This window comes from Ostrinia furnacalis, unplaced genomic scaffold, assembly GCF_004193835.3.
Source record: "Ostrinia furnacalis isolate ACB-3 unplaced genomic scaffold, ASM419383v2 OfSCF1928, whole genome shotgun sequence".
In the NCBI taxonomy this organism is placed as follows: Eukaryota; Metazoa; Arthropoda; class Insecta; order Lepidoptera; family Crambidae; genus Ostrinia; species Ostrinia furnacalis.
In genome coordinates this window covers 1-116,737 of record NW_021132167.1, presented here as the reverse complement: position 1 = coordinate 116,737, position 116,737 = coordinate 1, and the positions used below count along the sequence as shown (strand labels likewise).

The window sequence follows — 116,737 nt, the reverse complement described above, 5'->3', positions numbered from 1 at the left end:
TATTTGAAAGTTTGCCTGATGTTTTTATTGTGCATTAACTCACTTTTACCTCCGTAATGGTTTTGGTTTCATGAAACTTGATATACTATTAATTAATCGATGTTCAGACGACAGCGCATCAAGCTAAGTAGTGGCTTACCTATGTGGTTGTTACATATTTTATGGTGTTATTCGGCTTATTTTCAATTTTCCGCTTACATCGAAGTAGATATAATAGTGAAATATTGTACTTAGCTATTTTTTACCTTATTATAATTTCAAGCTGTATAAATTGGCCCCAATTTCAAGAATTTCAAATGCAAAGATAGGTAATTGGTTTCCCTGCCTAATGCTTTTAGGGTACTTGCACAAAGTATTAACAAACCGCATGCACTTGTATTTTAGTTTAATAATAAATTAGACAGTAGTTTCTGTAAGTTTATATTTCCATAGCACTAGTATCATCTCGGCCGGGATGCCAAATGAAGCTATCGCGTGATCGCGCACCATTGCTCAACGTCTGCGGGCGCCCTTACCGGTATACAGGGTGTGTTAATATTTTTCTAGGGGAAATGCGGGAAAAAAACGTTGAGTTTTTTTTTTTTTGTTGATGTAGAATATGATCCACAATTAGACAGATCAAAGTTAGAAGTATCATAAAATTATCACTTCACGGGATTTATTGCAACAATATCTATTTTAACGGTAAATAAAATATTTACCCTCCCGACGTTTCGGCTCGGTTGCACGAGTGTGGTCGCGTCACGAATGGTCGCGGGCAGACTGAATATTTTATTTACCGTTAAAATAGATATTGTTGCAATAAATCCCGTGAAGTGATAATTTTATAGTAAAAATGCAACATAATAGTTTAAAATATTTGAAGTATCATGCCGCATACAGAACAGCATGTTGACTGTAACTGTTACTATGACATCTTTTTAAATTAATAATTAACTTTTTGTAGCCAATGAAAAATTTCGAAATGCGTGAGCCTAGTTTTCCAAAACTCAAATAGATCGTCGTCTAAGATACCTACGTACAAAACTTGATAGTTGCTGTCCTATCTGACTTAACTATGTTTATTAAAGCCAACTTGCACTAAAGTAAAGCTAACCGGAAATCCGATCCGAATCACAAGCTTTTCCGATCAACATTCTTACTAATTATAATTTGGAAAAAATAACCTCCTGTATAAAGCTATATATAGTCATAGAGCTGCGGTAGAGCCGCTGACGTGCGGCGGTTAAAAACGAATTATATCGGATCACCCTGTAGCGCGCCATTTGTCATACCTGCGCTCGCCGGCCACACCCCCTGTATAGGCACGGGGACTGTACCAGTACTTTACGTACTACGTTAGTACACAGCTGGACAAAGACAAAAAATGCGAAAAAAAAACTAGGTAGGATATTACTCTCAACCTGTAAATTACGGAGGGCAAATACCCCCTACAAATCAAAATAATAGGACACGCACTCTTTCATATTTTTCGTGCGTACTGTTTATTTTAGTTGGATTTTCAGAATAGATCATAACAGAACAAAACGAACGGGAACGGAGTCGCAGCCCCAAGGGTTATACTATGTGTTCATCCGTAGTCTTTCTACATTACGTACATACCCATCCTGAAAGTAACAAAAATTAACTAAAAATATAATTAGGCTGTAAAATTATGCACTCTATCCCCAGGTCTAATATTTAATCCCGACATGAGCCTGCGTATAGTTTTATTTAGTTGCCGTTGATTTAAACAAACAAAGAGCTATCGCTAAGTCGCTTTTAATTACAGTGACTTGCTGAGTTGTTATTAAATGTCTGGTATCTGACCTAATTGTGGCAAGATAAGATTGAAGATTAGGCTATTTTATTTGTTGTAAAAGAAAAGTTATTTGTATGCTTTATATTTATACCATTAAGCACCCCGTATTATTTTTGCTCTCTGCGCACCTATTTTATTCATCATCATTAGATAAATACTGAATACCATTTTACAGAAAAAGTATAGAGCTTACAAACGTGTATTAAATAAGAAAGATAAGAAAAACTTTATTTGACACAAAAAAGGAAAAAAATAAAAAACAGAACAAAGGGACTTAAAACTATACACGCATATTTTTGTGCCAAAAAGGTGCCCGCTCAGCATTAATCGAGCCACGCGTGCATGCACGCGTGCCCCGACGCTGGTTTTCAGCGGGCGCCTCTCCAACCAACATTATAAATAAAAAAATAAGAAGTTAAAGACTAACATCAAAATTATCATTCATTAAGTCTGAGTTGCACTACCTAACTTCAACAGTAACTATTACGTTAACCGGTGCTTTTTGTAAGGACTTTGACAGATTTTATGAGTAGGGTTTAATTTTAACCAGTACAATTCTACATTAAAATTTAGTATGGAACTGTAATTTTTAGATCAGTATTCATCCCGGGCTTAACTGTTTTGTTTTTGCCCTTAAACTTTCAAAACTATATGAATAGCGGTCAGCAGATATCAGTAGCTGATGTGAATCGATTTTTTTACAAAAACGCGCCAACAATCGGCAAATAAAGTTGAATACTGCACCCAACAAACGCAGCAAAATGTCTCGCAGCAACGTTAGCTAACGAACAGAATCCAATCAAGCTCTTAATAAGTAAAAAACGAGCCACTTCCCAAGCCAATGCAACCAATTCAGATCGGGAACCGGTAGAAACCGGTGGAGACCGGAATCCGGTAAATCTCAATTCGGGCAAACGCGTTTAGACTTTTGGCCGCACTCCAGAATGGCAACACAATGGAGGTGGACACAAAAATCGCTCTCTATTCATGCAAAAACAGAATTGAATAACATCTACCGATACCAGAGGTCTTCGTCCCACATTCAGCATTCAGTACGTCATTCTATAAAAAGATAGGCAACGCTTTGTGAACTCTTTCTGCTGTTGCAAATGTCAATGGACTCTAGGGATACGAGGAGTTTGCCATCAGGTGATCCTCATTTTTACCTCCTCAAAAACAAAGACTCAAGGACCAAGCTACTTAAAGTGCTTTTCAAACCCACCTCTTTAGGTCGTTCGTTTTAGCCAAATGACGTCCACTGCTGGACAAAGGCCTCCCCCAAGGAATTACACAACCACCGTTCCGGTTTAATTACTCAGTCCTACTTAATTTTCTTACAGTGTGTACACACGTTGAAATCCTTACAACTTCGCAAACGGCCAATACGAACACTTTGCACCTATTCTGTAAGCAAACGCCAACGTTTATGCCAAAACAATAGAATACAATTCGGTTCAAGGGCTAACTGAGTGCGGATAATAGTGTAAATCGATTTGGAATCGATTATTGTTTCCGTTTTTTTTTTAAGATTTTTATAACAGCGATGAGTTTTCGGATGGCACTGGCCATTTTTGGTTCAGTGTGGAAAGAGTTAACTAACTCCGTTCTTTTTTATAAATTGTACAATTAGTGATATTACAGTAGGTACTATTAATATATCACGTAGCTACATAGCTACTTTGATTTTTATTAAATCTTAAATACACCACAGACGCTAACATTGTACGCCATACGTGAACCATATTCCCATTATCCATTTCATTCAACCCCCGAAATTAGATCAAGAGATCGTCGCGTCGCCGTAACTTTATTTCCCTATCTTCAGAATTTAATATAATCTGAGTGACAAGGGTGGGGGTCGACCGAGGTAACCTCGCGCGCCACGCGTCGTGACACACGTCAGTTATCATTCGTCACGCGTTCCGCGCGGACGTCAAAGATATTGCTACGGGCTCAGATTGCGTTTAATTTTAACGGGGAGTTTTAAATTATACAGATGGCATGCTGATAAAATTGAAATATTTATTTTTTCAATGATAATATCAACAAGAGTCAAATAGATCTGAAATTATGTTGAATTCCTTTCATTTGCATCTTAAATCTTTACATTTGGATAAAAACTTAAAACTTTATTTTTTACATCTATATTTTATTATTACACTGTCTATAATCTACTAGAAGAAAACATTCACCAAAATGCACTTTGAGGATTCTACGCTGTATCAATTTATCCAGTATTCGCAGTCTTTGTAAATTAAACTTTAAATCAACTGTACTGTCTAAGCCAAACTCCTTTAATTTCATCAAGAAATATTATTTATAGCACCAAACGACCTTTCCAGCTTAACATCATCAGTCTTGCCGCAATACAGATGCAGGGTAGAAAATCAATTTGAAACAAATCAAAGCAAACAAACCGGGTTTCATTAAGTAGACTTTCCCGGCCCATTTGCTAATTGAAGTCGGGGATTACCCCAAAAAACTTGTTCCTATCAATTATTTTTTGTGGTAATTAATAACGGACTCGGCGAATCAGATATTTAATCAACTCTATTTATAGTATCTCTTTTGCGTGGCCTAAGTTTAAGGGTAATCTTTCATTTAAACATGATTGAAAAATATTTCTTCACTAACGTTTGAGGTTCATAGGGGTTTATTCTCGACTTATGTATTGCATGAAAACAAAATGATGACGTACTATAACACAAACAACGTTCAAATTAAAACTTTAAACAATTTTTACGCAGATTCTTTGGTGAGGAATCCCTTTATACAGCAGTGGATGTCATTTGGCTGAAACGAACTATGAACAAAATAGGTCGGAAGTTACCTTTACATGGCCAATGGTCGAGTCTGAAGTTCATCAATAACTTCTGAAAACTCGCATGAAACCCATCGATGCGTGTGATGGTGTCCCCATCGATTCCGTTATTTATAAATCGGATCGCACGATTCTAATCGCGTTTCTCCATATGATCACTTCGGTGGCGTGAAACATAATGCAAAACATTTTTCTTCCCCCACCACTGATCACTAGCATTCGTGATACGTAGGGCGACCATTATTTTACATGATGCTGGACAAACTGGACAAGGTAATACAAGTAAAAGATGCAAAGAGCCTTCAAATACACGCCGATTTGTGGTCAGACTGGACAATTCTAAATTCTAAGTAATGTTCACCTATTACAGGGTCGGAAAATGCTCCATAGGAAACAAACAAATACGCTAATCATTACCAATATTAAATATTCAATTAGGTGTTTATTTATGCAACTTGCTCCCAATTTAGTAACCAATAAACGCAATTTTCCTTTTATTAGTTACACCATTCATCTCTCATTTCCTAAGCTAAATGATTAACTAAAAAGCTTTTTAAATTATTATTTAAACTAATCGACCGCGACGAAGGTTACTCATTTTTGAACTTCGACAAATTCAAATTGTATTTTAGCATCATCAATAAATCCCAATGCATCGTCACTCGTGGCCACCCCACCGATGCCCCACTTTCACCATTCAATCCACCATTTTTACGTTAAAAGCTGAAAGCCCGTGACACGGCCCGGGGCGAGGCGTCAATGATAAATTACGACAATCTTTCAGCTGTCATGGTGCATCCTATCTGTGTCTGCACACAGCCTACAAAACCACCCACTAAAATATCCCTCAATTCCCAGTACACAACAATTTTAAAGGTTACATCTCTAGCATGTGGCATCCGTGAAAATCCTGCATTACTACATTACAACGCAATCTCTACCTTATTTATAAGGAAGTAAGAGTTATAAAATGGTGAATTAGAGGTTTCATAACACTAGCACGTAAAATTGTTTACACATAGCAGTACTTTAGATAACGTACATACATCAAATAAATAATATAGTGATATAAATGGTCACGCGTCGGACGTGTAATAACTTAAGATTACAGCTTTTCGGGTGTTAACTGTTTATTTATGAATAAACTATTTCCTTTCCTTTAACTTTTCATGCTTTGTTTGCCCAGATTCAAAACAAAGGGTATTTGTGTTATAAAAATGACTAGGTATATTTGATAAAGAAGACCGAAAACACGGCAATATGAAGTTAAAGTGTTTAATTAAGTAAATAAACTCTTAACCACCTTACGGCTCCAAAAATCCAACAACAAGTTTTATTTAGAACTTTTTAAAATCTACCAGGCACAAAAACGTCCATATCTCATCACACTTTACTTGTCCCTCCTGGGATTTGAACTTGCTACCATAGCCAGAATGTACTTGCGTGAATCATTAAGCGTTGAAATGAAAACGAGACGGTAACATCCACTTTACACGTCTAATCTATGGCAACTGAAAGGAAGTTCCGCACGATAAGTGTAAACAAAACAAATTAAGGAATGCTTATAAACATTAACTGTTTGTGATTGCATTATCCAATCTCTTTAAAAGCTGAATAGCTTTATAACCTACCAAAAGTGTACCTCATTGTAACTCGTTGGAATCAATAGTTGCATTTAGTCCGGTCGCAATCAGCCCGCCCACGTCCAGTCGCACCACGGTTTATAATTAAACCACTTATTGTACCATTCGATCCAATCCCGGGCCCAATTGAAAATGTTAATGTACACTCTAAATTATTTGCTGACAATTTACAGACTAAATTTTTAACAGTGAATTAAATCACAAGGCTAAACCTTGGCTCTTTAGCCAGGAAAAGTAATATGACTTCTAATTTATCCCTCAACTAAGTCAACGTAGTCTTAGATGTCTTTGCTTTTATTTTAGGACGTGCATGTGGCGGGAACCCGCGCAAGGGGCCTGATAGCGGCGGCCAATGCCCGTTTTCGATAATTTTTAACTCTTATGAAAATAAAATTCATATTATGTGTTATCATAGGGGTCACTTAAAAATTAGGGATTGGTGGCAAAAACGGGTATAAGGAGACTTACTATCACCTACGACTCATACGTAAATAATAATTAGTCATCATCATCATTTTAGCCACAGGATCCACAGTTGAGCAAAAGCCTCTCCCACTGATTTCTAGATCGACCTGCTTTCAGCGCCTTTCTGCTACCTTTATGAGGTCGTCTGTCCACCTAGTGGACGTCACACGCTGTGTTTTCCTCTAGTTCTGCGTACTCTGTCTATTTTGTGCTCTGCCTATTGCCACTTCAGTTTCCTAATCCGTAATAATGATTAGTGCCTTAATGTAATTTCTTAAATGCAAATAACTCTCCATGTTTTGAAATACTTTATGCTAACGTATTGACATCGACACATCGTGAACGAGACGGGACGCGGCTGACTCGCTGTCGGTGAATCCCGTCCGGGTATATCCGATTTTTTCGGATTTTAAAATAAAACGGGTTAGCTCCAGTAATGGAATGTTTGCCCATGAGCAAGACAATCCCTCCGTCGGCGGATACACAGTTGGCAGTTTTGTCCGATCCAATAAATAATCGTCAGAACACCGGTTGACGTGCACGGGATAGACTACAGCGATTTTTGTACTTGGGCCTTGCACCGATTGTAATTCACTAAGTAAAAAAAGCATTTCCTCAATAACAGCCTATCTAGTCCACTAAATATAGGTCTTGCCAAAAGCACGCTCGGAACCTTATGTAACTACACTTAGTGAGCAAATAAATTAATATGAATATGAATATGAACCTTTACCATCTGCTTTTCTTTAACAAAGTAGATACCAATAAAGATTGGCCCGAATCATGGCATGTAATGTGACGGTAAGCATAGAAGAGGATCTATCAGACCTATCATAAACCTAATAAATCATAATCATGTATTGGCTCAGACCTCAGATCATAGAAAGAGAATAGATATGAAGTCGCGCGTAACTACAACGAGAACCAGTGTCCCCACATTTCCCCCACCACAGCTCCCACACACACATTCAACTGTGTAAAAACAAAGCGACTGAGAGTCTACGACAACATGTGCAACCGGCTTAAAAGTGCTGTGATGGGCCAGAAGGTATGCTAGTGAGAGAACAAAGATAAAATGGAGTCGACAAGATATCGATACTTTAAATCGCTTAGGGGCAAGGCTCGAAAGTAATTTTACAAAATGCTTATGTATGAAAACCTTTTTATTATTATACGTTATTATTAACTGCTATCACGCATTTACTTTTTAATTATGGCGATCTGCGTACCGCATATGTTTATCAAAAATAATAAAGTAAAGTAGTATTAGGCTTTCAACTAGCTCTTATAGTAATTACATAGTTGACAGTTACTAATTACTTCTACTGTTATTTTTTTTTGTAAAATCTTATAATCGCAAGTAACACATCATTTTTTTATTTAAAATTACAAAATAGAAAATTATAATTTACTTCTATTTATCGATAATAGGAAACCGCATTAGAACACGAGCACGGCACTATGTTACGACCGGCAGATGCGGCCGTACTGTGTATTTTCACACGACAGTGGATATCGGAAGAAATTAAATACATTGTCCAGTAGTTGAGCATAAAGTGGTTGCTAACTAAATCGTCAATGTACAAGTGTGTTAGAATTTTTAACACCACTGATTTCGATATCGCAGTAATTTGTTCGTAAAAATGTTTAGTTTTTTTCATTTATAAGCAAAATACCAATGATTCGATCACGCAGGGAAACTCCGAGCACTCTTTTACCTACATAAATAAATTACAATCATGTCTAGCTCTCCAATTTATGGGTGACAATGTCATAACGATATGAAATATGGCAGCTTGAACTTATTGCCTACGAATGCGTCACAAACTTGCAAGACTGTTCTAAGCAGCGCCCGCTCACTGCACCGTAACTAGCACCTTGCCCCAAACATTTCTATATGAAAATCCGAGCGTGTCTGTCGGTCCCGCATCCAATATCCGTCTGTCGATCGCCGCGAGTGCAGCTGACGTATGCGATTATTTTTGCGCGACTCCGGCCTTTAGCGCCCGAGCGTGTCCCATAATTGCGTTACTAGCCCGTTGAGCCCCTCCATCCAGGTTTTTCATGGGAAATTTCTTTGGACAGACACCGGATTATCCCAGGAACGACGGCAAATCACAAAGCGTGAAAAAGGCTGAAATTGAGAATTGCGCTAAAAACAGGTGCTACACGTAATTTTTATTGGGGATTTCTCTAGGATGTAGGTACTTTTTTCGTGTCATAGTCAAATCCTTTGTGCTTAGTAGAATCGTTTGCTATTCGAGTCTTCAATAAAAAAACGTTTAGTCATTCTCTAAGTGCATTACACGCGGTAAAGATTTACTAGGACTGTATATCTACTTGGCAGTATTTGACGAACAACAAGAGACCACAACATGTGTAACAGAATATAAATATTAAGCAATTTACGTCCACTTGAAGACAACGTCCAGTCAAAAATTCAAATGACACAACCGCTAAGCCGCAAATTCTTAACGCTTTTCACATAATTTAATTTAACCAAGGAACATGCCAAAGAATCTCTTTTGAACCTAAAACAAATTGATAAAGTGAGAATTCCTGAAAGTTTCAGTATCAGAATAGTTATTTGGCGCTGTAATCAGGCTGCCGTTTGATCTCGCCGGCCGCGGCGCCTTCAAAAGACTTCAAAAAAGACACGCACACGACGATAGTGCAACCAAAATATCGATAGATTGAATTCGATAAATGTTAAATTCGGTGAATTTGTTGTAAACTTATTGGAGTTAATAAATACCTACACGAACGAAAGGACTGCTTTTTCATAAAAAAAACAGAACCTATTATTTTTTATATTATGTCTCGCTATCCCTATTAGTTTTTAATTTACCCGTGTGCTTTTTTGATAAATTACGTAAAAAATATACTTTCTCATGAATATTCTTAATAGGTGTAGTTAAAGAAAAAAAAACCAACCATGAACAAAAAAATTCATCCAGGTCTAAATGTTATGATAATAATTTATCCTTCATAACAATTTATGATGTATTTTTAATGTTGTGTTCATATCGATACCGTACCTAGAACAACACTCATCAATCAGCGATCGGCGGCGCTCTCATTAGACGGCTAAAGCGCTGCTAATTTTAAACTATCTTCTGTCAGGCACTAGTATGTAGTAAAACTTAATTCTTCATGTAGTACTTAGACTTACCTACCTACTGTTTTCAACCGACTTCAAAAAAGGAGGAGGTTCTCAATTCGACCCGTATGTTTCTTTTTTTTTTCTATGTTTGTTACGCGATAACTCCGCCAATTATGAACCGATTTGAACAAATCTTTTTTCGGCGTATAGGTAATACCTCAAGGGTGGTCCCATTTAAATTTAATATTAAAAAAAACAACCCCCAAGGGTGGAAAATTGGGGATGAACTTTTTTATACGCAATATCTCCGCCGATTATAAACCAATTTGAACGATTATTTTTTTGTTGCATAGGTATTATCAAAAGGGTGGTTTCATGCGAATTTGAAGAAAATATTTCACCCCCAAGGGTGGAAAATTGGAGATGAACTTTTTTATACGCAATATCTCCGCCGATTATGAACCAATTTGAACGATTATTTTTTTGTTGAATAGGTATTATCAAGAGGGTGGTTTCATGCGAATTTGAAGAAAAACTGGTCATGGTAGATACAACTCCTTAATGCTTAGGAGTTGTAGGATAATTCTTTAATATTAAAAGTTCAAATAGACCAACAGTTGTATTCTTTCATGTTTTTAAGGTGGGCTGACGGTTTAAGGTCTTTTTAGGTTTCCTATATGGTAACCTGTATTTTGTAGGGAATATTATTTTACACTAGACATTAAGAATATGGTCTCAATATACTGCCTACCTTCAGTGGTAACATCAAGGTAATAATTAGTTAACTAAAAAGCAAGAAATAAGTTAAATTTTATAAAAAAAAAAACCGACTCCAAAAAACCTACTCTAAAAAGTAGATAAATAATTACTAATTACCTACTTATTTATTAGGATGAATTATTAATATTTATGTAGGTATACCATGATTGATACTTTTGGAGTCGGTGCAGGCAAACTTTACATGTTTCATAATCTTGGCACCGACTCCAGAAGTATCAATCATGGTATACCTACATAAATATTAATAATTCGTCCTTATAAATAAGTAGGTAATTAGTAATTATTTTTCTACTTTTTAGTGTAGGTTTTTTGGAGTCGGTTTTTAGTTATTGAAAACTGAACCATATGGTGTGTAACGTTCACAGTAAAAGCAAAAATTTACATACACACAGTAGATGATACAGTCTGAATAAAAACCCTTGTAGCGCAAAAGACAAGTACTGCCTTCCCTTTTGATTTTCCACCCCACAAGGTGCGATGCCTCTGTCAATATGTTTACCCCATACAATTTCCATATCATTTTTGTAGGGCCATAGTTTTGCGGTGCATACAAACCGCGGGCGATCAAAGTGAACACAGAATGTAGTACCTGCATAGAGTACAGTAGGCTTTCTCTTTACACTGAAGCAAGTTCGTTCGTTCATTCGTTTCAGCCGAAAGACGTCCACTCCTGGACAAAGGCCTCCCCCAAGGATTTCCACAAAGACCGGTCCTGCGCCGCTCACATCCCGGCACCTCCCGCAACCTTCACCAGATCGTCGGTCCACCTAGTGGGAGGCCTGCCCACGCTACGTCTTCCGTAGGAGCAAAGTGACTGACATAGCCCGCAGAATCGCTAAAATCAAGTAGCAGTGGGCGGGGCATATAGCTCGTAGAGCTGATGGCCGCTGGGGCAGAAAAGTTCTCGAGTGGCGAAGCAAGTTAAGTTCAGTATTATTAGTATTATGTATCTCCACTTTGGAATTCTTCTTACTTAGGTGTAGCGATGAATCAACTGAAAAAGTTTAGGTTTCTTAATAAGTGTTTGTCCAGCTCCAGCCACTGTTCTCGCGTTATTCATATCAGGTGCTAAATATAAGTATTTTTCACCTAGAATCAAATCAGTAAAGTGTGTCTAAAACACTAACGCGATTACTAATTTTCTCTGGTCTATTTGTCGTCATTGTTCTTGTAAATATCTCGCTTAGAAAGGAAAAGATATAATGAAGCTTGGAACCTAGTTTAAATATTTACTGCTAAATTCTTCAAAACTCAGTCTTTCTGTCATAGTTGAGTTTCTGCCTGTAACTTACGTTGTGGTCACCCAGGCCTCGGGCGATCAAAGTGGACTCGCTTACTTGCAGCATGCAGCGGGGTGCATAATTACGTACTACCCGCTGTCAATAAGGGAGGCGTCTTGGCGATTACGGAACTACACGACATTTATCGACCATTGTGGATCGACAACTGTAACATTATGGATGCAATAAATAATTGAGTATTGAGTACCGTCGAATATTCGTTTGTGGCTATTTCCAGCACGATACCCCATTCTGAAATGCTTTAGGACTATCTTTAGACAATGATTATTGTAATCAAAGAAGTATATTTTTTTCATGGAAGAGAACTGTGACTGTAAAAGAAAATCTCATTGATCAGTTGGTTATTCGTCTCCTTGACTTCCAGAAAAGCATTGAGTTGCGAATGACTTCAAAAAAGTAATAAGTTCGTGATCCGTAATTTTTTATTTGTAATGTAAGGCTACATCAAAATAGCACTAATTGCAACTCTATGAAATACTACAGTGTTTGATGAAGGTACTGTCGACTGTACCGCTGTACCTACAAGGATTTTACTTAGCAGCTTTACTAATACGAGTAGTAATAGCTACTCGTACTAGCTTGAGTTCCACTAAAATCGCGTCCAAATAGTTTACTAGCATTTTTTACTCAATAATGTTTACTAGAGCCAAAATTCGCGCAATCCAAACATTTCATCGTTATTTGTTTAACCGTCCAACTCCCGACAGGCTTCGGCCGCTTAATCTTTATTTGTGAACAGTTTCAGACAGTTTGCACGCCGAGGCGGTGTTCTGACAACAGAAAGACTATTTTACTGAAAAATACACGTACTCGTACATTAATTTATTACGTTTTAAATCTATAGTTGGACATATGAAAAGTAACCACATACCTACTGTAAAGTAACCACCCACCATTTTAGTTGCGAACCATGTTTTAAATTACGAATGCTATTAATTTATTACGCAAATATTTTGCAACTGTCCACATTTCATGCCGCGGCAGCCTTTAATAAAGAGAACACTTAGTTCTAAGCACTTTTAGTTATAGTAATTCCATGTATGCGTGTTTGTCTTGTTGGTTGCCCTAATAAATAAAATAAAAGGCTATTTCTCATCGCCACGGTTCTCATCGTCACCTTCGTGGCGAATTTTATTTCTAACTTATTTCAACTTTTTGTAAACAAAAATTGTAGCGCTTGATGTGAAGATTGTATTCTCAGTAAATCAGGCAAATAGTGAGTCTCGTTTGGAAGCTTTAACGTTTTGAATTTTTTGATGCCACGAAAGTGATTCTGTACTTCACAGCAATAATTTTTTCAAACTTTACTACTGTAAATGACTCTTAAGTGTTTATAAAACATATATTTTGTCTTATTTAAATAGATAAATAGTAATAACATAATATAAATAGGTACCTACTTAAATACAAGATAAAATTTTACCGATTACGCCACCTACTAAGTTACAAGATTCTACGCAATTGGTTTTAAGGGTGACACTGGTGGCATTCTGAAATGCTAAAGAAGCAAAAAACGGATTATCAGTACCTCAATAAAAAAGAACTCTAACTGATTATCAGTCCCTCGACAAAAAAATATTTTTTATTTAGGCCAGAGGGCCTCGTATTTTTGTTATACAACTTTTAAGTCAAACTTCATGTGATTGGTTGCTGGTGTTCGGTTTAACGGCAATCTTGTATTATAACTCAAAATTTTAGGTACCTAAAATCGTGTGACCAACGTATTTCGCTTTCCCAATTCAAAATAATTATAAGAAGATATTTTTTTGACTATTGTGTGGAAAGCATATTTAATTACGATGATTTTAGTATATGCTGCACACAAATTGAATGAAAATTGTGAATGCAGTAACCAAATGTTTCATTGCAACCGAAGGTGTGACACGATGAGAACGCGAAAAATGACCCCGTTTTTTATCGTTTCATGTGATTTTTTCGTATTATTTTTGCTTCTATTACGATAAAATTTATTTTGTATGTAGCTAAATAGATATTTTATCATATGATTTCAAAGTTATTGTTCTAACTTATACCGTTTATGAACTATTATTGTGTGACCATCAAATTTGAGTGTAAATGAGAAGTACCCAAAAAATAAACTAACGATTTTTTCAGAAAAGTTTTTTAATACAATTCATGTGTCAAATCATGAAAATCTCAGAAGATAATTCTTTATGAAATTATCTTTGAAGTTATTCGTTCGTTCGTTCGTTCGTTTCAGCCAAAAAATGACGTCCACTGCTGGACAAAGGCCTCCTCCAAGGATTTCCACAATGCACGGTCCTGCGCTGCCCGCATCCAGGCTCTTTCCGCGACCTTCACGAGATCGTCGGTCCGAAGTTATTCATAATCGTCAAACTCAAAGTTATAAACTCAGACAGTTGTTGCTTACTACTTATTTACCAGTAAATAATCCGTTCGAAGTGAAAGCGCTCGCCATTTACATAAGTGGTAGATAGAAACAAAATGGCCGCTGCAGCCAATTTGGATATTAAAGGAAACACCAGCTTTCAGCTCGCTGAATGCGTCTGGTTTCCTAAATCTACACACAAAAATCGTAAGGGTGCGTTCTCAAACACAGCGAGAAGCGTGAAAACTATATTTAATGACTTTCCATTCAGAAAAAAGTCCATTCTGAAATCAACCTAATTCTCCTTCAAAGTAAGTTTTTTCTTAACTTGTGGAACCCTAAAGCTTCAGCCAAACCAACGCGTTCAGATCGCGTCGGCGATGGCGATCACTGCGCGTGCACAGGCCAATGACAGGACACGCGTCCTGTCATTGGTTTGGCTGAAGCTTAAGTGGTCGCATGAGACCGCGGTAACAATTGATTTCTATTGTGTCTCGTTCCACTGGTACATGAAGGACTCAGTTTCATGCGCCAGTTTCAACTATGCAACAAAATTTCTAAATCCAAATCCTCACTCACACACACACACGTCCGTCACAGTAATTTTATCCTATGATTCTTAGCTCCTGAAGATTCTGAAGGCACTGGTACAGCGCCTTTTACGTTGCTCTACTTACTCTAATCACAAATTAACAAACTTACGTTAAAAAATCTCCCAAGATTCATGTCATGAATTAAATAAACCTTTTTCTTTTTGAGCGGATTAAAAATAAATAAAAAATAAAAAGGCAATATTTAATCATCGTAAAACCGCGCAGAGTCACAGAAGGGAAGCTCTACGCAGTACTAATGAAAACTAATGGACTCACTGCGGACTCAAAGGTTATTTTAAATATTGAACGAATGACTCAATCGAGGTTTCGGTTACATTGATTACTGAATAAGAGTTAATAATAAGCAAGAAACTATCATTACAAAACTGTGGTCCGCAATTAAAACACGTAAATTACGATTTATAGTAGAATCTTTTAGACGGATAAAGTATTAGGTATGTTTATAGTTTTAAGTAATAATTTTCTAACCCTCATGGTTACTTTATAAATATTATCAAAAGGGGGTGGGGGGTATAATAGCTTAAATAGATTTGCTCACAATCCTCGTAATAAAATTCACTGATTTTGCGTTTATGGACAGATCTGTATTTGGGTCTTGTGCATTTTAGGTGTTTGTAATCTAAGCCTATTAATTAGAAAGATAAAATCCAAGTACAGTCGTTACAAGTAGTAATCCAAATACGAGTATTTTATGGGGGTAGTTAACGAGGTCGTGCGAACAAACCACGGGTCTTTAATTCAGTAGTTTTGTAGAATAAATAAATTGTTCGGGGCCCCGTCGCGCGTCACTCACACGCGCCCATAAATATGTTCCTCTGGCCCATAAATCCGGAATATTATGTTCCGCGCCTGTTCCATCCACGGCGCATCTGCATGGAGGCTTATTACCGCCTATCATCCTGTTTAATGCGGAACAAATATATAAATAATGCCCGCTCGTATATAAATACAGTAATTATTTATTTATTTCGCAATTAACAACGGAACTTTACTGCACAATAAAGCACGAAAATTGGTTACTGCCGTGTGCCATTATCTACATCTCAAAGACATTTGGTTTCAGTTATTTTGCGAAAATCAGGCACATTTATTTAATTCTGTTAATAGTCTCTTATGTCTTATCATATTACTCGTATCATATGATTTAAAAGAAGAGTGCTTTGTCACGTCCTATTATAGCTTAACTTGTACCACTGCGATCAACTTCGTAGTTGCCCATCACTAGTCAGTCTAATAGAGCTATTTTGAATGCCTGAGGTGGCTCATGAAGTCTTATACCAGTGTTATTAACCTCACATGTTATTACGCATCACCAAGGGATTAACGGATACATAAACTTTGCCACCATAAGTATTATACTATGTAATGTAAATTGCTTCTTAATTTAGACTAAACAATCCACTCCCTTCGCTCGCTATGACGAATTGACACTGAACTGACAGCTTAGCGCGTTGGCTCCCTCGGCGACTCTCATATTCATGAACTCGATGGGGCCATGGAACCAGAGGGAAATTAGGGGAAACCCTAAAAAGTGAGTGCTATTAAACTGGAACATTAAAGCCATGATATTATATTTAAGTTGAATGCAACTTATGATGGATTAGATTCTATACTTTAATGACCAATACCAGATGTTGATTTCTCCCTGCTGTTACCAGTAGTACCACAGAATAATAATAAGTACTACTGCGCGTGATATTTAGAGCCCAATGAAATACTGCATTTTATTATTTATTTATTTTAATACACAGCATAATTTTATATTTTGAATATATTCACAACTAGCGGCCGCCCGAGACTTTGTACGCGTGGATCCCGTTTTACCCGCTTAGGGGTGGAGTTTCTTAAAATCCTTTCTTAGCGAATGCCTACGTCATAACGTCCAGGGGTTTGGGTTGTGCGTTGATAGATGACTATGTCAGTTAGTCACGTTTAAGTTATTTTCAATAAATATTATAAGGTGAATGCATATTATGGCATTTAGCTTCAGTTTTAGTAAAATAATAATTTATTTTAAATCTCTCCCAATACCTCTGTCTTCCTGGCCACACACGCCCGCATACCTCCCCGACATTAGTCCAAGAGAAATAGACACAAAACGCTAAAACGCTTGAGAGCCGAATAATCGCTGAATTTAACATGCCGCGTCTCAGAGTGCGAGTTACGACGAAGCATTTTTTTATTATGCCTTTTTTCTATTTTCTTAAGCTGCAACACCAAGGAAAACGCTCTTTTGATACGTAACCTTTTAGACAGGGACTATTTTGCATGTAAAATGGCATCTTGGAATGTAAAACGACTCTTTATATTTTATCTCGGTCTATGACGACCGCATTGCTACTTAGTGGCTTTTGTTCGGTTGGGAATGTAGCACAAGACGTTGATGTTATGTTGTATTGTATTATTATTGTAAAGTTTTCTTCCTTTTGAGCCTTTTTTAAATACCCCTTTATAACCTCTAGCGTCAAGTTTGTGTTACGATTACGTTCGTCAAATCATGAGTTGGCTAGTCCAACCTATTGTCGCTTATTGTACCTACCTATAAAATGGTTTAATTATCTTATTATGTACTAGGATAGCACCTAACATGGGTTGAATAAAACAGATTTATGTATTCTTTGCAGCACAAATTGTTGTTAAGGTTGCTGAAAGCTCAATCCATTTCCGTAGATTTCACTGTCACAGTATCTTTTTAACAACACATCGTATAGCCGCAATTTAACCATGTTATAAGAGTAGTTGTTGCAATTCACGAAGGCGAGTGAGCTTTACATGTGTGGTAGCTCGCTACTGTTCGTTTTCCAAAAGTTATAGACATTACACTATCATTAAGTGCATGTACACGTACACACACAAGTAAAGCTCACTTGACTTCCTGAGTTGCAAGAACTTTACAATGTAGTGTATTATAACTTCAATGTGGCCCACATTTAGTATCACAAGGGCTTATTATTACCGTATACTACATCGCGAGCGCCCTCGACGTGATTCTGCGACACTCGGAAGCGATTGCCTGCATCGCCGCGGAGTCGCTAACCTGATATCATTGGATGAGGCAAATATTAACTAATAAGATGTTTTGCTTTGAAAATAAGACCTGATTGTTGAGTCTAAGAATTTCATATTAAAATCAAACAATTACCTAATACAAATGAAGACAAATTCTTCAAATGTTCAAATGTCGATCGGGCCTGCTGAATAAAACAATGACTACGTCGCGTCGTAGTAGCACTTGTAGAGTCAACTTTTTTTTAAAGATAAGGATTAGAGTTTTACAAGCAACAATTTACTTTTGTCAAATATTCGTACTTTTACTGCTAGATGAGCTGCTATAACTTTGATACTGCGAGATGAAAATTCTATGGAATATGGATATTGAAGTCCAAAAGTCCTACATTTTTATGTTATCTATGCGTAGTCTACAGAACAGACTATTGGTTTCAGGATCACATGCATCCTCGACCATCTTTCTTTACTTAACTTAAACTGATTGCTGGAACATTTTTAGTAGATTCAATATAAATGCCAGATCCTTCTCATCATACATCGGCCGCGGTGCAACAATGCGGCGTGGCTTATAATCGAGGCGCGTGCACCTGACGCACGCTTGACACCTCCGATGAGGTTACAAACTGCGAGTAAGCCAATAGACACTCGCGAACTTGGCCATTGAAGCTGGGGACAAACTTAGAACATTCTGAATTCAAGAATTAACAGTGTTCTTTTAAGAACGTAAAAGCTACATGACATCCAATAAATACCAGATCATTCGCATCATGCATCGGACGCGATGCAACAATGCGGCGTGGCTATAATCGAGGCGCATGCACCTGACGCACGCTTGACACCTCCGATGAGGTTACAAGCTGCGAGTAAGCCAACAGGCACTCGCGAACTTGGCCATTGAAGCTGGGGACAAACAGAACACACAAAAGTCAAACGATCACGTTGGTCTTTTGCGTTCTTAGTTTTTTGCTTCGGCCATTTCAATACAGATTTAAATTTATTGTTTTATTGATATTTAATAGAGCATGAAGACCTACTTCTTCTCCTTTGGTTATTAGCGATGAATTAGTGTTTACTGGTTACGTGGGTCCATCCATAGAACACAAACGGTTAAAAAAGTAAAATAAATCTAAACGCCAGAAGTTTTGCAACCTGTAAACATTTTATTTCGTTCGTTTCGGCCAAAAGACGTCCACTGCTGGACAAAGGCCTCCCCCAGGGTTTTTCACAAAGACCGGTCCTGCGCCGCCGCATCCAGGCACCAGTCGCCATCGAAAACATAAACATTGGATTTGCCTCCAAATTAATATTAAATCTTTAACCACAACAGCAATATGCCGCTAACAGCCGTCACCTGCCACCCTGGAGCTTGTTGTCGCTACTCGTTCGCGACCCATCCGTGTGCATCATCAGACCGGTTACACCTTTTGCGATGTCTGCGCCTCAAAAACCTGTCACCAGAATGATGCCAGTGTCGCTACAAATTCCATTTAAACTTTGATAGGTTTGAAATAAAACCTGCCATGTAGCATGCCATGCATCACCGCGGCAATATGCCGCTAACGGCCGCCATCCGTCACGCTGACGCTTTTTGTCCCCACTCGGCCGCGATCGCGATCCGATGTTTTTACGATCGCGCGCCGCTAGTTGAACGCTCCGTTTCGTTTTTGAAAAATGAAACAGTTTCATGAGCAGAATAAACAAGGTGAGGGTTTTTGTTCGGAAAACTACGGAGCAGCGCTTGTTAGATTGTTTTATTTGATTAGTTGGAGAATATTTGTTGCTTTGCAATTTATTAAGGCTGATTACATTTTATTTTTACACTAGCTGGCCCGGCGAACTTCGTACCGTCTATGTTCATCAGAAATAATGTAGGATTCTAATGCAAAGAATTTTACCAGACGCAGCGTGGGACGTCCACCCGCAAAGCGGACCGACGACCTCGTGAAGGTAGTGAGAAAGCGCTGGATGCAGGCCGCTACCAACCGCGCGATGTGGAAATAATTGGGGGAGCCCTATGTTCAGCAGTGGACGTCGATCCTGTGACTGAAATGATGACGAAGTTTTATCAAAATAACTAAAAATAGTAAAGATTAAATTATAACCCTCGACCTCCTACATTATGTTAATCGTGAAAGCTCAGCAAATAGTCGATTCCTGAATAAAATTGTATAAGACCAGTTTGGAATTACTTTGTCAAACTGGGGAGTAACATTGTGGAGTATTTGCAGTGCTCAACCCCGCAAACGATCTCGCTACGTTTTTTGAATTTAAATAAGGTTTTAAACTTTTCCGGCAATATGACTTTTTAAAACTTCAAGGTCATTTTAAGGGGATAGAAAGTTTAGATTTTTATGCCTCAAGGCTCTGTTCTTTGCCTCAAAGGACATAACCAGCTTTGTTTAATGGTTCAGGGATTGCGTAAGAGTACATTAAATAGGTATTTTAATGTCCTGGCTGGTTTAAATGTACCTGCTTTTAACGTCGATTTAAGTTCGTAAAAACGTAGGTATCTACTTTTGTGTTATCTTCATTCGGTTTGATAAAATTTTGCTCCAACGCTGGCATTTGGATAGTAATAGCTAGTGAAATAATGCTACGCAATGCATGTTATGACTCTCGGTAATTTCATACCTGGACAATTTATTATACCTGGATGCGGGTGGCGCAGGACCGCTCTTTGTGGAAATCCTTGGGGGAGGCCTTTGTCCAGCAGTGGACATCATTCGACTGAAACGAACAATTATACATAACGTTCACGGTACCGTTACCTCTCATAAAGAAAAAGAACGATTGGGGTCAAGCCTTTTAATTTGGGTGAATAATGGGGAGATCATAAGCGAGAGATTTGCGACGGTTACCGTAATATCGTAATAAATATCCGGAGGTGCTCCAGGTAGCCCCTAGAGGTTGCCAACAACCGGGCCGGGTCCAAGCGAAGAGACACTGGCAACACTTAAAGTTGAAATATTTGGAGGAAAAGTGTCAAATATGTTCAACCGGTTGAAAAATAAGTTTACATCATGCCTGTATGTTTTTTAGATGTTTGTGCAAGCCTGCACAGATGACTTTCACGCGATAAATACGAAAGAGAGCTGCTTCTTAGCTAAGAAGAAGAAGTAGCGGAAAGGTACAACTCTCCGATATTATTGGCTGAAATGATGATGATGGTAGTGGAATAAACGACACAATATTAACTTCGAACCTGTAATTTTGTCTGGTCATTTCTATTATCGACGATTCTAACACTGACTGGCATAATTTTGGGAAAGAAAGTGTAGTTTTACTGTTATTTGTGTTACTATGTACCAAAATACGTTATAAGTATTAATATTTGTTTACGCACATTGTACAATTTGTACAATGATAGCGCGTATCAGATTTATTTTTATCGTAATATTAAATAATTATACCATCCTACGTTTTCTTTACTAATTTTCGCCTTTTCTATTTCTTCCTTACTCTTTCCCTTGCTGAAATATTCCCTGTCAATCATTCCTGTAAGATTTCTTCTTTTCTTCTTTTAACGATCTCCCGCTGCTGTTTTTTTTTTTGTCGCGGAGGAAATGCTTTGCGCACCGTCACCACTGCCGGGGGACAGGGTGGTGTGTGGGACTCCCGGCGCCCTGAAAAGGGCGCTGCTCCGTCCTGAAAAGAACGGGGTATACCCAGTGCCGTATTATCCATAAGGCACTTTAGGCCAGTGCCTAGGGGCCCACTATGACCAGGGGCCCAGCACTCCCGATAAAAAAAAAATGTTAAAGATTATTTTTATGCAACAAAACTCAAACCACCTCAAAACTTCGCCTTATTTTGATTTACACATTCAATCGTCAAATTTCGATATTGTGGATGGAAACTAATTCATTTTCGTAACGTTGACATTACTGCTTTGGTTTACATGACAGGTCGACCGTCGACGCCCTTCAGAGGCTTAAAAGCCTCACTGCAGAGGCTAGGGAGAGGGGTGAGGGTGTGTTGACTGTATAGTTCGATATAGCCTTTGGATATTGGTATTGAAAGAATACCATTCCTCATTCCACCATACTCTAGGCACTTGAACATCACAGAGTGCCTCAGTACCTTCGAGCGCTGCTGGCCGATTACTTACGGGCCCGCGAAGTCCTGTATGTTAACAGAGACGGCCAGCTCAAACGGCGCGGCGTAGCCAGCGGGGTTTCGCAGGGTTCGGTGCTCGGTCCACTCTTGTGGAACATAGGCTTCAACTGGCTCCTCCGGGGCGTCCTTCTCGCGGGCATGAGTGTCATATGCTATGCGGATGACACTCTGGTCACTGCCCGGGAGAAGACATTTGGGACCGCGGCGCGGCTCGCGTCGGCGGGCGGCACATTAGTCGGTCGCAGAATACGATGCCTCTGCCTGAAAGTCGCGCTGGAGAAGACTGAGGCTCTCTTCTTACCGGGGCCTCGCCAGCGCACCCCTCCCGACGCCCACATTGTGGTTAAGGATGTTAGGATTGACGTCAAAGGCCAGATGAAATATCTGGGCCTCACGCTTGACGGGAGGTGGCATTTTAGCCCAAACTTCAACGGTCTAGCGTCACGCCTCCTCAAGGCAGCTGGCGCACTGAGTTGGCCCCTCCCGAATTTGGAAGGGCCACAAACGAGGTATCGTCGACTTTATGCAGGCGTTCTGAGAAGCATGGTGCTGTATGGCGCCCCAATCTGGACGGACGCACTCAACAAGAGGGAGAATGCTGCCCTTATGCGCAGGCCCCAGCGGGCCATAGCGCAGAAAGTCGCAAGTATCTACCGTACGGTAGGGCACGCTGTGGCGTGCGTCCTCGCTGGTACTCCTCCTTTGGGAGCTAGAAGCTGGGGTCTTGTCTGTCATCTGTCATCTATCAATGGATGGCAGACCAGAAGGCGCGTGGAAAACGCCCGGCCCCGGAGCGGCGCGGCGCCGTCAGGCAGGAAGAGCGCGAGATCATGATCGCCCGCAGGAAGGAAGACATGACTTGCGCGCAGTTTGGCTGCCGCACTCTGGACGCCATTGGTCCTGTTCTGGACCAATGGTTGGAACGACCGCACGGGTTCCTCACGTTCCGTCTGGCGCAAGTGCTGACCGATGGCTGCTTCTGCTGCGGCCAGCAGGCCGGGGGTGCGGGGGCACCCTTGTCACCTCCGTCTGACGGGAACGGCTTGGCGTTTCGCGCCATTCCCGTGGGACCCCCACAAGGGGGGCGTCTAGGGTCCACCGTGTAGGCGAGATGTCGCCGGTGGTGTCGCGGAAGTCTAAGGTTACGGCCCGATACTATAAAATAAAGCATTTCCTCCGCGACAAAAAAGGGGGGCCCGGAACGAGCTGTGCCTAGGGGCCCCGAGATGGTTAATCCGGCCCTGGGTATACCCACTAAAACCTCCGCGTCGTTCCGTCATCGCCCGAGTGGGGGTGTCGCGAGTATCCGGCCGTAGCCTTAGACTTCCGCGACACGTCTCCCGCTGCCGTTCCCAACTCAGGCCAACCCGCTGGTCCCGGCTCAGGATAATTTGCCCCATAATTAGCACTCGTCGCGTTCAACAAAACGTCTCGTTCCCGTTTGTACCCACTTTTATTTATAACCGCGCTTATCTCAACAGCCTTCTTGACCTCTTTGTTATGGAGGATAGAATTAACCGTAGTAATTTAATTGCGTTACAGTTTCAAAGACATTTTATTTTGTGATGAGAAAATCCTGTTTCAGGGTTTTTTCGGAAACATTTCCTCACAATCTGAAACAGATAATAAACTTAAAAATACAAATAGCAATTGACGTTTGACCTCATTACAATGGAACTCTACCAACACTACCAGACATTAAAATCTTGGCTGATCTCTTTTAAATCATTTGACATGTCATTTTTGGTATGTCAGTGTAAAGAAACGGTAGACAGAAAATTTAACAGTGAACTTAGATTGATCACTACTCTAAAAGTAATCAAGTACTTAATTAAGTTTCGTTTGTTTTCCTCTTTAGTAATACATTTTCGCATTACAGTGTTTTTATGTGAATGTGAAAATGATTTAAAAAATACGTTATCTAAAAATGTTTGCAACAACAATATTTTTTTCCAGAAACATTGTTTATCTTTGATAAGATTCTTATATTCAATCAAAATATCAATACTACAACTAATCATCGTTTTAATTAGAAAATTATTGTAGCTATGATTATTATTATCTCTTTGGTAAAGGTAAATAAGAATAATAAATAGCTATATTATGATGTAAAAAGTTTTAATAGATTCTGAACAGATAAAAAGAATTAAAATAACGTACATTATAATAGGTTAATAATATCCTAAATAATGTAATAATAATAACATGACGTAGTCAGAGACTAGATCCAGCATGTGCACCACTTTCACTTTTGTCGATTATTTTGCGCTTAAAACGGCCTTTACGTGTTGGATCTGTATCCCTACGCAAGCCTTATAAAGGACCGGGCCACTTTTGACCCGTGAGCTCCAAAGCGTACAAACATAATAGATAATAATAATACCAACGTAGAACATGCCGAATAGTTCGTCGTTTCCTTCAGGATGAGCCTGCCACTTCTGCTGGCCCATCGTAATAAAAACACTTACTTATTATAGATCAGGTACTTGGCAATGCCCGTAGCTGATCTTTAATTTTCCAGCTTTTATGCTGAGGTGGAAAAAGCACAAAATAAAATAGATTGCTGTTATAAATGAGTTTCCTGCCCTGTAACCCTGCTAGGTATAAATAATGCCCTCCCTTATTACCTGTAGTTGAAAAAGTTCAACCTGGCCATCGTTCAACGGTTAAAAATACAGAAAGCTTATTTTATTGCCTGCCGGTAGCCGAGGTAGGGATGAGACAAACATCGATATTCGACCGTGGTAACGGAAAGACAATTATATCGATATTATGTCATTAATTTATCTTTTGATACACCTATCTTATTAACATTGATACCTAATTACATTATCGTAGATTCAACTCTCAATTTCTGATTTTCAAGGTAAGCAATAGAATATGAAATTAAACACTATTAGTACCTACTCTAGAGGTAGATAATTAATTATACAACTTAATAAAATAGTTTTATTAGTAACTAGCTGTGCCTGTGCATCAATCATCGTGGAAAATCACATCGTAATTTTTCTTATGTTTCCTCACCGTTTAAACCTTCCCTGGACTACAACCATTATTTAAAAACCAAAATCAGCCAAATCGGTCCAGCCATTCTCGAGTTTTAGTGAGACTAACGAACACCAATTCATTTTTATGATATTGTAGATTAAATAAAATATACCTATAAATCAAAAACTTATATTGAACATAAATATTATAACAGTGTTAACTAAATTCACTAATCGATTCTCAAATCTATAATTTCGTAACTTACCTATCGATCATGAAACTTCCAGCATCCCTACCGTATCTCAAGTTTGCTTGCGTAGTATAAATTACAATAATTAACAGAGCTCAGCAACGAAGATGTTTAGAGTATGTAAATAAAACGGGGCTTTGAATAACATTTGTGTGCATTGGATAGATCGATTATGTTGGAAAATGATGAGGAAATACCTTTGAATAGGAAAGAAATTATTTAACCCGACCGACGCCGCTCTTTCAAATAGTTGCTTATCAAATAGAAATACGGGTATTTTATTAAATTTTTGTTTGTTTTATAAGGGAGGTAAACCTTCCTTGGATATTACAGATGTAGAAAGAAATATTCAGCCAGTTAGGTGCAAGTTTCAGCTTCGCCTAATTATTTAGCGATTCGTGAAAATGTAGAGTCATAGAAATTGGACGTGTAGTGATAATTAGACTTGAAACTAAACTACTAGTCAACTAAGATAAAGCCTTAACACTAGAAAGGCCGCCGTCCCATTTTTGTCCCACTCGCGAGTTTGATCGTCTCTAACTTTTTTATTTTTCAACGAAAGTCCATGAAACTTTTTGACTTTTCCTGATTTATTGAATTTTATAATTTTTTAATGTTTTTGATAATATAACTTTATTAGAAAAAAAATTAAAATCGGTTTTACCTAGAAGCGCCACTGGGTCATTTTTGTCCCACCTTGGTATTTGCAACAATAATTCGATGAAGAGTCCTTGTTTCGAGGAAATACGAGAATGGGGAGGTGAGGAACGTTTAGGTTTCTCGTCACAATGCAGAAATGTAAATATATTGTACTAGTTTTTGCCTGTAACTTCACCTAGTAAGAAATTAAGTTTATCATAGAAAGACCTAATTTATTGACACTTATCGTTGTTATTTGACCAAATAACGGAATATTATTGTTAATTATAGACTATACTATGTTATTCTAAAATATTAACAATAAAACTGCAAAGTTTTATTAAGATCGGCTTAGTATTTTTTGCGTAAAAGAGTGAAAAAACAACAATCGATCTAACCATGAATCCACACTCACTTAGTTCAAGTTCAAGGCTTATATCCACCCATTCATACTTCCTATCCGTTCATCGGTTCATCCATCTATCAATTCATCAATCTTTATTAACTTTTACATTTATAATATTAGTAGGAAGGTGACTTCAAGACATGGGCCAGTTCATACATTGTATGATTTGATACATTTTTAAAATGTGTGACTTATATATTTTTTTTAAATTAAACGTACATACTTTTCATTGTAACTGGTAAAAAACTTCACTGTGTGTGTACGGATAACAGAAAAATAACCATACCTATAGAAGTTCCTAAACACATAGTAGACCAGAGAGACAAAAAAACCGTACAAAAAATCTTTGTGCAAAATGTGCACTATTATTAATTTGTAAGATATTTATTATTTATTCAAAAAGAATAATGAATAATTATGTAGTTAAATTAGTAATTTCATAATTTTAATACAGTATAACACCATGTAATATGTGACTATTTTTATATGAAACCAAAAATATCTGTCTATAATTAATTCAAAATTAAAATTGAATACATTTATAATTTTAAAGAAATAAGTGCATATTGATTTAACTGTATAGATAAACCATTTTTTAAGGATACTACAAATAGTTTTAACCATAATGTTCATGCCTGAAACTAAAAAATGTTACAAAATATATGCTGGGACAAAATTGACCCAGCGGCGCTTTTAGGGGGGTCGTAATCTTCGGCACTTCTAGTGTTAAAGAGATCTATTCAAGTAAAGTCCTGAAAATAGTAAGAAAGCTTTTCAGTAGAAAATTGCTAAGCTACTCGTAAAGTTACAAGAATCATTTCTTCTTGAAAATCGTGCAAAATGATAGCCATAAAATCTATATTTAGCTGCTGCTGTCTTTCAGCCTCTCAGTTAAATAAGTTTAGTAATTTTGTGTTACATTACTGTATTCGATAAGTAGTCACTTTATTTATTATTATTAAAGTTTTATGGGTCTATCTTCACAAAATTTCACACAAAAAAGTTATTGGTTTTAGATGTACAAGCGAATAGACCATGATATCAAGATACAAGCAGATGATTTTGGGAACTACAAGACTGTATTTTACAAACTCAATATATTAAGTGAAGTAAATCTTAAGCAACCTTGTCATTTTACCAACGATCAAGCTTGTAGGGATTTAAGTAAAACCAAACCAAAATTTTATATTACGTTATTATATTACATCATAACAATAATCATAAGTTTTTAAACATACATACATTACATATTCGCACCAAACACATTATATCACAATAAATACATCAGTCTATCACTTTAGTAGCTAGTCTTGCCGAAGAGGAAGTTGCCGGGGGCACTTGCATCCTCAGCAGTGAAGTACTCTATGAAAAGCTTCTCAAATTCCGCCCATGAGATGCTGCTCTTTCCACCAGCCAGCTTCTTGAAGGCCTCGACAGCCTCTGCCTTGTCCCCACCGAAGGAAGCGAGGACAGTCGAGAACTCCTCGCCGTCAATAGATCCGTCGTTGGATCCATCCTCCAATTGGAAGACGAAACGCGCGTACAAGCTCTGCCACTCAGGAGCACCTGATGGGTTCTTAGCGTAGCTATCCCAAACGCCGACCCATTCGTCGACCGACACTTCACCGTCCTTGTTAGCGTCAGCTCCCTGCAGACCCTCCCACAGCTGGTTCAGAGTATCTTCCAAGATCTTGTAAGTCGGCTCCCCGGACTTCCATCCTCGCAACTTGGCGATCTGTTCTTTCGCCAGATCAAAGTCTTTCTTGTCGATTGTTCCGCTCTTGTTGGTGTCGAAGAACACCGTGAAGACGTAGGAGTACTTCTTCTTCCTGAAGTCTGAGACCATTTTGTATGACTGCGGAGTGCTCAATGGCTCCTCGGGGTTGGCGCCGCCCGTTTTATACCGGCATTAAGACTGCATTTCATTGATAGCTGTTATCAGCGAGCCGCGGGCCTGTCGCGAAAGTTGACGTGTTTACGGCAGCGCTATCATGCTGCATTGCGGGCCGGCTCTGATTTCATTGTTTACTCTAGTCTTGCACTAATTCTTAGTCACACAGCGACGGGACTCGTGAAATCGTTGATATACAAAATCGTTGATATAAAAATACCTACACGGCTTTTTGTATTTAAAGGATTACAATGCAGTTTTTGTAGAGTGTTTCTACTAAGTAATTCCTTTATCAAAGCCTATTTGAAACTTGTTCAAATAAAATATAATCTTTATATATATCACAGCATTTACGTAATTAAAATTTATTTACTCACTTCTTATAACTTTATGATAGTTTTTAATTTAATGTCTGCCATAAATTGTACCTAACACTAATTAAATTGGCTTTAAGTCTAGCACCTAAACATCATTTTGATTCATTTTTAGACTTCCTAAAACTTTGACATAGAACTGTCTCAGCTTGAAACAGTTCCCGTAGAAGCGCCCGTCCCGGAATAAATATTATGCCAAAGTTTCAGAACGGACCGGGAACTGGGATCCCGGCAAAGTTGCCCCGCGGGAATACCGCTATGTTTTCTTACACACAACACTGCGAGCGTTCTTGTATGAAGGCTACGTATGATTGTGAACTTCTACGTGGTGAAATTTACTGTACAGTTTCTCTAAATGTTTCTAGGTGCATATTTGTAACTTTGCTCTTAGCATACCCACCTAAAGCCTGGTCCGTGTGCACCTAGAATCCCGTCCAATGACCCCAAGCTGCCCATCCTTGTCGCTCGCACGTAATTATGTTGCTGTCGCGCTCACACACTCACTGCGGGCGCGCGTCGCACAGTCGCGACAGCAATATAATTACGCGCGAGCGATAAGGATGGGTAGCTTGGGGTCATTGAACGGGATTCTACGTGCTTCGTGCTCACGGACCAGGCTTTAGTTAATAAAATTTACAACAACTAAATATATTCTTACTCCGGGAACCTACATCCTACTGAACTTAGTATTTTGAACTACGCTCCTAATAATACATGCTAAATAACGATCCACTGAGCAGTTTCTATTATTTTGTTTAAAATGTGAGTCACCTAGGAGTGTCCTACTATAGCATCAGCTTGACAACAAGATAACCATTACAATGTCTACAGTAATAATTTGATGATATAGCACAGTACAACATGCCTCATGCACTATAGCTCATCATACAACGTACCTAATGCGCGCTCCGTGCTTTCCGTGACACTAACCGAATCTCTTGGCTGAACACACTAGTAGAACATCAAGTAAATATATTACTTGTGCCTATGTAAATAATTGTTTGCATAAATTGAATAAACATTAGAAAGTAAGACCGTGCTACATAACGAGTAAAAATAAATTTGAGTAGTTAATATTATTTTGTTTTAATGGCTAGGTTATCAAACGTATGCTGTAAAACTAAACATTATTTAACAATTTTGAAGGTCAAAATTGTTAAGAATAAATTATTCAGTGAAAATTTCATATGAGATTTTCTGTCAAAATTTTTAGGAAATCTAATATCATTGAGTGATTAATGCTTTACTTAGGTCTTAAATGATAAGTGTGATTGCTTTGCACGTCCTAACTTAATCGTCTAATCTGAGTGACGCACACTTGGTCATGATAATTATAAAGCATAATAAGACGATAAATGATAAAGGTTAAGGCTAAGGATATATGATTAAGGCCAGAAGTACACACGACAACTTTAAAAGCAATTCAATTTTTAACCGACTTCAACAAAGGAGGTGGTTCTCAATTCTTTGTTTAAAAGATCGTACGTACGTCACTCATAAGCCATACATCTACTCGTATTTATAACATCATTATACATGTCAAGCTACAGATTGATTTGTAATTTATCGAATTACAAGGTACACTTCTTCGAAAAATTATTATAGGGGGTCTTATAAGCAGTATATTCCGACAAATTCGATAATCCGACATGGCCTTGCAGTTCCTGAAGTCTAAGTCCACTTTCTAGTGATTCTATTGAAAACATATTATTATATCTTATTGCCAGTTGCTGCAACTAAAGTGAACAGTTGCTCCGTGCGCTTCACGCCTAAGCTGCACTCAGACGCGGATCGACTCAGAATGGCAGACAATTCGGCAAATGAGTCGGCTAAGATGGCCCGCTGTTAGCCGTCTCTTTTATAGCATTAGACTATGCCCTGGATGTGAGAACATAATGGATCTGTCCGTCCATCAAATATTAAAGAAACAAACTAGATTCTACTCTCTTCACGTTGTAGGTACTATTCATAATTCATATCGAAGATAGTATCGTGCATAATATTTGTTTTGTAGAAGGCGATACATGATCCAATTCATCATCATCGTTTCAGCCACAAAAGATCCACAGCTGAACCAATGATTTCCAGACTGGACAATTGATAGCTCAGTGGTAATCGATAGGAGATTCAGTTATAAATAAAATATGATTCATAAACCTGTACTTTGCTTATGGTAAACACATTTAGGTGTGCAATCAGTAACCGGTTTCGCAAATATGGGTGCAGCTGTTTATGTCGTTGTAAATATTTTTAGAAAAGGTGACTTTTCGCAAGGTCAAATTTATTTATTTACATAACACATTATTTAATAGTATGTACTAGTACTAAGTACTAACTATAGTTCGATATCTTTGTTCAATAGTTCAGCAAATGTGTATGTGTGTAGGGACTTCTAGGTTTCTTGAATAAGCAACTCAAGTAGACTGGTAGATAACAGGTTTACTATTAAATATTTAAGTAGATACAGAGCAATGGAAGTAGAAACCGCGACAGTATGGATTCGTAAGCAAAAGAGAAGGGCCCCGCGCGGCGCGCAAACGTTTATATATTGTAGCCCCCGCTCGTGCCCCCACCATCCTGGGAGGCGCTGAATGCGTGGGGCGCGACCATCTTAGATAGTGTAATACCAGCTCTACTTTAGTGCTAGATACAGTCAGGTCAGATAAATAATCTTTCTTTTGAATCTGAACAACGTCCACTGCTAGCCTTCCCCGGATTTTCATAATGAAGGCGCTGCCTGCATCCAGGTGCTTCCTGCAACCTTCAAAAAGTCGTCTGCCCTTACGCATAATATGATAATTAGTAAAACAAAGATACAAATAAACAAAATTCAGTCGTTTCATACATTCATGGCTGCAGGGCGGGCGTGTTAGGCGGGCGGCGCCGCGTGACGAACGCAGCGCGTCCGTCACGCTCCCGTGATCGGCTATCTATCCCGCACTATCCTGCTTAATGTGGCAATGCTGCTGCAGCTGGATAACTTGGTTAATGGTAATTGAATCGCAGTTTAGCTGTGAGCTTAGTATAATACATTTTTTGAATTATGATGTAGATTTAAGTCCGTATCCTATCCGCGCTCATTGATGATTGATTATCACTGATCAACATGGAAAGCATTGGAGGAGGCCTATGTTCAGCAGTGGACGTCCTATGGCTGAAATGATGATAATGATGATGATGATCCTATCCGTGTAGTCCAAAACCTCCATTTACTCGTAGCTCTGGTAAAGAGCGAGTCGCACGCACTCCTGCAGAGTAAACCAAAATGACCTGACAATGATGAAGAATACGACGCATAAAATAACCCGACTGAAAGTTGACTAGCGTTATACAATACCTACATTATTGCAAACTATTGCAATTGACACACACACACACACACACAAGGTGGACCGACGACACCATAAAGGTAGCAGAGAAGCGCTGGACGCAGGACGTTGCCAATCGATCAACATGGAAAGCATTGAAGCCTATTTTCAGCAGTGGGCGTGAAATGATGATGATGATGATGATGGTTGCAATTGATGGCAGATAATAAATCTCGGGAAGTTTTATAAATACAAAGATAAAGGTAAACAAGTACAATAACAGACTGTTTTTCTTAACGCGACTTTGTTTTTTACATCTCCCTAAAACCCTACAAACGCTCCTGCGAGGACAGTGTAAGAAAACTGCGAAATTAAACTCGGCTATAGCACGGAGGGCTGAGGAGTGATTCCCTCCGGCCGGGCCTAAGTCCCACAAAGGAGGTGTCCTTTGTTTCTGTCCTGATGTATTGCGCGCGCCGCGCGGCCGACGGCTTTGATCGGGAACATACTGCAATTGAACAGAGGAGGTACGCCCTCGAGGAGTTTAAATGAAAAATAAAGGATGATTACTTAGTAAGTACCTAATGCTAGTTACACGTCCGTTTCCTATTACATAAAGACAACTTAACTGAGGAATTAATATGTGTACCTATCACTCAGGTAGTCTCCGCTGTAGTAGCATGTCCGTCTCTATTTTCATCGTCATCATAATTTCAGCCACAGGCCGTCCACTGCTGAACATGGCCTGCCCCAATGATTTCCGTTTTTAGGTGGTACCTACCGGGCGTAGCGGCCTATCTCTGTCTCTATTTTAAAATAGACAAATTGAGTAAGGCTGAAAAATTGCGATAATTTATTGACGTATTCACAATGCACGTGCAAAGTTTCAAAATAAAATGTAGCGTACCATTTTCCATGATTTCCTGGTTTTGGTAAAATTAGGAGAGCTTTAACACTTTTACGTAAAATACTTGCAAGAATTTTTAACTGTTTTGTACCCTGTGCGGGTACCGGGTAAGACCGGGCCTTCTGCACCTTCCTATTCCATACTAAGACGTACGACTAAAAATGCCAGATCAAATCTCAGCGGCCAAATATCAAACAGATTTTCGCGAAAATAATTTATGTTATCCCTTTCTTACACACGGATACTGGGAGCTTACAGTATAGCGAACATACAGTACAGTTTACCTACAACGTACAACCAATAGAAATTATTTTATTACCTAGCTACAATACTTTAAGAATTACATACACCACACCCTAGTGTATTATGTTAGTTTGATTGAAAAACCAAAACATTTTATTACAACCAAGGGGCATTCAATGCTAGTCATTTATAAAATCACAGTTCAGAAATATACTTCGAATTCAATCCAATTCATACTTCGAATGTAAAATTACATTTAAAGTCAGCTTTATTATGAACAAAAAGGCAATAGTTCATTTTCACAAAATTAACTCCGAAAAGGCTCGTTTGGAAAGAGCACGAGTACTTTAAGCGAATTCGAATGCCTTAATGACGTTATAACACTGGTCCGCTTATTTATTCTTACGTTTATGACGTCACTTTCACAAGGTAATGACGTGAACGGAGTTTATGGGTTGATGTTAACTAAATGTTTGGGAAAATTGGAGTATGGGAAGGTATTACGCTAGAAAATTGAGGAATTCTGCAATCAATTCCGAGTAGCAGCTATAAGATGGAGGGATATGCTTATAATGCAATGTGTATTGTTTATTTATTTATTTAGTTTATTCAGAAACTCAACAGCTATTATTACATTTTTTTAGAATATTTTTCTTACAATGGTGGCACTTAAGCTAAAAAAGAGTTCCATGACATGCAATAATGTTCGTACATTATAATATCTATTGTTATTTATTCATTTATACATTTCTTTCTTTTTATATACATTATACTTACGCAGGGTGAAACCGAAAGGCACCGCCAAGCTTTAGGAGCGACTAAGGATTAGTAACTTAATTTATTTTAATTTAATTTATAGATGTTTGTTAAAAAAACTTCTTTTAATGCATCTCTACTTTCTACCCGTAACGTCAGTAGACTATCAAAAAGTATTTGTACTTAGTCGAATACAATAAAGAAGTCCTCTTAACTATTTATAATTGAGTTATGTTCTATTACGTATCTATTACTCACTCTACATAATTTTATTAGTTCAAGCATTCTAAGTAATATAACTTTGGATAAAAAATTTAACTTTCCTAAGAACTTGTGCTTACTTTTAACCCTCAAGAAACCATCTAATTTATATGCAACAGTTACATCCCCTAACTGAGACTTGAAGGGGCAGCCAATCTTCAGCGTGTCATTTGGGCAGCCATATTGGAAAACTACCGTGACGTCACTAAATCTCATTTTGATTGAAGCCATCCACTTTGAATATCAATTCTGAACTTTAACACTTTAGAAACAAAGTTCAATGTTTCACAAGATGGGAACAAGATTCTTAAAGACGTACCTAATGGAAGGAACTGTGATTAGATGCATCCAAGCCATCTGTTAACTAATCGTCCGTTACATATTAAATTGAAACAAATGACGCTTACTTAGTGCGTTGATTAATTGGTTAAGTGATCTGTGAGACCCTTCTACATGAAGCTCGTCTCAGTCACACATCGGGCCAGAGGCATGAGGGATTTAATTTCAAATTATTTTGTATAATTATAGTATTCCAGTGTGCTTTTTAACTAACCATCGCCTGACATTTCAGATTACTTAATGTTAATAGTCGCCTAGTGCGCTGTATGGCGCCAGGCCCTTTATTTTGATGATGATATCAAGTTTATTTAATTAATCAATTTAAATATTATGAAAGTAGGAGAAGAAAATTTTAAACGTTCAGTTTTCCCAACACTTGATAAAACAAATGTGTTTAATTTGATTTTATTTTTAACGTATCTTTTCTCAATCTTTATCAATTAATCCCAAGCTTAGGGGCCTATTGACGTAAATAAAGAGAAAGTTACGTCATTCCGCACCATTTTGGTGTTATCGTCAAATATCGTGCGGTTTTTTAATCTTATCAGCAATCAGGCTAAATAAACATTTTGTTTAAATACTGCAATAACGAGTAGGTAATTGACTTTGAATTAAAAATGTTGATAGAGATGTGCAGATTCATGCACAGAAAAAATAAATCCTATTAGACCATTGATAAAGCATTTGACCAAGGTAGCAGGAAAGCGCTGGACGTAGGCCGCTACCAACCGGGCAACATGGAAGGCATTGGGAAAGGCCTTTGTTCAGCAGTGGACGTCCTATGGCTGAGACGATGATGATGATGATGATGATGAGACCATTGATTGTCTAAGTACATACACCGAGACACTGAATGCACTGGGAAATACCAACAAAGTAACGCTTACATGGGTACCAGGACATTCGAATATAGATGGAAACGAAGTAGCAGATGAACTCGCCAGAGATGGAGCCGATAACCCTCAAATCGGCGTAGAACCGTTCTGTGGCATTACCAAACAACGAGCCACCACGCTACTAACCGCCCTCTGCAAACAAGAGGCTATTGAGTGGTGGAAGTCTACATCGGGACAAAAACACTCAAAAGCACTCATTCAGGGATATAGCAATAAAAAAGTAACTAAGGAACTGCTAAAGTTCAAAAGATACAAAGCCTGTGCAGTGACTAGAATACTGACCGGCCACTGCAAACTAAACAAACATAAATCGAACATGAACATGACCGAGGAAACTCTGTGCAGATTCTGCCATACAGAAGAAGAAACGGCCATGCATGTTCTTTGCTCATGCTTCCCGCTTATGAGCAAAAGAAGTATCCATCTCGGGCGACACATCATGCACCCGGATGAGATAGCAGATATCACGCTCCAAAGAATCTGGAAATTTATAGACTCAACGGGACTAAGCAGTGAACTTTAAAGACAAGGGCTGCCACAATAGATCAAACCTGGTCGAGTTGGCGCAAATAAAGGCCCAAAAACCAATAATAATAATAATAAGTACATACTTAAGTAAGAAATAAAACTTGTATGGATATCGACAGTATCGACACTATGCTAAGCTTAGTGCCATGAGCTTAGATCAGTTTACGGTTTAAGTATAAGGCCCGGTTTCCACCAAAGCGGAGAAATGTCGGGCGGACGAATTTTTCTATAGAATTTGACAGCGGCGGCGGCGCGGCGCTTAGCGGAGCTGTGCGGAGCGGAGCAGAGATATGGAAATAATGAAATCTGATTGGTTATTCAAAACACTTCTCTCCGCTCCGCCTCGGTTACTAATGGTTCTTTTAGAAACGGGTAAAGAAGTAACATTAAAAAAACTTTCTTCGGCAATGAACATGATCATGGAAAACTTAAGGAAAACACATTGAAACGAGAATAACATTCGCGAGCGATATTAAAACGCATCCGTTCATTGTGCGCCATCACAATGCGCATCTGTGCCGTATTATTTTAATCCCCCGTATAGGATGCCTCGCGAGCCTTGCAGTCGGCTAATCCGAGCCGAGGAGGCGCGCGGTTCCGTTACACCACGAGAACGATCAAGAATTTTTTTGCATGTTTTCCTTTTACGGTAGCATTTTTTTAGTGTAATCATAATTTCAACATTTTTTTATATGCAACACGTTAAGACGATATAATATAATACCTAATTATAAATTCTCTTTTTTACAGGTACAACGACGACATTTTGGATCCAGGTAAGAAAGTCATTTTATGTGCATTGTAATCGCAATTCAATTGTAGTCTCGTGATTTTCTGGCTAGTAGGCAGTACGATACGTCACTGAATACGTGTTAAAATGGACTCGGGAGCCAAGTAGAGGGCGCGCCCGCGATATCCCGGCGCTTACTTGTATAGACACACGACGCAGCAGCTATGCACCGAGGATCCTGTTGCATCGAACTATGCTCTACTACACACAACTAGGTATTTCAATATCGACTCTATCTCTCATGTGAATATTCCAGGGAGAATGAGAGAGCGAGTGAGAGTATCGAAAACGAAGTAGGTTTACAATCCAATGCATGCAGATGAGAAATAATCATTTATAATTTGGTTGGTGGTTATTAATGTTTGCATAACAATTATTGCATTGCAGAACTGTTGTGTCGAAAAGCTTTTGCTTAATCTTATAGCCACGATTAGCCGAACGGTGAAGGGGTCGGACTGGCCGACTCGAGATCCGAGGAACGCGGGTTCAAATCCCACCGCCGCTTGACTATTGTGGTGAGCCCACTCGTAACACAAGCTTATTTAGCTTACCACGAGGGGCTAACGGGACTATTAGTAATTTGTGCAATACAAATTGCTAATAATCTTTAAAAAAAATCTCCATCAAAACTTGCATCCCTAAATATCTTTAAAAATTAATCAGTTTCTCCTGTAGAATATGTGCCAACACAAATGTCCAAGTTTGGCACAAGAGACTCTCATTTTAAAAGATACGAAAGTTTCAAAGAAAAATGACAAACTGCAGTCTGCGTCGCGAGTCAGCGATAAGAAACGACTAAACAGCGACAAAAGATCGAAACTCAATAAATCGGGAAATCGCGAGATCGCCGTCTGACCGACGCTGACTCGATGCGAACTTCATTGGGAACTCATTCGTATTTCGTTTTTCGACTCGACTTCCCTTGAACTGGGTACAGGTGGACTAGAAAAATCTTCTGAAAATCGGAAAAACATGGAAGCTTAGAGAATAAAATATTTAGTGTAATAAATACGACGAACATTCCTAAAAATCAAATTCTTTCCACCTGGATCTTAAAGGCAACCAATTCGATAGTTTTGTTTTATACTAGTATAGTCTATTAAACGATGGCTTAACCCACTTTATTAATATATACTAGGATTACTGAAAACTTTTCTATCTAACTTCCATTCAGAGCTTTATAAAAGCTTTAGGTTGCACATCAACAATAGTGAATTTCCCAACTACTTACGCTAACTAAGCTATACCACAGAATAATAATAAGTAGGTACTGCTATACCCATAAAATACATTCGTAAGCTGTACTTTTAATTTTCCACCATCAGTCCCCGTGACGTTGTTTAGCTGCAGTCGACCAAGCCTTATTTCCCAACAGTCGCAGGTCGCAGCCACCCATCTAACATGATGGATGAGTCGATTTTTCTCAGCCGACTGTACCATTGTCCAACTTCGAACAAAGGACGATTGAAATATGGCAAGTTTCGTATCGGCACGCAATTCATGCTCCTATTCGAATGTTGTTCATCTTGGAGCTGGAGTGGGCGAGATATGAGTGGATGAGATGTTAGATACGTACAAAAAGTTTAGGAAATAAGGTATTCTACAAGTAAGATTGTAAGAAACGGAAAGACAGATGGGACGAACTTGGTGTCTTAGCTGATTACGGAACCCTACCCATTTTGGTATGCTGAATCGCTTACTGTAATCGTAAAGATATGGTTATGATTTCGATCGTATTGCGCAAGGTAAATCTTATTGTGCAAGGCGATAATCATTTTTGGGAAAAGGCATTTTCTGGTGTTGCAAATATCAATGATCAGTTGCAATATCTTACCATCAGGTGCTGTCTCAATTTCTTACCAAGAGATGCAAAAAGGTATAGTATACGGAGCTAGAACCAGAATTGCAAGCCACTAGGAGATAGCAAAAGTTTAAGTAACATGGGGCACCTGTCGACTTCTGTAAACCCAGAAGTGTCGCCTACAAGTACGTGTGTTACCACAAAGTCTATCAAGCTGAGGAGTGGAGGAGCACCTTACTCAATTACCGAGCTGACCTGTTAGGGCTTGAGTTACCGCTGCAAAACATTTGCATCGCCGTAACAGCGCATTACGAGGGCTTAGCGATCGCGCCCGACACGGGAACGCACTCAAGTAATTATCGGCTGCATCATCGCGCCACGGGGTTTAGGGACGCGACGCGTTTGCATCGATAGGTTGATGTGAAACGATACAATCTGATACAACGCATTGCATACCTATACAGTGGTACGGCAGCAATTACAATAATAGTTTTCACATCTTAGACGAATACTTTTCTCGTCTTAGATGAGGTTTTGCTGCCACAATAAATAGTTTAAACGAGTAAATCCTACTTTCTCAGAGTTTTCACAAGAGATCATTTCCTATCCTATCTATTAACTTAATCGTACATACTACTTATCTCATATCTTATTAAAATTGTAGCACATTATTATTAATGAATTTTCGTAGCGCATTGTGCATGGAATCGTCTGTAGCACAAAATAAATATTTTGATGTTTTGTAGCACCAAATAGGTAAAAATACCGTAGCTTTTTCTTAAGCAAAAATAGAAATAATCTACCGCAGGTACGGCTACGGTCTAGGTAGGTATTTGAACACGTTTTGTTTACGACATACCCACGCATTCAAATTTAAATTTCCAATCGTAGTCTACCCCGCGCCATTGTGCCCGCACTACTGATTTATCTTTCCCACCCCACGTTCGTGGAATGGGCCCTGCACTGATGCACTGCATTGAGCTAAATAGTAAAAATCCAAAATGCACTGCGAACGATTGCGATCCGGCATTACGCGGCTTTTAGCGGACGGCGAGCCATCAACTCCAAGTGGGACGTAAATTACTTAGCGGCGCATTGTTTTACATTTTATGGGGGTAGGCGCTGTTTTAAACAAAACAGTTGATGTAACTTTAAATAGGAAACACTTATCATCTGTTATTTAGGTTAGAGACGTGAGTAAGTATAATAAAATTAATGAGTTGTTCACATAGAGATGTCCGACTGATGTCAGTGTTAACGATCTAATTACCGGATCTAGTTAATCCGGTAATCAGACTGTCTTAGACCAATGTGAAGCTCTTAGTAAGCAAATAATCTTTATTTCTTGCGACAGTACGCACCAGTTGGACGTCGAAATGCGACCTAACTTTGTATTCTTTTAAGTCGCATAGAGCAGTGTTTTTTCAACATCAACCTCTATAGGGGGTCGTGGGAGATCGTAAAAACACTACCTCAGTAAAAATAACAGTAAAATTTCAAAAGACAGATTTATCCAAATTACCTACGAAAAATTAATTCAAATGTGTAAATGTTATATGGATTAAAGTATTCAGTCTCTACAACATCTTTGAAACATTATAAAAAAGCGAACGGTCGGGGTGTCGCAATATTTTTTTTTTCATACTGGGGGCACGGGGGTCGTGTCATGAAAAAGGTTGAAAAACACTGGCATAGAGCTAGGCTGCCCAACTCCAGGTCCGCGGGCCACAGTGTGGTTTGATCTTAGTAATTGAGCTTGTCCTGAAATTAAATGAAATAGGAAATGTAAGTGGCCCGTCGTAAACGACTGAAATCCACCGTTTGGCCCGACTTCTTCTAAAGGTTGAGCAGCCTTGTCATAGACAGAGTATAGTTCTGTCGCATTGCGCCGCGTTATGCTTCAGGCACCAACAAAATATCCTTTGACGGGTCGCGCCTGCTAGAAAACTACGCTACAAAACAATAACTATAACTATAATCAACTCTATCCTACTCACTTTCTCAATAGATTTTGAAGTTATCTAGGCATTAAGTATTAGGTTTAAATATTTGTCTGGAAGTATGGTCCATATTTTTGTGTTTTATGTCATGAAATAAATGTAAATAAAACTATGTGTTGTGAAGGCATATTCAAATCCTGCGAATTATCTCCTATATCGATATCTCTGGAATTCATAAATGTTAAGGTGTGGTTAAAATAAACTCTTGAGTAAGATTTCTCACGTATATTACAAGTAAAATAAAACGTATTACAAATCAAACAGTCATGGCGAGAACAACCGAACAACGAACCAAAAACAAACCCCTGGCGGTATTCAAACGAACTATTTACCTTTTTAAGAATACCACGCAAAGATATTAAGTATTATAAAATTTACATCTTAACAATAAATAAAAGGACAAAATATTTTCTAAAAATATAATTTATTTAATATAATAATAATAATTCTATAACACATTGTTAATAATGTAATATATTAATTGTTTATTCAGCAAATATCAAATCAGTTAACAACACGAGACGCATCCAGTGATTTAAAATCAAAAACATTCATTGAAAAAATAACTCTGTTCTTTCGGAAGTAATTTGCTAAAATTATGAGGCATAGTTTGAATTATAATAATTAATAGGACTCCAATACAAAACTTAATTTATAAATTAATAATAGAACTAGCAGTTAGCACATTATTTAAAAAAAAAAAACATTTAAATGGATTTTTTATTTTTTAAATTACATAGCTAATGATGTTTTGTTGTTTATATTATTTGTTAAGGTGAGTACACACAAAATTCTTTAATTTGTGCTATGAGACATTGTCTTTACTTGATTCCACAGGCAACGGGAAGAATGAAAGAAGAGGGAAAGAAAGAAAAAGTACATAGTACTTATATTTTCTGTTTAAAACGAAAAAAATGTGGTATGACATTAACGTAACTTTTAAATTAGGTCAATAAATATACGATCAAATATGCACTCACCTTTACAATCGAAACTGGGAATTATTTATTGCAACATAATAACACTTGCATCTACTTTAGTTTCGATTCTTATGTCGTCTTTACCCAACAATAATAATAGCTTAGGTCACAAAATAATTTTAAAACATCCTTTAAACGAAAACTAAACTATACGCATGATTTACATACATGCAATATGCATAGATTACAGTTTCCTTCAGTGGCCTAGCTTTTTGTTATTATTGGTAAAATATATCGCAATTTATAATGATTAAATTTTATTAATATTACAATCAATAAAATCAATAAATATGATACTTCAAATAAATGCTTTTATTGTTTATCTAATTAGTTTAAAACAAACATTTCATTGATTAATTTCTAATACAAATCAAGGAACGTACGATGACACCTCAAGTGAAAATGGCATTAAGTAGTTGTTATAGGAGTAAATTTGCAACATGTATTTTTCTTTCATAATTTGAAAGTATGACATCACGTATAGCCTAATGTGCTGACGTCATAATGTCTTATGATTAAGATTTGATTCAACTTCATTTAAAGTGAGTCTACTGACTCAAACTCGACTACGACACAATTGTTGACTCAAATTCAAAACTGGTCCTTAATATTTTACAATATAAGGCAAATGGAAAATAATTTTGCTCTTAGCTGTACTATCTAAATTTACTTTTACCAAAACGTCTTAACTATTCTGCCTCTTTACTTACTAAATTATTTATTTATATTACTTTATACATGTTGATAATATCAGTACAAAAGTGAAAATGGGTATGTGTAAATTGTATAAAATTGGAAGTTTTCGAGAAGAAATAATCATTTGACTTTTTCAAAGAAACTCTAAAAAAATTCAATATCTAAATTCATCTAAACTACTTATTCATGCAGCTTTTTAGCTAACATATAACGTTGTATTCTTCATAGAGAAAGAAGTAACCTACTTTTTAACCTACCTTTAGTTTTAGACTAATACAATTACCTTTAGATCTACTACAGACAGATATTAGCTTATTTAATGTTTTAATGAATTATTTCTTCTCGACTACTCCATTCTAATTAGATAATGTAATTTAAGCTGTCAGATATAACCATTTTAATGCCATAATCTGACTATTGTTTTAATACTTTGTATGATGATTTAAGTGCACTGATTTTTTTAATGCATACCAAGGCAGGTATTTGACCACAATCGCACCTGATGTTAAGTAAGATGCAGTTTAGATTTTAATTATGTAGTACATTATAACGACTGAAACTCTAATCTACCAGTAAGTCAAGTATACTGCAGAAGCAGCGTTTACTGGATCTACAAATAAGCTCTGCAGCGCCATTTATAAATAAGTTTACATAAGTACCTATACATTGCAAGTACACAAGTAATTTAGTATAATTTATGCCTAAATATTACTATAACTGGATATTAATCAGTAGATGGCTAGTTTATAATACATATTCAATATAGATTAACAGCTTTGCCAGCCTACTATTATTACACTGTGAGCTGATTGCTACACTACCAATTACTTTGTATTAGTAGCTAGTTTTAGAATTAATTAGATAAGAAACACTTTAAGTAACCTGTCAGTAACTGAAATCAGCTACAAAATTCGCAAGCTACGGGAAGATTTGGAATCAGTCTCTGATTTTAGTCACCATATTGTAACTACTGATCATTCAGGTTACATCGTTTAACAGGTAGTAAGCTGGCAACGCCACAAACTATAATAACTCCATGGTAGTTAATTAAAGAGATGCTGTGCAACTTGCAGCAGTTTCTTATTGACAATGCCACAAGCTCTGCTAAATCATATAGCTATAGAATTAGTTACAGCTGTTGCCTGAGTAACTTGCAAGAGACCGTTATTGACAATGCAACGAACTGTGCTAACAAACAGAGATGTAACCTGAGAAACTTGCAGAAGACGCCCAGTCTATAACTCGCAGAGCTGTGGAATATATTACAGCTGTTTCCTGAGCAATTTGCAGGCGTCTCTTATTGACTATGTTTTACAGAGCCTCATCAGCCTCATACTCACAGAGCCATGGAAAAAGTTACAGCTGTTACCTGAGCAACTTGCAGGAGTCCCTCAAACTAGAACTCACTAAGCTGTGGTACAGTTGTAGCCTAAGCAACTTGCAAAAGTCCCTATAACTCACTAAGCTGTGGTACAGTTGTTGCCTAAGCAACTAGCAAAAGTCCCTTATTGACAATGCCACGAATTATGCTAACTCATGGAGCTGTTGAATAAGTTACAGCTGTTTCCTGAGCAACTTGCAGGAGTCCCTTATTGACTATGTTTTACAGAGCTTGAAACAAGTTACAATTACGGGCCCTAAAGCCTCTGTAACACAGCTCCTATAGCCGTTTTTCTTCAGCTGTAATCGCCAGCTATTGCAACTGCACCTGTAGATGCTGAGCCAGCTGTAGCAAGCCTTTAAGGGCTGGAAGGGTTACAGCTGTTACCTGAGCAACTTGCAGGAGTCCCTCAAACTATAACTCACTAAGCTATGGTACAGTTGTAGCCTAAGCAACTTGCAAAAGTCTCTATAACTCACTAAGCTGTGGTACAGTTGTTGCCTAAGCAACTTGCAAAAGTCCCTTATTGACAATGCCACGAATTATGCTAACTCATAGAGCTGTAGAATAAGTTACAGCTGTTTCCAGAGCAACTTGCAGGAGTCCCTTATTGACTATGTTTTACAGAGCTTGAAACAAGTTACAGTTACCGGACCTAAAGCCTCTGTAACACAGCTCCTATAGCCGTTTTTCTTCAGCTGTAATCGCTAGCTATTGCAACTGCACCTGTAGATGCTGAGCCAGCTGTAGCAAGCCTTTAAGGGCTGCAAGGGTTACAGCTGTTATCTGAGCAACTTGCAGGAGTCCCTCAAACTATAACTCACTAAGCTATGGTACAGTTATAGCCTAAGCAACTTGCAAAAGTCCCTATAACTCACTAAGCTGTGGTACAGTTGTAGCCTAAGCAACTTGCAAAAGTCCCTTATTGACAATGCCACGAATTATGCTAACTCATAGAGCTGTAGAATAAGTTACAGCTGTTTCCTGAACAACTTGCAGGAGTCCCTTATTGACAATGCCACGGACTATAAACTCTTAGAGCTGTCGAATAAGGTTACCTGAGCAACTTGCAGGAGTTGCTCAAAGTATATCTCACAGAGCTGTGGAATATATTACAGCTGATTCCTGAGCAACTTGCAGGAGTCACATATGATAATGATTATGTTTACTCTCAGAGCTGTCAAATAAGTTAGTTACCTGAGCAAATTGCAGGAGTCGCCCAAACTACGACTTACAAATCTGTGAAATAAGATACAGCTGTTTCCTGAGCAATTTTCAGGCGTCTCTTATTGATTGTTTACTCACAGTCATGGAAAAAGTTACAGCTGTTACCTGAGCAACTTGCAGGAGTTGTTCAAACTAGAACTCACTAAGCTGTGGTACAGTTGTAGCCTAAGCAACTTGCAAAAGTCCCTTATTGACAATGCCACGAATTATGCTAACTCATAGAGCTGTAGAATAAGTTACAGCTTTTCCTGAGTAACTTGCAGGAGTCACTCAAACTATAACTCACTAAGCTGTGGAACTGCTGTTGCCTCAGCTGCTTGAAAAAGTCCCTTATTGACAATGCCGCGAATTATAACTCATAGAGCTGTAGAATAAGTTACAGCTGTTTCCTGAGCAACTTGCAGGAGTCCCTCAAACTATAACTCACTAAGCTGTGGTACAGTTGTAGCCTAAGCAACTTGCAAAAGTCCCTTATTGACAATGCCACGAATTATGCTAACTCATAGAGCTGTTGAATAAGTTACAGCTGTTACCTGAGCAACTTGCAGGAGTCCCTCAAACTATAACTCACTAAGCTATGGTACAGTTGTAGCCTAAGCAACTTGCAAAAGTCCCTATAACTCACTAAGCTGTGGTACAGTTGTTGCCTAAGCAACTAGCAAAAGTCCCTTATTGACAATGCCACGAATTATGCTAACTCATAGAGCTGTAGAATAAGTTACAGCTTTTCCTGAGCAACTTGGAGGAGTCTCTTATTGACTATGTTTTACAGAGCTTGAAACAAGTTACAATTTCGGCCTCTGTGACACAGCTATTATAGCCGTTTTTTCTCCAGCTGTAGTCGCCAGCTATTGCAACTGCACCTGTAGATGCTGGGCCAGCTGTAGCAAGCCTTTGAGTGCTGGAAGGAAGCTGGCCACGGCCGCGAACTCAGCTCCCGCGGCGAGACTAGTGACTGCGTGAGCAGCGCCTTCTGTGTCGGCGCGCGCAGCGAGCGAAGCACACGTTTGGAGGGTAGATAACGCGTTTTCGGACAGCTGGAAGTTGTTTAGAATTAGTATTTGTTTAACTAAAATAGAAAGACACGGGTACAAGACAATTTCGACGTTTCGGCTGCTGGTCCCAAGCAGACTACAAACGTCAAGCCGTGAGTACAAAATGTAACTCATTAATAAACGTCGCCTTAAGACCCGTGTCTTTCTATTTTAGATGAATTGGAACGCGAAAGTTTAAAATCTTATACTATTTGTTTGTTTTATAACCTTTTGTTGTGTAAATATCAAAAATATAACATGATAATGGAGTTGCAATAAAGTAACCGTGAAGTCAAAAAATAAAACTTTTAGACTGAGTTACACTACCTATCTTTGACCGTAACTATGACGATAAACGGTGTTTTTGTATGGAGTTTGACAGATTTTGATGTTTGTCGAAGTTAACGTAAGATGGCGCAACCCAGCCTTACTATTAGACAATGTTAAAAATAATAGTGAAAACTTAGCGTTGTCTAGTACGGCGTTTTTATTAAAATAACTTACCCTGTGCTCACGCAGCATGTCGTACAATGTTTCTAGCCTCCTTTGCACGTCTTCTAACTTTCGTTTCATTTGCTGCAAGAAAAATAAAAATAATTATTTTCACATTCACGCACTACCTAACTTCAATGAAGGCGATCGCTTTAGCGGCCACCAGTTGGCGCTAGGTTTGTTTTTACTCGGACACTAAACGGATCGCTCCGAACTGGTACAATCGGTCAAATGAACTTGTTCGGTCTTCTAGTACTATTAGTTCATTTTAGTACACTGATTCTATTAGGTAGATCGAACGAAAAGTTTTTATTCCTATGTATTTATGGCCCAATATCTAAAAATACTCGCAACAGAGTTACAGAGCCGTACCCATCTCAATCGCGCTCACATGTCACTAATCTAAGAACTATTATAGTTCATTCAACTTATGATGGTGATTTAGACCGATAAAACGTTTCGTTTTATGATTCTAACTTTCTACGAATAAAAATATTTAGTTGTAAAAATCAATTACTTTTGTGTGTTTTCATCCTTCCAAAATATCAATCACTAATCTTTCTCAATTAACCTAAACAAGAATTTCTAATTATTTATTAGTTTATTATTTAGAAAAAAATGTGAAAAAATGTTAAATGAATTGCTTCTGCGTTAGTCGGAACTTTTGCTCATAGGGATGGGACATAAACAATCGCAATAAATCAGTAATCGGCATGGTGGTCATCTTAAAATCAAATCACGATTATTATCTCAGGCAGGTCAAAGCTAAGTCAGTACGTGTGCGTTTGCTTTTGATGACGGTTTTGTTTTATGCGATTTCTCCACGTATTGTTTGTTATTGTTATTTTGATGTTTTATTGAATAAAATGCATATATTTAATTCTTTGTGATTTATTTTGTACCACTAAGAATATTCACGTTTATTCCATTTCCAGATAGTTCAAATTCATAGATATAATTTTGATCAAGATTAAAAATCAAACAAATAAAAGGCGATTAGATTTCTATAGAAAATATTCTCGATTCTAAAAAATATCGATTAGGTTTATGAGGAGCGCCTCACTAAATAGAACTGTCATAATCACCATCTTACGCTGAATGGACTATAGTTCATTTTAGTACATCGATTTTTTAATTTTAATCAGATCGGACGAAAAACGTCTTTATTACTATCATCTTATAGTACAATGTCGCAAAATACTCGCAACACACTCACAGAGCCGAATCCATCTCGCTCGCGCGCGCTTGTCACCAATTTCACGTCTCGTTCACACCTATTCATTCGTGATCGGCTGTACTAAAGTGAAATAAAAGACCGATTTGAACGACCAAAAAGGAATAGTTCGTTTTCGTTCACTTAAGGGAATAGCTTCCAATTAATATACAGTGTGAGTCACGTTAAAGTGTACATATGAAAATAGATGAAACTAGACCTATTTTTATCGACAAAAAAGAGGTCAAAAAATTTTTGAGATTTTTTTTTAATTTTTTATAGAATTTTTTTTCTTCCAATTACTTATTGTAAAGAAAACGTAATAACTTTTAAACTAAGCGGTATATCCTGATAAAATAAAAACAGTAATAATGCTAAATAACAGGCGATACTAAAAAAATACATAAAATACACAAAAAATGCCAACAAATAATAAAAAATGATACTTTTTGAAAAAAATCTGCTTAAAAATTCGTGTTTTTTTGGTTATTTGATAAATTTCTCCAAAAAATGCCCCTATAACCGGTAGTTTTTATTACTTTGTATTATTCTCTATCGTATTACCTTCGTAAAACGAAAAATCGCATGTCTCTATCCCTATCACAACGTTTGCAATGATCGTTTGAACTAAGCCTCTCCGGGCGCGCCATTCAACGCTTCGTTAACAACAAAACTGAAAATGGCTCTAGATTTGTAATTTTGATAAAGACAAGTTAGATTTCAAATAAAAACAAAAGATTTCGAAGTAAAATAAGCATTTTAGTTAAAATTAAAATTGTCTCTACCTGTAGCGGAGAATAATGTTGTGGCAGGCCTTTGTTCAAACGATCATAGCAAATGTTGTGATAGGGATAGAGACATGCGATTTTTGGTTTTACAAAGATAATACGATAGAAAATAATACAAAGTAATAAAAACCACCGGTAATAGGGGCATTTTTTGGAGAAATTTATAAAATAACCAAAAAAACACGAATTTTTAAGCAGATTTTTTTCAAAAAGTATCATTTTTTATTATTTGTTGACATTTTTTGTGTATTTTATGTATTTTTTTTGTATCGCCTGTTATTTAGCATTATTACTGTTTTTATTTTATCAGGATATACCGCTTAGTTTAAAAGTTATTACGTTTTCTTTACAATAAGTAATTTGAAGAAAAAAAATTCTATAAAAAATTAAAAAAAAATCTCAAAAAATTTTTGACCTCTTTTTTGTCGATAAAAATAGGTCTAGTTTCATCTATTTTCATATGTACACTTTAACGTGACTCACACTGTATAGTACATGTACTACACAAGCCTAGTTGGCGCCACTGTAGAGTAGCATCTGTCACTTAGTAGCTAAGACGGTGACACGAACTGGTGAGCACTGAAGCGGTAGGAGGACTATCACTTTTGCACTCACTAAGATGGCACCACTGTAAAGCCCGGTCGCCGAGCACGTAGAATTTCGTCCAAAGACCCCAAACTACCCATCCTTATGCTTGCACACTCACTGCGGCCGCCCGTCGCATTGTCGCGACAGCAATATAATTACGCGCGAGCGATAAGGATGAGTAGCTTGGGGTCATTGGCCGAAATTCCACGTGCTCGGCGACCGGACTATAGAGTAAAGTCAATGGTGCCAAGTGGTAAGTACAGAAACGATAGGATGTCAACGTGTCTTACGTGTTAACCAGACAGTTACTTACCGGGTTGTTAGCCCTGTTGTAGCACTCGTTACGCAGCGCGTCGAACACGCCCACCATGGCAGCGTATTGTTCGGGAATGGGCGCTTTCACAGGGGCTGGTGGGGGCACCGCCGGTTGCGCTGGGCTCTCCTATAAAACATTACATTTTTAAGTTAGAATCATCATCATTATAGCTTATGTTCATCGAGAAAGCAGTTTGCTGAGCCTTCAATGAACGCTTCAAATCACGGTCTCTCACTTTTTTATTTGGCCGCTGCGAGCGGTCCTTTTTTTAAGCTATCGGTCCGTAGAGCTGGTGGGTATGGTAAGCTGCGCTTGTTTTTGAGACGTGATCTCCATTCAATAACCCCACCTTTCATTGGTTTTCTAACAGATATGTCCGATATTTTTTCTAATAAAATCTTTTGTTACACACACAAGCGCCGTTAAAGTTAAACCAATCGCCGCGTTTTATTTCAAGATCTTAGTCTATCGTATGGGTTGTAACATTTGACATCACAACCCTTTTTTGTTTCAGACAGTATAAGACGTGATATTCAAATTCAAAATTCCTACACTACTATGTGCTTATCAAAATAATAACACACATATGACCACTTACCCGCCCTCCTTGGAATGCAGGATTCATTTGATCTTGATACTGCATAGTTGCCTGTTGCCCCGGGTACGGTTGACCTGCGTATTGCTGTCCCGGGTACGGCTGCACAGGTTGCTGTCCCGGGTACATCTGGTTCTGCTGCTGACCCGGGTACACCTGGCTCTGCTGTTGACCTGGGTATGCCTGACCCGGATATTGTTGTTGACCCGGGTATTGGTTGTTCGGCGCTAGCGGTATGTGCTGTGGCGGTTCGACTCCAAACAGAGGATGGGTGATCGGGGCTTGCGCTTGAACCTCTTGCTTCGGCTGATAGGAAAAAAGAGGGCTTGTTTTATTAATTTGACCTAGAAATGATAACGTTCGGTGGCAGAAAGTCAAAAAATATTTCACATAAGACATTATATACACTTTTTTTCCATATGTGACTTATTTTTGATGGTATAGTGCGATTGCGGCAAGCAATATGAAGGCAACATGGTTTTTCACTGCGATAGATGTAGCTAACTAAGAATTATCTGCAAGAATTTTGTTATTGAAATGTATAATGTATTTTAGTATTTCTCACATACATTTTATAACACGGCAAATACAAACGAAAACAAAGGAAGGCTAAAAGATATAAACCACGCCTAAAAGATGAAGGGTTAAATTACAGGCCAATAAAGTTCTTGTATTTTTGGTGAATGGCATTAGATTAAAGGGTCACACTAAAACAACTCCATTGACTCGCGTATAAAACGAACAAAGTCCATTGCTACTTTCATTCAGTCACATACCTACTCATATTTACACTAGATCTCTGTCCATAATATACATAAAACATACACATAATCTGGTGTTTTAAACAGAAATCTGACGTAAAATCAGGCCTATACGATTTAGAAGCTCCAAAATAACCCTGATTATAATGCCTGAGGGGTTACTCCATTCCATAAGGATGTTCATTTATTTTTCGGATCTGTCACTGTCACTCATTTTGCCTACACAAAGGGACACTATGCGCAAAAAGACAATGCCGGAAATTGGCGTCTTTTTTTTTCGCGCGGCCATCGACCAAACTTTGTTTTTTGATTACAAAATAGTGTAATAAATCAAACTTACTATGACATGTATACCTCTAAACTCAGTCTGAACTGAGTTACGAGCATTAGAAGTTTGATGATTTTCATACTAGATTTGCTTTTTGCGCGCAAGGTTTTGTAAGAAATTGCAACAAACGAGTNTTGCGCGCAAGGTTTTGTAAGAAATTGCAACAAACGAGTGAGATTGTATGTGTAAACAAACAATACCATCCATTAAATGCTCCAGACATCAGTATGGAGCAGAATCAGCGCAATAAAAAATATCGCAATATTTTGTTGCAATTTCTTCTAATGCTCGTAACTCAGTTCAGACTGAGTTTAGAGGTATACATGCCATAGTAAGTTTGGTTTATTACACTATTTTGTTATCAAAAAACAAAGTTTGATCGATGGCCGCGCGAAAAAAAAAAGACGCCACTTTCCATACAAAATCTGGCATTGCCATTTGTCGAATCAGGGAGTGTAGTGTGAGTTTACGTCAAACGCATTCGATATCGACTGCGTAATAAGTGACATTAAATGTATGACGGATTGTATGTACAGCGCCCCTAGCGGAAACTTTCAAGAACTAAAATCTTCATATATTTTTTAACGCGCTCGCTAGTGACTACGTTGGATGTGAAGTCACATTAATCCCTCAGATAGTGTAAACACGCAGTTCAGTTCGTTTCGCCATACGTCGCCCCTACTTCGACTTCAATTTCGCGCATAGTGTAACTGCGCCATAAGGGGGCGTCCATAAATTACGTGAGACTTTTAGGGGGGGGAGGGGGTCCAGAAAAACCTCACTTAATCTCACGTGGGGGAGAGGGGGGATGTCGAGAAATATCACGTAATTTTTTTCCACAACAAACAGAGTAAATCCTCCGTCTGCCTTTGTGAACACAGGCACAGTTTTTAGATCCGCAGTTTACTACCAATGCGTAAATATTAACAAAATGTAAACTAATAGTTAAAAATTGTACTAAAAGTTATTTTTTTACGCAGGTCGAGTTTTTTATATAAAATCTAATATTTTCGAAGCATGTATTATCTCATTTACATTGCAAATAGGCATTTTGGAAAATCTCACGTGAGATTAGGGGGTGGGGGAGGCGGTCTGAAAAATCTCATGAAATCTCACCAAGGGGGGTGGGGGGGTTAAAAATTAGCCAAAATTGTCTCACGTAATTAATCGACGCCCCCTAACGAGAGATGAATACATTCAAAAACTGCTGTTGATTTGAACAAAATTCTAAACCCAATGGACTTTGTTCCCATGCGTCTACCTCGCCGATATGCCGCCTATGCTCGATAATATTACTCCACTGGCGCGTGCCCGCGTGCAGCGCCGACATGTCGCCGCTTGGCTGGCCGACACAAGAGCAACTATACATCACATCATCATCGCAGTGGCGCGGCAGCACCGACCTTTGCGAGTAAAACCGATATACCCACTTGGGAACGGAAAATAATGCTGGTTAAAACTATTTACTTGCGATTTTTGATAGACAATATTTGAATATATAAGATTTTAAACTTTCGCGTTCTATTTCAATAAAATAGTAAGACACGGGTATTAACGCGACGTTTATTTACAGCAGCATAGCAGCCGAAACGTCAAGCCGTGAGTACATAATGTAACTCAATAATAAAGACCCGTGTATTACTATTTTAATATTTGAATATAGCCTTTGAAATAATTAATTTTCTAGGTGTCGGATTTAAATGTTTCAATATTATATTTGTGATGTTGATGTTTTCTCTTTATAAACTAAATACAAATGAAATAATTTTATTTGCAGAACACATGTCATGGTAGATAATACAGTTATTCAGTATCTGAGTGAGTTAATTCATTTCTAATTAAAAACTCATTTTATTTTTGCAAATAGGCTTTAAAAAAGCACTTTTACAAGTCCCAGTACTCATTAACCCTACCACTGCTTCAGGACAATAAATGAGCCAGTGCTGAGAAGAAGCAGCGCAAGAAACTCAGTCACTATATTTTCTGTCAGTAGTTAGATTTAATCTCTACTCCACGAGTTTTTGGCTTCCAATCAGTACAATACTTAGGCTGAGTTGCACCACCTAAGTATAACGGTAACTATGACGATAAACGATGCGTTTTGTATGGAATTTGACAGATTTTTGACGTTTGTCAAAGTTAAAGTAAGATGGTGCAACTCAGCCTTAAAGGCTTATCAGTTGTTAGCCTAGGCGCAGACCATCAATTTTTCGTCGGCCGATAGTTTAGTCGGGCAGTTGATCAGTATGGGCATGAATGGACATGGCACATTACACCGATTTGATTTGGTCGATTCTTCATACAAATTAAAATCGGGCCCAACTATCGGCCAACTAAAAATCGGTGGTCTGCGCCTAGTCTTAGTGTTCGAAATTTGATTCAACGAAAGTAAATAAATAGAAACATTGATAACTAACCTTAGGTTTAGAAGTGAGCATAGGTGGGTCGTTCCACCCTGGTGCAGCGGGTTTGACCGGCACTGCGGACTCTTGGTAATACCCGTTCTGATTACCCTGGTTCACAGGGTTTATACCGGGATTCATAGGGTTAAGTGGAGCAGGATTCATAGGGTTAAGTGGAGCGGGATTCATAGGGTTAAGTGGAGCGGGATTCATAGGGTTAAGTGGGGCAGGATTCATTGGGTTAAGTGGCGCGGTATTTAGTGGGTTGAGGGGAGCTGGGTTCATGGGATTTAGTGGGGCGGTATTGACGGGGTTCAAAGATGGAGGGTTGATAGGGTTCAGGGGCGGTGGGTTGATGGAGTTGACGGGATTGGTGACCGACGCGTAACCAGGGTTGGGAACGCTGGCAGAACTGCGAATGAAAAACTGTGTTAATATGTGTGTTAGCTGAGCGTGACGTCACATGACACGCACCCATACCACAGAATAATAATAAGTACTACGTACAGAAGTTTTACTTCGCGAAGGTATTTAAAAAATGGATGCTCAATGTCATTAACAATATGGTGTAATTTAGCCTGTCTCAAGAGTCAAGCACCATTTTGTTGACAAACGTCAGTGATCGGCACTGCGCCGAAGCTATAGGGCTGACTTCGGTAAAATGATGTGACGTGAGGTGCCAAACTGCGGAAAATGGCGGAGGAAATAGTACATGATTTAGCATGAATTATCCTGAATGATATTAACTACTTATCTACCTGTCAGTGTCTTGAGGCAACTTAAAAAAGTACATTCTGTGTTTTTATTATTATTTAGGCAGTTAAATACTGCACAGTATTTAGTACACCATTTTCTTCCATCATACACAAGAATACGCGTGCGTGAGTCAATGTTCGCTCATATGTGAGGCCTTGTCGAATAGTATCCTGTAGGTGGGCCATCGTGCGTGTTTTGTTTTCGATATAAACTCGCGGAGATGAACAGGCCTGCCCATACTAACTACAGTGTTCAGTGACGTCACGAGACTGTAAATATCTGTATCTTAGGTATTCCTAGAGATGTAAAAGAAAGAAAATCTAGTTAATATCAGTATTAAAAACATTTTTAATCTCAATTCTCAAGATTTATATTCTAACTAGCTTTCCGCCCGCGGCTTCGCCCGCGTGTAATTTTGTCTGTCACAGAAAAACTTTATCGCGGCGGCCCTGTTTCAAAAACCGGGATAAAAACTATCCTATGTCCTTTCCCGGTACTCAAACTACATTTATGCCAAATTTCATCAAAATCAGACAGACAGACAGAGTTACTTTCGCATTTATAATATTAGTATAGATAGTATAGATTAATTTCATTTCCAACTCACAATACCTGTACTAATACTTTCGCAACCTCACCTGTACTGGTCCGGCAGGGGACTGTTATACCCGTAGGTCTGCGCGGCGGCCGGGTTGTTGAAGCTGTACTGGTTGTACAGCGGCGCCGACTGTACGGACGGGTCCACTTTGTACTTCGAGCGGGACGTTAGACCACCTGCGGAATTTTAGGGTTACATTCAATTGGGTATTTGACACCATTCACCAACTTTTTTATAAACACACTTGTTGACTGTTTGTTTTATGTATGTATGTGTATTCATGTGGCAGCAAAATAAACGTTATTCTATTCTAGTCTTAAAAAATCAATTTTAAATCAATTGTAAATTAAGTATCCCACCAAAAACATTCTGTAAAAAACTAGCCAAGTCTCGATGGAGCTGCTTGTTTATCTCTAAAAAGTAATGAAATCTAGACAAAGTCGTGCCTAGTCTATGGTTCCTTACTGCGATTTCTTTATTATTATAGTTAATGTTGTGTGACTTGGCCGTTGAAGGGTACAAAACGAGGTGCTCTATGATACCATTGCACCAATCTGTCGCCAGAACCGCTACCCATTGACGATGGAAAATTGCCACTTGGAAAACGTTGATTCAACAATAACCAGTCAATTATAGGTTTAATAAAGCTGCGTATTTCAATAATACTTATGTATGATTATCTTAATAAAGATTGTTCAACGGCCAAGTCACACAACAATAACTATAATAATAAAGAAATCGCAGTAAGGAACCATAGACTAGGCACGACTTTGTCTAGATTTCATTACTTTTTAGAGATAAACAAGCAGCTCCATCGAGACTTGGCTAGTTTTTTACAGAATGTTTTTGGTGGGATTTCACTTCTTTTTGTAGAAAGTGGCAAAATTATTTAACGTCGTCGTTTTATCGACATTTTTTTACGATATTAAACACAAATAAACTCAACGACCTTTAAAATGGATAACGAATCAGAATTGTTTAAATAAAAGAACCTTAGCGAACCTTACAATATAATAAACGAAATCAACGAAATGCAAATTACACAACATTCAACTTAATCGACGGGGGACTCTAGAAAGGAAAAAATCTAGACACCGCTTGCTAATGCTAGCGCCATCTAGCGGTGAGCGATACAGGCGAACACCACGGTGCCGGAGTAGTATTGATTATGAATGTGGTGTTACTCCAGATCTTCGATTTTCCTAGTTTTTATAGTTTTCCCTTTATGTGGCCATTAAACCCTAACTCTGTACCAAATTTCAGCTCTCTGAGTTTATGGGAAGTACTAGTTCTATTTTGATGATCATCAGTGAGTGAGTGAGTGTCGTAAATGCGAAACTTTGCTTTCGCTTAACTTCGGAACTAAATGACCTACAGACTTGAAATTTTGGATTTTAAGTATGTGATTATAGCTTACTAGATGACGAAAATTTCTGCGTTCTGGTCTTATCCAGAGGTTCTCAAATAGGGGCCTGAAAATGCGGCGAAATGGTTCCAGTAAAGGATGGTACGGCAGTGTTTGCTTCGCGCTCGACTTGGCGGGGGCACTGCCGTGCCCCCAGATTTTGGTTGCTTTGTAATTGAAAAAAGTTAGTAAAATGAGTTGGCCAAAGTGACGTCATGGACTTGTATTGTCCTATAAACTCTATGGGAGTCTTGTTTGACAGTTTTATAAAGTACACACGGCCACACTGTTAGCTATCCATTTCCGATTTTGCTCTCGCTCTCATCAAATGGTGATTCTTTGCGATAGAACGAGATGACATGACCGGCAATGGGTAGTTAACACTGTTGCCAATAGTACGTGAATGAGGATCATTTCGATTTTTAGCTGTGAATGCAGATTTATAGGTCTAAGAAATCCTTAATATACAGTCCAAAAATTTTTGTTCTACGACAAAAATTGACGAAGTTATGGCCAAATTACTAAAAAAGTTCACTGACCGTCCGGCGCGGGACCGATGACGTCATTATATCCGATCCGAACGCTGCCGGCGTACTGCGTGGATAGAAAATATTTTTTTCTAGCCAAACTATCAGTTTTAGAGAAAAACTTGTAATGACATTTATTCATCAGAATAAAGTAAGCTATCGATAGGTAATTTTTTTAAATAGAAATTGTGAAAAATATCGCAAAAAATCCATACGCTCATACGATTCAATGGAACGCGGAGACGCGATTAGGGTCTCCGCGGTGGTATATTTGGCGATTTATTCAAATAAAGTGTTCATAAGTGTTGTTGGAGTCATATCTTCGTCCAAGTAAAATATAAAAATGAATAAATATTAATTTATTTACTTCTAACAATAAGTATAGCTGAGGCAGATACACTCTGCCTAGGCTACAAGACATTGCTATGAAGATCATTTCGATGTAGGTACACGCAATACCTACCTGTTATTTAGTTTTTCTGAGTTAAACCTACGTACCTACCTATCTATTCGCCGTTCCCATGGGCGGGCCAGCTGCTCCCTCCTGGAAATCTATTTAATCTTAGCCTAGAAGCTGGGTATGACTTCCCCGCCCCTCTCCTCTCCCCAGGTCATAAACTGAGCATGACTTCCCCCTCGGCCAGAAGTCGGGTAAGATTTAAGCTTGCCCCTCCCCCCAGGCCATAAGCATAAGCTGGGTTTGACTCCCCCTAGGCCAGAAGCTGGGTATGACTTACCCCCCCCTAGGCCAGAACCAGAAACTGGGTAAGGCTAGCCCCTCCCCCATTTTTATTTTTAAAAATTACTGGTCGATAGGTTACTTTATTTTGATGAATAAATGTTATTAAAAGTTTTTTTCTAAAACTGATAGTTTAGCTGGAAAAAAATATTTTCCATCCCAATAGTACGCCGGCTGCGCTCGATTCGGATATAATGACGTCACGCGGCCCTGCGTACGTTGACTTTTAGCGGCAAAAACGGCCTATGTTTATTACTTAATATCTTCGTAAGTAATGGTCCGATTTGGATAATTCAAAACGATATATCATTCTTATGTCTTAAAGATTAACGTAGATACTAGTTTTATTGAATTTTCTACAACAGTACTGATTCTCATTGATTGGTGGTGTCATCCCATTGTGGGTTTCTTTGTGAGGCTACATTTATAAGTGTTTTACTTACCTGTGGTAAAATCTAAAATCGCTGTAATTTCATTGAAGCATTTGTTTAATCCTTACGCCTTAACATCAGTGGCAACATTATTGCTAAAATATTTTCAACCTTATCACCAAGTCATAAAGCACGTACCTGATTGAGGCCCGACGCTGCCGGGACGCGGGGGCTGCGGTGGGAAGGGGGCGGCGGGCGCGGGCGGTTCGTTCCACGGTTGCTGGTATACGTGAGGCGCTGCGGAGAGATACAACATTTCAAAGGATGTGACACAGATATAGTCTGGTCTGTGAGCACGTAGAATTTTGTCCTATGACCCCAAGCTACCCATCCTTATCGCTCGCGCGTAAATATGTTGCTGTCGCGCTCGCACACTCACTGCTGGCGCCCGTTGCATAGTCGCGACAGCAATATAATTACGCGCGAGCGATAAGGATGGGTAGCTTGGGGTCATTGGACAAAATTCTACGTGCTCACAGACCGGGCTTTAGCAGAAACTAAAGGGAGATGTGACAAAGGGGCGGGGCCGCAGCAAATTGCCTAAAAACAAAACACATTTCTCGTGAAATCAACGATCACAGCAGCGACGTCATAATGTAAACAGTTTACATTGCTTGCGTAGTACTAAAGATTATTCGAACGTTGAGTACTGATACCGCAGTGAATAATGCGCACATATTTTGATTTCTTTGTGTGTTAATTTCTAATGCGACACTGAGTGTCGAACTCAGCGCATTAGTTGGCATCTCTCTACATCTCTATGGATGTGTCTGTTGGTGATTCGTTCGTTCGTTTCAGCCGAATGACGTCCACTGCTGGACAAAGGCCTCCCCCAAGGATTTCCACAAAGACCGGTCCTGCGCCGCTTGCATCCAGGTACCTCCCGCGACCTTCACCAGTAGGCCTAAGATGCGCGCCGTGATAGGCGGTTATCACGCCATTTTATCGATTGTGCCCATACAAATTGACGTCGATAAAAGTTATCACGGCGCGCATCTTAGGCCTATCGTCGGTCCACCTAGTGGGAGGCCTGCCCACGCTACGTCTTCCGGCTCATGGTCGCCACTCGAGAACTATTCTGCCCCAGTGGCCATCAGTTCTGTGAGCTATTGTTGGTGATTATTTACTCTTAAATGTTGTTATGACAAACAAAAACTCTTTTTGTTATCAAAGAAGATTGCCAAGACAATAGAGATTTTATTTTTCAATTTGCGAAGTGATATCGAATCTCGAGGCCACCTAGAATTAACTTGTCAGGTGTACCAATTTTCTTTCCTTTTGACATAAGCTCATTATTTCACTAACTTATTTATCTAGAGATGTTGAAGCTTTTTAAAGTTTATAATGCGTTTTACTCACCACTCACTCCACCGTATGAGTTATTGTCGCTGTGTGCGGTCAAGTGACCTCGCTTCTGTGAGTGCGAGCTCACGGTACGGTTGCGTGTGTACTGGCCTGGTAGCTGCTGCGACACAAAGACAAACATGACGTTAATGTATAGTGTAAAAAGCAGAGTAGGACATTTTATAAGAATAGCTAACAACTCAATGTCCAATTATGTTTCCTAGATTCTAAAGTCCTCGATTTGTTTTAGACCCGAGGGTTAAACATGGTCCTTCGAGCCGGATAAGTGTTGTTCAGACTATTCTGAAAGTCGTCTCAACAAGAACGTAGTTTCTGGAGGATCAGGATTGGGGATCCTGTGGTCCTCGGTCCAGAAAGCAGAATAGTTTTCTATGGTAGGAGTTGCAGCGGAAGTTCAAATTTGGTTGATACGATTTATCGCAAAGTAAAGACGCTATTAGCCTGCCGGACTTGTGGTATCCTTTCTCCTCTTGCATCTCCGTCAGCAGGGGTACGCCGTGACAACAGAGGGCCCCCATTGAAAATCAGTTTTAAGACAAGCCCTGGCGATCTTGATGTACGCTGAGCGAGCCTTTTTGTCAGAGGGGCACAACTAGTTAACTGTCCACTTGTATATTTCTCTTTGTTTGTATCTGTCTTGCCTGCTAGTATACCTTTTTTTCAAATAAAAAGTTTTCTATTCTACTCCATTAGGATCGGGACTCGGTTGGAGGAGCAGTATTACCTGCTGCGAGTGCTTTATTTTGTCAACTTTATCCTCCACCACAGAATAATAATAAGTACTACGTACAGAAGTTTTACTTCGTGAAGGTATTTAAAAAAATGTATGCTCAATGTCATTAACAATATGGTGTAATTTAGCCTGTCTCAAGAGTCAAGCACCATTTTGTTGACAAACGTCAGTGATCGGCACTGCGCCGAAGCTATAGGGCTGCCTTCGGTAAAATGATGTGACGTGAGGTGCCAAACTGCGGAAAATGGCGGAGGAAATACATGATTTAGCATGAATTATCATGAATAAACCACAGAATAATAATAAGTACTACGTACAGAAGTTTTACTTCGTGAAGGTATTTAAAAAAATGTATGCTCAATGTCATTAACAATATGGTGTAATTTAGCCTGTCTCAAGAGTCAAGCACCATTTTGTTGACAAACGTCAGTGATCGGCACTGCGCCGAAGCTATAGGGCTGCCTTCGGTAAAATGATGTGACGTGAGGTGCCAAACTGCGGAAAATGGCGGAGGAAATACATGATTTAGCATGAATTATCATGAATAATATTAACTACTTATTTACCTCTCAGTGTCTTGAGGCAACTTAAAAAAGTACATTCAGTGTTTTTATTATTATTTAGGCAGTTAAATACTGCACAGTATTTAGTACACCATTTTCTTTATTTTTTTCCATCATACACAAGAATACGCGTGCGTGAGTCAATGTTCGCTCGTATGTGAGGCCTTGTCGAATAGTATCCTGTAGGTGGGCTATCGTGCGTGTTTTGTTTTCGATGTAAACTCGCGGAGATGAACAGGCCTGCCTTCACTAACACTGCAGCTCGCGGGCCGCGGGAGCCCGCGTCGCTGGACTCACCTGGGCGGCGGGCCGCGGGAGCCCGCGTCGCTGGACTCACCTGGGCGGCGGGCCGCGGGAGCCCGCGTCGCTGGACTCACCTGGGCGGCGGACCGCGGGAGCCCGCGTCGCTGGACTCACCTGGGCGGCGGGCCGCGGGAGCCCGCGTCGCTGGACTCACCTGGGCGGCGGGCCGCGGGAGCCCGCGTCGCTGGACTCACCTGGGCGGCGGGCCGCGGGAGCCCGCGTCGCTGGACTCACCTGGGCGGCGGGCCGCGGGAGCCCGGTCGCGCGCTCGAGGCGCTCCCGCAGCTCGGTGTGCGCCAGGCCCTGCAGCGAGCTGAGCGCGCTCTGCAGGCAGCCCTGCGCCGCCAGCCGCGACGCGTACTCCACGAGGACCGCTTCTAGCTTGTCGCCGTTCTGGGGAGAAAAATAAATCAAATTAGGCTAGGTACCTCACTTTGGTTCAATTCAAAAGCCAGTAATTTTTTTTACGCTAGACAAAGCAGGTATTTGACCGCAATCGCACCTGGTGTTAAGTGAGATTGGTACATATCTGGAATCATAATTGTAGGAAAATATTCCGCACAGTTACCTACGGCATAGCACAGGGACGCCTGAGCTCCACACTACCACCTATGGTATAGAACAAGGCCGCCTGGGCTCCACACAGCCCCTGTGGTATAGCACAGGTACACCTGGTCTTCATACAACTAATTACCCGCCATTGGCGTCCACACGACGCGCCCACAGCGCAGCTAGCGGCGACGGAGACATGGTGCACAGGTAGCACAGGGACGCCTAATCTCCACAAAGCCACCTATAGGGACACCTGGGCCAGTCCATAAGGATGCCTGGACTCAGCACAGTCGCCTGTAGTATAGCGCAGGGCCGCCTAAGCTCTGCACAGCCGCGTGTGGTATAGCACAGGGACACCTAATCTCCGCACAGTCATCGATGGTACAGCACAGGGCTGCCTGAGCCCCACACAGCTGTAGTTACCTGCCACTGACGACCTCTCGCGGCAGCAGCCCGGCCGGCTAAAAGGACGCGCTCGGCCGCGTCCACGCGCCGCGCCCATAAAGCAGCTAGCGGCGACGGAGACATAGCGCATAGGTAGCACAGGGAGGCTGCCTCCTTTAGTGCTGGCTCCGACTCGGCAGATAACTTGTCGCCCAGCATCTCTGTACAAAATGACAAGAGTTCAGTTTATAGGAGGGTAGGCGTTTATAACGTTGCACCGCCCTCCATAACGGTACGCGGGGTCGCAGATAACGCGCGGAGAAGCAAGTGCAGATCTGCATAGCCTTTCCTGCGTTGCGACACATTGTCAATGTATTGTATCAAGCGTGATTTATATAAGTTCACGTAGCAATTTTTAATTCAAGTTTATTGTAATTTTAAGTGCAAAATAATATTAATATTTTGGCTATGGCTGATGAATAACAGGGTTTATCGGTCTCTTGCGATCTCTGAGTCATAGACCTTTGTCTCATAATCACTGTTGTACACTGTGATACCTTGTAAATTTAACCTGTTTGAGACAAATAAATACTTTCTATTCTATTCTAAAACCGAGGCAGTATCCCGGGTACACACTCCGCAGGTACACACTCCGCAGGTACACACTCCGCAGGTACACACTCCGCAGGTACACACTCCGCAGGTACACACTCCGCAGGTACACACTCCGCAGGTACACTCACCGCAGGTACACACTCCGCAGGTACACACTCCGCAGGTACACACTCCGCAGGTACACACTTCGCAGGTACACTCACCGCAGTAGTGCGCCAGCGCCTCGCCGTCGCAGTGCGTGACAATAGCGGCCAGCGTGTCCCGCCAGTTGCGAGGCGACGCCGACTGTACTAGCGTGTCCCATCGGGACTGGAGTAAGCTGCCCGATATCAGGGACACCGGGTCCGACGCCGTTTGCTTCAGGTGGTACTTCTGCACTTTGTACAGGAGCTCTTGGCTGCCTGGAAGATTAAAAACGAACATAAAATATGTACAAATTCATATAAACTCAAGGACGTCTACTGTTACACAAAGGCCTCCCCCAAGATTTTTCGCAAAACACAGTGCTGCGTTGCCTGTATCCAGGTGCTTTCAGCGACCTTCACTAGATCGTCAGTCTACTGAATGGAAGGCCTGCCTACTTTACGTTTACCGGTATATGGTCGCTACTAGAGAACTTTTCTGTCCCAACTACGCCGCTAACTACAACTTAAGTTCGGCAATTTTGCGGGCTATGTCTCTTGCTTTGGTTCTCCTACGGATATCCTCATTTCTGTTTCGATCATTGGGTGACCTTGAACCTTCTTGTGAGACCCATAGAAAGAATGTAAAGCACAGCTCTTACAGAAGCTATCACTCACCAAGAGAAGCGATGATGAGTGCGTCAGCAACGCGCGAGGCGTCCAGGCACAGCTCCACGGCTTCTTCCAAGTTGCCGCAGATCAGCGCGCGGCAGATCAGGCTTGTCGGGTCTGCAACGCAAATTCAACCTTAACCCTGTGCCATTTACGATTATTCCAGCTAGCTGTAAGTCTTGAATTTAGGGATTTTCTGCTAAAGTACAAAGGAATAAATAAAGAAAAATCAAATAACATGTATTTTCGTAGAGCTTTCTGAATAAACCCACATTTAACCCTATATTTTGGGCTTGGTTGTTCTTCTCCAAATACTCTGTTTCAATCTAGCTATAGTCTTACGCCCGTATTCACAAACATTACTATGAGGTCTCACAGTGTGCGTGGACGCACAGGGTGACACATGAACTAATCACAGAGCTTTTTTTTGAAGAATGTTGATTTACGTAATACACTTTTACAGGTGTTACTCACCTTCCCCGTTAGGTATGACTACGTTCGTGACAGCAGTTCCGATGTCCACGTTGGCTAGTTTTCTCTCGATCAGGGTTGTGGCATCCTGTGAACATATTGTCACTTTAAATACAATGAAAATGCGTACTTACACTTTATGGGTATCAAATAAATTATTTTTTATTAGTTAAGAAAGGTAAACAGAAATGTGCATGAAAATTAGTAACTCGATTAGCATTGCTGTTAAAATATTTTTTCTCTGCTCACCAAAGTGTTGCGTAAGAGTAAAAGAAACATTAAAATCTTCGCATAACGTTGTTGAAAGTATCCCCCACAGATTTGTATATTATAGNAACGCCCGTATTCACAAACATTGCTATGAGGTTTCACAGTGCGCGTGGACGCACAGGGTGACACACGAACCAATCACAGAGCTCTATTCAACGCTGTGCGTTCGATTTGCTGCTTCACTTAAGCAAGCATCGTTTGTGAATACGGGTGTATAGTTCCAAAATACTGAACTGTCCTATGCATGACATTGACAGCGGGGCGCCACCGTCAATACCGGATCGCTGGTTCCGATTTTTGCCATGTTGGAAACCATATAGTTGAACGATGGTAGCGCCCCCCTGTCATTGAGTTTGGTGGGACAGTTCAGCGTGGGTCATCTATAAGACATTTCGATCATTCAATTACAGTCCTCAAAATCCTACCACTAGATACTTACCGACAAATCGGTGCTGGTGTCAGTGGACAGCTCTGCCTCCGTCTCCGTGGACTCGCCCTGCCAGCCGCAGCGACAGAAACATACAGCTTATGTGCCATGGACATAGCCCGGTACACGCCAGTAATACACCCGAGGACATAGCCCAGTCAGACAACAAACTCTCTTAAGAGCGCTTTCACATTTAGGCGACTTTAGCAGCGCGACAGAGGCGCTGCCGATAATTTCAGTATCAACTACAAATAAACCGCACCTTCCGCGACGCGAACTTTAAAGATTTTCTTCTGACACAATCATGGTGCCCCAACAATATTCTGTTATTTATTATTTATTTATACAGTGTGTCCGGGCTTGTAGTGATCAAACTTTAAGAGCGTAATCTATGGACAATTTTATCGATGAAAATACTTCAAATTTGGGACTTGACCCATTTCTCGCAAAATTACGAGGATTTAAGTTTTTAATTTTTAGTTTTCACCTCTTCCTTCAAAAACAAGTGAAAGCGTGAGTAGCTTAACACTAATAAGCAAAAATGTTATATCATGCGATAGCCAATAAAATTATCTATTAGCAGAAGTAGAAAACAGATACAAGTTTCATACATTTTAAGGGAGTAAGAATGGATTTAATTAGAAAAAAACATGACTTTTTTCATTTCTTTTTCAGATATTTTCCAACACAAGGAAAACCAGGTCGTTAAGGTATGTTTTATTTGCATTGTATTATTAGTATTTGAGCTATTCTACAAAACGAATGTAAATTTATTAGTTTACGTTTATTAGTTTCGACGTAATTGTTGAACAAAGATACCCCTTCCCAGCGGTTTCCATAGCGCACGCGACATGCGAAAATGCACTGCCTGAAAGAATCACACAACCTATTCCGATTACTATGGAAACCGCTGGGAATGGGTATCTTTGTTTAACAAATACGTCGAAACTAATAGACGTAGACTAATAAATTTACATTCGTTTTGTAGAATAGCTCAAATACTAATAATACAATGCAAATAAAACATACCTTAACGACCTGGTTTTTCTTGTGTTGGAAAATAACTGAAAAAGAAGTGAAAAAAGTCATGTTTTTTTCTAATTAAATCCATTCTTACTCCCTTAAAATGTATGAAACTTGTATCTGTTTTCTACTTTTGCTAATAGATAATTTTATTGGCTATCGCATGATATAAAATATTTGCTTATTAATGTTAAGCTACCCACGCTTTCACTTGTTTTTGAAGGAAGAGGTGAGAACTAAAAATTAAAAACTTAAATCCTTGTAATTTTGCGATAAATGGGTCAAGCCCCAAATTTGAAGTATTTTTATCGATAAAATTGTCCCTAGATTTGGCCCATAAAGTTTGATCACTACATGCCCGGACACACTGTATATTCGGTGTTATTTGAAAGCACAATAAATATCCTTAAAGAAAAACACATTTAATATCTTAATAAATTGTTAACATATACCATAAATGTGACTTGAAAAAAGACCTCACTTTGGGCTCACCTCTGGGATCAATTAGACCAATTTTTATGGTTATAAAACCAAATAATGATTTCTCGTGCCCTCTTTAACAAATGGATAGCGATTAATCCCAACTTAACAGTTTTTTAGCCATAAAAATTGGCTCAAGGTAACCTATTTTTGAAGATGTGACTCTGGACCCTTTCTCAAGACACATTTTTGGGGTAAAAACCTTTCCTTTAATGAAATGATGTTTAGAACTAGGCTTTCAAATGGTACCAATGTTGGTGGGACGTGGATGCATACGTTTGATAATTGCTTGTCGCGGGAAGTGCGATTTATTTGATGCCGAGTGTATATGAAAGCTGATGTCTGCTTTCACATTATAAAAACGCCGCTGCCGCGCTGCTGTCGCGCTTCTAACGCCCTAATTTGAAAGCGGTCTAACCGTCTAATTAGTAAACCAGTTAAATGTCAACTAGATTACTTTTTAGAGCTTTAAACGTGAGCTTAGTCATATTAATTTTGTTATAATGTAATACTGAAATAATTTTATTGGCTGACTGAACTAGTTACAGAGTGAGAAGCGAAACGACACTTGCGAAATAGGTAAATAGGCCAATCGCACAAAGAAGTTAAGATTAACAGTTTAATAGCAATAATAAAAGCAAAGTCCTGGTAGCTTACAAACTACGTTACAACAAGAAATAACCATAGAGTCAGTAAGAATTTATTCGCACAAGTGTGTTAAAGCTATAGACCAAAGGTCTGTCGCAATCGCTTTAAAATTCAAGATCTTCGACTACATTGTATCTTTTATAAAGATAAAATATTAAAATTTCGATTATAAAATACATCCATAGACTTCAATAAAGTTCGTCGTATCAGAAAGAACTTCATATTTCCACATTTGAAGCGAGTAAATTGCAAATGTAAAACTCGCGACTGCAATTGACAGTTGCTATGGCCATCCCGTTGAAAGCGATTGCGACAGACGATGGAGTTTGCAAGCCAGTCTTCATCGCGTGATGGCACTTACGCGGCTGAGAGCGGCGACATCTGGCTGCGTGCCGTCGCCGGGAACGCCGTTGCTTTTGAACTTCGACGGGATATCGTCTTGTTTGAACCCTGCGCAATAAAATATCAATAAATATAGGTAACTTTCAAGTAATGTTGACGACTATTGTGGTGAGCTCACTCGTGACACAAGCATATTTAGCTTAGTACGAGGGGCTAACGGGAGTATTAGTAATTTGTGTAATAACAAATTGCTAATAATCTTTTTAATTATTTAAAAAAAAAAAAAAAAAAAAAAAAAAAAATGTAGGTGTGTATTACAAAAGGAAACATAAAACTCAAGACTGGTTAAATTATTGAATTTCAACCAATCACAGGGTTTACCCGCTCGAATTTAAGCTTCTTAATGTGATCCTTAGAAACAGAATGAAGGAAATTCAAGTTAGCGATAGGTCTTATGGACTGGCAGTTTATTAGTTTAAAAAGAAGAAATAAAATATTTTGACTGTTTTATATTATCAAAGGTCTATTAGCACATAACGGAATCAGTGCATGAGGTATGACAGCGGCACAGGAGGGTGTTTTTGTGACGACAAATTAAAGTAAACGAGACTTCATTTTGTAAGCTCTCTGTGACGTCACATGTCACCCCTCCCGTGCTACTCACCTCAGGCACTGACTCAGTTCTACGCTAGGTCTGTAGTAATTTATTAAAGTTTAACAATTTAAAAGGCGGAAAACGCAGCGTGGGACGTCCAGCGAGAAAGGCGCTGAATGCAGGCCGCTACCAACCGTGCGATGTGGAAATCATTGGGGGAGGCCTATGTTCAGCAGTGGACTTTTATGGCTGAAATGATGACGATGATTTAAAAAGCAATAATATCTTTTTCAGTGACGAAAGCAGCAAGAGATTATAGTCAACTCACCGAGCAAGTTCAGCACCTCTTCTCTGAAGTTGGGCAGGAAGTTGGCGCGCAGGAAGAACCACGTGTAGCGCTCGTGCTGATCGCTCGCCGCGTCGCCGCGCGCGCGGCAATACCTACGGGCAGGAGAAGTAGATGAAGTAATGCCGCGGGGCGTACGTGGAGCGTTGGCGGGGCGTACGTAGAAATATGCGAGGTTAGTTTGAGACAGCCCGGGAGGGTCTCTCTGCGGTTACATCAAACGAAGAATGCCCATGTGACCAGTACGCCCAATGCAATGTGAACATATACATATAGACTGAAAAGTTTCTTCCACTATCTCCGAGTAAAGTTTTAAGTAGTAACTTCTTCATCAACACTATTTAGCAAGTAAAAGTTAGAAATATTTTTGCATCAGTCTTATCAGTGTCAAGGTTTTGTTGCTACTCGTGACTTTAAGCAACGAGTAGCCTACTTGACAGTTTACTTGGAGCTGATGTAAGAGGCTCTGAGTGTATCTTCCCTATGTATCACAAGTAGATTAAGTGCACCCCAGATTTACTAATTTGAATTTGCTAAAGTTTGAGGCATATAATTTGATACTGAGACATACAATATTCATAGCGAAACTTTTTCGTAAAATGTACTCTGTTAGGTATCGTAATAAATCAGCAGTTCCCTTACTCGGCGAAGTGCTGTGCGTTCTGCGGGTCGTAGGTGAGGCCGGGGCCCAGCGCTGCGTCCAGCTGCGCTGCCTTCTCGATCACCTCGGGATCGCTCACCACCTGGGGACGATACACGATGTCATAAGGTTGGTGCGGGGCGTTGGTGGGGCGTACGATTTGTAGCAATATGAATATAGTTTTATCTTGATAAAAAAAGTTGACATTATTTGAAAAAACCTTGACTCGATTGAAACGCTTGAAGAACAGTTTTTTTTATCATAAAGCTAGTGATAGTTACCAGTATAATGTTCGCTGCAGAAAAACTGTTGTTTATTTTATTAAAATGATGAAATGGAACTTACTTGACTGACGTACACCATTTTTTGTGGGCCGGCTTCTTGTGGGCATTTTTCGAATGTAACTAATTTACCGCCGAACTGTAACAAGAAATGTGTTGATTAATTACGAATTCATCTATAAAGTATTAATTCATCCACAAAGGATTCATTTGAACACATTCGAACGCGAATATTTGGCAAACTAATCCTGGCAGATTATATTATGTGGTTCAGAGCTCAGAACTTCAGTGCGCGTTTGGTCGCTCCCATATCTCGTACTTTCCTCTCTTGTTCCACTGTTCGACAAAGGTTTCTCTCAGGTTGTTCCCGTAGTCTTTATCAAATGATCTGTGGGATAGATCTCTTCAAAGAGATTAAGGGCTGATTTTTCAATCATCAGAATAAACTTGTCAATTTGAAAATATTTCCCACATTCAAACTTATTCTTCAGTTAACAGTTATCCCACAATTGAAAAATCAGTCTTTAGTAAATATGTACATTTACACTTACAGCAAACTTAGCAGCGACAGGCCTCCTCAACCACGCAGGCGCTCTGCTGGGCTGCGGCAGTTGTCGCGGCGTCTGGGCCACGTTCTGTGGCTCGCGCTGCACCGCGGGCAGTTGGCTGAACGATTCTAAGCCGCCGAACGACTCCATTATGTTGTTTTGGGACTGGCTGGTCTGGAAAACGGTTTATGATTAAAGATTTAGTTTAAAAAGAGTCGAGGGAGTTAAATACTAGATCACGGAGGAGTTAAACAATCGATGAATTTCGTGTAATTCACTGATATTTGATATTCAGTAGCAGTAACCATGTTTTCGACTTTCATATCCAATATTTACAGATTGCGCCCCGCGGCTGGTTTCAGAATAACGCGTCACGCATGGCACGCGGCGCGGTCCACGAGCTAGGTGTTGCCTTGTTTTTTTGTCATGTGTCTAACCGCCTCTGTGGTCAAATCAAATCAAATCATTTATTTTGCGAAAATGGGTTTACATCAGTAGGTGTTACAATTTTTCAAGTAGGTATCTCCATCTTCCATCTTTAGGCATGCAAAATTATTACTGTTATTGTCACTTACATTCATTAATAAAATATAATTCACATTTATAATAACTAATGTCAGACAACTCAAGGTCAATAATTACATTAATGTCAAATCAAAAATAATAAAATAAAAATACTAAAATTACATCTAGTGGTAAGACCACCTGCTTCAGACGCAGAGGTCCCGGGTTTGATTCCCAGTGGGGGCAGATTTTTCTGTTCGGTTTGGTTGGTGGTAGGGCTTCTTCTAAGTCCGCCTAGCTAAGCTACCACCATCTTACCTAAGTCTGTCGCCATGTGTTCCGGCAGTTAGAGGTAAGATAGTCAGTTCCTCCGTGGTTGAGGATTCCGGATGAAGCTCGCTTCCACCTTCGGCCTGGTCATAACTTACCATCAGGTGAGATACAGGCCACAAGAGCTTCCTCGTTGTGGATAAAAAAAAAGTGTATCATTGCCCGCTGGCCTTTTATATAAACTCACCACTTCTGGCCGACTCGTGGGCAGCACGGTGTGGACGGCCAGCTGCTGGTCGAAGGACGCGGCGGCCAGCAGGCCGGGCGCGCGCGGGCACCAGCGCGCCTCGAACACCCACTGCCGCTGCTGACCCACTTCCATCACCAGCTCGCCGCCCTGGAAGACGTCAATTGGTACAAAATACAGCAGGTGAACAACTTTAAGTCTTGCCACACTGGCGGATTATAAGCTGTTTTAACGCGGAGCGGTGGCTTTTTGAAAGCATTTTGGCGACCGCGGCATACTTCGCCGCTCCGCTTGCAATCCGCTAGTGTGGCAAGGCCCTAAGGGCTATACAGTGTGAGTCACGTTAAAGTGTACATTTGAAAATAGATGAAACTAGACCTATTTTTATCGACAAAAAAGAGGTCAAAAAATTTTTGAGATTTTTTTTTAATTTTTTATAGAATTTTTTTTCTTCCAATTACTTATTGTAAAGAAAACGTAATAACTTTTAAACTAAGCGGTATATCCTGATAAAATAAAAACTGCAATAATGCCAAATAACAGGCGATACTAAAAAAATACATAAAATACACAAAAAAGGCCGACAAATAATAAAAAATGATACTTTTTGAAAAAAATCTGCTTTTAAATTCGTGTTTTTTTGGTTATTTTATAAATTTCTCCAAAAAATGCCCCTATAACCGGTGGTTTTTATTACTTTGTATTATTTTCTATCGTATTACCTTCGTAAAACCAAAAATCGCATGTCTCTATCTCTATCACAACGTTTGCAATGATCGTTTGAACTAAGCCTCTCCGGGCGCGCCATTCAACGCTTCGTTAACAACGAAACTGAAAATGGCTCTAGATTTGTAATTTTCATAAAGACAAGTTAGATTTCAAATAAAAACAAATGATTTCGAAGTAAAATAAGCATTTTAGTAAAAATCAATATTTTCTCTACCTGTAGCGGAGAATAAAGTTGCGGCAGGCCTTTGTTCAAACGATCATAGCAAATGTTGTGATAGGGATAGAGACATGCGATTTTTGGTTTTACAAAGATTTTACGATAGAGAGTAATACAAAGTAATAAAAACCACCTTATAGGGGCATTTTTTGGAGAAATTTATCAAATAAGCAAAAAAAAACTAATTTAAAAGCAAATTTTTTTCAAAAAGTATCATTTTTTATTATTTGTTGGCATTTTTTGTGTATTTTATGTATTTTTTTAGTATCGCCTGTTATTTAGCATTATTACTGTTTTTATTTCATCAGGATATACCGCTTAGTTTAAAAGTTATTACGTTTTCTTTACAATAAGTACTTGGAAGAAAAAAAATTAAAAAAAAATCTCAAAAATTTTTTGACCTCTTTTTTGTCGATAAAAATAGGTCTAGTTTCATCTATTTTCATATGTACACTTTAACGTGACTCACACTGTATTTCACATGTATACATTTTGGTAGCGCCGACTGGTTGCGCCGCCATGGTGTCCCGGTGAAATATAGCCCTAAGGGTCTCCGCTAAAACGCGATAGTCTGTAGAGAAAATTAATATGAGCACTCACAGGAAAAACTTCACTTTACTCAAGGGACAAACTTCACCTCCACTGGTTGAATTTTTATTGGCGGTCTAGTTGTAGAACCTAGCTATACACAGGAGTTGCAACAGTGGGCACAAGACGTGGGAATGGTCCCGTTTCTTAACTACCACTGCTTCAGGACGATAAGTGGACACTTTTGGACCATATCAAAGCTTCGGAATGGATTTTTTCCCATTTCATAGCCAGCTACGAAATGGTCCAAAGGAAAAATGGCACAATGCAAGAAACTCAGTCACTTTTGTCAACCTAATTTTCGAAGGTACATATGGAAATGGAGGCAAATGAGGATTTGTAAAGGATTTGCCTATGTCTCAGTAGTGTAGTGTCGAAAGTCATGTCGATATTCAGTAGTGTCGGAGTAACGTAATGTCGAAGTATCGTTTGTCAGAGTTTATATTGAGAATTGGAAATTGAGTGTAATTGAAGTCTTACCGGCTGCGCAGTGTTGTTGGGGTTCCAGCACAGGATGCGTCCGTCCTTGCCAGCCGATAGCAACATGTCAGGGTCGTGGCGGCTCCACGACAACGCGAGGGCACCTTTCTGGTGTCCCTCCAGCGTGAGAAGCGGCGACGCCGCCAACCTGCGGACCACATAGAGAAGTTGGGAAGTGTCTTCATTGATTGGTGATAACTATAGACGACGACGCGAACGTATTTTTTTTATCCACAGCAAATAATCTCTTGGCTTGTATCTCATCTGATGGTAATTGATGATCAAGCCGAAGGTGGAAGCGAGTTTCACCCGGAATCCTCAACCACAGAGGATGCTGTTAACATTGTTGTTATGGGGACAGACTTAGGTAAGATGGTGGTAGTTAGCCAGGCGGACTTAGACTATTATTGCATCAACGCACCTATTACAAGTGCATAAAATACAGCACGTATTGAATTTGTTTAGCCATGAGGTTCCTGCAAAACACAATAGGACTGGAGTGGTACTCTTATAACTCTTCCCATGTATGTCATAAGAAGCGACTAAGGGAGAAATATGCGAACATCAGGCCTCCCCAAACCGTCTCACCAACGTGAGGAGGTATTAAAGAGGTTTGAAACTCTCTTGCAGTCGATGTCATCCTCAGCAGGTCATATTACTACAGACCATAGCCATGATAGCCGAACGGTGAATGGGACTGGCCGACTCGAGATCCGAGGAACGCGGGTTCGAATCCCACCGTCGCTTCGCTCGACTATTGTGGTGAGCCCACTCGTAACACAAGCTTATTTAGCCCGCCAAGGTGCCACGCCCTCAGTGCTCGTGGCGTCGCTGCTGTGACCTGCCAGGATGACGTCACTCACCGCAGGTCCCACAGCTGCAGCACGGGCGCCTGGTCGTCCTCGGAGGCGACGCACAGCTGCGTGGCCACGCCCGGGTGCCACGCCAGCGAGCGCCAGGCGTGCTCGTGGGTCGCTGCTGTGACCTGCCAGGATGACGTCACTCACCGCAGGTCCCACAGCTGCAGCACGGGCGCCTGGTCGTCCTCGGAGGCGACGCACAGCTGCGTGGCCACGCCCGGGTGCCACGCCAGCGAGCGCCAGGCGTGCTCGTGGGTCGCTGCTGTGACCTGCCAGGATGACGTCACTCACCGCAGGTCCCACAGCTGCAGCACGGGCGCCTGGTCGTCCTCGGAGGCGACGCACAGCTGCGTGGCCACGCCCGGGTGCCACGCCAGCGAGCGCCAACGCGTGCGAGATGTGGCATCGCTGCAAGTACACGATCAATTACTAAATTGTGCTCTATTGTAACTAGATTTAGGACTCTTTTGGATTAACATTTTCAGGGATACTAGATTTCAAAACCGAACGGCGGTTCCAAACTCATTCGAGCCATAGGTATACGAATTTTCAAAGCGTGTCTATGCTCGTCAATATATTTGCACAAAAATACAATCACACGGAACTCACCAATCAGAATTTACAAACATAAGGGTTGATCAACTAGGGCTGAAGGAGTGTACAGAGCTAAAGCCTGGTCCGTGAGCACGTAGAATCCCGTCCAATGACCCCAAGCTACCCATCCCTATCGCTCGCGCGTAATTATGTTGCTGTCGCGACTGTGCGACGGGAACCCGCAATGAGTGTGCAAGCGCGACAGCAACATAATTACGCGCGAGCGATAGGGATGGGTAGCTTGGGGTCATTGGATGGGATTCTACGTGCTCACGGACCAGGCTTTAGATCAATGAGAAACAGCTTACCTCAGTTTCATAATAGGTTCATTCTTTCTCAGATCCCAGACTACACATCTTGTGGCAAATGTGGATCCTAAAATGTGTTGAACCTGCAACAAATCATAACAATTAATTAATATAAATTGAATTTATTGAATTTCCTGGTAAAATCTATCTACATATATCTATAAAAGCGAAAGGTCACTGACTGACTGACTAACTGACTCATTCACACATCACGAAATCTCAGAAACTACAAGTGCTAGGAGTCTCGAATTTTACATGGGGGTTCCTTTAAGAATGTAGGTGCTGTAGATGGGATTTTGCAAAATTCAACCCCCAAGAGGGATAAAGCGGGATCTACGCGTAAGCTATAAAGCTATAAACTAATTTGCCTTGATATCACATAAATACACACTTGCTGGTTCCACGCCAGGCCCTGCACGTGGTCGGGCGGCTGGCTACGGTTGCCGGGCGCCATGGGTTGGCTGGTGTTGTTGAGGTCCCAGATGAAGATCTCGCTCTCAGACGCACCAGAGGCTAGCAGGTTCTTCTGGTACGGGTTGATGTCCAGCGCTGACACTTGGCCTAGTGAAACGTAATATTATTGTAACATAACTTGTTGATGTTCATTTACGGCAACAATATCTCAACGGTGTAACCATCAGTTTGAGGATTCTCAACAGACTAGTTTCCTAAAAAAACTTTTCATCATCATCATCATCATCATCATCTCAGCCATAGGACGTCCACTGCTGAAGATAGGCCTCCCCCAATGCTTTCCATGTTACCCGGTTGGTAGCGGCCTGCGTCCAGCGCTTTCCTGCTAACTTTATGATGTTGTCGGTCCACCTTGTGGGTGGTCTAATAACTTTTAGTCTGTCAATTTTTTTTTAACTTTGGAGCGCTTTATCTCTCAATATTCATTAGTTCAAAAAAGTGAAAAATATGTGTCGAGTGTTTTTTGATAAGCTAACTGATGGACTAATTCAAACTCTTGCTTTTTTAGCCAGGAAACATCCCTATTTGCAACATTGATTCCTGTCAACTACTGCACTATTTGGACTATTCTTGCATAAGCCTTCTTGTATACTTGAAGAATTTGAATCTTAAACAGTAATTAGTAACCCAAAGAAAATTGCTTATGAGTAATGTAACGTACAAGATCATATTTCAATTGGTAGCAAATTGATTACAATGAATGGGTACAATAATTCACAACTGACAAACTGATAAACAGCCTACTACAGTAGTAAATGATATTGGATCAAATATCTACACAGTAAAATAATATTTCATAATGCTTTTTGTATGTTGTTATGAATGTTACATCAACCAACTACCACTATCACTGTCGGTCATGTACCTAAAAGACCTAATCATACCAAAATGCTATCTTAAAAAGAAGATTGTAATTGTCTTGAAAAAAGTACTGTATCAAAGATAGTTCATTGTACTCTGTTGAAAATCAGGTCAAATTGATAACAATATGCTCCTCATTCATCTCATGATAAACAGCACAATAATACAAAGACTTCCTTGGTAAAATATAAATAATTTTGGTCATCTACAAATTCATAATATGTTGTTCATATCAATTAAACAACATAACCCTCCTTCTGGCGCAGTCGGGTAAAAAGAGTTTTATGGTAACGTAGATTCTTAGTAATAATAATTACTATTATACTGTGGGAATAAATAAAACAGAAGTAAAAAGATATTATTACCACTATGTTTGGTGCTGCTCCCAATCAGTGCATCACTGGTGTTGCTGAGCAGTTTGTCAGCGTTGTAGAACTCCAGTAGGCCGCCGTCACAGCCACCGACTAATATGCCAGAGTCAGACCACACTAGCTTCTGAAACCTATTGGAAAAAGAAATCTTTGAGTACAAGATTACACAAGAAACCAATTGGAAAAGTTGTAATTGAACCATAGTTAGTTAGAATTTTTACATGCTATAAATTTTTATTGGTTATTAATTACCAAGTTCAGATGGAAAAAATTAATTTAAGAATAACTTCAACACAATATAATTGTAGTAGCTGAGAGCATAGCTCTAATGTTTCTGTTATGTTTACATAATTTGCATTTTAAAACAGGATGTTTTATTGATATCAGTGTATCTTTCCATATCATCACTTTCCTATTGGAAAATCAAATCAAAAGTTCAAAGGCCTACTTGTGCTGTGTTGTAACGCTCGACTTCAGCTCCAGATCCATCCCGGGGTCGTCCAAGTTCAAAGCGTACAGCTCCAACTGCGAGGACGAGCTGAAGGAAGAGTCCACCTGCTGCGCCGCCGAGCCAGCCGCCAGCAGAACCTGCTGCATCCCCGCCGGCGACCAGCTCATATTCACGGTCTTCTTCAACTCCTTCAGCTTCATCGTGATTGATAATCCACTATACCAACTAAAACAAACCGCAACTGTTTACGGAATTATGTCACACTTTTGGAACGCGTCCCACACGGAAACTACGACTTTAAGCTGCACATCAACTGTTCGGAGCGGTAAGTAAAGATGTAAAATTAATTTTTAATCACTAATTTCGAGGGATTTAATAGTAAAAATTATTATTTACCATAAAAACACCGAGTTGGCACTTCCAACGTGGCTGACGTAAATATTTCCGATTTGACAGCTGACGTTTCGTTCAGAAACGAAATCCGTTCAACAATCAAAATGTTTTTGGCGCGATGATTTGAATACAAATTAAAAGTTTTTATATTTTTGTTCATTTATACACTAAGATTTACACTTATGAAAAGTGTATTTCATTCTTATACATTCAAAATAAAATTAATTTTGTGCTAAAGTAAAGTAGCCGTGAGTTCTTTCTTGCAACAAGTAAGTAATAAAAGTTTAAAATTGTTCTAAACGTACACCATCACCATAACAACGTGAAATCAATAAAATCCCGTTGTTAATTTCTTTGTTTTGTTGTAAAAATGTTGTGTTATTTTTATTTTTCATTTTTTTAATCTTTGGTTATGAACCTCTTTTCGTTAATCTAAATCCTCTATCAGGAACAGAAAAAAAATCTTCTGATTGAATGTCAATTATAAAAATTAATTTATATTTAATTGAAATGAATTTTAAATTAATTTTCCTAGTTATTGTACAATTTTGATCGCAACACAAATAAGTAAGGTAAGTGAGTGAGTTGGCAAACTTTTTATATCTACCCGCTAAGTTGAATTTGTTACAACCTTAGGGTTACAACTTTGGTGTGGTGCTGTTTTCTAGAAAAAGCAGCCATGCCGTTGGTCCTTTCCAAGGACGAGTTCCGTCGCATCGAGCGCTGGACGGACGAAAACAAGGAGGACCCGGACGTGGCGCGGCGGCGGGAATACGTGCGGTACCTGGACGCCACCAGCCAGGCCATGACCAAGCACTGGCCCAACTCCTTGGAGGTACGGAGTCTTTTTTTCTCTCTTCTTGCTTATAAATTAGTTAAACTTGCGAACAAACTCATAATTGGAAGCAATTTCACTCATGGCGTATCGCCGCGTCGTAGACGGGTGGCCGGTTCGCATTTAATTTAGGTAGGTAGGTACATGCAAGTACATTAAGATCTTTTTTGGGTGTATTAATGCGTCGAAATAAGCGTCAATGCAGGTTATTCCAGTTTGGGCTACAATGGAATATGTACTTTCATTTATTGTTTTTTTTTTTCTAAGTAGGTTATGTAGGTAGCTTACTTTAACCTTACTTTATCATTTAGTTGTATCGAAGTTTGCCTCATTACGAGATAAGTTACATTAGATACGTGATTTTTCTAGTATTGATTTAAATTACGACTATCGTTTTAAAAATTTTAAGTAAGTAGGTAGGTGCGATATACCACGCAATCTTGTATACCCATTCTTATAAGATAAGTACACCATACAAGAATGCATGGTAAATTCAGTGAACTGCTCCTGAATCGAATGTACCTACTACTACTATTTCTATTTATTTATATTAACCGGCAGACAGTGGTGACTGAGTTTGTTGCGGCGCTTCTTCTCAGCACTTGCCAAATGTTGGTCTCGAAGCGCTGGTAGGGTAAAAAAATTATGAGACATGTAGAGGCTCCTTAAGAGCAAAATGACGAAATCGAATCGAATTACAAATGTAAGAACTATTTATTAGTCCAAACAAATAAAGAAATTTTGACTTTGACTTTTGACTTTGACTTTGGTATAATATCTATCAGTTAAACGGGAACAGAAAACATTAGTTAAAAAACGCTTAGCTTCTACTTAAGTCCTTGACCGCTTTTTGCAATGCAAGCACATGACGTGTTCATAAATATTCTTACCAAAGTACTTAGCCTTGTTACTAGCTAGAAATCAAATAAACTAATGAACTTAATTGAAAAGCCCTTGTTTGCATTTTGCAACTACAAAGTGCAGACGACACGTCAAAAAGCAAGCAAAATTGGGGTGCATTTTCAACAAAATTAGCTATAGTCTGAAGTGCAGTCTTCTGTGCAATATGTACCTACTTACCTGGTCTACTTGCAATACGATTACGTCATGGTACATAACTGCAAAAAAAAACGTGAACTCCTGCAAAAAAATCAGTCAACTCTAGGTATTTGCATCGCGCGTCTATCATCTCATAGATGCACCATGAAGTGCTGTCAGTCATATGTACAATGCGCAATCCAATACGTCGTGGTCTCCACAGAACGTGAACAAACGCAACGAGGAGTTGAGACGGGCGCGTCTCGAAGCGGCCGAGCAGGCCAACAGCAAGTTTTACAAGCGCTACATCAAGCGCAAGCAGGAGGAGCAGGAGCGGCTCATGTTCAGCGCAAGGGACACAGTCTTCAAGAATAAGGACGCGCCCAAGCTGCTTCTCAGGTGCGTTTCAGCTCAATGACGTCCACTGCTGGACAAAGGCCTCCCCCAAAGATTTCCATAACGACCGAACATGCGCTGCCCGCATCCAGGCTCTTCCCGCGACCTTCACCAGATCGTCGGTCCACCTAGTGGGTGGCCTACCCATACTATGTCTTACGGCCCGTGGTCGCCACTCGAGAACTTTTCTGCCCCAGCGGCATCGTCTACGTGCCCCGCCCACTGTCACTTGATTTTAGAAATTCTGTGGGCCATGTCGGTTACTTTAGTTTTCCTTCGCATCTCCTCATTTCTGAACTCATTCCCTGCCGTGTGACTCCATCCCTCATCTCCCCCTCCCAAACTGCATTCTCTCCAAGTTGGAGGCTCCAACTATTTCAAATAGGTACCTACTTACTTTTTCTTGTAGTGCGGTGATCGAGACAGTGATCCAAAAGGAACGTTCCGAGCAGCTGAAGTTCTTGGAGGAGCAGCGACGACTTGAAGCAGAACAGAAGCGGCGCGACGACGACGACATCATCCAGCGAGCTAAAGACTGGCACGCGCTCATGGCGCTCAAACGACAGCGCCGCTTCGACGCCAACAAGCGCTACCAGAAGGAGATATCCGACCAGTGAGTGCTTTGACATTAACTATACCCTTCTTCTTAGATACTCTAAAAACAAAGCCGAAGTTCTTAGCGAAACAGAAGCGGCGCGACGACGACGACATCATCCAGCGAGCTAAAGACTGGAACGCGCTCATGGCGCTCAAAGCGCAAGCGTCGTTTCGACGCCAACAAGCGTTACCAGAAGGAGATATCCGACCAGTGAGTGCTTTGAATTATAATACTTCTTCTAAGAGGTTGTTATTTAGATTCAAGCAGCTAGAAGCGGCGCGACGACATCATCCAGCGCGCCAAGGACTGGCACGCGCTCATGGCACTCAAGCGACAGCGCCGCTTCGACGCCAACAAGCGCTACCAGAAGGAGATCTCTGACCAGTGAGTGCTTTGATATTAGACCCTTCGTCTTAGCGGAGCAGTAGCGGCAGGAAGCGGAGCAGAAGCGGCGCGACGACGACGACATCATCCAGCGCGCCAAGGACTGGCACGCGCTCATGGCGCTCAAGCGAAAGCGCCGCTTCGACGCCAACAAGCGCTACCAGAAGGAGATCTCCGACCAGTGAGTGCTTTGACATTAACTATACCCTTCTTCTTAGAGACTCTAAAAACAAAGCCGAAGTTCTTAGCGGAGCAGAAGCGGCGCGACGACGACATCATCCAGCGAGCTAAAGACTGGCACGCGCTCATGGCGCTCAAGCTACAGCTTCGTTTCGACGCCAACAAGCGTTACCAGAAGGAGATCTCTGACCAGTGAGTGCTTTCATATTACATCCTTCTTCTTAGCGGAGCAGTAGCGGTAGGAAGCGGAGCAGAAGCGGCGCGACGACGACGACATCATCCAGCGCGCCAAGGACTGGCACGCGCTCATGGCGCTCAAGCGACAGCGCCGCTTCGACGCCAACAAGCGCTACCAGAAGGAGATATCCGACCAGTGAGTGCTTTGATATTACATATCCTTATTGTTAGCGGAGCAGCGGCGGTAGGAAGCGGAGCAGAAGCGGCGCGACGACGACGACATCATATAACGTAGGTAACGTGTCCATAGAATGTTACGCGCTTACGGCGCTCAGCGCTACCTACCAGAAGTATTCTCTGACCAGTGAATTTACTCTTCTTTGTAGGGACTAGTTCAAAAGACAAAGCCGACTTCAGCTTTCCGCTAGGAACTTTTCTAGCTGAGTAAATTGATACCTAGTTAATTTTAGTTTTGGTGTGTAGGTATATTGAACTAAGTAAATATCGTTATTTTTGTCGTGACGTTGCATCGGGGGTGTAACTCAGTGGTAGAGTGTCTGCTTCGCATGCTGAAAGTCCTGGGTTCAAATCCCAGCTCCTCCACTTAACTTTTTGCTCTTAAAAATAGCAGCAATTTTTTAAATATTATTTTACATGAAAGTTATTGATTTTTTATCATTCTTGTTTGGTTTTATTGAAAGTCATGACACCTAATCCTAATATTGACATTTGAGAACACTCGTGCAGCAATTCTAATCCACTTTCTTTGTTTTGCCCGTTTCATTATTTAGAAGGACATTGTACAATTTTGCAGAGCACGCGAGGTCGCCGAACGCAATCGAAGCGAGTACGAAACGGAGTTGAATCTGCAGAAGCTCGACAACATCAAGGCCAACGAGGAGATGGCCGCCATCAAGAAGTTCGAGGAGGACTTTGTAAGGAACCTTTACTTAATCTAGTTTCTAGTTGGAAGATGTGCAATAATCAACACTAGTACCTACATAAGCTAGTTTTCCGGCCGCGGCTTCACCCGTGTGAAATTTTGTTTGTCACAGAAAAACCTTATCGCGCGTGTCCCTGTTTAGAAAACCGGAATTAAAACTATCCTATGTCCTTTCCCGGGACTCAAACTATCTTTATGCCAAATTTGATCAAAATTTATTCAGTGGTTTAGGTGTGAAAGACACAGATAGATAGAGTTAATTTCGCATTATAAAATTAATATTGGTAGGGATTTTGATAATTTCATACATAAAAAATATTTCAAGAATGTAAGTAGGTACTTAATTATTTTCATCATGTTTCATTAGATGAAACAATGCGTGACCAAAGTGATTTGACAGATGGAATGATCACTCAACAACAACATTATTACAACTACATAAGTAGATGAAAATGTAATTTTTTATGCCTCCGCTACAGAAAGCCGCAGAAAAGAACCGCATCTGGTCGGACATGCAGCGGTCTCGCCAGGAGAACGAGCAGCGCCGCCGGGAGCAGGCCGCCCGGGACAACATGGACGACCGCCTCATCGACGTCTTACTACGTTCCCGGGCCAGAGTCGAGCAGAAGCGGAAGCAGACTGAGAAGGACGTGAGTACCTATACATAGACTGGCAGAGACTGCCATCCGGCATTAAGTCCGCCACAGTGCATTGTCTCTATGTGTGCTGAAGTTTAAATAAATAAAAAATAAATAAATAGACAGAGACCAAGGAAGACTTGGAGAGGAACCGCATCTGGTCGGATGTGCTACGCGCGCGGTACAAGAACCAGGATCGAGCAGAAGCGAAAGCAGACTGAGAACGACGTGACTATACATAGACAGTGAGACGATGGAAGTCTTGGAGAGGAACCGCATCTGGTCGGACATGCAGCGGTGTCGGTAGGAGAGTAAGCAGCCAGGGACAACATGGACGACCGCCTCATTGACGTCTTACTACGCTCCCGGGCCAGGGTCGAGCAGAAGCGGAAGCAGACCGAGAAGGACGTGAGTACCTATTATATTGTGCAGCCAGCGAGACGAACAGAGAGTACCTACGAAACAGCAATAGATGGCGAAGATGGAAAGGGGAAAATAAGTATAAGTACTTATGAAGAAGCAAATGAGCGCCGCAAGTTGGACCGGATTTTGTTATCAACAAGATGCTGACGTTCTCGAGCTAGGGTCGAGCAGTAGAAGAGGAAGCTGACTAAGAAGAACGAAGTATAGTGCAGCCAGCAAGACTAACGAAGACTTTAAAAACGAACGGCTTAAACAGGTAAGCTTCCCAGCTTACCTGTTCCATCCTAATCCTAATCCTTTAGGATAGTAACTATAATAGGAAGTAAACACATGAAGTACCGCTTCAACGATGTGACAATACATCCGACTCAGGAGTCACAAGTCTGAGTCGAACAGAAGAGGAAGCAAGGAAGTGTTTTACAATATAAAACTGACGTTTTTGCGCTGTCTCCCCCAGGTAAAAGAAGAGAAGTTGCGTGTTCTCGAGAAGATAAGCCAGAAGCTGGAGTCGGGCGACGCGGCGCGCGAAGCCAAGGACCTGGCCATCCTCAACAAGGCCATCAAGGAGAAGGAGGCCATGTAAGCCACTCAATTACTTACACTGTAGAAAAAGTAGATAATCCTGAAAGAATTCAAAGTGTTCAAGATGCGGTCGGATGTGAATAGTTTAAAGATTTCCATCGACGATGATGTCAATATAGGTGAGGGAGGTCCTTATCACCAGGACCGTCTTTAACTTCCTGAGTAGCCTTGAACATCTAAGGATCAAGGGGTCCCTTAAAAATTCCTTTTCAGCGATTGCGTAGGTAGTTATAAAGTCAAAGTCAAAATTTCTTTATTTGTTTAGACTAATAAATAGTTCTTACAAATCGTCATTTTGCTCTTAAGGCTTGTAGAGGCTACATGTCTCATAATCTTTTTACCCTACCAGCACTTCGAGACCAACATTAGGTCACTAGGCATGTGCCGAGAGTGCCCATTGAGGAACTGACAGGGGCTTCATGGACATTTTAATCGGCTTGCCAATTTGCGGAACTAGGTACTCCGGAACACGTAATCCGAAGTTCCGAGTGTTGCATGTTGCTCATGTTGAGCGATAGTGACAGATTGGCCCGAAACTACGTAAGCAACTAAGTCTGATGATCACCAAAGAGGTCAAGCCAGATTATTTTTAGACAGGGCTCCCTTCCCTGTCCCGTCATCCCTCATGAGGATCTGGACTATCACTTGCTTGCATTGACATGTGATTTATGTTGTACTTAGTGCGGAAGCGCGTCGCGTAGCTGACGAGCGCAAACAGCAAGCGTTCCGTGACGAGCGCGTGGCGCAGCGCCAGCGCTTCCTGCGCGACGAGGCGCAGCGCCTCAAGGACTTCAACACCGTGCGCCAGTGGGAGATCATGAACAGGTCAGCGCATACCTACCATGCATAGGTGCTTCATTGTAGTTATAGGTCATCAGAGATAGTTAAAAGATAAAGAAGAGAAAAAGGTTAAAGCCACCTTATTGGCTGGATCTGAGGAAGAATTTTAGCGGTTACGGAGTTCTCCAGAAATTGAATTGAATTTGAGGGAATTATGATTCTTTTATTAGTAGCAGCACACACTTCAACACTGTCATAATGGCCAGTCGGCTTGCACCATGTTGGGCGCCACTAATATGACATAGTGGCGCCCAACATGGTGCACGTTTTTCCTTTTATGCTGTGTTTTGTTTTCACTTTACAAGAGGCTACTGATTTACTTCGTGTATGTTTGTAAGTGAACTGTGGTCCATGATTGAAATTATGTAGTACAGCACCACGGAATTGAATTAAGACCTGGGAATTTGAACGTATATTTTGCCACACTTCATCATCTATTGCTTTGTTCATTGTAGATTCAAGAATGCGGAGTTGTACGATGACTTCCAGGAAAACCTACGCAAAGAGAAGGAACGCAAGATTCAAGAGTATAGGGCGGACATATTGCGGCTCTGGGTTTGTAAAATAAACCAGTTCTATTACTGAGAAAACCTATATGATTGTTTTGATTTTGATATAATATAGCAGTTTCTCTTTGAAAAAAGTCTTGTTTTGAAATTATTATTCTTTGTTTAAGAATTACAGGTCTATCGTATTTTAATTGAATCAGTGTTTGAGATGAGAGCAACACGGGAGGGTGTTTTGTGACTTAAAACGTCAGCGAGACTTGCTTTAGACTATGAATGACGTATGCTCCGTCAAGTCATTTTGTCACCCTTCCTGTGCCGCTCCGATGCCTCGGGGACAGGCACTGACTCAGTATCACTCAAAAATGTGCTATACCTGTACTTAAATTCTATTTTAATCATTTTTATAAATGCATTTTTCTGCAATTGCTGCTTTTTCTTCCCGCAGAAAGAGCGCGACGACCGCGAAGCGCGCGAGCGAGCGGAGACGCGCTACTTCTACGGCGAACTAGCCGAGAAGAAGCTGCGAGATGCCGACAATAAGCTGCTGACGCATGCTGCGGCGCTCGTGGAGGAAGCAGAAGCGCACGACCGCCCGCCCTTGGCGCTGCACAGGGCCGTCGATGTGAGTCATTACTGTAGCATTAAAGAAAGAGCGTGACAAGCAGAGACCCGCTGCTTCTACGGCGAGTTAGCCGAGAAGCTGCGAGACGCCGACAACAAGCCGCTGACACACGCGGCCGCGCTCGTGGACGTGAGTCATTATTGTAGCATTACTTAAGAAAGAACGCGACAAGAAGAGACCCGCTGCTTCTACGGCGAACTAGCTGAGAAGAAGCTGCGAGATGCCGACAACAAGCTGCTGACGCATGCTGCGGCGCTGGTGGAGGAAGCAGAAGCGCACGACCGCCCGCCCTTGGCGTTGCACAGGGCCGTCGACGTGAGTCATTACTGTAGCATTACTTAAGAAAGAGCGTAACAAGAAGACCCGCTGCTTCTACGGTGAACTAGCTGAGAAGAAGCTACGAGACGCTGACAACAAACTGCTGACGCACGCGGCCGCGCTCGTGGACGTGAGTCATTACTGTAGCATTACTTAAGAAAGAGCGCGACAAGAAGAGACCCGCTGCTTCTACGGCGAGCTGGCCGAGAAGCTGCGAGACGCTGACAATAACAAGTTGCTGACGCACGCTGCGGCGCTGGTAGAGGAAGCAGAAGCGCACGACCGTCCGCCCTTGGCGTTGCACAGGGCCGTCGATGTGAGTCATTACTGTAGCATTAAAGAAAGAGCGTGACAGGAAGAGACCCGCTGCTTCTACGGCGAGTTAGCCGAGAAGAAGCTGCGAGACGCTGACAACAAGCTGCTGACGCACGCGGCCGCGCTGGTGGAGGAAGCAGAAGCGCACGACCGACCGCCCTTGGCGCTGCACAGGGCCGTCGATGTGAGACATTTAAACACATTACACATAATTATTATTATTATGACAAGATGTGAAACACAATGTTTCGTTAGCTAAGCTCTCAATTGGGCCTTTTTTTGTGTCGCATATATTTTTTCTACTCCAACCAACCGGATTGGATCCATGATTATAGTGAGCACGATGTACAACTACAACAGGCCTTAATATAAAAAAAACTTCTGACATCACATTTTCACCGTCTGTTTTGATAGCATAATATCCAAAATAAGACGATTTTGCGAAGAAAAAATATTTTTTTATTGAAGATTGAATCCGCGCTTGAACCAGACCATACCATGTTAGAAACCTTTTCAGGCTGCTGCAGTGTTTTCAAATCTAACATAATGTTCTCCTTCAACAGCGCTACTGCAAGCTATACCGGCTATACCCGATGCCGGACCTACCCTCATCCATGCAAGAGCACTTCATGCGGTACGCGCCGTGGGACGGCTCGCGGCCTGACGCCGGGTATCAAGCGCCCGCGCCGCCGCCACCTGATCGAGGGCCTGACGCGCCCGATGAGGAAGAGACTGAGGGGACGGCAGGGACTGACGTGGCTGATAAGGAGCCAGCGCCGGGCAGGAGGGACGGGCTGCAGCAAGTGAGTGTCTTTTGTCTGATTCGAATTTTCTGAATTCTGTTTAAGGCTCAAGGGCAGTAAATAAACTACATAGGTACTCGTAAGTACTGCCGCACAATTTATAAACGCAGTAAGTACCACTTACTGCATTTATGATTGTTTTGAATATTCTGAATCCTGACATCGCGATCTATAAGAATCAAAGACCCGTTTTTTTCTATCTATCTTAGAACGGAAGATACATATTATCATAAACGCAGTAAAGAGCAGATTGTAGGTTTCTTCACATACTATGTTAGCAGTAAGAGCACATAATAACTTAATATTACGTGAATACTCGCGCTTACTTAATTTGCTACACAGTAATAGTGCAGTATGTGCCAATTACATCATTCTTATTATGTTTCTACAATTGTTAAGTTCACCTTGTACATAGTATATGTGCAGTAATTCCACTTAAACACACACTGATATTATGTTTCCATAGGAAAAACAGATGACTTGTACTTAATATTAATGCAGTAATTACAATTATACTGCGTACATACTAAGGATTGTCAGAGTGCTGCCTAGGTGTTAACATGTTATGAACGCAGTGGCTGACTCTTACGTTATTGGAAGAAGTTGAAAACCTGTCNACAGGACCGGTCTTTGTGGAAATCCTTGGGGGAGGCCGTTGTCCAGCAGTGGACGTCTTTCGGCTGAAACGAACGACCGAGTCTTTATTTTATTAGATTGGTATATTTAAGATCTAAAAGTGGGTGCCATATCTTAATTTTTGATTGAATAACAAGCGATCTCAGCAATTATTTTGTAATACTTGTTTCATTTACCCCTTGGTCATTTGGGAAAGTTCAACATGAAAGCGTTATTGGCTTATGATAAGCGCAGTATAATTGTATTATTACTGCGCATTTAAAGTTTTGATAAATTATTTTGATTCACACTCCCACTCATAAATGCAGTAAGTTGTAAAGATACGGCGCATATATTACGTTGTAAGAACTAAAATTTAAATCAATCATTTAACACATGTACCGTAAGTAACGAAAACTACTGATAAACGCAGTAAGGAACAATCATACTGCATTCATGGGTAGTAAGTATCGAACGAAATCTTAGTTAATCCATAACATAAACAGTTTTTTAATAATTTAAATACAAAATATTAATTAAAATACAAAAACCTCATATCAAAATAAACTTTGAGTTTAGCTCTATAAGCCCTTATAATTTTTTTACAAATATTTGCGTAACTAATTGTAGACACCCCAAAATAAAATTTCAACTTTGATCGCGTTTTTCTCGAAACTGTTCACGTGTTACTTACTGCGTTTATAAATTGTGCGGCAGAGTACCTAAGTATGAAACGCTGCTGCCCGACTGTGAGCCCGAGGCGCCCGATGAAGATGAGACTGCCGCGACCTGTAAGGAGCCAGCATCGGCCTACAGTAGGTGAGTCGCACGAACATTTCAAGCGCTACCTATCGCCCCGTCGCCGGGTATCAACTATCAAGCGCCCGCGCCGCCGCCGCCCGACCGCGGGCCTGACGCGCCCGATGAGGACGAGACCGAGGGGACGGCAGGGACTGACAAGGAGCCAGCGCCGGGCAGGAGGGATGGACTACAACAAGTGAGTCTCATTTGGCAAATAAACTACATAAGTATCTAAGTGTGAAACGCTGCTGCCCGATGAAGAAGCGACTGACGCGACCTATAAGGAGCCAGCATTGTCAGGAGGGATGGCCTACAGTAGGTGAGTAGCATAATACTTCAGGAGGAGGAGAACGAAGGAACTGCAGGGACTGACAAGGAGCCAGCGCCGGGAAGGAGGGATGGACTGCAACCAGTGAGTGTCTTTTGTCTGATTCATTTTTAAGCTCAAGGGTAGTAGTAAGTAAACTTCCGCCTGATTGAGGGCCTGACACGTCCGATGAAGAGGAAACTGAGGGGACTGCGGCGACCGACAAGGAGCAGGCGTCGGGCAAGAGGGACGGGCTACAGCAAGTGAGTTATTTGTATATTTTCGACGCCATTTTTAAGTTTATGGCGGAACATAAACTTCACATCTGCAGATTCTACATCTTGTATGTGACCACAGTAGCAACTTCTGGTTATAGCCCTCGCTAATAAATAACAATAATTTACATTGTATTTAGAGGCCGACTAACAAAAATTTATTGGTGCGGATCACAGACAAAACATCCGGTTCGGCCAGTGAAAATAGGTTTGTCTCCTTTGACCACAGCTAACATGAAAATTTGCTACCGATATGATTTGTTCGAAGTTAGGCCTTGTAACCCATAAGTACAATAAATAATTATGATGTCCACTTGCAGCCCGTGGCGCCTGCGTCGGCCGCACCAGCCTCCAAACCCGCGTCGGAGGACTACAAGCGCGCCGGCCGCGCCAACGGCCTGCAGCGCCGCCCAGCTCAGGTGAGGCACATTGCAGTACAATGAGGGCTATCGTTTTAATACTTAACAGTTGGCACCCCTGGCGATTGACAGGACCTTACTCTACAGTGGCGCCATCTTGACAAGTGCAAATGCGATAGTCCTCCTATGCGATAGTTCTTGTATGAGGCAATTCTTATGCAACAGGGATCATGCTCAAGAAACATGATGCGAATTATAACAAGGCTTTACAATTACGGTCGTCTTTGATGCTTTTTAGAATCCTGTAACGCGGACATACGCTGGAAACGCTTTATTTTTTTTAGCAACATTGCTTCCATTTGCTTCATATTGCTAGATTTGATTAGGAATGTAGTACGTTTTGCCTTCTTTATACGTTAAACCAATTCTTTTGAGAAGATGGTAATGGGAAATCTAGCTTTAAATAGTTGCCTCAATTCAGTATTTGGCTTATCCGTTCCCCTTAGAAAGTAGTGCCGGCAATAATCAGACTCACTTGGACATATTTCCCACAGCATGATATCCAATTGCCCCCCATAAACGTGGTCCCGTGCAAGACGGAATCGTGTCGCTGCGACCTGAAGCAGTGACCAAATAAAACGACGTAGTTTAGAAAATATTGTATTTATTTATTCAACTTTAGAACGTGTTCGTACTATTATTTTAACATAGAGAGCGTTTGTTTATGGCACGAGTGTGATACTTAATTTGTGACTAGAGAGAATGGTGGATAGTGATGATGTCAAATTTCTGTGAAAATACAGCAATAAATGTTTGAGAACGTCCTAATTTGTGTTCATTTTCTTAATATTAAAACTCTAAATTTAGAAGTCAACATAAATCTAGCACTTACTAAAATAATTCAAATCTTTGGTCACGTTGAGTGTAGATTGTAATTCGTTACTAAGGGCACAGTCAAAAAGGTACAGTAGGTCTTTTCGTGTAAATGTACAAAAATACAATACAACTTTTCATTTTTGTGTGAGACTATCATAACTCTTATATCTAAATAAGGCAAAAATATGCAATATGTCACCATTTTCAACATATAAAAATGTGATGAGATACATTTAATTTGTATGTGACCTACTATACCTATTTATACTGTACCAAGTGTTAAATTGTGTTTGTGCCAACGAGTTGAGTAATGGAATCGTTCGTACCACAGCATTCATAATACTTTCGTTTGCTTTGGCTTACACATATTGTCTATCGTTGCGGCCGCCGCCTTTATCCACGAACCCCGTTAAAGCTCAAGTTTTAGGTTTTATATTTATTTGCAAGTCTGTGTGATCAGTCATAGATTCAATGACGAATACAAACATTCGGTTCAGTACATTCTACTAAAAAGTTAACAGAAAACTCGAATTTCACAATTCGAATATATGAATATTTCTAGATCGATGCATCTAAACCGAGTATTTGTATTCGGTGTCACTATTCAGTCACTTAGTAAAAAATACGTTCTAAGTTGAAATTAATTATCACATGTAATATAATTTATGTCAAAATGTTCGTGGATAACGTCAACGGCTTTCCAAGCAAATAAGCCATCTGCACAGCTGATCATGTCTTTATAATAATAAGTGTTTAAGTTTCTATTAAATTAAATAAAGGGTGTAAGAGACGAGCTCATATCACCTAGTGAAAAACAGTGGAGATTTGCGTAATTTTCCACGTTTTCAAATAAATAATGTTAATTCGTTCATTTGTGAAGACCAGCTTCGGTGGGGTGACATATTTGGTACAGTTCACGTGACCAGCTGCGCAGACGCCGTAGAATGTTCGAGTTTTCGATCGAAACTAGTCGTATCGCGGTCCCTTAACTAACTTACGCTAACTTGTACTCTCGCGTCCGACTGCTTAAATACTGTACACGAATGGGGGTGAGCCTTTCAAATAGTAATACAATAAATAATACCACTTTTGTGAGCAAATATGATCCTTGGACCACGAAACCCTAACTATACCTAAACGGAAACCACAGAGTCAATATTTGTCGTTAAGTTTGGAAGAATAAAAACGGCTAATATTTATTTCATATTGCGATCGAATAAATTACAAATTTTAATCATTATTCGATATTGCATCGGGCCCACCCTTGAGCTATCTCTAGCTATGAAATGGCAACGGTGCGGGCGGTCGCGCCCAGTGGACATAATGCTAATATCGTGTCAATAGTTGAGTGAAATTTATTTTAACACTTTAATGTGCTATAAAAATATGTGCAGAATTAACTAGTCAAAAAATATAAGTTTAAAAAGGCTACATGATTGCATTCCATGTACAAAATTTTGGCTAGAGTTTTACGTTTGTATTGTGCATAATTTTATTTCAAATGTTAACAATGCAAGAGAAATCAATGATCATGTCATAGAATTAGACCTCAACTATTGATACGAAAAATAAACTAATCTAACATACAAAGGTACTATAAAATTTCTCATTCAAAAGGTTCTATTCACATTATTTCTGTACAAAAAATAAATTATTGACAAAAATACATCTAACTTTAACTACATCGAGGGGTTCGGTTTTATATTGAATATAAGGCAAGGTCGGACGACACATTAGGGCTAGAATACTAAAATTTACATCTAGGGGCCTTAACATCACATACAGCACTACATGTATCCGGCACAGACATTCAAAAATAAAGAACAAAAAACAAATAGGCGGAGTGGCAACAACCGTAAAAAACAAAAACATGGAATTGGGTACTCCGACTTAAATTTAACCTTAATTCGAACTAATAAATAAATTAAGTAACACAATTAACTAATATACTCAATTTTGGCACTATGCTAATACTATCTAACGGCCAATCGTCAGGAAATGCATGAATCGAACGAAATGCAATCAGAATCATTCTCGCGTCGCGGCGCATCATACATCGATATCAAAAGGCTCTGTGTACATGGAGCTTACAATATAATAATCATTCAAAATAAAGTTCATACCAAAATTTGTGATCATAAACGAGTAGTCTCGCGTGATAAAAGGAAATAATCTATGAAACTCAGAAAATTGAGATTCATCGAGTCTGATTCCGTACAGCTAGCTACTCTGTTAGTAAACGTAGTTCTCTCTCTGGATAATGGAAACACATAATTAAAAGTGAGTCTCTCTAAAGGTTACCTTACGTGATTATTGAAATCCTGTTTCAAATATTCATGAGTTTCGCCTTTATTTTCTTTAACTAAAAGAAAAAGCGATGAACTGTTAGCAACGAATTCCGGAACCAGACTCGTTACCAGTAGTCATGCCATGCCGCGGTCACGTGACGTGCGCGTGACGTCACGGCGCGTCGCGCGAGGCGTCCACGGCGCGGTTGAGGCAGCGGCTGACGAGCTCCAGCTTGCTGAGGTAGGCCGCCGCCGCCTCGCCGCGCGGGGAACTGAAATAAATTGAGGCATTTAATAAAGAGAACGTTTGAAAGAGATCTAACGTATAATGTGCATTCGAAAAATGTACTCTTTTTTATACCAATGTAAGGGCTGAAGAGTTTGTTTCTATAAAATAAGTATGAAAAAGTGCTCAGTTTCATCATCATTATCATATCAGCCACAGGACTTCATTGCTGAACAAAAAAAAGCCTTCCCCAAAAAGTATTTAAGTATGTTTATATCCGTTGTCTAGTACCCATAGTACAAGCTAGCAAGCTAGCGGCGCAATGTAAAATGTCCAAGGATATTTGTTTGTTTGTTAAACTAATAATTTACATATCGCCCGGTTCCAGCATCCAGCGCCTTCCTGCTACCTTTATGAGGTCGTCGGTCCACCTTTTGGGTGGACGTCTCACGCTGCGTTTTTCGGTACGTGGCCTCCAGTTTATGGAAATAATACTGTTACAAACTTATGCAGGATATCATACTGTACTGACCTTAGTATAAAGGGATCGTTGTGTGACGAGTTGACGTTGTACGGCGATCTTCTAACGAAGTCATCCACTGAAATACAAATAATTGAGCGTTCATTAACTACTTCTAACATTCACTTACTTAACTTTGATCATGTGTGCTTAAAAAATCTAAGTGGGAACGTGTTAGCAACAGGAGGACCTTCTAAATGGGATATTTGTATTTAAGGGATAAGGAACAGGTTGATCAAAATAGTTTTTCGATAGAAAATTCCACAATCTTTCGTCAATATTCTAAATTACTATTATTCTTTAAAAGTATAAGCACAGAATAATAATAAGTACTACGTACAGAAGTTTTACTTCGCGAAAGTATTTAAAAAAATGTATGCTCAATGTCATTAACAATATGGTGTAATTTAGCCTGTCTCAAGAGTCAAGCACCATTTTGTTGACAAACGTCAGTGATCGGCACTGCGCCGAAGCTATAGGGCTGACTTCGGTAAAATGATGTGACGTGAGGTGCCAAACTGCGGAAAATGGCGGAGGAAATACCTACATGATTTAGCATGAATTATCATGAATAATATTAACTACTTATTTACCTCTCAGTGTCTTGAGGCAACTTAAAAAAGTACATTCTGTTTTTATTATTATTTAGGCAGTTAAATACTGCACAGTATTTAGTACACCATTTTCTTTATTTTCTTCCATCATACATCATACACAAGAATACGCGTGCGTGAGTCAATTTTCGCTCGTATGTGAGGCCTTGTCGAATAGTATCCTGTAGGTGGGCCATCGTGCGTGTTTTGTTTTCGATGTAAACTCGCGGAGATGAACAGGCCTGGTATAAGTCTGATTCTCCACCCAAAGTATTTTCATCTTGTCTCTTACATACTTCATCAAACAAAACTATACACAATATTATTAGACGTGTGTCTACTGACTGTTGGGAGAGGCGGGCAGGTGTAGCCGCAAGTCTCGCCGCAGCGCGGGCCGGGGTGCAAGCGGGCGCGGCGCGGGCGACGCCGACGCGTTGTGGCTGCTAGGACGGTACATAGAAGGCTTTAGTGGGACGGACTTGTACTAGTTGTTATTGCATTTTGGTAGACATGGGTATTATTTAACTTGTGGCTGTTAGGAGGGTACATAGAAGGCTTTAGTGGGACGGACTTGTACTAGTTGTTAAAACATTTGGTAGACATGGGTTATCTAATACGGTTTGGAGAACAAACATAGGTATTATACTTTAGTAAAAGATTGATAAGGGATTTCTTCATTATGATAAGAACTAGCGTTTATTCGCAAGTAAGGCAAAGACATGCTAGTAACCGATACACTTGTTTAACAATTCTTTGCACGTCACCATCTGTCATTGCGGTACGTAAATGTCCGTTAGTGGCCAAGACAGTGGCGCCAACTGGTGTCCACTGAAATGGCAGATACTATTTCGACTCACGATGGGCGCAAAAGTGAAGAAGAAGGTTTTGTACACTACACTGGACAACAAAAACCTACTGAAGCTTCACCCAAGAGCGGGTGTACTTATCGCACATGGTATTCTTGTTAGCGTAGAGCTGACGTGCGCAAGTCAATGTTGTGTACGCTACAATGGACAAACAAACTTGAGTTTATTGCCACTTTACACAAGGGTGAATATTGTGTACGCACGTGGTGTTCCTGTTAGCGTAGAGATGACGTGCGCAAGAGTCAATGTTATGTACGCTACACCGGACTAGCAAACTTGAACCTACTGACATTTACACAAGGGTGAATATTGCATACGTACGTGGTGTTCCTGTTAACGTAGAGGTGACGTGCGCAAGAGTCAATGTTGTGTACGCTACACTGTAGGCCTAGGATGCGCACCGTGATAAGCGGTTATCACGCCATTTTATCTATTTTGCCCATACATTTTAAGTTAATATTAAAGTGAAAAATGAAAGCTGATTATGGCACATAGAAGATACTTAGTGACCTGAGGTGGTGGGAGCCTGATGACCTGTAATACAGGTATACTAAATACCTAGCATAGGCATCAGACTCACACAAGAATGAGCATCAAACGTATCTTATACATTCACTATGTAATTCTGTTCGATTTTTTTGTGTGAGTAAAATAAAGATTTATTTATTTATTTATTTTGACGTTGATAAGAGTATAGCACGGCGCGCATCCTAGCCCATCTAGACTAGCAAACTTGAACCTACTGACACTTTACACAAAGGTGAATATTTCATACACACGTGGTGTTCCTGTTAGTGTAGAGGTGACGTGCGCAAGATTCAATTTTGTGTACGCTACATTGGACTAGCAAACTTGAACCTATTGCTACTTAACATAAGGGTGAATATTGTATACGCACGTGGTATTCCTAGCGGAGTCTGGATGTCGGAGCACGGCAGCGGAGGCGGCGCGCGCGTGCGAGCGGCGCCGCACCAGGAACGCCATGCGAAGAGTCACCACCACCGCCAGCGCCGCACACCTGCAGAGACAGCGACATTAATAACAAACAAATAAGAATAAGAAAAACTTTATTTGACACAAAAGAAAACAAAAAAAAACAGAACAAAGGGACTTAAAACTATACACGCATATTTTGTGCCAAAAAGGCGCCCGCTCAGCATTAATCGAGCCACGCGTGCCCCGACGCTGGTTTTCAGCGGGTGCCTCTCCAACCAACATTTTAAATACAAAAAAGGAAAACATTATACAAGACATTGACAAGAGGGCGCCACTATTTGCCACCAATTTTTGCCATGTTGAGAAAATCTAAGACAATGTCTGATCAAATATTATCTTTAATAGGTTCAAATAAGTTATTATTTGCAAACGTAAGGCGCGGGTCAGAACCTCCTAAAGGAGGGCTACCCTTTTTTATTTTTGACGTTCATAAGTGCCACAATATACTGGTTTAAGGCCTGATTTTTCAATGACCGGATAACTTTTAACTGAAGAATAAAATTTTAAATCAGGCCTAAATTGAATAAAATATTTTTGATTGGATGTCTCAATATAGGTTTATGGAAAGAAGCGGCCGGAGACATGTCAGTACCGCGAGAACAAGGGACGGATCTAGTGGGACCGCTATGCGGGTCCTCGCCAACAAGGTCGGAATCTATGAAATTGTTCGCTCCACTTTTCATCAAGATATTAAAAAAAATATGAGACTTACGGTATTGAAATTAGGAATATTATATTCTGCAACTAGTTTAGTTTCATAATTACAAGAGAATTTTACACTTCATTTGCAATTTTATTGTTTTTTTGTCGTAAACCGTGATTTAGTATTGGCTTTGCCAAAACAACAATAGATGCCACCAGTATTGAGAACTGACTTTTGACTTGGCAACAATAGGTGCCTCCCGTAGGTAAGAGGTTAATGTCAAGCTGACCTCGGTGGCTAGGGTGAACGGGTGGTGGTTCCTCGGACAATGCTTTTTGCGGGGGGTATTGCCTGACCGATGTGAGGGGACTTACTTGAACCGCTTGAGGCCGGGGCTGGGCCGGGGCTCGGGCAGGCGCAGCGAGCGCTCCAGCTCGGCGTAGCCCGCCAGCACTCGCTGCAGGTAGCGCTTCTGCCACACCAGCGCCTTGCGGCAGCTCTCCAGACGCACGCAGCGCCCGTGCAGGTAGCGGACCTAACGAAATGGCGAAGTTGAAAAAATACTGCAGGCTTGACGCTTAATTAATCCTTCAAGCTCCGCGAATCTAGACACAATAGATAATCAATTGTTATGACATTAATTAATGCCGTCCTGGGACTCAATCGGTTAACACGTTGACTGCCAAAGTAAATTTACTAATTCGCCAAAATTGAATTTTTTGCTAATCGATGTGTAATGGCTTGAAATGAATAGTTATTGTTAAAAAATATTTTTTTACTATTTATATTGACATATTATACCCATAAAAAAAACTGTCAGCCACCCGTGCCTGACGCGGCCCGAATGGTATAAATTTCAGTCACAGCGCCATGTCAAGCATTTTGTCAGGCACAACAAAATCACGTTTCTGCGTTTTGGCGGGAACTACCGTGTCGCATCGCTTTCCTCGCTTTAGCCCTCGTGAATACTATCGCTCTGTCCGGTTGCTGTCGGTCAACTGTCAAATTTCGGTCGTGTAAAGTCGAGAAAGACAGCAAGTTATAACTTACTCTCTTCAAAGCCCTAATCAGCCTAATTTTTGTCTGTAATGTTTCAATTTTTTACACAAATAATAATTTATTCCGAAATATATCGTAAACTTGTGATTTTATTAAGAATTTCAAATATTTGTCGTGTTTTTACTAAAATTTTCATTCAAACCTGTGTTAATTTTTATTTAGGTACAAGAGTTGCAGGCCATGCTGAACATACTTTGTTGGGGGCCACGTCAGTCATTTAAAATAGGAAGTAACGCATTAAACGTGCCAGGCGGCCTACTGCGGTCGTTTGATTTAGATGCTTCAGTGTCAGGCTCCAGTGACTGACATGGCCCGAATAGGTTGCATGTTTGTCAGTCACCGGTGACTGTCATGGCAGCCTACGTGTTAAGTAAATCATGGCCAATAAGTAAGGCATTGCCTAGCTCGCATAAATATTTATAACTATGTATTTTGAAAACCTGTAAACCTTTGAAAAAGAGGCTGACAATAGTGTCTGAGTTTCTTGCGCTGCTTCTTCTCAGCACTGGCCCATTTATTGTCCTGAAGCAGTGGTAGGGTTAATACTGGGGCGTGTAAAAGTGCTTTTTTAAAGCCTACTTACAGAAATAAATGAGTTTTATAGAGTTTTATGGAGCGGTGCGGGAGAGAGGGACATAACGTTAAAAACACGCACCTGCAACACCGCACAGTTACTACAGAGTCCACGCATGGAATACGGCGGGGCAACCGCGGCTATCAAACTTTGTATGTGTGTATATGGTGCATCACACACTGATCGCGGCACACATTGCCAGATGATAAACATAAGATGTTTAAAGCTTTAAATCAAACACGAAATCGTTACCACCAGTCTATGCTACCAGTGTAATCGCACCCTTATACGATATAAATAATATGATTCTTACATGATATAAAAACTCTATTGAAACAATAAAAGTCGACCTTTGAATAAAATGAAATTTAAAAATCGAAGCAACTGACAATGCCATTGCATGACAGTCAGTNACAGTCGCCGCGAATTCTCACCCGATGTGCCAGAAGAGCCGGCATATTTTCGCGTAATTTTATTTTTACATTATTCAACAGTCCCGCAGCCTAATATGGTGATATAGCGATTTAACAGAGCGACCATGGATCCACCCAGTAGCGATGTGCCCAAACTGCCCGATATGGTGTAAGTATAGTCTACATGCAAGTAAACATTTTAATAAATAATAATAATAAATATCCTTAGACATGGCACATGGCCTTTTAAAACACTGTGCGAACCACAGCGAGTTTTAACCAAAAAATGGTCTTCATAAAACACTGGCTCAATATCGGATATCGAAGATTAGTTTGAACAGCGCACGCGGGTACCCGCTAAGTGCAGCCGCGCGAGTTTTAGCGGAGGCCCTAAGAAAAATAGGTTTGCCGTTTTGTTGAACGTTTTATTTATTAAATGATATCGTTTCAGCATGTGCGGTGACCACCCGTCGTTCACCAAGACCGAGCTGAACGCGAAGGAGGCGAAGGCGGAGGACAAACTCAAGGAGAAGGCACCCATGTCTTACGCGAGGATATCGCCCACGGTACGCTAACAATTATATTTGTTTTGTTATCGTCAAGTAAACGGTTGAAGGTGGGTTAATTTTCGAGCATACGGAGTTGCAAGAACGGCTACTATCTTCAGCTCCCTTCGACCTTCAGCCTGATCATCTCTTTCCTTCAGGTGAGATGCAGGTTAGCTTGTTCGATACAGATAAAAAACCATCTGTAAATTTGATGGCTACATTTCGACTATCGATTCACCACATGCTTTAACGGTCCATTGGTGTAATGGCGGAGTTTTTAAAAATGCTTCCTTTCAATATTGACCCACTTATTTATTAAAAAGAAAAACTTTGTCGACTCCGGACTTTTATGATTCATTCTGAAGGTGGCCCATTGTTTATTGTTCATTATGCATTTCCAAGCTGTTAATTGCACGTGTTGGTTGCAGACGTCTCGCACGGAGCGCGCGGCGTCGGAGCACGCCCTGCGCGCGCTGCAAGCTCGGCACCGCGTGCGTTCCGTGGAAGCTGTCACGAGGCCCGCGCCCGACGCCAGCGCACCCAACAGGGCTCTAGTGCAAGGTAAGCCCTTCATCATATTAGGTTGAACGTTAGCAATATTACAGCTATTTCAACTATCCAGAGGTGGAATTGTGTAAAGCAATCGTTATCATTTGACAGTTCGTAACGTACTATTATTCTGTCAAACGCTTTAACTGACTTTATCGTACGTTAACGTCCACCTTCAAATCTGGTCAACTGCTTTCCCATGCCAGTAAATGTTTACTTTTAGTGAGAAAAAACATTGTAAGTTTTGAAATTTTCGTAATCATCTTCAGCTTTTAAGTTTAGTATCTAAACTGTGTCATTTTTTGCTACTATAACTTGGGTCTTTTTGAAATAAAATAACCAAATTATGGTAAGTTTACAAATCTTGGTAATTCTTTTTAATTTACTTTTTTTTTCTTATTTCTGATCATTTTTATCGAAAAATAAGCGAGTCTCAGTTGAAGAGTGATGCGGTCTTTAGGATCAAATCTAGCCCTACCCCATGATCACAAATTTCGTCTTTACAATCAGCCAGCTGATGACAAAGGTGACTGAGTTTCTTCCGCCACTTCTTCTCATCACCAGCTCATATGTTGTCCCGAAGTGGTGGTAGGGCGAGCTATATTTGGGACGTGTATAAGTGCCCTAGAAAGGGCCTATGCACTGAATAAATTATTTGAATTTGAATTGTTTCGTGTCGCAGCGGCACTGGGCAGCTTCCGCTGGCCGCCGTACCTGCTGTGCGTGTGGGTGGTGGTGCTGGTGCTGACGCACGCGCTGCACTGCCTCGTCGGCGTGCTGGAGCGAGCGCTGCCCAGCTTCAAGTGAGTTCAACATATTCTAAGGCCTCAGCCTCGAACTTAGCGGGCAGCGGGGCGGCGGCGGCGGCGGCGCGGGAGCGGCAGGATCTTATGCGTAAAATCAAATAGACCGGTTCTCGAAAACAGCGGCGCGGCAGCGGGGCGGCAGCGGGCAACGAGCGGGCAGCGGCGCGGGTGCGGGCAACGAGCGGGCAGCGCACTCCTTCTTTTGCCCACAATAAATCGAGCGTTAGGAATAAATTTGAATCGAAATAAAATTGTCGCCGTTGTTCAGACGTTTCGTTTGCGAATAAAAACAAATATCTCGATTCTCGACAACATAACCCCGAACACAACATTTCGCCGCTAAAGCGCCGCGCGAGCTGCATGCTTGTTTCGAGAACGGGTCTGCGTTGCCCGCCCCGCTCCCGCGCCGCCGCCGCTCCCGCCCCGCTGCCCGCTAAGTTCGAGGCTGAGGCCTAAGGGCTCTCCCCACGGCGACTACGAAACGCGCGGCAGCATCGCTACTAACGCGCGTTAGTCGCATTTGCAACGCACTACAGAAGTGAAGCCAACGCGCTACTAACGCGCTACAGCAACAAAAAGTCGCCGTGGGCGAGGGCCCTAAGATCTACTATTTGTGGAAGAAGGTTGAAATCTGCCTAAGGATGACTTCGATCAGGTATAACTGCGAGGTACAACCATGGATCATGGGAAGGTGAAGATTTCCTCGAAGATGCTACGCATGCTACCTTCGGCATTTTTCAACTGCTGCCTTTTATTAAATTTTTGTAATTACTTTTGTTCTATCCTAGATCACAGTATTGTTTCGGATTCTATCCATGAAACAAGTTCTACTCTTACAAAATGTAATGGAGTTCCTTGAGCCACTTCAATGGCTATTCCAAAGTGATGGAGCAAGTTATATTTTGGACGCGTACCTCGAAAAAAGTCTACAATCTTTTAACACAAATCACATGTTTTGTGCCGCCTCGAACCTAACAAAACTTTCATCCCTTTCCCAGGAAGCTCTGCCAATACTTCCGCTCATGGACCGAAGAATCCTGGAAGACAGAGACGGAGCTAAACCACCGCGTGTACCCTCTCGCTCTGGCCAGCGTCACCGGTACATTGTACTGCCTGTACTGCGTCATGTACGCGTTGCATTCCGTCACTCTGTGGGCCATAGAACCTTTATGCCCTGAGGACCGCGAGAGGACCAGCTCCACCGACGTCAAAGTGACCAACTACATCGACGAGGTGCCCAGCAAAACAAATTCTAACATGAAACATTGATCTTTTGGTAGTCTAAAATGATTTTGTTGTTTTTGAGCTTTGCTAAATTGATTGTTATTTATTATTTATTTGAATAAAATACTGTTATACACATTTTATTAGTTTATTTCTTTTGTAACAGCTAACGTGGCCTAAGAGTTAGGAGAAGTCTAGCTTTTTTCCTTATTTAGACGGAATAAATAACTATTCAAATTATTATACCTATCAGTTGTAAAAATTACTTGTATTTGAAATTATTCTTTATTCTAATCGAATATAATAGAAATTTATCCTTGGAAACATACAGGAACTCTACCTATCTCTCTACTAGCGAAGCATTTGATGAAATATACCACAAGCCTATGCCCTAATAATTATCAATCAAGTAAAAAGTACACACAAAACGGCCTATCCGTCGCATGCATTAACCCGTTCACCTCGATATCAAAGCCCCCATTATTATACACCCGCCCGTCACACTGTACATAGTTGTTGCGACTCACGGCCTGGTCCCGCTCGTCTGGTTGTTGTTGTTGCTGCAACTGCTGTTGTTGTTGCAGCTTGGCTTGCAACATGTCCCGCTCGGCGCGGACGGCCTGTAGTTGCGGCGCGTCGGCGAGGCACTTCTTGAGCGCGGCGATTTCTCGAGATAGTTCGCTCTTGTGGGTTTCTATCTCAGTCTGTAAAGATTTCGTCAAGTTACATTATGGGTTAAAGAAAAAAGTGTAGTATGGAAATGAACAAACAGGTTGATGGATGACATTGTTTCATCTCAGCACTGGGCCATGTATCGTCCCGAAGCAGTGGTAGGATTTATACTGGGACGTGTAAAAAGTGCTTTTTTAAAGCCTATTTGCATAAAAAAACGAGTTTTATGCGTTTTTTTATGAGTTTTGGCCTGAAAAGTAGCTGAGTAAAAATACCAACACAACTAAACGATAAAAAAACGATCATGAATTTAATAATTTGATCGTATGACATATAACCCGCTTATTTGAAGTCTACAAAGAAACATTGCATTGTTTAAAGTGAACGTAAAAAACATATTTTTTACCAATTGGTATGAACCAACTCAGTGAAAAAGTGCTCGTTAAAAGCCAATGGCAATAAATTCTAATTTTATGAACTTACCAGTGTATCGGCCATCGGTCGCTGTTTGGCCGAAGCCATCAACTTCTTCTCCAGCTCAGTAATTGTGTCACTCTGGATGTTGAGCAGTTCTTTTGCCCGTAATAACTCGACGCTCGCTTCATGTTTTAACCTGTAAAGAAACAATTATTTAAAAATGTTAGTGTAAAAATATTTTGCAGTTAGAGCTACATGTTGATACTTCATCAATGAGTATTTTGATATGGGTTTCGATGATTCCTTTTAAGTGCGTTTGAATTGGCATACGAACCTAAACATCCTCTTCATCATCATCATGCTAAGGCTTTTAGGAAAACAGAGCACGCGGAGAAAGTCTTGTGCACTTTGAATGTTTGTTAATGAGGCGTTCGTATTTGCCCTCACCAGTTCTCGCCACTGTTGAGTGAGGTTCTGTCATTCACTTGTGGCTGAGACAGAGGCGCCACTAAAGAGTATGCTCCTGTCACTCGCTTGTAGTTAAGACAGTGGCACCACTGGAAAGTAAGGTCCTGTCATTCGCCAGCGGCGCTAACTGGTTAGCACACATAACCCTTTATTGTGATATTGTAGCAGGGTTCATGTTACGGGTTTAATAAGTAAAAAGAACTCATAAAACTCATTAAAATTGTTGTAAGTAGGCTTTTAAAAAATAGTTTTACACGTCCCAGTAATAACTCTACAGTGACAATAAATGGGTGAGTGCTGAGAAGAAGCAGCGTAAGAAATTAATTGTCAGCTTTGATCAAAATAATTGCTTCAAGAACAAATGTTGAAAGAACATTTACAAATACTTACAAATACAAAAATCTTTATTGTGAATCATAGGTGAAATGGTGACATGATACAGTGGGTAGTATCACTGTTTCGCTCAAAGATCTCGAGGCATACCTCTTAGCATCAGCCAGCTCGTTCTTGACGGCGGTGGCGTGTTCGCGCGCGGCGTCCAGCTCCTTGTTCCCGCGCGCGCGCACGTGCTCCAGCGACGCGCGCGCGTCGGCCGCGCGCCCGCGCTCTAGTTCCAGCTTAGATTTGAGCACAGAGATCTCGCCGCGAAGCCGCTCGTTGTTGTCCAGCTGGGGATTATAATAAGAGTTTAAAATGTACAACGTCATTTATTAAAGCCTGGTCCGTGAGCACGTAGAGTCCCGTCCAATGACCCCAAGCTGCCCATCCTTGTCGCTCGCACGTAATTATGTTGCTGTCGCGCTCGCACACTCACTGCGGGCACCCGTCGCACAGTCGCGACAGCAATATAATTGAGCGATAAGGATGGGTAGCTTGGGGTCATTGGACGGGATTCTACGTGCTCACGGAACTTATTAGGTGAAACGTATATCACATTCGGTGATTATGCATCCAGGGAATAGAGCAATGTAGTATGACCACAGGTGATATGGAATTCATGGCGTAACAAAGAATTCTAACTTCAAAGTATACCAAGAATCGAATGGACTTATAAGCATCCTTGTTTGCTTATCTAATTATATTCTTCATTATTTTTTGAAAAATGTTTCTACTCCGAAGTAAAGTTACTTTTATCTTATACACTTTTAAATCCTTTGTTAAAAAGCGAAGATAAAATAGCCGTAATTTTGACTGCAAACAGCAATTACGAGTACATTTAATGCACCAATACCAAACTGAGTTTGTTCCGGCGTTTCTTCACAGCACTTGCCATATGTTTGTCTCGAAGCGCTGGTAGGGCCCAAAAGATAAGGAGACATGTAAAGTGCCCCATAAGGGCTACCTTTCCTTTTTTTAATATTTACTATATTTTGACGTTCATAAGTGCCACTTGTGGTCTAAATTGAATAAATATTTTTGATTTTAACTGTATCTGATCAAAAATAAATGAACATAATACACACCTCATGCTGTAGCTGTGCCTTGACCGCGTCATCCCCACCAGCATCGTTGGCCAACAACTGTCGCTCCAGATGAGCCACCCTCGTCCGCGCGTGTTGCAGCTGCTGCTGTAGATCCACTTCGGACTGCATCGCGCTTTCCAGCCGCTTCTTGAGGATCTGGATCATGTTGGAGTCTTGGTTCTGGGAAGAAAATACATAATTAGAAGAGTATAAGATTTTAAACTTTCGCGTTCTATTTCAATTAAAATAGTAAGATACGGGTCTTAACGCGACGTTTATTAATGAGCTACATTATGTACTCATGGCTTGACGTTTCGTCTGCGACGTTGCAGCCGTGGTCACAAGCAGACTTGTACATAATGTAACTCATTAATAAACGTCGCGTTAAGACCCGTGTCTTACTATTTTAATTAGAAAAGTAGTTCATTAGTAAAATTGTGTCAATTCGAAATGTGTAACGAAGAGGGGTAGCTATAGTAGATAACACAGAGTCGTTCAGGAGAGTGCAAGGAAGAGGTGCACCAAACTAAGGAACGGGTGGTTTAAGGCGGCCCTTTTCAAGGCTTGGGAGCCTGCGGTGGTTGCCGGTTAATTTAAAGTACTAAATTAACCGGTACCCGAGCGTTGGACGACACAATCTTATACCATTTGAAATAAAGACGTGTCGCGAACTTTTTGGCCAGTTTGGATGTCGCGAAGTATTTGTCGCTGCTTAGATACGATTGAACTATCTGCATACATATTTTTGAACGTCCTGATAGCTCATATAAAATTGAGAATAGCTCTATATTGACTACTTTGGGTGCCTTAAACAATGTGCTTACTTTGACTGGTTACATTAATATGAAATATTTAATATCAGATCATTTTGGCTATCTTAGACGCTTCGATCTATCTGACGCTGACTATACAAAACAGTAATACAATAGCATGGTCTGTCATCCGACCTGCAAACTCTCGGCGGTTTCCTTGTGCGTGTGTAACAGTAGTTGCAGGCGGCCCACGTTGTCGCGCTCGGCCTCGTAGCGCAGCTTGCTCGTCTGCCAGTCGTTGGACAGCTTGTCGCGGATCCTGCGATAATATCATCACGAATTATTACATAAACACAATACTGTGTGAGGAACACATACATAGCACCATCTAAAGCCCGACTGTGCGACTGGCACCCGCAGTGAGTGTGCGAGCGCGATCGCAACATAATTACGCGCGAGCGATAAGGATGGGTAGCTTGGGGTCATTGGACAAAATTCTACGTGCTCACGGACCAGACTTTAGTGGCAAACTTAGACAGTGCATCTGCTGTTGCCATCAAAGGCTTCAAAGAGTTCACAAAGGGCGATCTTATTTTCATTGAAACACAAGATTAAAGAATATATTTATTCACCGAGACAAGGGGGGCGTAGTGTAAGTTTACGTCAAACGCATTCGATATTATTGCGTTAAAAAAAAATGAAGTTTTTATTTCTTGGCAGTTTCCGTTAGAGGCGCTGTACAACCCGTCATACATTTAATGTCACTTTTTTAACAGTCGATATCGAATGCGTTTGACGTAAACTCAAAGTACGCCCCAAGGTAATTAATTTGAACATCGTTATTATATTGATCATCATAATCTGAACTACGTTTGCAAGGACGTACGTGACTATGAATACAGTGATGAAAATGAACCACCCGCAGTGCTGGCTCAGCCGTTCCGACAAGACGAGTGTTGTAAACTAGCACTTATGCCACAGCCATAGAGTTCAGCTTGCCACAGCCTACCTGTTGAGCTCTGCGATGAGCGCGTCCTTGTCCCGCAGCCGCAGCTCGAGGTTGTTGACCTGCATCTGCAGTTTGTTGTCCGTCCGCAGTCGGTGGAGCCGCTCCGACGAGTGTTGTAGACTAAAGCCTGGTCCGTGAGCACGTAGAATTTTGTCCAATGACCCCAAGCTACCCATCCTTATTGCTCGCACGTAATTATATTGCTGTCGCGACTGTGCGACGGGCGCCCGCAGTAAGCCTGCGAGCGCGACAGCAACATACAGCCTTGGCCAAAAGTATTGAGCACCCATGTTATTTATTAATTTTGAAGGAATTATACATGTGTCTGAATCAAAACAGTTTTTAACAGTTTTATATTGTTTATTTACAACAAAAAAATAATACTTTGTTGGACCACCCTTCGCCTTAATTACTGCAGAAATTCTTTTTGGTAAAGATTGTACTAATTTATTACAATCGTCACATGTTAAAGCGTTCCACTCTTCTCGCAAGCGATGTTTTAGGTCTTCTTTTGTTATTATTGAATGGCGCCGGACCTTGCGCTTCAATAGACCACACAAATGCTCGATGAGGTTCAGGTCTGGTGACTGGGCAGGCCATTCAAGCAGCTCGATGNATTCTGTGACTTAGGCATATAACAGGTATGGTGAAGTTAGAAATTTGATATCATCATTTTAATTTTCATACAAAATATTTTTTTTAAAATCCGGTTTGTATGAAAATTAAAATGAAGATATCAATTTTCTGACTTCACCATACCATTTATATGCGCATGTTAATAGCGCATGGGCTAGTGTCGGCTTATACAGGGTGGAAACGATAAGTGATCTCACTCGATTATTTCTAAACTATACAAGATATCCAAAAACCGGTTACTGATCCTGAAAGTGCTTTACGAGCTCTATCTAACGGTATCAATAATAGGTTACCAAATAAACTGGATCTATCCGAAAATTCAATGTTTCCGGCTTCCATACATTTAGTAAAAACCACATAATATTAAAAACTATACAAGATATCCAAAAACCGGTTACTGATCCTGAAAGTGCTTCACGAGCTCTATCCAACGGTACCAATAATAGGTATCAAAATAAACTGGATCTATCCGAAAATTCAATGTTTCCAGCTTCCATACATTTAGTACTGCCACAGTCATGGCACTCATGTCTTGATAGTATTATAGCAAGTAAAGCCTAAAGCAATGTTTTTTTATGAATAATTTTAAATAAGAATGCAATTTGGAGTTCAATTTAAGTGTTTATTATTGAATAAAAAAAATTAACACTTCTAATATTGTGTGGCTGGCATACATTTAGTATGGAACCTGAAAACATTTAATTTTTGGATAGATCCAGTTAATTTTGTAACCTATTACTGATACCGTTTGAAAGAGCTTGTGAAGCACTTTCAGGATCAATAACCAGTTTTTCGATATCTTGTATAGTTTAGAAATAATCGAGTGAGATCACTTATCGTTTCCACCCTGTATACCCATTTACCTAACACCCTGTAGAATGACATTTGCCGCTACAAAATTATTTTAATCCATGTGGATTAGATACTTGCTATAACTATAGCTACTTCGGATCAGGGACTAGCTATAAATTAAACAAAATATCAGTTTTATCGGAATTAATTAATTGTCGGATCGAGTCACACGAATTCACACGATATTATTCGATGACTGCGATTGCAGTACGATGATACGATTATTTTTACGTTGCGGCAATCACAAAAATTCGCTAAAATGACACTAATGACGTTTACTTTTTGTATAAAGTTCTCTAATCCATATTATCTGTGTCTGTGATAAAGTTAGTGTCTGATGCACAGAGCAAAGTAATACAAATTTTTGAACCTAATAATCGGGGCTCTGGTGTTAGAATCCTTGTACTAAACCTACGTAACGCACACATACACACAGTTCACGCACACATAGGTACTCATAAACTTCAAGGAATTATTGTTTTTATGATGTACAATGTAGAATTTTTTCAAATCCATAATTTTGAAAATATTTATCTTTATGGTGTACGTATTGTATTATTTTCAAAACAATGGATTTGGAAAAAATCTACATTGTACATGGAAATGCAAATAAACAAAAACTTTTGAATTTATTAATTTTACTTTAATGAACACACATAATATACACCAAAAGCGTCTTTTCGCAAAGTTTTCAACAACACAAATAAAAAAAAAACATTTGCACATTGAGAAGACAGATCACATTGTTGTAAACATAACAGAAAGTCTTTTCGCGATTCGTGAAGGAACGAACAAAACTCAATAGGGCCACAGAACGATACGATAGCTAAGAAAACAAAAATGCATTCAAAGGCACTGGGTCTCTATCAGAAGGAACTCTAGGGGTGGAATCTCCATTGGCGTGGGTTAGCGGGCAAGGAGATAATAATATGTTGGATGGTTGACAATCACTTTCCCTACAATTTAACGTTCCACCAAACTCAATACGCTTTCAAAGATAACCTCGTATAGATGACCCACGCTGAACTGTCCCGCCAAACTCAATGACAGGGGGGCGCTACCATCGTTCAACTATATGGTTTCCAACATGGCAAAAATCTGAACCAGCGATCCGGTATTGACGGTGGCGCCCCACTGTCAATGTCATCGACAGGACAGTCCAGTATTTTGGAACTATAGCCGCTTGCTCACACTTGACATGACACAACTGATTGACAGTTACCTTTTTCTGCGCATTAGTCAGGTGTTACGTTTAGGAATCACAAACTTTCCGCTCTACAGATTTATACAGATAACATAATAATTATTAAGATTGGTACTATTAATCATCAATAATAATTTGCAGCATCTGTGTCCGGCGCCGACACATTTATCATAACAAAAACAACACCGGCCATTTTGGAGGAAACACAAAGTTGCCATATGTTAAATAGTAATTTCTACTACTCTATTATGTAAATTATAACAAAAAATGACACTTTTCAGTTTTAATTCTAAAACAAATAAATTTCATTTTTAAAAAAGTTTTCACATAGTAATTAACAATATTCTCAAATATATTTTAATAAGGAAAAAAAGAAAATATGAAGGAAACAGGAGCAGCGACATCTAGAGCGTTTTAGAGTAGGTAAAAAGTATTTGATTCTACCGACAGATGTCGCTGTTTGTAAGCAAGCTTCACTTGGATGAGCGTAGTATGGAAGTTTCCTCACCCTGGTCTAATGATTTGTTCGGTTCGTTGGTTCGTGATTTTTGTGAGAGACGATCTAAATAAATAATTCTACTAGAATCATTGGAAGTAGAGTGGTGTTTTTATATTAATATAATAATAATTTGAGTGAAATAATCAATCTTACTTTTATAACTACAATGGTGAAATATGTTCCCTTGTTGTTCCTCTTGTTCGGTAAGTTAACGTATTAATGAATAGAATAATTTCTTCATTAGAATAAAATTAATAATTTATTTGCTTTAATGACTTTTAAACTAGGTATTTAATGTGTTAGCTTCCTTGTGCCGTCCAAGTAGTGATTTATAATGAATACGCTGGTTAACCTACGTCCTACCTACTTACTTACTTACTTTCATTATATTTATTTACAGTTATTTACAACTAGCTTTTGCCCGCACTTCACTCGCGTTAAATTTCGTTTGTCACAGATCGTCATAAATTATAGCCTATAATATTATGTTATTCTGGACACAATAATACTGTAAAGTTTCATCAAAATCCGTTTAGTAGATTTTGCGCGAAAAAGTAACAAACATCCAGACATCCAACCTTTTGCATTTATAATATTAGTAGGATTAATTACAGTGAACTAAAAATAAAAAATTATAAACTTGGGTCATGCCACAAAAATATGTCAACTCTTAGTCAGCGCCACATTTCACATGGAATATTTCTTAATATTTTATTCCAAAATTGTTAAATAACAGCTCGCAATGTGTTTTATTCAACACCCATTTATATTTTCTAAAAATATTTAAAAAAAATCTTAAATACCTTTTAAATGACCCAAAACGTCATTCCCTAGGCAGGTCCGTACTCCAAAAGTGTATTTTGGAACCCATATTTATAGAAACATCAACTTGATCCTTTGTTTTCATTAACGAATAATCTATTTAAACGTACATTACACCAAATTCTATTAATATTTTGCGGTTTCAATAAACAATAATTTGATTTTCTTAAGTTGAAAAAGTGTCTACAGCTTTTAGCGCCATTCCCTCGCTACGCACTGATTTTATAATTTTGCGCTTTAATATGTATTTAGAGTGAATGACATTTAGTTGAGTTTAAAGTACGATACAAAGTTATCCTCAGATTATACTGGCTTTGCGGCAGTCGTTTTTTGAATAAGTGCACGCGTGCCAGTTGTTGTGGAAACATGTGTTGATCCAGTCACTTCGTCAGTCCCTAGTTGAGTAGCTTTATTGATTACAATAGGAAATTGTATTATAATTTAATAGTATTTACGTGTAGATTTTCGGCTATTTTCGGCACATTGTATTAAGCACCTTATAATATAAAGTTAATCTGCATTTGTGTTAAGTTTTACTCCAAATCGTCAGTCCCTAGACCGTCAGGCCCTAGCTTTAAATGGCACAAGGGACTAAGTTAGTAGTTAGGGAATGACGTTTTTTATACAGCGATAATAACAAAACAACTACATTAAGTATATTAACTTATCTATAAATGTTAAGGTTAAAATTTTATACTTTATTATAAAAGTCATATAGGGGTAGTGTAGTATGAAAAAATTGAAAAATTATAATTTCTCCTAAAATAAAGCATAAAGTGACTGGCCCTTTTAGACATAACATAATTAATACATAAACTATAATTTACACTAATAAAGTATTCAAAAGCATCTTAAAAAAGTTTAGGACAAAATGACGTCGAAATTATACAGATTTTTATGGAATGACCCACTTACATTTTGCTGTAACATAGAACTAGTAATATTTATTATTACCTACTGACGGGATTGCTACCATGTACCTTAATTTTACATACATGTAACATCATGGTAGGTGCATGGTAGCAATCCTGTCAGTAATAATAATTATGTTAGTGACCATGAAAGTTTAAAACAATAGAACTAGTGATACCTCATGGTCAGAAGGTAGGGTCCATACCCACATTGGTTGCTATTTGCATTTTTGTAATAGTATATTTTTTCATTTGTTTTATCCTACTAATATTATAAATGCGAAAATTTGTAAGGATGTCTGGATGTTTGTTACTCTTTCACGCAAAAACTACTCAACGGATTTTGATGAAACTTTACAGTATTATTGTTTATAAGCTAGAATAACATAAATAGGCTTTAATTTATGACGATATGTGACAAATTAAATTTCACGCAGGTGAAGCCGCGGGCAAAAGCTAGTTTATCATAAATTGTACACAATGTTGGCTATGAGTGACAATAATAATTCATCGTTTGAGGAGGATTCCGTCAACTGGGACCGCAATTAACTGGGACCGCGGTCCCAGTCGCCGGATGCGTAAAAATTAAATAATTTTCTTCCGGCGACTGGGACCACTCATGGATTTTAGTACTGTACCGATTTTGGATTGAATAATATTTTCTTTTAAGTTATCTATGAGTGGTCCCAGTCGCCGGAAGAAAATTATTATTTTTTTATGGATCCGGCGACTGGGACCTCGGTCCTAGTTAATTGCGGTCCCAGTCGCCGGAAGCCTCGTTTGAGGGGTGCCAAACCATAACGTATATGAGCCAGAAAATTAGGGGGGGGGGGTCTCCTAATTTTCTGGGTACTAATAAACTACCGGGTAGTAGTTTTCATGTCTCTTGAAAATTTCATGTTATGGTTTGGCACCCCTTAATTTTTTTATAGACACTATAAGTACATATTGTTTACCTACTGCTTTTGCTAATGTTTTCATTAATAATAATAAGTTAAGTTGAATAAGGTCAATATCGTAACCATTTTTTCACAATGATCAATTCAATGTAACTTTAACTGGCACAAATAGATTTATGTGTTAAGAAAAGAGAAAAGAATGTGAAATGATCATAAACTACATATACACCGTGTAACTTTGCATTCTTGCCATATTCACAGAGATAAAAGTAGGTAACAATACCTATTATTTAAGATAAACAAGAGACTCCCATAAAGAAAGTACACTAAGATTTTAGTAAATTTGGTTTTTCAGTACAAATTGGAATAAACCAATTTTGTCTCGCACGTTCTACAGGTGCAAGTGGAATAAACCTAGTGGGCGTGGCCTAGTTCTTAATTTTATGGCTTTGGGTACCAGCCTTTTTATCCAGTCATAATAACTATTTTAAAATACTCTTCAGTTGATTTCAGATTTTCCTTTCTACTTTACGGGCTTAGGACCGTCAAAAATACGTAATAATTAATAGGGTTTCAATTAATTTACAACATTGTACCCTATTTTTACAAATTAATAAATTAAGTATGAAATGAAATCACCTTATTCACAATTAATTATTTATTCATAAGTTCCTACTTACAAAGTTTACGTACTGCGAAGCAAGTGTTCAAAGTGTCCTCCGTTCTGATGAAGGCACAGTCTAGCACGGCGAAGCGTAGGTTTTTCGCTTTAGTTTTCGCAACACATAAACGTTTTGTATCACAGTTTCACTAAAACAATCCTTTCATGTAACGCGTTTACACTGTTTATCTCTTCTGCGCATACCAGTCGTTTCAAGTCACTCCAAAAATCCATTGGTGTCAGGTCCGAGGATCGTGGTGGCCAAGCTACTGGACCCCTCGTCCAATCCACTGTTCACCAAACGTATTATTCGCGCACTTGACGTCCTTATTGTGGGGGAGCACCATCCTGCTGGTAGTAGAGCATTTGGTGTAACGCTAAGGGTACGTCATCAAGCATTTCGTCTAAGACGTCTTGCAGACACTCCAAGCACCATTTTGATTAAATTATTCGTTGTTTGAATACACTTCAGTCATTTTTGTATTATTTATAACGTGATTTGTGTTTGATGGATTTCTCAGATTTTTACAAGTGTCAAAAAGACATTATAAAGACAATAGATTGCAATAGATATTTAAAAATACAATAAAAAGTAAAAAAGTCTCCATCGCCATCGCCAACAAGTGATGTGCATGCGTTACGATAATTAGTGGTGTGTTTAACAGATTGTCGATAAAATAAAATACTCAAGATTAAAAAAAATTTTTTTCGGTCATTATTTTTTTACGGATTTGTGTTCAGTATCAGTAATATAGTAACCTCTGTAAATATGGCAAGAATGCAAAGTAACACCCTGTATAATGATTATAATGAATAACTGACTTAATAAATAAATAAATAATATATTGCATCTATCTATTTAATTAAAAAAGTGATTTTATTTCTTTTTCCTGATATGAAAGATTACCGGCCTAGTATAGTCGCCGTAGGCCTAGGATTAGTCGGCCGTTTGGTGTAGTGGTTCAGAACGGACTACTATGCCGAGAGGTCCCGGGTTCGATTCCCGGCCGGGCAGAAATTGAAATGATGAATTTTAATTTCTGTGACGGGTCTGGGTGTTTTCTATGTATAATATGTATGTATTTAAAAAAAAAAAGTATATAAGTATGTTTATCCCGTCGTCTAGTACCCATAGTACAAGCTTTGCTTAGTTTGGGACTAGAGGTGCAGTGTAAAATGTCCAAGGATATTTATTTATTATTATTTACCTATAAGTATTCTGATTCAATAATCAAATATTTTTGGTAAATAGGTAGATCACCTGACTTTAGCTTCCATTGTTAAAGCTGTATGTAAAATTTATAACTTATTCTAATAGATCTATCATCATAAATTATCACTAGTACAGAATTTGGCCAGAAAACACTTTTATAAAGGTAAACAGATATTTACCCTCCTGACGTTTCATTCAACTTATGTGCAACTGAGATCTATTATCAGATTTGAACTTTAAGTAATTTCTTAACTCGACTTCTTTATTTTGATTAATTTCTTCCCATGGGACAAACTTGGCCTTCACTAGTTCACTATTGAAGTTAATGAGGTGGTTCTCTTTAAAAATGTAACAGTACATGTTACATGGCTATTATTTAACTACAGGGTGACAGGTAAAGCGATACATTCCTTGAAAGGGGTTAAAGTAGAGCTTATTTGCAGTCATTTAAGTCATATGACACCATGTCCGAAACTTGTTCATTTCCAAGTTATTCAAGATTTAAGTATTTTTTTAAAAATCTCCAGTTTTTATGGTAAAATGTACCCTTGTAATAAAGAATACGGAATAATCTTAACTTTTTTATTGTATTCGTATAGCTAAATAATAAGATTGACATTTTAAATTAAAATTTGCAAGAAAGAATCGTCATTACTCAAGTAAAAGCTAAAAAACCATGTATTATTTTGCAAAAAAAATATGTTTTAGGTAATTAAACGAAGAATTACCAAGAAAAAATGTATGGAATGTTGTGTACAAATTACAGAATTTAGTTCCTTGATTCATTAGCTATTCAAAAAGGTACAGGTGTTTAACAAACACTACTTAATTATTTTTTTATTTGAATTTAAACGTCTAGTAAGATACTTTCATAAAAAAATAAATAAATAAAANATTTTTTTATGAAAGTATCTTACTAGACGTTTAAATTCAAATAAAAAAATAATTATGTAGTGTTTGTTAAACACCTGTACCTTTTTGAATAGCTAATGAATCAAGGAACTAAATTCTGTAATTTGTACACAACATTCCATACATTTTTTCTTGGTAATTCTTCGTTTAATTACCTAAAACGTATTTTTTTTGCAAAATAATACACGGTTTTTTAGCTTTTACTTGAGTAATGACGATACTTTTTTGCAAATTTTAATTTAAAATGTCAATCTTATTATTTAGCTATACGAATACAACAAAAAAGTTAAGATTATTCCGTATTCTTCATTACAAGGGTACATTTTAACATAAAAACTGGAGATTTTTTAAAAAATACTTAAATCTTGAATAACTTGGAAATGAACAAGTTTCGGACATGGTGTCATATGACTTAAATGACTGCAAATAAGCTCTACTTTAACCCCTTTCAAGGAATGTATCGCTTTACCTGTCACCCTGTATAATATGTATAAACTATTATTATTGTGTTTCAGGGCTTGCCTGGGCTCAGTCTGAGTTCTCGCTGCCAGAAAACTTTACTCTTCCACCTGAGTTGGAGGGAAAAGTGGATGAGAACCAACTGAAAGGCCTTCAAAACCAAACGTTGCCAGTAATCAAGAAGAAATGTGAAGAGAATGGAGGACCTACTGCCTATGATAACGCTCAGGTAGGTACTTTTGTTTTATTATACAACTAGCTGACCCGGCGAACTTTGTTCCGCCTTAATGGCAATAAATAAGCAGACTTTTTTTTAATTTCGAACGGGATAAAAAGTATCCTATGTCCTTCTCCTGGCTCTAAACTACCTCCCTGACAATTTTCAGCTAAATTGGTTCAGCCGTTCTTGAGTTATAAACGAAGTAACTAACTTATTATATTAAAAGTGTTTTCTATTATATTAATAAGTAAGTTCTACATCCCTCAATATTCCTCATTCAATAATTACACAAATAACTGAAACTCAATGATTTGTTGTGCTGGGTTAGTAGTAGTTTCGCACGAATGTATTAATATCGCGTGCGAATCGACTCTTTCGAGAACTAGTAGTAAGAGATTACTAGTTCTCGAAGGAGTCGATTCACACGTGATTTTAATACTTTTAATACATCCGGATTCCGGGCGGAACGCCTACTAAAAAAATAATATTATTATTGAAAGAGGATGTTTCGCACATTCGTGCGAAAATACTACTGACCCTTGTGCTGACCCCTCAAAATTACACACATTTTTTTAATTCATTAAACAAATGATCTCATAACAATTAAACATTAAGTATGTGCGTAATGGTTCAGAGCCCCGATTACGGTAACTTTTAACGTTTCCAATCCAGACGCGCTTCTGATTCTGCGATACGATTGGTCAAAACAGCTGACGTACGCTGTTGAACGACCAATCGAATCGAGAAGCGTGTCTGGATTGTAGACGTTAAAAATTACCGTAATCGGGGCTCAGATTTCAACATTGTAGTTATAAAATAATGTGGTGTTTGTTATGTGGCACAGTTCTTGGAACCTTGTTTTGAAAATATATTTGTGTTTATTAGCTATGTTGTAAGTTTATGATGTGCTGCATTGACTGTATATTATTAGGGGTATAGAAGGGGCATAAAAGGTAATTATTCATTAGATCATATAAGTATGCAGTTAGTTTTTCAATTGGTATCTAATTAATTTGAGTAACACTTGAATGATTTTTTTTAACAGAGGGCTTAGTGTGAGTTTACATCAAACATTCTCACTAGTGAGCGCGTAAAAAAATATATGAAAATTTTAGTTCTTGAAAGTTTTTAGTCTGAGCGAAAATGGGCCATATTTTTCATTTATGTTTGTGGAATAATATCTCATCTTTTTAGTCTCAAAAAATGGTGGCAATAATTGAACACATAAGAGGGTTTAAGTTGTAAATAATATAAATCTCAAAACATTAATAACTCTTACATTATCAATGTATCACTCAGTTAATATTAGCGCAGTATACATAGAAGGCAGGCCCTTTAGACGGGAGGGGAACGAAATTGTTGTGACTCACGCTACTGGGTTTATTTCGTGTCCATTTGCTATCTACCTTATTGTAGAACCTACATGCCCTGCTTACCTAAATAAAACTTATCAAGCCACAGCCAATATTCCAATCCCCTGAAGGGGAAAATTCCCGTCTTTCCCCGTTCGGGGAAAGATTTTCCCCCTTAGGGTAAAAATGTGAATACGTCTAGACTATTTTCAAAGTCCTAGACGATTCAGAGTCAGACTTCATCATCCGACATCAGACTCCTGTAGGCCTATAGCCGTGATAACTTTTATCGACGTCAAAATGTATGGGCAAAATCGATAAAATAGCGTGATAACCGCTTATCGCGGTGCGCATCTTAGGCCTACTGGTCCTGGGTCACTTGAACCAATTATAATCTTGGTAATTCTAACTTATCATATTAAAACTAGGAACAAATCTGCTTAAAGTGATTATACACTATTTACTTGGGGTGAACCTAGATTATGATATTTTCCAACCGTTACACTTCCAGTTAGTAAACATTGATAGTAGTTCAACTTTGTCAGAGGGCATCAGCATTGCATTTTGTTGGTTAGTCAGCAGGATCATATTTATTATTGTTCTTATATCAAGGTTGTCTCTTTAAGTATTTGAAAAATACTTCTATTTATAAATTTACTACACACGATACCTATCGACTATCTAAATTTAATGTCTTTTATAGGTTGGTAAGGCCTGCTTAGGTAGTTAAGTTTTTATTTACTTATTTAAAACTTATTTATATGCACATAAATCAAAGTACATAAAACCACAAACCTCTAGAAATCTGCAGTT

General features: G+C 39.7%; 5 protein-coding genes, 1 long non-coding RNA gene and 1 other non-coding gene across 7 annotated transcripts; 4 read left to right on the top strand and 3 right to left on the bottom strand.

Moving 5' to 3' along the window:
* Positions 1–27,478: 27,478 nt before the first annotated feature.
* LOC114354167 (calexcitin-1) lies at positions 27,479–28,171 on the bottom strand. Its single transcript, XM_028306425.1, has one exon. It carries the CDS (start codon positions 28,130–28,132, stop codon positions 27,584–27,586), a length of 549 nt encoding a protein of 182 aa, XP_028162226.1. The 5' UTR covers positions 28,133–28,171; the 3' UTR covers positions 27,479–27,583.
* A 13,128-nt stretch (positions 28,172–41,299) lies between these two features.
* On the bottom strand, positions 41,300–76,435 carry Sec31 (COPII coat complex component secretory 31). The gene is made up of 29 exons (XM_028306414.1): positions 76,368–76,435; positions 75,969–76,196; positions 75,515–75,651; positions 74,206–74,375; positions 73,815–73,897; positions 73,204–73,320; positions 72,053–72,200; positions 70,039–70,188; positions 69,021–69,191; positions 68,534–68,608; positions 68,191–68,291; positions 67,531–67,643; positions 66,627–66,715; positions 64,127–64,183; positions 63,421–63,505; positions 62,953–63,063; positions 62,356–62,553; positions 61,577–61,758; positions 60,836–60,994; positions 58,997–59,102; positions 57,776–57,874; positions 54,576–54,711; positions 53,197–53,593; positions 52,076–52,208; positions 49,694–50,034; positions 49,093–49,221; positions 46,203–46,274; positions 43,825–45,701; positions 41,300–43,425 (listed from the first exon to the last, which is right to left on the bottom strand). The coding sequence occupies exons 2-28, from the start codon at positions 76,169–76,171 to the stop codon at positions 45,513–45,515; spliced, it is 3,951 nt and encodes a 1,316-aa protein (XP_028162215.1). The 5' UTR covers positions 76,172–76,196; positions 76,368–76,435; the 3' UTR covers positions 41,300–43,425; positions 43,825–45,512.
* Positions 76,436–77,015: 580 nt separating this feature from the next.
* LOC114354155 (trichohyalin) lies at positions 77,016–86,025 on the top strand. The gene is made up of 11 exons (XM_028306413.1): positions 77,016–77,199; positions 78,461–78,636; positions 79,043–79,246; positions 80,787–80,907; positions 81,395–81,565; positions 82,434–82,555; positions 83,240–83,383; positions 83,854–83,953; positions 84,353–84,529; positions 85,726–85,965; positions 86,011–86,025. Exons 1-11 carry the CDS (start codon positions 77,044–77,046, stop codon positions 86,023–86,025), a joined length of 1,626 nt encoding a protein of 541 aa, XP_028162214.1. The 5' UTR covers positions 77,016–77,043.
* On the top strand, positions 80,504–80,575 carry TRNAA-CGC (transfer RNA alanine (anticodon CGC)). The gene has a single exon. It is a non-coding gene; the product is annotated as a tRNA-Ala (tRNA).
* A 2,272-nt stretch (positions 86,026–88,297) lies between the features above and the next one.
* Positions 88,298–89,120, top strand: LOC114354164 (uncharacterized). Its single transcript, XR_003655991.1, has 2 exons — positions 88,298–88,382; positions 88,877–89,120. It is a non-coding gene; the product is annotated as an uncharacterized LOC114354164 (long non-coding RNA).
* Positions 89,121–94,555: 5,435 nt separating this feature from the next.
* On the bottom strand, positions 94,556–105,365 carry LOC114354169 (pericentrin-like). The gene is made up of 8 exons (XM_028306428.1): positions 105,285–105,365; positions 104,471–104,594; positions 103,524–103,703; positions 102,544–102,728; positions 101,659–101,788; positions 101,031–101,207; positions 95,705–95,865; positions 94,556–94,709 (listed from the first exon to the last, which is right to left on the bottom strand). The coding sequence occupies exons 1-8, from the start codon at positions 105,347–105,349 to the stop codon at positions 94,556–94,558; spliced, it is 1,176 nt and encodes a 391-aa protein (XP_028162229.1). The 5' UTR covers positions 105,350–105,365.
* Positions 97,391–100,581, top strand: LOC114354163 (uncharacterized). Its single transcript, XM_028306422.1, has 5 exons — positions 97,391–97,545; positions 97,828–97,942; positions 98,353–98,485; positions 99,156–99,276; positions 100,278–100,581. The coding sequence occupies exons 1-5, from the start codon at positions 97,502–97,504 to the stop codon at positions 100,546–100,548; spliced, it is 684 nt and encodes a 227-aa protein (XP_028162223.1). The 5' UTR covers positions 97,391–97,501; the 3' UTR covers positions 100,549–100,581.
* Positions 105,366–116,737: the final 11,372 nt, after the last annotated feature.

Excerpts from the sequence above, each read along its gene's own strand:
- LOC114354167 (XM_028306425.1), bottom strand. The coding sequence starts at position 28,132 with ATGGTCTCAGACTTCAGGAAGAAGAAGTACTCCTACGTCTTCACGGTG.
- Sec31 (XM_028306414.1), bottom strand. The coding sequence starts at position 76,171 with ATGAAGCTGAAGGAGTTGAAGAAGACCGTGAATATGAGCTGGTCGCCG. Across the intron at positions 73,321-73,814 it reads GAACCTATTATGAAACTGAG|CGATGCCACATCTCGCACGC; the intron begins GTAAGCTGTTTC and ends GTGTACTTGCAG. Across the intron at positions 52,209-53,196 it reads TGCTCACTTCTAAACCTAAG|TGGGTATATCGGTTTTACTC; the intron begins GTTAGTTATCAA and ends TCCGTTCCCAAG.
- LOC114354155 (XM_028306413.1), top strand. The coding sequence starts at position 77,044 with ATGCCGTTGGTCCTTTCCAAGGACGAGTTCCGTCGCATCGAGCGCTGG. Across the intron at positions 79,247-80,786 it reads CAGAAGGAGATATCCGACCA|AGCACGCGAGGTCGCCGAAC; the intron begins GTGAGTGCTTTG and ends ACAATTTTGCAG. Across the intron at positions 83,384-83,853 it reads CAGTGGGAGATCATGAACAG|ATTCAAGAATGCGGAGTTGT; the intron begins GTCAGCGCATAC and ends TGTTCATTGTAG.
- LOC114354163 (XM_028306422.1), top strand. The coding sequence starts at position 97,502 with ATGGATCCACCCAGTAGCGATGTGCCCAAACTGCCCGATATGGT. Across the intron at positions 97,943-98,352 it reads ACGCGAGGATATCGCCCACG|ACGTCTCGCACGGAGCGCGC; the intron begins GTACGCTAACAA and ends TGTTGGTTGCAG. Across the intron at positions 98,486-99,155 it reads CAACAGGGCTCTAGTGCAAG|CGGCACTGGGCAGCTTCCGC; the intron begins GTAAGCCCTTCA and ends TTCGTGTCGCAG.
- LOC114354169 (XM_028306428.1), bottom strand. The coding sequence starts at position 105,349 with ATGCAGGTCAACAACCTCGAGCTGCGGCTGCGGGACAAGGACGCGCTC. Across the intron at positions 102,729-103,523 it reads AGGCACAGCTACAGCATGAG|CTGGACAACAACGAGCGGCT; the intron begins GTGTGTATTATG and ends TATAATCCCCAG. Across the intron at positions 101,208-101,658 it reads GACCGATGGCCGATACACTG|ACTGAGATAGAAACCCACAA; the intron begins GTAAGTTCATAA and ends AAATCTTTACAG.